Source organism: Anabrus simplex, chromosome 5, assembly GCF_040414725.1.
Source record: "Anabrus simplex isolate iqAnaSimp1 chromosome 5, ASM4041472v1, whole genome shotgun sequence".
NCBI classification, from domain to species: Eukaryota; Metazoa; Arthropoda; class Insecta; order Orthoptera; family Tettigoniidae; genus Anabrus; species Anabrus simplex.
In genome coordinates, this window is record NC_090269.1 from 188,485,159 (window position 1) to 188,629,337 (window position 144,179).

The 144,179-nt window shown below is 41.3% G+C and overlaps 1 non-coding gene across 1 annotated transcript; it reads right to left on the minus strand.

The window, feature by feature from the left end:
• Positions 1-140,067: 140,067 nt before the first annotated feature.
• On the minus strand, positions 140,068-140,140 carry TRNAK-UUU (transfer RNA lysine (anticodon UUU)). Its single transcript has one exon. It is a non-coding gene; the product is annotated as a tRNA-Lys (tRNA).
• Between the last annotated feature and the right edge of the window lie 4,039 nt (positions 140,141-144,179).

Sequence of the window (144,179 nt, forward strand, 5' to 3'; positions counted from 1 at the left end):
AATAGGGCGTGTGTTTGTTGTTTTCTGTTATAATGTGCTAAACACTTCAGACTTGTGAAATAGGCCTATGCTAATATTAAGTACATATTGAATTTTAAAATGCTACGTACATGCCTCCATTCTACATTGTGGTATGGTGGCGTGAGAAGGCAGTGCTGCAAACTAAGCTACATCTCACACCACCAGCGAGCAAATAATAATAACAAGGAGTGCTGCATGTGTGAAAAACAGAACAACTGATGTCCAACACATTGTGGAATAGAAGTGGCGTATTTATCCAGATGCCTTTTAAGCGTAGGGAAACATAGGCTGGCACTCAACTGATTGTACCTTTGAAAGAGGGCACCTTTAAAATGAAGATCCTCTCAAGCAGGTTCACGCCATTTTCCTCATCATGATGCAGTATTCTTCCATAGATCACACAAACAGTTTTTACTGGCGAAAGAAATAGACGTCAAGAGACTGATAGTATTTTTTGGTATGATTTTTACGTGCATATTTACATCCCTATGACCAAAGGCATTGGTCGTCAAACTTGTGTTGGTTTGGCCAGACTATGAATCCTACAACAGAAGCGATGCTCCGTTTAGTTCCTATTACAGTACTTTATGCACCCAGCGCAGTAGCCTACGAGAGTTGTTGAAATCTTATCACCGGTATTCTATATTTGAAACTTGGTTGCGTTGTAGTGCGACGGAAACACGTTTGTCAAATGTGAAAGCAAATGTACAGTTTCTCTGCGAGATTTCCTCACATGGTAAAGGTGCAGGAATGGGTAGAGGATGCAACGATTTGAATAGCAACTTTAACCGTATTTTCACCGGTCACTGATAGCGTCCTCTTTGGGGTGAATACATGCTCAGATCGACTTCAATCGTATTGAGCACAATGTCGGCATCGTCTGCAGATGCAGGAATGGAGGCCTAACATCGCATATAAACTCCAATACCCTGATCCTCAAGGCGGAGTTAAGAGTAACATCGCACCTAGTAATGAATAATAAACATTGTGTGATGTGATTTTATAGCAGCGTTTGATACGTGCAGAAAATACTTGGTGGCTTCAAAATATAGCTGCTTCTTTCCCTCAGTTCTTCAAATGTGTGTCCTATGTCACGCGCATTTCGGAAATTGCTGTACATATGCCCATCAATTTGAGGATTTCTGTGTTCTCGCGTTTCCTCCTCGTTCAAGCGCTTTTACTATTGCCTCGCTATTTTCAGCTTTGAAGTAACAGATCTGTTGAATCTATTTTCTAAGAATCCTAAAAAGTTGGATTTGGATTGTAAACTGAACATACAATTGACTGTAAAAATGTTGACCTTGATCGTAATGTTCTTGTTCTGTATTTTAATGTAAGATTTTGTAGTTTACTGCAATCTGAATATCAACATAATTCACTTGTATCAGTGCCCTTATAATGACAAAACATTCATGCGCGCACCTTCATTATGTTCTATCAGCATTTTGTAACTATAACTACGCTACTGATTTTCAGTGATATCATGGATACCTTGGAACTTGGTGCAATGGTTTTCTTGCAGTCTTGATGCTGTGAAAAATACTTTGCATTGTTTTTTTCTCGAAATAATTCGTGGATACTTTTCCGTTTCACTCTGTGGGGGACCGAGCTCGATAGCTGCAGTCGCTTAAGTGCGGCCAGTATCCAGTATTCGGGAGATAGTAGGTTCGAACCCCACTGTCGGCAGCCCTGAAAATGGTTTTCCGTGGTTTCCCATTTTCACACCAGGCAAATGCGACCTGTCTGTGTCGGTGCGACGTAAAGCAACTAGCAAAAAAAAAAAAAAAAAACTCTGTGGGGAGTGGGGGTTGCCACTTTGTGTGTTGGAGTCCCCGGTGTATCACTATATTCAGATAAAGTGTCCGACGTTCCATCACTATGTTGTCTGTTCTTCCCGCTACGGACATGTTGCTCCAGTAGGTTACACAACTCTCTTTGCTAATAAGTTAACGTCGCTAGGTGTTCAGCGACGCAAGGACGAGAAAGATTCGGGCGGCCATGGCCTTAATTAAGATTCAGCCCCAGCATTTGCCTGGTGTGAAACCACGGAAAATCTTCAGCGCTACCGACGGTGGGATTCGATCCCACAAACACGCAAATGTAAGTTCGCAGCTACGTGACCCTAACCGCGCTTCCAACTCGCTCTGTCGTGCAAAGTGCCTCTCGATCTATGTTGGAGGCGTGTTGCCCACTTGGTAATTGTACTTCACCTCATTCAGCAGTATCTGAGCCACAGCATGGCGGTTACGAGTTATTTTGACAAACACACAATGATATACACATATTAGAACAGGCTCATGCCCTGACTCAGACTGCTGAAGCAACAAACACTGATGTAGACAAGCCAGGATACCTGCGGTACCACATGATGACATCATGGCCCTTAAGTACAGTGTGTTTGGCACGTCATGACTGCAAACATTGCAGTCGTACGTCCTACTTTCATAAAACTTGTTTTAGGAGTTGCGGCTAATAGCGAAATGCCGCTGCTCCCCGGAAGGTTTGAGGTGCGAAAGCTACCCTAGTCAGCTATCCAGAAAATCAAGTGAAACTTGGATTCCCAGTTTGATCATGGCTGTTGAACATCTATAACACCGAGCAAGTGGCTCCGCGGTTTCCGTCACGTAGCTATCAGCTTACATTCGGGTGATAGTGGGTTCGAGCCCCACTGTCGGCAGTCCTGAAGATGGTTTTCCGTGGTTCCCTATTTTCACTCTAGGCAAATGCTGGAGCTGCTCCTTAATTAAGGCCTCGGTCACTTCCTTCCCACTTCTAGCCCTTTCCTATCCCATTCTCGCCATAAGCCTATCTCTGCCATAATCACTCATCTTTAAGATACTAGCAATGATGTCACTCACATTCTTGTGTTAATTTGGTTTAATTTTGTTCGAACGACTCACATGGTTTTCTGAGACCACAAGTTCTTCTGCCTTAAAGCGTATTTTAGGTCCTATCTGTTTTTAGCTTGACTGTACCGCCGCTGAGGGAGGCTAATTTTACAGTTCACTTTCGCTTTATCACGGCCTCTGCGAGAGATATCTCGTATTTTGTACCCTTGTATAGCTTCTACTTGAGTCCTGGTGCAGAATGGAACCATGCCACAAGCTTGTCAACCATAAGTCTATTTTCTAATAATCTCTGTGGTTGTGGTGTCTGCTCTGGTGTGTGCATTAGTAATTCATTGGGATTGGGATTTGGAAGAAAGGGACAGCAGCCCATGTGTCAGGCAACATCCCAGCATTCGTTTGGTGACATATGGGGCACTAGTCCGCTTCTGTGGTGTAGTGGTTAGCGTGATTAGCTGCCACCCCCGGAGGTCCGGGTTCGATTCCCGGCTCTGCCACGAAATTTGAAAAGTGGTACGAGGGCTGGAATGGGGTCCACTCAGCCTCGGGAGGTCAACTGAGTAGGGATGGGTTCGATTCCCACCTCAGCCATCCTCGAAGTGGTTTTCCGTGGTTTCCCACTTCTCCTCCAGGCGAATGCCGGGATGGTACCTAACTTAAGGCCACGGCCGCTTCCTTCCCTCTTCCTTGCCTATCCCATCCGATCTTCCCATCCTTCCACAAGGCCCCTGTTCAGCATAGCAGGTGAGGCCGCCTGGGCGAGGTACTGGTCATTCTCCCCAGTTGTATCCCCCGACCGAGAGTCTGAAGCTTCAGGACACTGCCCTTGAGGCGGTAGAGGTGGGATCCCTCGCTGAGTCCGAGGGAAAAACCGAACCTGGAGGGTAAACAGATGATGAATGAATGAATGAACAATTATGTTAGCTGCCTCAGTCCTAGAAACCAGTCGTAAATTTCCTAGCGGAGTGGGGGATCGAGCACAGGCCTACCGATCAGCTAACCGCTATACCACGCAGACGCGAAACTGGGAACAACGTCCGACTCACTTGGCGCTCCTTGATCGCCATGCACATTCACTATTTTATGACCCCTGATGTTTGCTGCATCGTCTATCCTGAGATCCCCTCTTGCCTAAAGGAGTAATTAAAACACAAGAAACAATTGGGTATTTCATTCATTGTATCAGTCCTCATGAACGCTCCTAGAATAATTACTGCCTACAGAAGCGTACTCATAAACTGAAACTGAAATTAAGGGAAGAAGATGAGGCGATGTATAAAAAAGTTATTATTATTATTATTATTATTATTATTATTATTATTATTATTATTATTATTATTATTATTATTATTGTATGGCTTTAGCAGACGAGTTGCAGACTTTCTGAGTGACGTCATCGAAGTGGTCTGTTCACGGATTTGAAACATGGTTCTTTCAATATTCTCCACAATTACACATGCTTTTATTTATTTATTTATTTATTTATTTATTTATTTATTTATTTATTTATTTATTTATTTCAATGAGCATTTCACACTTGTACTGTCAAAAGACGAATTAACGAACTTGAACTTTCATAATAAAACATAACAAGATTAGGTACACTATCTGTTTTTTTTTTTTTTTTTTTTGGGTGGGGGGGCTGCAGAACTTCATCCAACAAACGATCAACAATTTCATTTATTCTAGTCGAGTCGCTAGCGAGCTTCAGCCGAAACAAGTCACTTTTTTTTTTTTTAAATAGATTTATTGATCAAGTAAATTACAGATTTTTTAATGTTACATCTTCAAAGAAATACTGTAATTCTGGTACGGATTGGATTGTCTTTTTAAAAATGCTGTTTACGTGTTACATGTTAGACACACCTAAGAAGTGATACAAACTAGTTTCACAGAGTATTCTAGGCAAAGACATTACTGTCCTGTGTTCAAATTTCTCTCTGTTGAGGTTTTAGAGTCCGTAATGTATCCGAAATTCCTGTGGCACTTTCGTAATTCCTGTAACAAAACCAACAAAGACGTCAACAACAAAGTACTACTTATCACAAATCACTTAGATAATGTCCACACACGTCGTTGACTCGGGGAGCAACAAACTTCCATCTTGTTCGCTTCAGGTATGCACCGTAAAGTTCCTTGTCCAGCTGTCCATCAGTAGTCATTATAAAATGGATAGTGTGTCCAATTATCCATAGTGAAGAATTGTGCTTTGTCCTTGGGGTAAGGAGGTAATCTGGTCTGATGAATTGGTCATCTCTTTGATTGTGAAGTTCAGTTGGTGAAGAAACACTTTGGCTTGCATATACACCGGTCTGACCCTCATACAAGTGGTCAGTCTGTGAAGTATTGAGTCATGTTGAGTACAATATGAGCAGGAGTCCGAATCAGTCATTCGTATTCGATATAGCCGTTCTTTTGTGGGTACAATGTCATGGACTACCATATACCATGTAGATCGCACTTTAGCAGGGAGATGAGGGGCACTAATGTTTTTCCAAAGTTGTTTAAAGTCGGTGTTTGAAGGCACTTGTTGAAATAAACGCATAAGTGGTGTAGGTGTTAGACGAAATAAATCAGTATAAACCCGACGTGTTAATTGTACTTCTGATACGAACTTGGCTTCCGTCAAATGGCACCATTCTTGCAAATAAATTCGGAGATACTTCAGGGCAGACGGGACAATCCGAAGATCAGGTGGATTGCGCAAGTCCGTCACAGTAGACCAGTGTTTCAGCCAAGCAGATGAGAAGCTCCGTTGGTTCATTTCTATTTTTCTTCCACGACTCAAGAAGAGGGCTTGACATTTAATGATGACGTTTACCAACCCAAGTCCACCAGCTGTTGGTGGAAGACACAAGGTAGTTATCGGTACTCGGAAGATATTGCCACGCCATATGTACCAGGAACTAGCACATATTATCTGTCTAGCAAACGTTGCAGGCAGTGGTAGTACTTGTGCAAGATACCAGCATTGTGATAGAAGGTATGTGTGGACAGTCCAGATCCTTTGGATTAGAGAGAGGTCTCGGCAGTAGAGTTCTTTTGCATAGACTTTTATCTTGTTGACAACAGGTCCCCAGTTTTGTTGATTCATGTCACTGGTCTTTCGAGTGTAATGTATTCCAAGTATCTTGTGTGATTCTACCGTTTGTAGCGGTGGGAGTTGAGGTAATGATGCCCAGTCTCCTAGCGGAATCACTTTCGATTTACGATAGTTAATAGACAACCCAGATACTGCACTGAACTGTGCGAGAGCATTTCGCATGTGGAGTATATCGTTATCCGATGATAATATTACACTGACGTCATCCGCGTAAGCAGCTACCGCGAGCTTTGCACTTCCTTGTGTTATTCCTCCTATTTCTTTATGCAGCTTGCAAATGAGAGGATTTATGGCCAAGGTAAACAGCACCATCGAAGCCGGACATCCTTGTTTTACTGACCTCTTAATGGGAATGGTTTTAGTGTGAAAGCCATTAATTTGCAAAATCGCAGATACGTTTGTGTATAGGCACTGAATGTAAGAGATAAATGTGGGACTAAGACCATGCCACTTTAAGCAGTTTAGCAGATACTGATGATTCACACTGTCAAACGCACGCTGGTAGTCTAAGGACACTAGTAAACTCTGTGAATGAGTGCGTTCCGTGGACGCCACGTAATCACGCAGCGAACAGGTAACATCAAAAATTGTTCGTCCAGGCACTCCACAGTGTTGTGCAGGGTGAATGATGGAGGATAATAATGGTCGTAATCTGTTGACGAGAATTCTGGCTAATATTTTGTAGTCGTAAGTAAGGAGGGTAATTGGGCGATAGTCATTGACAGTGATAGCTGTAAAGAACTTCTTTATCAGTACAACAATCCCTCGACGATGTGATTCACAGAGTTGTTTCCTCTGTAACACAGTGTTCAGGACGCAGGTGAGGTCTTCTCCAATTATCGGCCAGCAGGTAGAGTAAAATTCCTGAGTATTCCATCAATCCCAGGTGTTCTTGAGCTCTTCCCTTGTCGTATCGCTTTTAAAACCTCTTCCTTGGTTATGGGTCCTTCAAGGCTTGAGTTATCCTCTTCTCTGAGCGGTGGAGGCTTACAGTCAGCAAAAAAATTAATTTCATTGTCGTGGATGGGCTCGGCATCAAACAGTTGTCGATAAAAGGAATCGAAAGCCTTACTTATAGTCGGTTGTGTTATGTACTCTTGTCCTTCTGGGTCCTGAACTTTCAATATGAGAGATGATCTGCGGCGCTTGAAGTCCTTCATTAAATGATAAAGATTGATCCGTTCATTTTCGATTGGTTCGTTGACCCGACTGCGTATTTTGAGTCCCTGCAGTCGTTTGTGATATATAGAAAGTATTTTTGCTTTATAGCGGCTGATTTTACTTCTTCTCTCTGGTGATGGCTGGTAGTTTTCTTGTAAGTCATAAATACACCTAAAATAAAGGTTTATTAGACGTTCTTCGTCTTGATAAAGTTCGTAAGATTTTCGCTTAAAGAAATACTTTATTTGCGGCTTTACATACCGATCCCACCAATCAGCACAATCTTGATATCTAATCTTTCTTTTACTCCATTCTGACCAAAGCAATTTCAGCTCTTCAAGGATACTAGAATTTTGAAGACAGGTTACATTCATCTTCCAGTAAGAGCGTCCTCTAGGTATAAAATTTATATTTAATCTTATACGTAGGATAACAGCTTCATGATCAGAAAATGTGACTGGTACTACTTCTACACGACTTATGTCATTAGCTAAATTTTGAGGAACATAAAATCGATCCAGTCTTGCTGCTGAATTTGAAGAAAAGAAAGTAAATCCTGGGGTATTATGTTTTAGCACCCAAGGATCACACATTTGGAGATTTGTAACTAAAGTCTGTAAGCTGCTGCTCGGCTTAAAGGGACCTGTACAATCTACTGCACGCAGTACACAGTTAAAATCACCCCCCATCACATAATGCGTAGGCAAGGAGCGAAGTAAATATGTTAAGTCCGACTGGAAGAATTCGTTCCTTTCCTGGCGTTTATTACTCCCAGATGGTGCATACACATTGTAAAACAGGTAATCTTGAAATCTGCCACTCATTCCACGACCAGAGGGAAGCTTCTCTATGGATTGCAGTTCAATACCTGACTTAGTAAGGATAGCAGTACCTAGGTTATCACTACCAGTATTTACATAGGCATTATAGTTTAATACCGAAGAAAAATCATTGATGGAGACCTCCTGTAGCATTACAAGATCTATATCATGACACTGTAGAAATTTCAGCAGAGCATGCATTTTAGTTGGGGATGAATTATTGTTGAAGTTGACTGTCCCCACTGTTAGTGTGAGTGTCATGACACTACAACAGAGAGAAAAATAGAATGCAGTCCACATATTGATATTCTGTCAAACTATTTCTTCGTAGTCGGGGGAGGTAATCCTTGCTTACTCGTTCCTGTCTTATACGGATGGTTTCGTTGTTTACTAGCTAACTTGCTTACTTTTTGCTGACCGGGGTTACATTTTGTTACATCAAGCGATATTTCTGTTACTGGGTCCTCACTCCGCAATACTTCCTCCTCCAGGTCCATCTGACTGTTCCACGATCCGAGAGTGGGAGGATGCTGTTCAGTGATCACAGACCTATCCATATCAGACGAAGATAATGTACTTTCCGGAGGGCGCTGGCTCTCAGTTTCAGACCTTGTCAAAGGTTGAAGAGTGATGGGCATTGTATCAAGTTGTTGGTCTTCCTGTCTCAGCGTGTTTGTGATCGCGTTATTTTCTTCTATGATTCTTTTATCTGATACGTGCATGTCCCTGATATCTAATGTTTCTTCTACTGATACGGTATCTGAGTCTGTACTGTCATTTGAAGGTAATGGAAATTGGTCCCCTGCAGGTGCGTTAGCTATATCCTGTGAATCGGCTGTTAACACTAGTGTGTTTACTATGTCCATATGTTCTAACTTATTGTCATGACTTGAGTCAGGTGTTGTAGGGTTGACGTTGCTATCTGTGCTACTTTCCACTGCACCGTTTGCTACCCTGCTCTGCACGGACGTTGGTTTGTTTACATCCGTTAGAGCGGGTTCTCTATCTGACCGCGCACTGTCAAATGAGGGAGGTTTGAATAGATCGCTCAATGTGAAGCGTGATCTAGATGCCGTCGATGGTTTGCTGTTAGTAAATCTAGTGGGACAATTAGTCCGAATATGAGAACAACTTCCACATGAAAAACAATGTTGCTCCTGTCCGGGATAGGTTACATATGCCTCATAACCCGCTACATTGAGGGTTGAAGGAATAGGCTTTTCAATTGACATCTGAACTACCCTTATTCCTGTATCGACTTGATAGCGGTATCTGTTTGACCATTTCTCGTTTTCTATCTGTTGTACCTTGCCATAATTCTGCAATACGTACTGTACCCGCTCGTTTGGTACTTCCGGCGGTATATTCATTAAGCGTACAGTGATAAGTTCTATTTCACCGGGCATGATTGTAACTGTTACTGAATCGCCATTCATTAATGTAAGAGAATTTGTACCTCTAAAGGAATGTAAGTACTTCTGGTAGCTTCTGTCATTATTAAATTTGAGATAGGCTGCATTCTGTTTTCCAACTAGTTGAATTGTTTGTAGTTCATCATCACATACCTTTAGAACGTCTTCTATCCACTGGTGAATTTCGTGGGCTGTTGGTCTTTGTTGCTCCTTGCCAAATACAACTTTCAGGGTGTTTTGCCGTGTAATTTTGGATGCCATGTTTCCTAACTGTTCAATAACTACAACTTCAAATGAACAAACACTCACACTACCGTCCTCGTCAAGTTAGCAGGGCCCGGCCAGACAACCTGCTTGGCCGGCTGTACAAGCAAGACTGTGAGTCACTCCGCGCTCTTACCTCTCGCTTGTGTTTATAGTGTAGCATCAGTGGTTTAGTTGGACCGGAAAAGGCCGGAACGCCGTTCCGAAAAATATTTTCCCGCTTTAGAATGACGTAACATTTTTACATTCAGTAAGAAAATCGTATAATCTATACATATCGCTGAAACGTCATGGGTGTACTCTAGCTGACTAATATCGAACCTTACAGTTTTATGTTCATAAGATACGGTCGCTTTTACACTCCTGGGTGGCTTTCTGGTTCTCTAAGTTTGGCTACACTGCTGTTGGATTCGGAGAGCGGGAAGTGAGCACAATAACTTTCTTCCACTCCTTACGTTTGCGTGAATCCAAGTTTTATGTTTTGCTCAATGTGTTGCTCTGAAGCAGATATTATGGAATCTCTCTGCACTCAATGAACATCAGTAGCCCCGTAGTACCTTCAAAGTTTTCCAGTGGCCGTGAAAGTGAGTTGTGAGTGTGACCATGAGTTTACTGAAGTGGCTGGATTCAAAGAAAACGTGCTGAGGATGACGACGAAGAATCAAAGAATACTAAAAAGCTGTGTGATGGCTCAAGTAAAAAAGAAACTGAATGGAGTTCCGAAAACATTAGTTTCGTTAAAGACGTGAGTATAAAGACAGAGCCCGGGTTAAATGTTGCTGAAACGTGTGATGCAGCTTCTACCATCGACTGTGAAATTCAAGGACCCAGCTACCGAAAACAAGATTTTCCAGACTGTTAGAACTAGTCTCAGTACCGTTATTTTATGTCGGAGGACAAGTGGTTATTTGCAGAAAATAAAAATTTAGGCTTCAATATATGTAAAGAGGAAAGTAAATTAGGATTAGGAGTTTCTAAAGGGGCAGGAATTAAGCTAATGAAAGTATGGATAGAATGCAACGTTCATCCCAACGGAAATAATATTAATCAACAACAAAAAAGCCTTCGAAAAAAATATTTGAGCACAAACATTGGCACTGTTTAAACCATCGCTTGTAATTGGTCGTTTCTTATACAAGAAATGAAGTTACAGGTGGTAACCATTTTCATTCTTTGACAAATTGTATTCTTTATACAGCATGTCTCCAAAAAATCAAAGGGAACTCAACATTTGTGCTGCTTCACTGGAACAAAGAATTGAGAAGATTGGGAAAATATTTACAATAACATGGGTAGCATCAAGCCAGAGAACTGTAAAAGCTGTCTGGGAAACTATAGTGCACTAGTAAAACATTTTAATGAGGCCAAAGTGACCACCAGAGAGACTCCAAAGAAAGGGCAAAGTTACAAGGTCTAGAAAATATGTTAACATGTGTAGAATTTCTAGAAAATATTGCAATTATGTATGATTCTCTTGTTGAGTTAGCTGATTTGTCATTAGAGTTGTAGAAAACAGAGACAAGTCTGACAGAGGCTCAAAATGCGATCAAGCGCACTATAAAAGTGTTTGAATCTATGTGAAACTCAGCTTCTGGAGAACACTACAGAACAGTTCTTAAAGCAGCAGAAAAAAAAAAGTTTAGAAACATGGGATTACATAATTCTAAAAAAGTTGTAAAAATTGACAGAAATCAGTTTTACAGAAGTTTTGTGAACAATTTAAATAACAGGCTTATGGAAAATGTGTCGACATCATCTCATCCTGGTTCCAGCTCTAGTCAGCAGAGACATGAGAGAATGACAAAAGTTATCATTTCCACATGTCAGACAAAAGGAGGTACATTAATGCTTTTAGAAAGTATGTCGAGACCAAGGAAATTCCAGTTGAGCTAATGCCTTTAAATAAGACTGTACAGACCATTCCTATCTCTTCAGCGGAATCTGAAAGAGCTTTCAGTACCATGAATGAGATCCACATCGAAAAGGGAAATAGGCTGCTGGTTGCAAGGTCAAGCGGACTTACTTTCATAAGCAGCGTTGGATCCTGTGCATATATTTAACCCACAACCATATGTCAAGTCATCGCTACGAAAGGTGAGACTTTCAGCTGATGAAACAACTTGTCGGAAACATGAGGTCGCTGATTTTGACACCCAATACGAGTCCATTTGGAAATTGCTGAATTAATAAGGTGAGTTCCTGTAAATATTTTGTTCCAACTAAATCACTGTGTAACATAACGTGTATTGTGTGTTCGTCCTTCAGTGTGTTTGTGTAATTAAACTTCGTGTGCTTTCACGCTACGAACTTACACTTCTCTCAACATGGCTAATGGAATAAACCCTGATACGGGGACTATATTAAAAGAAAGTTTATTAACATATTATTCGTCGTCCGCGGACATGGATTCAACGCAACCAATTCAACCCAGTCAACAAGTCAACACGAACCGGCCTTTAGTGAACGTTTCCTCAAATCTACAGCAACAAGCAGCTTCACAGCAGCAGCATTTACAAAGACGGGAACAACATCATGTAAGTCCAGAACTTCTTAATCAACGTTCTATGTCTTCAACCTCATCACGACCTATTTTATAACCAAGTAAACTTGCAGAACTTACACGTGCGCACGAAGCACTTGCTTCTCCCGATCCCCCGTTACAACAGGACGATGGTTTTCAGACTCCCAGTAAAAAGTTAACTGTATCAGCTGCCAGATTAAACAATAAGTACATGGTAGATCTCACAGCCGTTCATAATAAGTATGCTCCTCTTGAACGCATGGATGATAACATTGCAAGCGACAATGTTGCCCCATTAACACCTAAAGTTAACGTGCCACCAATCTTTCTCCACGAAGTAAATAATTATCAGCAAATAGAGACTTGAATACTGTAATCAGCAGTGATAACACTACACAACAGCGCGGAAAAGTTCTCAAAATAAATACTACCACTATCAGCGATTATCGTTCCGTCACCAAATTTCTAGAAGAACCCGAACTTCAATCTCATACCTTCCAGGACCCTACAACCAAAAAACTTGAAGTTACCATTCGTGATGTCCCATACTCTGTTACTGACTCGGAACTTCACTCAGAGTTACAAGAGTTTAACTTACCGGTACGTAAAGTTACTCGGCTCCTTTTCAAAGATAAGCAGCCCATGCCCCTCTGCGCCGTTGAATTGGACAACACGGAAGAAGCAAAAAGAATTTTTGACTTGACACACATTCAGCGTGCAATTATTTCGGTCGAACTTCGTCGCAAACCACAAGACATCTCACAGTGTACCCGATGTCAAAGGTTCGGTCACACTAAAAACTTCTGCAAGTTAAGTCCACGCTGCGTCAAATGCCTAATAATCATCACTATTCAGCATGCAATAAACCACGACAAGTACCTCCAACGTGTGTCAACTGCGGAAAATTACAAAGGCTGCCCATATTATCTCAATATGAAGAACAAGATCAGGCGTGCAAATACCTCTCTTTCAACACCGATGTTCACCGACACCCAGCCCAACAGTATCGCCACCACACCACCAGCTAATAATGCTACGATCTTTCCTCCGCTACCATCTCGACCTTCGTTAGTTTGAACCCCTCACCCATTAGCATGGCAAAGCCCGCTTTCCCGACCTTCTCCGCAAACCCCAGTATATTCAGCTCAGAATCCACCGCAAAATTCTTCTCGACCTGCATCGTCTTCCAGCCTTGTCCAACAGATTATAGCCTTTCTTACGCCTTTCATCCAAATCAAAGCATTTATCATGAAATTACTCGCAGAACTCCTTAATAATGGTTGTTAGTGCCAATCCTCTGTTTTCCCCTCTCACATTTCTCAACTGGAATGCTAACGGTTTGAAGGTCAAACGTGCCTCCTTCTTGGAGTTTATGTCACGTCATAATATAGATGTAGCATGCATTTCTGAAACTCACCTCGTTGAACATGAACGTTTTACAGTACCTGGTTTCAACATCTACCGATGTGATCGCCCAGCTCCTGTTGCCTCTGGTGGAGTGGCAGTCATCGTAAAGAAACGACTTAAACATTACCCAATATTCCTACCACAGTTAACCACTATCGAAGCTTGTGCTGTTAAAAATTGAATTAAGCAATGGAACCCCTTTGGCAGTCATAGCAGCCTATAAACCTCCATCAGCTCGACTACACGTAGAAGATATAAGATTATTGTTTCAAGACCAGTTACCAACCATACTAATGGGAGATCTTAACAGCAAGAACGAGATTTGGGGCTGTCGTGTAACAACTCCTAATGGTAGACAGCTGTTAGCAGCAACAGAACTTCATGCCATCCACGTCGCTGTTCCAGACGAACCGACTCATTACCCATCTAACTTCAATCACCAGCCGGATATTCTCGACATAGCCCTAATCAAAACTGTCGCCTTCCCGATTTATATGAGACCAGTGGCTGAAATGGATTCGAATCATTGTCTAGTAATTACATCCTTTTCTTCTGAAACTTTCGTTCAACAACCACGCACTGTTACTCATGGTTATATTAATTGGGACATTTATCAACACCAGCTTGACTCTTATCTTCAACCAAATATGCCCCTAAAAACTAGAGAAGATCTTGACAATGCCATTCGCCACTTCACCACTATTATATCTACTTCACTCAAAGCAGCTACTGTGTCCCAAAGGAGGCAGCAACAGCCACCTCTTTACTCAACATTTCCTCTCAGAATTTTACGACTCATCAAGGCTAAACACAAAATGAGACGACTGTGGCAGGCTCAGCGCCTACCTTGGCAACATCATAGATTAAACCAGCTTATCAGATTAGTACGCACAACTTTAGATAATCACCGTTATGCTTCGTACCAGCATCATCTCTCTGGTCTGTCGCCTGATGATTGTACACTCTGGAAGGAAAACAAACGAATACTGCATGAACCAAGCCCTATTCCTCCTCTGAAAGCATCTGATACTCATTACTTGAGTGCTTCTGAAAAATGTGATATACTTGCAGATGTTTTTTTGAAGCTTCCTTCACCGGGCGAGTTGGCCGTGCGCGTAGAGGCGCGCGGCTGTGAGCTTGCATCCGGGAGATAGTAGGTTCGAATCCCACTATCGGCAGCCCTGAAGATGGTTTTCCGTAGTTTCCCATTCTCACACCAGGCAAATGCTGGGGCTGTACCTTAATTAAGGCCACGGCCGCTTCCTTCCAACTCCTAGGCCATTCCTATCCCATCGTCGCCATAAGACCTATCTGTGTCGGTGCGACGTAGAACCCCTAGCAAAAAAAAAAAAAAGAAGCTTCCTTCACTCCAAACCCACCAATCAACCACGAGTCAGTGAAATAGAAGCGTTTCCAACATTCTGCCCTACAGTTCCGGAAAGAACCAAATTTACTTCACCGGGAGAAATACGAAATCTGATCAAGAACCTGCCCGTCAAGAAAGCTGCTGGACATGATCTCATCCCTAACATAGCCTTGAAGCATTTCACTCGAAAAGCACTATCATTTCTTGCATCTATATTCAATGCTCTTCTTCGTCTTGGGTACTTTCCCGACATATGGAAGCATGCAGAAATAATTGCAATTCACAAACCTGGGAAACCTTCGACACTACCCACGAGTTACCGACCAATAAGTTTATTACCAACGTTATCCAAATTATTTGAGAAAATCATCCTTAAACGTCTAAATACTTTCTTAGAGGACAAATCTCTCCTTCCACATCACCAGTTTAGCTTCCGTCAACGGCATTCGACAACTCATCAGCTACTACGTCTTACGGAACACATTGCGCAAGGTTTCGAGTTCAAACATCACACTCTTGCAGCGTTCTTAGATTTTGCAAAGGCATTTGATAAAGTTTGGCATAAAGGCCTATTATTCAAATTGCACACAATCGAAATCCACATTATACATACAGCATCATCTAAAGCTTCTTGAGTCAGCGTATCTTTCGCGTACGTATCAATTCCACGTATTCAACACCTCGGCTCATTAACGCCGGAGTCCCACAAGGTACTATTCTTGGTCCAACCCTCTTCAACATTTATACCCATGATATTACATCGCCTCCATTTGTCAACATCGCAATGTATGCAGATGATACTGCTGTCTTCACATCCCACCATGACATTTTAACTGCCACTCGCCGACTGCAAGCCTCTCTGCAAACCATATCAACGTGGTTAGATGACTGGAGAATTTCACTGAATGTACCAAAATGTGAAACCATGATATTTACTCTTCGACGACCACCTCTCCCACCGCCAATCTTCCTAAATGGAACAGTCATCCAATGGACGCCTAACGACAAGGCTGTGAAGTACCTGGGAGTATTCCTTGACCGTTGCTTATCATGGAAATACCATACAAATCAGAAATTAAATCTAAGTTATGCACGACTAAGAAGACTATATCTTCTCCTAAACAGGAAATCTTCGCTCAAATTCGAATGTGGATTACTTCTCTACAAATCACTACTCCGTCCTTTATTCACCTACGCCTGTCCAGTCTGGGGAGGGGCGGCTCGAACCACTATCAGACGTCTGCAATCATTCCAAAATAAAGTTCTCCGTATCATCACCATCGCTCCTTGGTACGTTCGAAACAAACAGTTACATCGTGAACTTCAGTTAGACACTCTGGAACACGTGATTTCAACTCAAGCCATTCGTTCTTCAAGAAACTCCAAAGTGTGTTTGGTGCTGTGTTCTTCGCCCTTGGAAAACGATCCACACTTCCACGCTGAATTAAAAGTAGACTTCCTCAAGATCTTTTACTTTCGCCAAGAAAAGAATCTGAAGATGATCAGTGAGTGTTCGTGTATATATATTTCAAAAAAACAAAGTGCACGAATTTTCCGTCGAGTGCTATTGTTGCTAAGTGCTTCTTTTAATCAATTGCCAATTTCTCAATGAAATATTTATTATAACAAGCATTACAAAGAAAATAAGAGTTAACTTGACAAGAAAAACTGGAACATCCCTATGTGTTAGTGAACAATTGCTTTTTTTCTTTTTTTTATCTGTGTGTGTATCTTTTCCAGCACTTTATTACAAACTTTCCTCACTTATTCTAGTTACAGAAGGGCCTACAGGAGGTTGACTTCAAATCTAGTCCTTAGTAAGTGATTATTTTTGCCTGTATGATTATGTACTTAGATTTTTGTTTGTTGTTTGTTTGGTTGTTTTTCTTTTATCTCTTGTCAACAGTAATCTGATATAGCATGTATTTATGCTGAACGATTAAATACTGCATTTAAAAAAATTATTCTAGTGCTGCGTAATCGCGTAGATGGTCCTTCATTGTGATTCATCACTGACCCTTTTCTTCTGAACATTTCCATCCCACATTAAGATTATTTGCTCTGAAGGTGCCCTTTTTCTGAAACTGCGCTTCAAACCCACGTCATACCACTGTCACGGATAGTCTGCCATTTCCTCTGGTACCATAACTTCTCAAGTAATTCTCTTTTCTTTCTTTCTTTCTTTCTTTCTTTCTTAAACTGTTTACCCTCCAGGGTTGGTTTTTCCCTCGGACTCAGACTCTACCGCCTCAAGGGCAGTGTCCTGGAGCGTGATACTTTCGGTCACGGGATACAACGGGGGAGGAGGACCAGTACCTCGCCCAGGCTGCCTCACCTGCTATACTGAACAGGGGCCTTGCTGGGGGATGGGAAGATTGGAAGATATAGACAAGGAAGAGGGAAGGAAGCGGCCGTGGCCTTAAGTTAGATACCATCCCGGCATTTGCCTGGAGGAGAAGTGGGAAACCACGGGAAAAAACTTCGAGGATGGCTGAGGTGGGAATCGAACCCACCTCTACTCAGTTGACCTCCCGAGGCTGAGTGGACCCCGTGCCAGCCCCCGTATCACTTTTCAAATTTCGTGCCAGAACCGGGAATCGAACCCGGGCCTCCGGAGGTGGCAGCAAATCACACTAACCACTACACCACAGAGGTGGACACGTAATTCTCCACACCTTAAATCCGTTCTGATAAGGTGTGCTGCATGGTGAACCTACAGATATTAAAAATATCAAATGCTTGAGTACGGAAAAATGAATTTCTGGTAACAAATCAACATTGAACACAACTTCAACTCTTTTCGATATTTAGGTACTTTTTGTCCCACCCTTTACACGGGTACCCAATCTATATCTATTTGAAACATATTTTGAATGTGCTTTAATTTTCGAGATTTTTAAATGTAACATTTTCAAAAATCAGCTATAGGTCGTCATGTAAACCAGCACAAAGAGAATCGTTCCGGTAGCATAACACTGAAGGTACCGCCGTCGTGATTTAAGGTGCATGGGTTCAAGTCTCCATTAAGTAATTTTTAATTTCAATGAAATTATTTTATTCCCTACTTTTTAGGCGTAACTGTGTCTGTCTCCGTAGTGCAACGGTTAGTGTTATTAGCTGCGGTCCTCAGGGGCCCAGATTTGATTCCCGGTTCTGCCATAAATTTAAAACTGGCAGGAGGGCTGGTATGTGGTTGAAATGGTACATGCAGCTCACTCCAGTGGTGGTATGACAGAAAAGAGCTGCATTGCCTCGGTATGAGGACACGAGTTTACAGGCCTAATTGTATCATTTTACATATCTCCTTTTATTATTTTTTTAACCCTCTACTGCATGAATTATTTTTCATTTCCGTTTGGTGAAGAAAATTTCAAGCTTTAATGTTCAACATACGCTCAGTGTTTTAGATGTACCAGCAATTCTTGACTGGGCCTAATAGCTTAACACTCGTATGTGATGTGGATTGCCATATTGGAATATATATACGATTTTTCACGATTTAACGCTAAGCTTGTAACATTCAAAGACCGAACATTATTGCCTACTGGCCATGAGTACGTATTGCAGGGCGCAAGTATACTTGCACGACCGTAGGTCGGTAATGTCTTTGAGGTTGAGCCAGAGGTACTCCTGAAGCCTGTGGTAATATGATGGGGAGGGCCCACGTAAAATAAACGGCGGATGGTACGCGTGGATGTTGACGGGGTGGAAGGAGTACCTTTGGTTGTAGGGCTGTTTTGTCTTAAGTTATGTATATAATATATAATAAAAATGAAAAAAAGGCATCACTGGAATATATATATGTTTAATTCATTGTACAGTTGAAGGTGTGACGTAAAACTATCCCTGCCTACAGTATTTATCCATGTATACAGGTGAAAAGTTATTTGTTGCCTAATGGCAACAGTATGCAGTAGAGGGTTAATTTATTCCAAAGTTTAATCATGGCATACTTTTTTTTGTGAGTAGCATACAAAATGTGTGAATAAATTAAACAAGTGAGGATTGAAAATTTCATTTTCAACACGTATCGTGTCAGAAAAATAATATACAGTTAATAAAAAGTTAAGAACTATGAAGACATTTTCAGAAAACACAGAGAAGGGAAAGAAATGGAGAAAAGAAAGAAAGAGAAAGGAAAAGATCAATGGCGAATCGAAAAGACAGCCATAGCCGCGCACTGGTAGCAGTATCGACGCGAAGTCTGGCCGCACTCCCCTTCTCCTATATGCACCGCACAGAATGCCAGAAGTCTAAGGCGGCTTATAATAAGATGATGTGCCCCATCTGGCAACACCGTTGTAATGCTGTTGTAAATCATGTGTCCGATTGAGATCACTGTGCGCTATTTCCTTGATTTGCTCTGGATGATATGGGTCTCGCAGAATAAAACTAGGCCATGGCTTCTCGCCTGATATTTTAATGTATTGACTTTTCACTGCCAGATTCAGGAGACGTAACAGAATGGGCACTTGAAATAGACCTTGTAACGTACAGCAGTTTCCAAAAAACAACAAGAAAATATCATTCCCCTCGTTACAAATCGCAACTCACACATTTCCTTCCTCCAACAACTCAGCAAATCTATTGCATGCGGAATATGGAAGTGGTTTTAATCCCTTATTTCTAGCTTTTGTTTTCCTTGGCTACTTGCTGACTGATATAAATTGTTCGCAACAGTCTACTAAAACTGTATAGTAAGTGGGAATAATTGAGTGCTAATTTATAAAATCGTTTAAATATTGTTATTAAAATTTGGAATTCTTTCTTAATTCAGCAACTACTGAACTACTAAATTACTTCAGGGCGAGAAATTACATCTGAAATATCTCTCGATCCGTTTAGGATATCAACATTCTGTTTTCACATTCTTGAATATTATTAAGAAGTTCAAAAAACAACACACTCTTACTTTCTACTGGATTATTAATAACGGAGATGTCGATTCTAACATAATTTTCTTAAATAAAACTTTACAAGATTCATCTGTCAGCACAGCAGTGTTGAAATAAGCAAATTGTTCCTTTGTGAGCAGACCAGTGTTCTAAACACCACTCTTTTAAACGTAGTGCATGAGTTGGATGTTTACAAACATCAGGAGGTCGTGGAGGGTAGATAGGAGTCATGACGTATTGGTAAACAAGTGTGTTCCACTGTTACTTACGTGTTCATACATCCATGATACGCACAGATACTGAAATGAAAACAAATCTTCTTCTTTTCATCAATTAAGATTTGAAATGAAAAGCGTTCTTTGCATAACGTGCCATAAACGAAGTGGTTCCTGGTCATACAACAAAAGAGGTGCGTGGCAATTAAGCATCTTAATGACAAGAATTGACAAAGCGCCGTGCGTTCAGTAGTTGAGGGAGACGTTCCCAAGGGCATCTTTAAAGGCTTGTGTCGGTGGATTTCTCGCTCGGATACGTTGCTCCACTTGGTCCCAGGCTTGTTCGATCGGAATGAAGTCGGCACTTCTGCATGGCCACTCCATTCCTTGCAGGAATCTCCGAACGATGTTGGCAACATGCGCTCTGACATTTGCATGCATGAATACTGCGGTTTCTCCAACGTTGCCCTAACGTGAGGAATCACATGTGGCAATGTCATCTCGTCAATGTACCGTCGCTCGGTTAAAGGATCCATTGCGAACGATCAGGAGAGCTGTTTTCGTGTCAAGACTTATGCTGCCCACACCATAAGAGATCCACCTCTATAAGCAACGGTAGATTGTACAGCTGTCAGTTTCAATCTCTTTCCCATCTTCTCCAGACTCACATATGACCATGTGAATGATTTAACGAGAAACGGCACAGGACGCCAGTGTCTTGGCTGCCAGTGCAAGCTGATGTCTCCTGCCACGATATGCCGTCTATCTAGTGCAGGTACTTGAACGGGCCGTCGGGATCTTAAACTGGCCTGTTTCTGACTGTATGGTCACTAAATTGTACTCCGGAGACCTGCTGTAGGTCCACCTTCAGTTACCGTGCTGTAACTTAGGGAGTTCGGAGAGCATGGAGAAGCACAAAATCATCCTGCCCTGGTGACCCATGTTAGGGCCCCTGTCAACCTACAGTCTCCTGGAAACATGTCCACAGATTTACCTAGCATTCTGGCTACGCACCAGTGAGTAGCCTTCTTGATTTGGTGTAGGTGCACGAGTGGTTTTATTCGACAACTGCTTTCCCCCGTTGCTCACCTCGGTCCACACGATCAGCCATGTACTCCACACAGACCAACCATCGCTCATGCTTTCAATTCAGGCACTCGCACTTTTCAACTGACACCTCGCAAACATCCGGATAACAACGGAACCCCTTGTTATGTAAACAGGACAGGTTATTGCTGTAATAGTCGAATACCCATCCCGCTTTTCATTCATACAATGTAACAATGGAAAATCTAAAGGCATGACCAAATTTATTTTTTGAGCATAGTAGTACCGACGGGTCTTATGGTAGGAAATGTGATACTGAAATGTAAAGGAACAATTATATAAAATAAATGGATGCGCTGCATAGAATTCAACTGCAGGTACGGAAGGTCATTCGGAAAATAATTCAGGGTTAACACAAAAGTTGCAATCCATCTCCTTGTGTCGATGGTCAGCGTAACGGCCTTCGGTTTGGAAAGTCGCGTATGGATTTCCGATCGGGACGGGGATTTTAGGCGCGTCTGTTAATTCCACTGTATCAGGGACTGGGTGTTTCTGTTTGTCTTCATACACAGGATCACACACCTCTCATATACACACTACCAACTACCATAGAGACACACAATAATGAAAACATCGCTGAGCATAGGATAAGTGTCAGGAAGGGCATCTGGTCGTAAAAGTGGGCTAAATTCAAATGTGTTGATCGCAAATAATTAAGGGAGGTCAGGAAGAAGGAGAAGAAGAAATTAACATGAAAGATGCACTTTGGTAAACAACAGCTACCCATCCTTACTAGCGACTTTCAAGAGATTCAGTACTCGTTCGAAAATAAAGCTGGTTGTAAGCAAAATGGCCCCTAAAGTAATTTTATATCATTTTATTGCTGGAGATATTGTTCTTCAGTTAGGTACTGGTCCAAATTTACAGCATACTGTAGTTGGCTTCCTGCTTGCCAGATACGAGATCATGTAACGAACTGAAGACTGGTTTAGGGGAATAGGCCGAGGTGTACTGAGTATCAGGCAATACAACCGTGAACGGAAATGGGTTAGAAGCTATGTGAGGATGATACTCACTTCCCTATACGTCTATAGGATAAAAGACTTGGGGTACCTACATCTGATGTTATTTTCTTACAAATTTTAATTGAAATGCATGCGGAAATACACTACTAACAATTCTATGGATTTTATTTCATGAAATGTAGCGTGGGAAATCGGCCATTTTAGACTGAAAGTGTTCTTTAAATTAATAGTAAAGTAAATGAAATAAATTAAATAAATTAAATCAATTACGAAAATGTTCTTATTACACCATTTGCAGCTCTGGAGATGTTTCAACCGCCGCTTCTCCTTTGAACTTCAGGCCTTTATGAAGGTTACGGCTGCTACCTTCTCAATCCTAGTCTTTCCTTGTTCCATCGTTACCGGAAACTAAGGCAACATTAAGCCACTAGTCTGAGGATGGTTTTCCGTGGTTTCTCATCTTCACACCAGGAAAAGGGTGGAGATATGACCACGGCCGCTACCTTCCCAAAACTAGCACTTTCCCATCCTTAGGTCGCAGGAAACTTTCCATGTGTTAGTGCGATGTTAAACCACTAGAAGAAAAACTATCGAATGTAGAAAATAATAGTAATAGTCTACAAGATCAATTTTGTAGAATTAATTGCAATTTTAATATCATTCCAGTATCAAAAATTAACTACGTTGTTGATATTTTTAATTCCAACTCTTCCAGTATTTTTCTTTGCCTTTTAAAAATATAAATTCGTATCTTAAACATTCTATTGTAAGTTTCATCTATCTAGGTAACCCACAATTATAGAAAAAAGGAATAAAGTTTATTCACAATTTTTTTTACGAAAGGTTAATCATGTCCATGTGGACTTTCTGTTTTATAACAAATATTTATTTATATCCAAAATCGAAGAAATGAGGATTGTGTTTCCAGGGCCATCTCCATTCATGCTTATGAGATTTTATTTTATTTTATTTTATTTTATTTTATTTTATTTTATTTTATTTTATTTTATTTTATTTTATTTTATTTTATTTTATTTTATTAATTTGTCCTTTTGCATTAATAATGTCCTGATAAATGACAATATGTTTTCAAAATAGAAAGATCCATAAATACGTGGGCTACAACCGCTTCAGAATTGCAAACCATCAACTTCATGGTCCGTATCGATAAATTAATAAATCAAGAGAAGATTGTTCCACCTAATCGATTCATGTTTATTTTGCCTTTGGCAAAATTTAATTCACAAGTAGTAGACCTACATGTTTCGTTTAGATTGACTAAACATTATGAGCTAAACTTTATTAGTTTAGGTAGAAATTCATAAAAGTACAGAGACATATTATTCCATGTGAGTCTTAAAACAATCTCTAAGATATTAAAGAAGAAAATTGAGCCTTTGAAAATATGGCAGGGTACGAGGGAGGGGGCGGAATGGGAGGAAGTTAAGAACTTAGCTATGTCTATTTTGGTTGGAACTTATGACCAATAAATATTTCTAAAAACATGTTATAATTGATGACTTGAAAATGTCTTTGTGTTCCCATAACATGGAACTTAGAAATGTAAACTGTCTTCTTATAACACAGTGATTGAACTGGAAAATCCTAGTTGCGTCTTGTATGATGAGGCTAATGATACTTGTGGTGGAATTTAATGTTACTCCGAGAATTCATAAGTCTATTCATCACGTGTTTGTGCATTGAATGGTCAGTTGGTTTGTGACACGACCTGTAACCAAGAAAGAAAAAATGGAAATGCGGGTGTTGGATTTAACCTTCTTCCTTTGGTTAACTTGTGCTTGATTTTCTACCTAATCTAAAAAAGTGTAGCTCATCTAAATTAAACATGTACTACTTGTAAATTAAATTTGCCAAGGCAAAATAAAAATGTATCTATTAGGTGAAAAAAATTTCTCTGCCTGATTTATTGACCACTTCAGAAGTTGAAAAATGAAGTGAAGAATTAGAAAGAAATGCGGAGAGTGTATAATGGACATTGGGTAGGAAGGGTTCAAACATATTTAGCGCTTAACAGTCGGCTGGTCGCATAACTCTAGTCGTAAGTACTTTTCTGGAAAAGTACGGGCAAGGTGCTATCTGTTCCTAACCTTTAATTAATCGTGCCCATTCTTCCCGTCTAACTGCTCTATGAGGCCGCCGAAGGCGCCATGGAGAATATGCATTAAGTAAATACAGTCGTTACAAAACAATTAAACCTTGTAGACATGATATGAGCTTTTGGACTTACGGCGTGTCAAAAAAAACAAGGTGAAACTCTTTATGTTTCGCAGGGAACATCGCTCCGCGTCTTCAGAAGAAAATCTCGACTGTACACGAGGAAGACTTAGTAAGACAATTAATGTGCTCCTTTAAAATAATAGTAAAGTGAATGAAATAAATAAAAACAAATTAAAATAATTACGAAAATGTTCTTATAACACCACTGGCAGCTTTGAAGATGTCTCAACCACCGCTTCTCCTTTGAACTCCAGGCCTTTATGAAGGTTACGGCTGCTAATTTCTCAGTGCTCGTCTTTCCCTGTTCCATCGTCACCGGAAACCTGAGTCAAGGCAATATTAAACAACTAGCCTGAGGATGGTTTTCCGTGGTTTATCATTTTCACACCAGAAAAATGGTGGGGCAGTGACCACGGCCGCTACCTTCCCAATCCTAGCCTTTCACATGGTGAGGCTGTGTCCCCGGCCGCTACCTTCTCAATCCTAGCCCTTTCCTTTCCTTAGGTCGCCGACTGCCTTCCATGTGTTAGTGCGATGTGAACAGTCGAAATTTTCTTCTGAAGACGCAGAGCAAAGTTCTCTGCAGAACGAAGAGAGTTTCACCTTGTTTTCTCGACATATCATGTCTACAAGTACGGGCCGTGAAAGCATCAATGCTAACTGTACCGGATGGTACACCTCTACGCCGCACATTTAAATCTTGCGCCAATTAAAACTTCTCTACAGGAGAAACACACGCTTCCTCTGAAGATGTCACTACCGTAATTTTGTGATTATGAAGTTGCCAGTATTGTGTGAATTTCAACTTGTTTTGTTTTGCGTTCATCAAGAAATTTGGACATTCTCTCAGAGAGGTCACTACAAAAAACTATGATCATGCACCCTGGTGCGAAGTGAAGGAACTTTTTTGAAGAAATTTTGTATTCATAAGTTTTTCCTTTACTAAATTTCGTTCATTCATTTTTGGGTTGGCAATATTTATCCTTTCTTTTCGCCTGTTTTGAATTTAACCAATCAAGAATTTCTGTAATTAATTTCCAACCAATCACGTATTTCTTCTTCGATTTTGAGTGTAAATTTTGTATCCTCGAATAAAATTCTATGGGTGTGTCTTGATTATTCATGAAAGGTCTCGAACTTTCCCCGAGGGTTTATAAACTGCGGATTGTCACGGCTCTTGGCCACTTGATCAACATCTAACTAAGTGTGTGTATGTGAAGCAGGAGGCGGGAGGTGCCTCTTTCATCAGGCAGCAGGTTTTCAGCAAGGTATTGGCCGTTTAACATCTTTATTTCTTGCTAGCTCAGCAGTTTAACCCGCGGGAAAGGTCCGAAACTTTTACCATGTAACCTACTTTTCTAAAAATGTAATTTTCTGCCGGCTTATGTAAAAACTTCATCAAATCTGTAACCGTAATTCGGGGATAGAGAGTGATGCACGCTCTCGAGTTCGCCTTCATTTTGGTTTGAGGTGACTATGGTTTGGTAACTGATTTTCTTCTCTTCCTTAATGTTTTAATTTTTTTCTTATACGGGTCGCCTCCATTGTTTGGGAATAGCCCCTGTTTCATCGGCCTAGTGCCTTTTAGGTTTTAAGAATGCCTGTTTAGGAGTGCAAATTCACGCCTCCATTCTATTTGGTGTTTAGGGCCATTTACTTAACCATTATTCGTGTTCCATGAAGGCCCAGAAGGTTGGATACGAGATACCCCTGTTTCAATTGTAAGTTTGGCCATGGAAGATCAAAAGGTATAAGATACTGTTGGAATTGCCTTGAGTAGGCTTGTGAACTGAGAGCACGTTAGCTCTTTTTCGAGTGTTGTAATAGTGCCTCTGGGAGGCCTGAAATTGTCATTGTTGGAGCTAGTGCTCCATGTATTGGGGATTTTCTGCCCTTGCATTAAAATTTGTGCTGCGGTAAAATTGAGCTAAGAGCTCAAAATTGTAAAACTAGGGGCTTGTAGCCCAAGAGCGTAAAAATCACTAAAATTGGGATCTTTCTTGTCTTGTTTCTAGTTTGTCATTGTACCGGATATGTTATTGTGTTCACTTAGTGAAAGATTATTAAGTTTGAAATTCTAAGAAAAGAAAATATAACCTTGGTTAAATTTTAAAATTCCATTCTTGACTTTGTAGTTAACCCGTTCACCCCGGCACCTTCTTTCACCTCTGCGTCCACGGGTAACCCCGTATCACTAACAATTAAATCTTGTTTTATTGCAAACACTTAACGACATAAGAAGAAACATACCCAACATAAATCAACATGCATTAAGTGGCTAACGTATCATTCATCCACAGGTCACACACACGCCAGCAGGAACATTTTAATTTCAAAACCCATTCTTCAATATCCTGCGATTTTACGCTTCCGTCATATTTTACTGAAAGGGGATCGCACTTAAAGAAACTCGGAAATAGTAGAAAAATTAATGACTATTCTCTAGTTATTTCTGTTACCGTGTTTTAGCGGTAGGTAGAGGCGTAAGAAGGTGCGGGCGTGAATGGGTTTCAAACTACGGAATCAAAGTTAATGTAAAAGTAATTTAAAATTTAACTAGGTTATATTTTCTTTTCAAAAACAAAGCAATAACAGACATGGCAGGTACAATGTAGCAAAACAAGGGGAGATACAATATTTACAGGTTTTGGGCTTCACGCCCTGACTTCTGCGATCAGCTCAGTTTTACCACAAACACAAGTTTTAACAGAGGGGCAGAAAACCCCATTCATCCCTAGGAGCCCCTGGCTCCGAATTACACAGAAAAGCCTCCACGAGGCATATGACACTCCATTTGCAAAAGAGCGATCCGCTCTTAAAAATTAAGCCTCTCAAAGGCCACACCAAACTCTACCTTCAAGCTGTCCTCTAAGGACGTATTCACAGGGGTAAAATACCCAACCTACAGAGGTCTATTACATGAAAAGAAGGTTGATTACATGACCTCTAAACTAACAATTTGAGAGGAGGCGATCTTGCACTCCTAATACACTTTGTTTTTTTTAAAACCTAATCTGGCTCTGGGCCGCTAACGCAAGGGCTAATCCCATACTACAGAGGTGACTTAGAGAAGAACACTTTACATTACATAAACGAAGAATAGTTTGAGAAAATAAGTTCACCTCAAAACAAATGTGAGTGGGAGCTCGAGAGGGTTAGCACTCTCTATCCCAATATGTAGCTTTACAAGAAAAAGATGAAAAGAGTAATTACATTTTAGGAAAAGGTTACATGATGGAAATGCTTCGAACCCGCCGCGAGTGTTAAACTGCCGACCTAGCAAGAAAGGAAGTTATTAATAGGCCATTACCTGGTGTTGAACGGCTGAAGAAGAAAGAGGCGCTTCCCGCCTCCTGCTATGTACTTAATACACTGAAAGATGGAACAGAAGTGGCCCGGAGACCCCAAAATCAGCAGTTTATATCCTCTCGCGGAAGATTCTAGGCGTTAGGGGAAATAAAACACCCTCCCTCAAAGTTTTTATTGGCTAGGGAAAAGAAACCCCTACATAGAGGAAGAAGAAACACATTATTGGTGGAAAATTAATTAAAGAAATTCGGGATTGGCTAGATCCAAAATAAGGGGAAAAAGAGGGGTATACAGCCAACTTAAACCATGACAGAAAGAAATTTAACAAAGAACAAACTCTTGAAATAAAAATTTCTCCAACAAAATAGTTCTTTGACTCCGCACTAGGTCGCACTATTGTTGATCTTCAGTAGTGTCCTCTAGAAGAGAAAGTTCACACTTCTTACTTCAAGCGAAACAAAAACACCTCAAAAGTGACACAGTTCAAAAACTCAAAATTTTCCACGTGGTGACATCTTCTGAGAAAGTAGAGAATTAATAGAATAGATAAAGTTCAACCTTCCTCCAGAAGAGGAGTTTCAACTGGCGCAACTTTTAAATAAACGGTGTAGAGGTGTACCGCCCGGTACAGACCTCCCCCCCCAAAATTTCCTCCAGGGGTGACCCATGAAATCAGTTTGAAACAAAGTCCAAGTAATGATGTTGATACGAAGATAGATAGCAGAAGCATTTACAAGATTTCTAAATTCAGTTTCAAAATGTTGTTGTTGCAGGTGAATGAAAGTCTTTATGTTTGTAGAATTTGAATTTCTGAAGATAAACTTTTAATACTTAAAGGTGAAGAAAAATTTTGCAATGTCCACCAAATATTGTTGTTGAATTCCCAAGTGTAGTTATTGCTTATGGTGACTGTCCATGTAGTTGATGTAGATTGAGTCGGATGGCCAGACCGGCCGTTGCAGCTTGCGTCCAACGGAGGCCGCTCGGACCCCTCAAGTACCCTGAGATACCGCTCGCCCGCACTATGAGGGGAGCAGAGGTGTTGAAGTACGCCGCGCCCGCGGTGAACAGATACAGGCTGCGGGCATGTAGCAGGTCGTGCGCCGCACATCAGCCTTGGCCGGGAGGTGAGCTCCGGCTCGCCGTGCACATGTCGTCCTCGCTGGAGAGGAGGGGGCCCATCCCCCTCCCCAGTCGCTGCACGGCGCTGCGCGGCTGCGGGGGCGCTGAAACATTAAAGCTAGGCGGCAGAATTGTGTTGGACAATCATTTTCTTTGAGGGTACAGGCTTGTGGAGAGGTTGAGGGGCCAGCGGCGTGTAGATATCCATGGCATTTACTATTATGAAGCCACAGTGTAAGGTGGAGCAGGAGACGGGAGCGTGGTAATGGCCGTGGCAAGAACAGGATGGCAGTTTAACGGGTCGGGGCAGGTTTTACACAAGGCTTACATCTAAAACCAAAATATTACAGAAGGGGCAGAATGCCTTAAAAGTGAAACTCAAAAAAATATAACCTTCATATCCTTTCAAAATAATATGAAGCAAGTTAACACAGAAATTACACCGGTTTCACCTGGGACAGGTGAACTCTAAATATCCTCTCGGTGGCTGGATTACTTAGCAATAAGGTAACCGGCGTAAGAAAATCGAGAATGATACAAGGCCCATGAAATCTGGGGGCAAGCTTGCCCGCGGGAACAAAATTCTTGACCATAACCTGGTCACCTACCTTCAAAGGGGTGGGTCTCCGTCCACGATCATACCTTTCCCTAACCTTTTCATGAGATACTTTAAGATTAGCTTTAGCCTTCTTCCAAAGATCTTTAATGTTGTCCGGATCTATTGTCTCGGGCAGAATGTCATTCAGAGACCAGAGGTTAGAGAGCGGCGTGTTGGGAACGAACTTAAACATCAAAGAAGCTGGAGTAAATTTGTGAGATTCATGAACCGCCGAATTCAAAGCAAAAGCTAACCAATGCAGGGACGTGTCCCACCTAGAATGATCTTCATGATGATAGGCAATAAGTGCGGACCTGAGATTACGGTTAACCCGTTCAGCCAGAGATGGTTGAGGGTAATAAGCAGATGTAGTTACATGAGAGATGGACAAGTCAAAACAGAATTTACGAAACAGATTTGATGTAAAAGCTTTAGCATTATCAGATACAATGTATTGGCACGGACCAAAAGAAGCAAAAATAGAATTTAGGCAAGTAATGGTGGACTGAGCGGTAGCCAGCTTAGTCGGAAATAACCAGGAAAATCTTGTAAAACCATCCACACACACAAAGATGAACTTGTTGGCATTACCCTTTGACTGGGGGAAGGGTCCCACATAATCGATATACAGGCGTTCCATGGGGCGCGACGCTTGATGAGAAGACAAAAGGCCTACTTTAGTGGACATGGTGGGTTTACTGATCAAACAAGATTTACAAGCTTTTACAAGTTCTCGAATTTCACCGTCCATACCTTTCCATATGAACATTTCACGAATCTTTTCACGAGTTTTAAAGATTCCAAGATGCCCCCCCAATGGGGTCTCATGATAGTATTTGAAGATCATAGGTACAAGAACCGCTGGAACAACAACTTTCATCAACTTATCATGCCTCGAAGGGCAACATAGAACACCATTCCTCAGAACATAAGGGACAGCATGTTCCCCAGAAGAAAGGGTTTCCATTATCGGAGCCAGCGTCGGATCTTCACGTTGGTATTTCTCAATATCCCTAAAAAGCATGGGAGCATCTGTTAAGATGGCATTAACACCAGATAGTATGGACTCGGAAGGTGATGAACTGTCGACCGGTTCGTGGGTCTCTACGTCGTTATGAAACATACGGCTGAGTCCATCGGCAACAACATTTTCAGTACCTCTGATATGCCGTACATCGAATTGGAAGGCAGAAATACGGATGGCCCAACGGGCTATACGACCTGTACGACGCGGCCTACCTAAGACCCAGCTTAAGGCTTGATTATCTGTCTCCAGATCGAATTTGACGTGTTCCAGATAGAGACGGAACTTTTCTAAGGCGAATAAGACTGCCAAACCTTCAAGCTCATATATGGAGTACTTTGCTTCTTGAGCTGACAATGTCCTAGACGCATAGGCGATGGGTCGCCTCCCTAGTTCAGTCTCTTGAAGAAGAACTGCAGCTACTGCTGACGACGATGCGTCGGTTTGGACGATGAATTTCTTCGAGAAATCAGGCATAGCAAGTACAGGGGCATTACAGAGAGCTAGTTTCAGATCTTCAAAAGCGGCTTGTTGAGAAGGTCCCCACTCGAATTTGATGCCTTTCCTACGAAGAAGGTTTAAGGGCGCCGCTCTATTAGCAAAATTAGGAATGAACTTCCTGAAGAAATTCACCATGCCAATGAACCTGGCGATACCTTTAATGTCCTTGGGAGGTTTAAAATCACGGATGGCCTGTGTTCTAGAATGATCGACTGCTACACCATCAGGTGACACAATATGCCCTAGGAATGACATAGAGGGCTTAGCAAAGGCAACCTTGGACAACTTAACAGTTAACCCAGCCTTACGAAGGCGATTGAGAACTTCTCGCAAATGATCTAGATGTTCTTCAAAGGTTTCGGAAAATACGACGACATCATCCAAGTAGTGATATAAGTACTCAAATTTGATGTCGGAAAAGACCCTATCTAGTAGCCTAGTGAGCACAGCTGCCCCCGTGGGGAGCCCGAAAGGCACGCGGTTGTATTCGTATAAATTCCAGTCCGTGGCAAACGCGGTAAGATGTTTAGACTCTTCGGCAAGGGGAATTTGATTATAGGCCTGATTCAAGTCCAAGATGGTGAAGAACTTGGCCTTACGAAACCATGAAAAGCAAGAATGAAGGTCGGGAAGGGGCACAGATTGCAACACCACCTTCCGATTGAGAGCCCTGTAATCAATGACAGGCCTGAAGCCTCCTTGGGGTTTCGGGACTAGAAAAATAGGCGAAGAATACGCTGACTTAGAGGGCCTAATAATACCATCCTTCAACATCTGATCGATGATTTCTTTCAGAGCCTTCATTTTAGGTGGAGATAGCCTATACGGTGGAAAACGGACAGGAATTGAATCCGTGACCTCAATTTTGTATTCAATAAGGTCAGTAACACCAAGAGTATCAGAGAACACCTCGGGAAACGACTGACACAGTTTCCGAATACTATCAGCCTGCTCCTCAGGTAGATGTCTAAGGTCTAACAACATCTCATCCTGGGTAGGCGAAATAGATGAACATGATACAGAATTACACTTTAACAAGGGAATTCTACAATTGGACGCAAATTTGAATGTGCACGACCTACTCTGGAGATCGAGCACAAGGCCAGTGTGAGAAATGAAGTCCGCTCCCAATATGATGGGGCAAGACAAACGCTTGGCCACAAACAATTTGATCTTCCATGTAAATTTAAAAACCCGAATTTTGACATGTAAGGAACCTAGAATTTCTAATGGAGATGAATTAGCCGAAACATATTTAACAGGAGATGAGTCATAGTCAGGGAGTTTACAAACAGATTTCAATTTAGAATACCAATCAGCCGAAATAATGGAACAAACACTGCCTGAATCTAAGAGAGCTGTTATAGGCTCGTTATTTAACTCAATCTTAAGAAAAGGAACAGCGCGGGGGTATCCGCCGCAATCCTAAGACACTCTTTAGGGCATTCAAAAGATGAATTTGAAGGCTGGTCGTTCTCTGCATTTACAACCTGTTTACTAGGGGCTAAGTCTCGGGAAGATGGATTAGTCGGCTCAGCCGACGCCACTAGTCACTTTTTATTATTGGAATAGCTGGAATTTGCACCAGAAGTTGAGCAGGAGGGGGTGCTATTTGAGTTTGGGCAATTCTTGGCGATATGTGAGAAGGCCCCACACTTAAAACAGCCTTGTGATGACCCTGCTCCATTCCTTGTCCCACTTGACTTGATCAGAGGACACTTATTCCGCAGATGGTCAGGCGACCCGCAAGCATAACATTTACGGGGATTGACTGGTCGGCGAGGTGGAGGCCGAGTGTTACTAAAGGAAGGCGGGGGTTCTTTCGCGACACGCAAAGAATCGGCGTATCTAACTCCTTCCGCTGAGACGGCCAATGCTTCAAGTTCAGAGAAGGTTTGCGGACACGCCGCGAAACACAAATATGACCTGTAGGATGGCGAAATACCTTCTACAATAGCCTGCACAATCTGATCTTCAGGAAAGTGCAGAGCAAACACCCTAGTGTAGAATTTGATATCTTGAATGAAATCAGCCAAGTTTTCATCCAAGCGCTGTACACGGTAATAGTACTTCTGAATCAGGGAGGACCTGGCCCTAGCCGGGATGAAGTTAGCTAGCAAATGGGCATGGAAATCCTCAATAGATGATTGCTCGGCAATGGCTCTTACGATTTTATCAGAGAGAATACCAATAGCATACGGATAGATAATTTGCAAAATTTGACATGGCGAAAGAGAAAAAACCAGAGCATGATCCTGAAATTCCACTAGAAATCTTAAAAATGAAATTACATCACTGGTGGTGTTGACGGAAAACTTAGAGATACCTCTAAGCAACATTGCCAATGGATGAGGCAAGCTACTGAACCCAGGTGACATAGTCGTTAAAGGTTTCAATGGCAAAGAAGTTAATTCAGAGCGGATGTTACCCAATGACGCACGGCGTTCAGATTCGTTGTTCGATGGGGCAGAGATAGGTTGAGCAGCAACGGTTATCCTATTGACATCTCCCTGAGGAGGCTCTTCATCACTACCTACGTTCACTGTGGCGGGTTGATCAGTTTTGGGAGGAACTTCGCCGGTTAGCAATTGAGTGACCTTATTAGACAATTCAGAAATAGTTTCAAGGAGCGTATTAGCGTCCTTCCTCTGAACGTCATTCACCTTTAGAGACAACAGATCATTAACTCTATTTGCAAAGTGATACAGCCTGCCTTGCACACGCTTAATTTGATTAGGAGACGGATCGTTTTCATCAAAAAAGCTGACTACAGATGCTAGCCCAGTAATATTCTCGACGATCGTGGAAAGAGAGTCATCAATTTCTTTCTCTCCCAAATTGGGGATAGAAATGGGCAAATCAAGGGACTCTCTAAGCTTGTTGGTGTCGATTGCAACCGTGCCTCCAGATTGCACATTTCTGATAGTTAACTCGTATATCAACTCCTCTTTGCGCAAATAGTTAAGGAGGAGAACATCGCGAGGGCCGGGCATGATGACAGAACAATTTTGAAAAACTCAAAAAATTCCAGCAACTGAGACAATTGTTAGAGTTCGAATCAAAGCAATGTTTAGCCGTCAAAAGGGGCTAAATTGAGACCCATTCAACCACGCTCTGCTACCACTTGTTACCGTGTTTTAGCGGTAGGTAGAGGCGTAAGAAGGTGCGGGCGTGAATGGGTTTCAAACTACGGAATCAAAGTTAATGTAAAAGTAATTTAAAATTTAACTAGGTTATATTTTCTTTTCAAAAACAAAGCAATAACAGACATGGCAGGTACAATGTAGCAAAACAAGGGGAGATACAATATTTACAGGTTTTGGGCTTCACGCCCTGACTTCTGCGATCAGCTCAGTTTTACCACAAACACAAGTTTTAACAGAGGGGCAGAAAACCCCATTCATCCCTAGGAGCCCCTGGCTCCGAATTACACAGAAAAGCCTCCACGAGGCATATGACACTCCATTTGCAAAAGAGCGATCCGCTCTTAAAAATTAAGCCTCTCAAAGGCCACACCAAACTCTACCTTCAAGCTGTCCTCTAAGGACGTATTCACAGGGGTAAAATACCCAACCTACAGAGGTCTATTACATGAAAAGAAGGTTGATTACATGACCTCTAAACTAACAATTTGAGAGGAGGCGATCTTGCACTCCTAATACACTTTGTTTTTTTTAAAACCTAATCTGGCTCTGGGCCGCTAACGCAAGGGCTAATCCCATACTACAGAGGTGACTTAGAGAAGAACACTTTACATTACATAAACGAAGAATAGTTTGAGAAAATAAGTTCACCTCAAAACAAATGTGAGTGGGAGCTCGAGAGGGTTAGCACTCTCTATCCCAATATGTAGCTTTACAAGAAAAAGATGAAAAGAGTAATTACATTTTAGGAAAAGGTTACATGATGGAAATGCTTCGAACCCGCCGCGAGTGTTAAACTGCCGACCTAGCAAGAAAGGAAGTTATTAATAGGCCATTACCTGGTGTTGAACGGCTGAAGAAGAAAGAGGCGCTTCCCGCCTCCTGCTATGTACTTAATACACTGAAAGATGGAACAGAAGTGGCCCGGAGACCCCAAAATCAGCAGTTTATATCCTCTCGCGGAAGATTCTAGGCGTTAGGGGAAATAAAACACCCTCCCTCAAAGTTTTTATTGGCTAGGGAAAAGAAACCCCTACATAGAGGAAGAAGAAACACATTATTGGTGGAAAATTAATTAAAGAAATTCGGGATTGGCTAGATCCAAAATAAGGGGAAAAAGAGGGGTATACAGCCAACTTAAACCATGACAGAAAGAAATTTAACAAAGAACAAACTCTTGAAATAAAAATTTCTCCAACAAAATAGTTCTTTGACTCCGCACTAGGTCGCACTATTGTTGATCTTCAGTAGTGTCCTCTAGAAGAGAAAGTTCACACTTCTTACTTCAAGCGAAACAAAAACACCTCAAAAGTGACACAGTTCAAAAACTCAAAATTTTCCACGTGGTGACATCTTCTGAGAAAGTAGAGAATTAATAGAATAGATAAAGTTCAACCTTCCTCCAGAAGAGGAGTTTCAACTGGCGCAACTTTTAAATAAACGGTGTAGAGGTGTACCGCCCGGTACAATTTCTATTAATGTTATAACTTCAAAGTGAAAGTGATCAATTATTCTGATAGAAAATCAATTCTCACGCTGCACAGAAGGATTTAGAAATATGTCAAAATACGTACATAAAATTATTTACTTAAATAAGATGAAAAATTATTAATTACAATAAACACGAGTAAGAATATGTAAGTCCGCTTCTGTGGTGTAGTGGTTAGCGTGATTAGCTGCCACCCCCGGAGGCCCGAGTTCGATTCCCGGCTCTGCCACGAAAATTTGAAAAGTGGTATGAGGGCTGGAACGGGGACCACTCAGCCTCGGGAGGTCAACTGAGTAGAGGTGGGTTCGATTCCCACCTCAGCCATCCTGGAAGTGGTTTTCCGTGGTTTCCCACTTCTTCTCCAGGCGAATGCCGGGATGGTACCTAACATAAGGCCACGGCCGCTTCCTTCCCTCTTCCTTGCCTATCCCTTCCAATCTTCCCATCCCTCCACAAGGCCCCTGTTCAGCATAGCAGGTGAGGCCGCCTGGGCGAGGTACTGGTCATTCTCCCCAGTTGTATCCCCGACCAAGAGTCTGAAGCTCCAAGACACTGCCCTTGAGGCAGTATAGGTGGGATCCCTCGCTGAGTCCAAGGGAAAAACCGACCCTGGAGGGTAAACAGATGATGATGATGAAGAATATGTAAAGGTTCACCTTGATTCATTTTTGTACGTAATTACTCGCGTGGGGTCTTTCAGGCCTCATCAGAGGTCTACACAGTCGGCATCAGTAAGTCAGCTACAAAGCCGAGCCTCCCTTCCAACGGCATTAAGCTATTGAACGAGTCAAATTAACATGTAGTCACTAAAAATAAACATACCAATTGTAAAAGGGAGTGGGGCCTCGAAAGACCCCGCGCGAGTAATTAAATATTAAATATATTTTTGTACTAATCTGAAATAAAATTCTGTACCGGTACAGCATTACATAAATGATGGAAAAGTACAATGTGTAGACCATGCTTTCTACATGGCACGTCTTAAAGTGAACACATCGACGAAGGTCCAGTGTTTCTCAACCGCGGGGCCGCGAGATATACCCGGGAATTTATTTGTTTTGTTTATATAAACATTTTTCGCGAATGAATATTTATAGTGGAAATATCTTAGGAGAATAATTTCCGTGACTGTATCCAAAAGCGCAGACCCAGGTCGTTTCTAAACTTTAAATTCAAAAATCTAATTGTATAACATCTGTGTAGCAAACGTCAGGGACTTTTGAATGCTCGGGAATTGTCAGACGTAGAAATATTTCAACATTTGGGAAAAGGATTATCGCTGTTTATGACCGGTCATAAAAGTTGTCAACAAGCCCATTCCAACAAAGGGCGACGAATTCTCCGTTCTCAGAACTGCAGGTGTCTGTGACTAACTAGCTGGCAAGTATAAGCATTTTTTCACTTACATTGAAGATTAAGGAAAACTGTCTCCGGTTCTCTATACCGAATAGTCTTAAACTTAGCGAATTCTATCTCTTCGCAAGTTCGTACTGCAGTGTGTAAGTGCTTGTTTCAAAACCCGATCGTCGGTACTTTTTAAAAGTAATAGGTGAACAGATTTTTTTTGCTAGTTGTTTTACGTCGCACCGACACAGATAGGTGTTACGGCGACGATGGGACAGGAAAGTGCTAGGAGTGGGAAGGAAGCGGCCGTGGCCTTAATTAAGGTACATCCCCAGCATTTTCCTGGTGTGAAAATGGGAAACCACGGAGAACCATTTTCAGGGCTGCCGACAGTGGGGTTCGAACCTACTATCTCCCGAATACTGGATACTGGCCGCACTTGAGCGACTGCAGCTATCGAGCTCGGTGAACAGATTTTAATATGAATACGAGACAAAATACCAATTCATTTTGGTGTTATGAAATGCCATACTGAAGGTATTTGTGACGTAGGAACTAATGATACATCCACCTCAAGTCCACAAAACAATATTGAGTACAGTATAAGCAAAAGGAGGACAAAACTAATAGCTCACAGGAAACTATGCCGTACTTAATTAAGAATACTTATGTTAAATTTAAAAGTATAAACTTATAAAATGGGAACCTGCTCTATTTACAAATACAGTTGTTGGGACAGAGTCTTCTTCTAATGGCAGAACTTATCGGACTATTGGCCTAGTTTCGTCTGGACGAGTTTGGAGGGAAGTGGGTTTTTCTTTGTCTTCCTTTGCTCTGTCTGTGTGACTAGACGATGTATGGCTTTCTGACAAGTGGCTCCTCTTGTTGACTGGGAAAGACTAATCACTGCTTCTATATGGACACGATATGGTCCAAGAGTTACTAAAAGCTTAAATACTCCCATTATCGTGTGCTATTCTTTGAATAAGTGCAAGTCGGAAGAGTTCCGACACGCGAGATCATGATGTGCATACGAGCGCAAAAGTTCAGGTATTCTCCGAACATAAGTGCGTCATTTGATGAGAAACAAAGGTGGATGATGATTCGTGTCTCAAAATGAGATGTTCCCAGTTCTTAACAGTCCACGATTTAAGTACAATGCACCATTGTGTTTGCTTTGTGCATTCACCTTATTTGCCAATTGGAGCTATGCCAAGAATATTCTGTTTATTCCCTGCTGAGGTATACACACCGTTCTCAAGGTATAGTTCTGAAGTCGGAACTATACTGTGTCATTGTGCGATATTAGATAGTTTTTCAGCTATAATGGAGGTAAGATGCTTTTACTAGTCGAGGACGAGAGCTCAGAGGCCGGTTGGATCCTCGAATAACATCGCCGAAAGTTATGAAGTTACAAGGATACCGCCAACACCGATAGCGACGCTATAATGGGACGTACCAGGCAAGATGAGGAGTTGGATAGTTTGCTGTTGCTTTTCTCACTGAACCACGAAAGTGCTATTGCAGCACGACTGATGCTATCAGCATCTCGTCACAGAAGCCATGCTCAGCACCACCCACACCTCACCAGCTTCCATATTGTCAAATGAGACTGATACTTTGGTGGAAGTTACATGTTATTCTGGCCTGTGCCAAGGGACAGATGGAAACAGTATATGTCCCTCCAGAGACAGCAAGTGACGTGGCTTGACACTTCGTAGTGAAAACGAACCAAGGTCGCAAGTGACTTACGAGCATTAACAACCTTTCTGTGTTGCACAAGGGTGAAGTCCGAACGGTCTCTAGCAAGGAAGAAAAAGAAAACCGAGCTCGATAGCTGCAGTTGCAGTTGCTTAAGTGCGGCCAGTGTACGGTATTCGGGAGATAGTGGGTGTGAACCCCACTGTCGGCAGTCCTGAAAATGATTTTCCGTGGTTTCCCATTTTCAAACTATGTTGTACCTTAATTAAAGTCGCGGTTGCTTCCTTCCCACTCCTAGCCCTTTCCTATCCCATCATTCCCATAAGACCTATCTATGTCGATGCGACGTAAAGCAGATTGTAAAAAAAAGAATAACATTTTAGCAATCATCTTGGGCCAAACTAAAATAATTTGCACACACACACACACACATACACACAGGGGCGTCACATGATATATGAGTGACTACGTCACAGTCTTCCCACTAAGGCGGCTACCGTTTAAACCCCAGTCAGTGTTTATCGAATTTTTAAGATATTTTTTTACCAAGTTGCTTTACATCGCACCGACTTATGGCGACGATGGGATAGGAAAGGGCTAGGAGTGGGAAGGAAACGGTCTTGGCCTTAATTAAGGAAGAGCCCCAGCATTTGCCTGGTGTGAAAATGGGAAAACAAGCAAAAACATCTTGAGGGCTGCCGACAGTGGGGCTCGAATCCAGTATCTGCCGAATGCAAGCTGACGGCTACGCGAACCTAACCGCACGGCCAAGCTTGCTACAATCGACATGAAGTGCACATCTGCTAAGTTCCGTTACGGGAATACCAATGTTGTTACTTATTTCTCAAGTCATACACGGCAAGTGACTGCGGTGTAATTGAAAAGTAGAACAACATTGGACTTGAGTAGGAAATATCTGCATTAGGAAAGTATTGCTGCTCTACTATTGTGAGTGCGAAACAATATGTATAATATTGTGTATAGTTTCAGTGCTTATTTGATGAAATGTATGGCTTTTAGTGCCGGGATATCCCACGACGAGTTCGGCTCGCCAGGTGCAGGTCTTTCCATTTTACTCCCGTAGGCGACCTGCGCGTCGTGATGAGGATGAAATGAGGATGAAGACAACACATACACCCAGCCCCCGTGCCGTAGGAATTAACCAATTAAGGTTAAAATCCCCGACCCGGCCGGGAATTGAACCCGGGACCGAAGGCCAGTACGCTGACCGTTCAGCCAACGAGTCGGACTGCTTATTTGATGGAGACGGATTGACAACGCACATGGGCCAGAAGATAACCGTCGTGTGTCAATAGAGGGGGTTGTCGCTTAGAAGTACCATGTTATCTGCATATTTGAACGAGTTGATGTGAAACCCATTTTTACACCACGTTATGAAGCCTCGAGAGCTTCTTTAAATATTGTCTCTGAATATAAGTTAAATAAAAGAGGAGGCAATTCTTCTCCTATACCTCTCTGAATTTTAGTACCAAATGGAGTAATTTTGTCAATTTGAATGGTGACCATTCTAGTATAAATTCTGGATAATTCGAATGCCTTTATTATCAACAACATGTATTTCACAGAGGATTTTTATTAATCTGGAACTTTTAATGTCCCTAAATTGCTTTATGTGACCTTTCTACAATACGATATGTATTTTCCAGTATAAGTTCACAACGTAGTATACGTCGTGGAGTCTGCGTCAGCACCAGATGTGCGCTAGCGTCTGTGTTATTTCACCTGTCGCATTGCAACCTGAAAATCAACACGTGCAGCTGGTTCAATTCACCTGAGCCACAATTCTGAGAAACTTTGAAGTGATATGATACCTAAGTCATGATGAATCATGTCCTTCCTCAGCACCTTGTAGGCCTAAGTAATGAAATTCAAGGTAAGTCAAGGATCTAAAGAACTGAAGTTCCACATCCCAGGCAGGTCTGTACAGAAAGAGCCAGTAGCTTATTTCGTTGTCTACATAAAGAGTGGTCGCAAACAACGTGAATCGGGTCAGATGCTGACTCATTGCCCACCCATACTGATTGTTAGCATCGAGATAAACAATATACTGAGATTCCTGACTAGAGTCAAAACTCGGCATGTACTTATTATTTGCCTTAGAATACCACCCACTACACTGACTTACGAGGTAACGGTACGAAGTCGGACGGCGAATTTCGATTTGATTTTTACATATTCGTATAGGTCTTTTTAAGCTGAAACAGGTAGTGGAAGTCTAATTTTTCGCTGGTCATTTTTAAGGTGCCATTTGGGAGCTCAAAGTTGGCGGTGCGCGCAATGAATTGTACAGTACATACCGGCACACGTCAGCGCTCACAGCCATCGGCTGTCTTGCCTCGCCTTCCCTCTCCACTCCTTTGGTTCTCCTCTCTCCCCCACCACATAGGGCTGCCTACAGTTGTGTACAGGGGATTGCGGGTGAAGACTGACGTTAGTTGGGACATTTTATTTACAAAGATGAATTCATTATGGAATAAATAAACAATAAAAATTGTTTACAAATCACTACTTAACATTGTTCAAGGCATGATAGTGAAAATCTAACACAAACTGTGAATAACAAAACACAAGACAACAATGTGCGCACATTATAAACGAAAAATGGGTACAATCATTTCCAGCACACTTTGTATCAGTCAAATCATGAAAATTAATTTGCGAGACAGTATGAAATTATGGTATATTGTCATTAATGGAATAACCACCTGCTTTCCAAGCATATTTCAGCATTGGTACAAAAGAATCAGCTTGTAATTGGTTATGCGCTAGTATTTGACAAGTTATAATGAAAGGTCTGTTTTGGGGTTTTAATTTTGACTGGCCGTGTAAATTCCTTACCCAGCAAATGTTGTCCATTCGACGGACTAAACATTTTAGTTGCCGGAAGAGTCCAAGATCACACGGCTGGCAAAGGTACGTACGGTAGTTTCTTTCGGTATGTATTCAATTTGTACCGGTACATGTTTGTTCGTCAGGGATTCAAGTTGTGCATTTTTGCCCTGGCCACTGAATGAATCTATGAAAAGAAGATTTCTTCCGTCTTCCTGTAATTGCGGATGGAAAACGTTTTGAAACCAGTCACGTACATGCCCTTTCCCCATTTTCCCGGAAGATGAATAATCAATTATGACATATTTAAAGCCATCCATGTAGGCTTTGATACTTTCTTGTACTCTAGGTCCAAACTATCCATTAATTTCTTGGAAAACGATCAAGAACAAATGTCCCATTTCTCCGGCTTTAGAAATGTGATATTGCACTGCGTGGGAGTGCGTAAATCTATTTCGGCAAACATGCGTAGCAAGAACGTCTTTCACACCACGAAAATCATAACTTCTCTGTGTTGCCATTTCGTACTCAAATCAGGACTGGTCCGAATTCCAAATATTGGCATCCGGGATCTCTTTCTTTTCTTGCAATTCATTAATGAATGTTACAAACTTTTTAGCCACTTCCTGTCGTACTTCTTCGTCTGTTTTAAACGTTGTTCTGACTAGTTTGGTTACTTTTCGGAACCGAATTTTCAAACGCCTTTTAATGTTTGCCAAGTATGACTCGCTTTGGAGAGAGTGTTTGGGGCAATACAACTCTCTACCCTCACCAATCCAACGCTCAATGTCCGATTTTTGTGAGATATAAATAACGCATCCTTGCCTTGTTGAACTCTTCTTTCACGTAAGCTCGAACCATCGCACATTTCCTAATTTCTCCATTGTGTTCAACGTGGTTGACGATCCCATAAATTTGTCTCCGAGTCTCCTTATACTTCCGTACGGCGTACATAGGTCCTTGTTCCTTTATTTTTTGATACATGTGCAACAATGATTCGGAATCATCATCTTCCACTGACTTACAGGATCTTCCTCGGCCATCACAAGACTTGTTATCTTCGTTAAACTCATCTCCGTGTTTGCGTTTTTTCGGTGTTTTTGTCCAATTCTCAACGCCATCTTCGTCTTCTGAATCAACGAAAACGGCTTCTTCCTCCTGAATAAATTCGCATTTTCCCTCCAAAATTGCATCAAACATTGTCTTCATTTGTACATACATGATTTTCTCTTCATCAAAAAGGTGTGTAGCTTCCTGAATATTAACACCGTAGGCATTAATAAGAGCTGCAATAATGTTGCAAGCGGCCATAACAAAGTATCAATGCGATCTTCTGTATGTGGAATACCCATCAGTCGTGGAGAACTTGACCGAATGGAATAGGACTCGCCGTCTCATATACACAACTGCTGGCAGCCGTATGTGGTGAGGGACAGAGGAGAACCGAAGGAGTGGAGAGGGAAGGCGAGGCAGGGCAGCCGCTGGCCGTGAGCGCTGACGCGTGCCAGCATGTACTGTACAATTCAGGGCGCGCACCGCCAACTTAGAGCCCCCAAATGCCCCCTTAAAAAGACGAGCCAAAAATTAGACTTCCACTACCTGTTTCAGTGTAGAAAGACCTTCACGAATATGTAAAAATCGAATCGAAATTCGCCGTCCGACTTCGTACCGTTCCCTCGTTAGACCACCTCGAATAGACGATTTTATAAAGTGCACCATATCGATATCTGTTAGCAGTTCCAAATTCACTTGCGTGTATTTTAACATGGCATCCCAACTTAACCCGGGTGCTGTAAAATACTGACATGGATCAAAGCTGTAGGTTTTTTTTGCAAACACAGCGAAAATTTTCGAAAACATCAGCTAACAAAAGTACATCCGTCTTTAAATATAAGTCAGAGTATTCGCCTAGCGTTTGAATGTGGAACTGCTCCCAGATACGTTGTTTATGTAAATAGTCATCATCACTAATATCAGCTGAATTCAGCGAGCTGTAAAATGATTGTTTTGATGGTAAGGCGCGTTCTTCGCGGCGTTCTGAGCAGTCAAGATATTCATAACAGAAGACACCCTTACGCCGAATTAAATTAAACTGCTCTTCTTCAGGAAAAACACGTCGAATTTCTGTAAATTGTTCTGGCTGCAAATTACTCGAAAGTTTATCAAGGCTACTCGCCATAAAGCGAAAGGAGTCAAGATATCTCAATTTTATAGTATACTCCTCATCTACTTTTACACACTTTATAAATGCAATGTACCGCTCTTTGTTCTGAGGGATTATATCTATATTTCATCTGAAGCTCCAAATCGTGAAATAATAAAATGTGAGTCGTAACCAGAGAAGTTATAAAAATTACAGGAATAAATTTTGGAACTCTGTACTTAAGATTACAGCTATTATAAGCAGGGCATCTGTACAAGCCAGTTAAATGGTCATGATCCGAAACTTTAGGGTCATTTTCAGAAAATTAGCTGTTACAAACACTACATTTTGTAGCACGTTCATGTTCTTGCAACTGAATTTCGGTGAGTGGTTTCATAGGAATGTTAGTATTTATAATACTGCTAAGACGCACTGCATCACTTTCAAGTCTTTCTAATAATACTTTAGCAGCATTAGGTCATCGATACAGCTCTAACTTGTTAAGCGTACTATCATAACTACACTTGATATAATACGCGAAGCTATACGGAACATGCATGTGTGTAGTATTAGTAAAAGAGTTGTCTAGATTAGGCGCGCATGTGCTAAATGGTTTGTGGATGGCTTCAAAGTCTGCATAAATAACAAAAGGCATCCACATCTGCTTGTTATAATTCGTAAATTTCAAAACATTATTGCCTGTAGTAGGTATCTCTGTACATACATGATTGCAGTCATTCTTAGAATGGTTTGTTAACTGATCTTCAGTTCTAAAATACTGCAAGCATCCGTCGCATAGCCACTTTTTGTTACACCTGTTTGACAACTAACTACCAACAAGTCTACTCAAATTTTTAATCCAACAAAAGTGACTATTCTCACTGTTTTCGATATAGAGTAAGTTAACATGAGTACTCTTCTTATTACATGTGTTGCGAACGACGAAACAACATATCGGCCGCACATAACAAAGTTCAGTTCCATAGGCGCACAAATACCATTTTGAAACAAGTCAGGTGGAGGACCAGACTGCCCCAAACGAGCAGACACATACACATCACTCACAAGGTGATTCAAAAATGTATTACACATGAATAAAACACTGCATATTTACACATATGTGCAACAAATTCAGAGGTACACCAAAACACGTGTACTGCTACCGGTCGCCATGTTCAGCGTGTGTATATATAAAACAAAACGCAGCAGCACATTGCCAAATATAACAAAATGAAATGCGGCAGGCGAGTACCAACACAAAGGCCGCAACAACATGTATAATACAGAGGACCTACTACAGACTTTCTGTTTACACCATACACAATAATGCTAATATTATTTAGTCGTTCAAAGCGCTTAATGTCCTTTAACTGCATAGGAAATTCTATACCATCTAAATTTAGTTGTGTTGAATAGTGAGGATACGATGATGTTCTATTCGCTACATTCTATTTCGCAGGATTTAAAGCCGACACAACAGCCCATGCAAAACACGCCTCATCATCGTTTTGGATGTTTACAATAGTTTCTTTTCGCTGAATCCATGTCGGCAGTTCGATGTACGAAGATCCTCGCAAGGGATTGTACTAATTGATGTTAACTTCTAGATACAAAATTTCAACTAAAGCCCACCCTGATTCTTTTTCTTGAAATTCCTCGCTCTTCGTTTAAATAATGTTCGAGATATTCCTAAATATATCACTAAAATTAGTTGACTCATTTACTACAAAATTCTTTGTATTAAATGATTTCAGTTATTTCACTTTCATCTGTGCTCTTAATATACAACGCAAGAAGTTCGAAATTAACTTTAAATGAATTATGATCAGACAAAGTTTTGCTAAGAAGCTGTTGCACATCCGGTTGAACGCAATTTAAAAAGTTTTCGGTGCTTTGAAACTTCTGACCAGTACGAATTCTGCAACTAAAAATCCTACTTTTAAATGCAGTATTAATTTATTCGATGTTTGTATTACTAGCACTTCTACAGGCATTGTTTCTATGCCCATTACTTCGTAAGTGACCCTGAAAATGTGAAGATGGTACATTAGTGTTAGAGTGTTCGCAATGTATAGTTTGAAGTTCTTCATTTGTCCTTGGTTTTTTTTGTTACTACAGCTTTCTACATCTACATCAGTATTTACACGCTTTTTTCGCACTACCTGAGGGTTATAGTCGCAAGTAGATACCTGATGTACTTCTACTCTACTAAGTGAGCCTGATATTGTTCTACATTACCGAAATACTCCCCACAAACTTCACATGAAGCTGATGTTATGCTAGGGTGTTTTGTTTTTATATGACGCGCAAGGCTATCCCGTCTTGTGAACGTTGCCTTACACAGCTCGCAGGGGGACATAGTGTCCTCACTTTCTTAGAATAAAGTGTTTACGTGAACACCGTATGCAACAAATTCTGAAAAGAGAACAACCATTTATCAATAGAGATTAGACAAAAGTTGTGATGTTCGGAAGAAACCAAGTTTCAACCTATAGAGGTCAGACATTGTCGTGAGTTTGGAGTTACAAAATTAAATGTAAACGTAACGGAGACACACAAAGTTGTGAAGTTCGGAAGAAACCAAGTTTTTGCCTATAGAGGTAAGATATCGTAAATTTAAAGTTAGAAAAAGCAAACAGAGAGATGAATGTTCCATACCTAACAAAGTAGAAGCACTCCTGTAGATAACGTTCGATGAGGGTGTTGCTGCTGTTGTTAAAAATATGGTAACTCAATGCCCTTCTCTCGAGTCGCAAGGTTAAAAACTGAAAAAACGAAAATTCAATTAATAACGGTTATATACAGTAAATAGCATAAGGTTTGATAAGAACAACCATTTATCAATAGAGATTAGACGAAAGTTGCATTGTTTAGAAGAAACTGAGTTTCAACCTATAGAGGTCAGACATTGTCGCGTGTTTGAAGATTACTACTAAAGATTAAATGTAAACGTACGGGAGACACACATAGTTGTAAAGTTCGGAAGAAACCAAGTTTTTACCTATAGAGATTAGATATTATCGTAAATTTAAAGTTAGAAAAAGCAAACAGAGAGATGAATGATCCATACCTAACAAAGTAGAAGCACTCTTGCAGATAACGTTCGATGAAGGTGTTGCTGCTGTTGTTAAAAGTATGGTAACTCAATGTCCTTCTCTCGAGTCGCAAGGTTAAAAACTAGAAAAAACGAAAATTCAATTAATAACGGTAATATACAGTAACCAGCAAGAGGTTTAAAGAGAACAACCATTTATTAATAGAGATTAGACAAAAGTTGCTATGTTCGGAAGAAACCAAGTTTCAACCTATAGAGGTCAGAGATTGTTACGAGTTTGAAGTTATGAGATTAACCACTTCCTTGTCTATGCCTTCCATCTTACTACAAGAGTCCTGTTCAGCAAGCAAGTAAGGCTACCTGGGTAGGGTACTGGTCCGACTCCCCAGTTGTATCCCACGACCCAATAAACAACTAATTACTAATAGAGATATTACTGCCTATGAGTAGCACATAGTGATAAAAAGAAAGAGCATAAATGTTAGTTAGATTATCAACAGAACTGCCTAGCACTAACCAACAGTTTAGGCCGACCTTAAGTTGAAGGCTGCAAACTGAAGAATGGTTACTGGAATGATATTAACAGCAGACGGTGATTTTCTAAAAACAAAGAAAAGAAATCGTAATAATAATAATAATAATAATAATAATAATAATAATAATAATAATAATAATCAAAGAATTAATCTTACCTTTTGTTTTACTACTAGACGGTAGACGATAATAAGCTTGAATCAAAGTACAGGAATTGTATATGCACACACTTTACACACACACACACGGAGAACTGCAAACTGGCGTGCGTTTCACACAGACTACATCCGGTGGACTGCGACTTGTTACTAAGCGGCTATGCAATCAGCATACGTCTGCACTACAGTTCTAACAAAAGTTTATGCACTGACCTTCTAAGAGCTCGGGAGAAAACACAGAGGCCTTTAAAGTAAGCAGTAGACTAAAGCCCTTCTTCCTTCCCGTGTTAGTATCCCAAAAAATAGTTGTTAGCAAGAAGCGACTCTAAGTTAACAACAACGCGCCATAAAGAAAGGGGGTATCGTCTACGGTATTCCCTACCGGATCGAACCTGCTAGAGACGCTGAGGGGCCGAAATTTAGTCCCTCAAGAGTTCTGCTAGTACATCTACCGAGCACCTTCAGACTAAGCTATAGGATCGAACCTGGAAACGCCGAGATGCCATAATTTAGTCCCTCAAGAGTTCTACTAAGCACCTTTAAATACCACCAGACTAAGCTACAGGATCGAACCTGGAAACGCCGAGGTGCCAGAATTTAGTCTCTCAAGAGTTCTTTGTAAATCTATGGAGCACCTTTAGACTGTGCTGCAGGATCGAACCTGCTATGTTAAAAACACGAGACGCCGAAGTGTTGGAATTTGGTCCCTCAGAAGTTCTGACGTGCACGACCAGACTGAGCTAGGATCAAACTTGCTGTTTTGAAGACGCCGATGTGTCGGAATTTAGTCCCTCAAATTTTTTCGAATACCTTCAGACTGAGCAAGGATCGAGCCTGGAGATGCTAAGGTGCTAGAATTTTGTCCCTAATAAGTTCTTTGTAAATCTACTAAGCACCTTCAGACTGAGCCAGGATCGAACTTGCTGTTTTCGGAGACGCCGAAGTGCCGGAATTTAGTCCTTCAGAAGTTCCGCCGTGCACGACCAGACTGAGCTAGGATTGAACCCGGAGACGGCAAGGTGCCAGAATTTAGTTCCTCAGAAGTGATTACGAGCACTTTCAGACTGAGCTAGGATACAACCTGAAGACGCCAAGGTGCAAGACTTTAGCCCCTCAAGAGTTCTACCGACACGACGTATTTAAGCAAAACCGGAATAAGCCAGAATCGAACCTCAGTCCGACCCGGCAAGAGAGAGCAGGCTTAAAGTCTGCTGCTGTTACTTATGGCACAGGCTCTAAGCGAGCAGTGGACTTTGTACCGGACGAAACTCGCTGATGCACTACATTCCAGCAAGTGCCCGTGCACTAGCCGACTTGAAGCAGCTTGTGTGTTTGCTTCAAGCTCACTCTAATACAACGTTTCAGTAAAACACATCCGCAATATTTTTGTTGCTCGGGAGGGACTTACACATCTCTAACCCTGTGCCGGAACTCTAGGGTCTGCACAAGTCCTCTTTCGAAACCCGCTTCTGGTACAAAGCCTACTTGCAAGGCATAACGTTCGAAGTACACTGTAAATGCTAGGGAGCGGCTAGCTGCCTCCCCGCTCCTAGCCGTAAGAATCCGTTTAACGACCGGATGCCCTTCCTGACGCAAAGACTAGGATTTTAAATAGCAAGAATCAGTTTTACTGTCGGATGCCCTTCTTGACGCAAGGACTAAGATTTTAAATCGCAAGAATCTGTTTTACAGTCGTATGCCCTTCTTGACGCAAAGACTAAGATTTTAAATCACAAAAATCTGTTTTACAGTCGGATGCCCTTTTTGACGCGGGAACTAAGATTTTAAATCGCAGTATCCAGTGTCTTACATCACGAACAATTGTTTTACGACCGGATGCCCTTCCTGATGTCAAAGGACCGGGATTTTAAGTCGCAAGAATCTGTTTTACGGCCGGATTCCCTTTCTGGCGTAAAAAAACCGGGACTTATTTTTTGCTACCTCACTTCCGTTTTGCAAGCAGAGAAGCTGCTTGCTTTGACTTTAAATTCGTAGGAAAGAGAGCAGCACGTTGCTCTATTGATTAAAGATGGCAGCTGTTAAAAAGCACGTGGATTTGATAAGCATGTAGAATTTTTCAATTTGCCCGCTACCACATGACAAAGGATAAGGTTTAGTGCTATAAAGATAGCGGCACGATGCTCTGTTGATTAAAGATAGCTGCTGTGAAAAAGCACGTAGGTTTGTAAAGCACGTAGAAATTGCCGCCACCACATTTTAAAGGTAGTGCCGTAAAGAGGACAGCACTAAGGTAAGCGATGCAAGATGGTGGATGACAGCTGTCAAAAAACATGTGAATTTTAAATTATCCACCACCGCCACCACGGTTAGGTTTAGTACCATAAAGAGGGCACCACTGAGGTTAGCGATGCAAGATGGCGGATGTCAGCTGTCAAAAGGCACGTAGAATTTTTCAAATTACCCGCCACCACATGCCTAATTTGGTAACTATAAGGTTTAGCCCCGTCAAGATAGCGGCACTGAGGTTAGCGATGCAAGGTGGTGGATGACAACTGTCAAAAAGCACGTGGCTGTCAAAAAAGCACGTGGCTTTTTTTGCAAACAAGAGCACGTGGAATTTTTCAAATTGCCCGCTACCACATGCATAAGGTGGCAACAGTGAGGTTTAGCCCCGTCAAAATAGCAGCACTGAGGTTAGCGATGCAAGATGGCCACTTGACAGCTGTCAAAAAACACGTGGCTTTGTTTACAAATTCAAATCTCGCGCTAAGATTCAAATTTCCCGCCCGTGAGGTTTAGTGCCGTAAAGATGGCAGCACTGAGGTTTAGCCCCGTCAAGATGGCAGCAATGAGGTTACCCATGCGTTGTTGTTTAAAGATGGCGGATGACAGCTCTCAAAAAGCACGTGGCTTTGTTTACAAATTCAAATCTCGCGCCAGAATTCAAATCTCCCGCCAAAATTCAAATCTCCCGCGGGAGCAGGAGGCCTCTGCGGAGGGCCGGTGGCGGTGGTGGTGGCCGAACCATCCAGTTATACTACTATGATCATCTTTCCTTCTTTTCATTCTTAATCCATTTACCCTCCAAGGTTGGATTTTCCCTCGGACTCAGCGAGGGATCCCACATGTACCACCTCAAGGGCAGTGTCCTGGAGCGTGAGACTTGGGGTCGGGAGATACAACTGGGACCAGTACCTCGCCCAGGCGGCCTTACCTGCTATGCTGAGCAGAGGCCTTGTGGAGGGATGTGAATATTGGAGAAGACAGATAAGGAAGAGGGAAGGAAGCGGCCGTGGCCTTGCGCTAGGTACCATCCCGGCATTTGCCTGGAGGAGAAGTGGAAGACCACGGAAAACCACCTCGAGGATGGCTGAGGAGGGAATCGAACCCCCCTTTACTGAGTTGACCTCCCGAGGCTGAGTGGGCCCCGTGCCAGCTCTCGTACCACTTTCCAAATTTTGTGGCAGAGCCGGAAAAATAACCCTGGCCTCCGGGCGTGGCAGCTAATCACATTAACCACTACACCACAGACGCGGGTTTAATGGTCATGATCATGTTAATCCCTAGCAAGCGAAGAAGTTTGGTAGATTACGAAAATCTTCCGGCATTCGTTTGTCTGTTAAAATGTTTTATACCAGTCTCAAAATGAAATAATGTAATTTACATTATTACTATCTAACAACTGACCTGTAGCGCCCACTTCCATTGAATATACTTTATTGTCGTCATAAGCGAAGATAACGAGGATCTAGAGAGAATTCTGGATCAGTGGGGAGTAGCTCTCAGCACGCAGATGACTGCATAGATGTGCTGTAACTTTATGAACACTCTTAAACTAAGTATCATATACCTACGTGAAACCCCGCTCAGAGCAGAATATTTTAAATATCTAGGATCTGTCAGACCCATTGAAAAAGACTTCACACATCGCATAAACTCTGGGTGGGGAAGTGATGAAACCTGCCTGGAGTACCATGTGACAGAAGAATACCAGAAAGAATGTCTATAAAACACCAATAAGATCAGGCTGAATTTTTACCTGGAACTGAGGGCTTGTTTGAGGTGCATTGCACCTACGTTAGAATAACTGAGGAGCTATCTGACAGTGAGATAGCGGGCCCGGTTTAGAAATGGCTGAGAGGATTCGTTGCGCTGACCACGCGTCACCTTGTAATATCCAGGCGTTCGGGCTGAGCAGCAGTCACTTGGTATGCCAATGCCCATCAGAGCTGAAGCGCCATGGGGTTTGATATAAGCGATTATGTGAAACAGCGGTGAAGTTTTCGCAGGGAATCATCATCATCATCATCGGAGATACTCGCTAGTGTCTTCTTAGAGCACCCAGGAGATACTACTTTTTGGGGTTAAACACATATTATCTTCGCATATTTAAATGCGTTGCGCTGTTTGGGACAAATTTAAATCGTGAAATAAAAAACTCCAAGAAATTCCTAAGTAACGCCACAAACACTGCAATTCGAGAAACAAAAAAGAATTTCTAAATTTTAAAGTTTACATCACTTCACCTTGTTCGTTTTAAAAGCAATCATGCTGCTGTGTAAGGTTGTACTTGTACATGAAAGACACGTAACTGTGTACTTATCAACGCAAACAAATAGAAATTGAACCCACAGCTCATTTTCTTTAACTCTCTACAGATTTCAGTAAAAGGAAGTGATTTCACATTTTGATTAAGTTGATTGTATAGCTGAGAAGCACGACAGTAAAATGCACTTTGGTATGCTGCTTTAATTACAAAAGGGAGAAAGAAAGATACAGCTTCACATCTGAGAACTGAGACTACGACAGCTGTAGGCGACTGAAAAGCGGTTAGATGCAGCCCTACACTGTCTGTCAGAGATTTTCTAAGAAAGGACAGAGCTGTTTACAACGTGCGTTCATTCTGGCTATTAGCGCGCTCGGCACAGAACTCCCTTCAGTTTCCTCATATTCTCTGCTGCCCTTCACTTCCAAGAAAGGGTCTATACAAGACGTCGCCACATCGGCCGATCTGTCGCTACATTCCACAGGTCGACGTCAATTGGACATCTTTTCATATTAGATCCTTCCTGATTGCTTTGTCTATCCTTCAACTGAAAATACCGGGCGAGTTGGCCGTGCGCGTAGAGGCGCGCGGCTGTGAGCGTGCATCCGGGAAATAGTAGGTTCGAATCCCACTATCGGCAGCCCTGAAGATGGTTTTCCGTGGTTTCCCATTTTCACACCGGGCAAATGCTGGGGCTGTACCTTAATTAAGGCCACGGCCGCTTCCTTCCAACTCCTAGGCCTTTCCTATCCCATCATCGCCATAAGACCGATCTGTGTCGGTGCGACGTAAAGCCCCTAGCAAAAAAAAAAAAAATCAACTGAGAATACGGCACTTCCTCTGGAAAGTTATGTTAGGTATACGGGCGACGCGGCAGCCCAGAGAAGTTGATGTCTGAATCATTACCTCAGTGTTCGCAATATTTAATAATTTGTACAGCAATATAATTTACAGACGCGAAACATTTAGTGATGCCTGGGCTCCCTAGTGCTGAATCGGTAGACCTCGGTTATCTTTGAGATTCGTATTGTAAACCTTTAAAACACAAACTATGAACCAATTATGCATCGCCGTGAGACATCTGGCGTACACTTTACGTACTAGCACTATTGTTGTTTAGACAGCAAACTATAGAATTCATGCTAGGAATAAGATTCGCGACGATAATGTGTGTGTGACACACTTGTTGGCTTAAGATAATAAACCCAAACCCAAAGAAAAGTCATCTCCGTACAGGCCATGAAGGCCCTTGGAGGGGTGGAAGGTAAAGGCTTCCACTGTTTGTAACTTCGGCACTTAATGGGGTAGAGTGGTTAGCTCTCCGCCCGGCCGCCTTTGCTCCCAGGAATTAACCTGGTACTCATTTTTGCTTTAGCAGTTTGAAATCTCGTTTCTTAAATTTTACGACTTCCTGATGGGGATTGGAACCCACGTCCTTCCGGGCGAACCCCGAGCACGCCTTTACCGCCTCAGCCAAGCAGCCCCTTTTATTAAAGATTTAGAAAATTCCTATCGATCGATCATACTATCGATTGAATTCAGATTTCATTTCCATTCTGTTGTCAGTATTATTGGAACCGGGAGAGCTTCCTCCTTACTCCTCACTCCCGTAAAACCAGCTATCACTAAAAGTTTCGCGTACTATAAACAACTGCTCCCGGCACCTCAGCAGCTTGCAACTGTCGTCTGGAGCAGTACTGTAAACTATCGAACATCACAGCCTGCGCTGCACTCTGCGATCCTAGCCTGGAAGTCCTGACGACCTGTTTGGTCTCACCTCCGACGCTATCAGATGGCTACAGAATGTGTATTTTTATCTATTCTGTGTGATCACCATAGGTTAAATAGATGAATTTAAACAACACAAGGCCGTTTAGAAATTCCCAGGTCACCTAAAGGACAGCTCCCCTACTTACAAGCAGTAGTAGTCCTGTCACAGACCAGTTACCTAAGAGTACGTGGTAGTGATCAGACAGACAAGGTCCATAGATGAACTTCTTCTCACACTTATCTTCAGATACTTGATCTTGGTTGTTTCAAGGTGAAGTGTTGACTCCAATAATATTGGTTTTCCCATTTAGAGGTCAACTGGAACAATACCCCATGGCGCCACAGTCCTGATGGGGCTTGGCCTACCAAGTGACCGCTGCTCAGCCGGAAGGCCTGTAGATTACGGACTGAAGAGTGGTCAGCGCGACGAAACCCTTCGGCCATTATTCTTGGCTTTCTCAACCGTGGCCGCCATATCACCGTCAGATAATTCCTCCATATTTCTCACGTAAGCTGAGAGGACCTCGAACCAGCCCTCAGTTCAGGTAAAAATCCCTGACCTGGCCGGGAATCGAACCTGGGGACTCCGCGTAAGAGTGCGCACACAAAGCTCGGTACCTCGAGATCGTAGGCCGGCATGTGTAACACTATCAGCCCGTGTATACATCCATCGGAGGACTGAAGTCTCGCATCCTAACGATCTTAAAGCTGAACACAAAGCGCTTCTCACTCTGCGGTATCTTGAGTTTATCAGTTGCCTTTCACTTCCTTCCCAGCCCCGCGTTGTTGGGGTAGCGTGCCTGCCTCTTACCCGGAGGCCCCGGGTTCGATTCCCGGCCATGGCAGGGATTTTTACCTGCATCTGAGGGCTGGTTCGAGGTACACTCAGCCTACGTGATTACAATTCAGGAGCTATCTGATGGTGAGATGGCGGCCCCGGTCTAGGAAGCCAAGAATAACGGCCGAGAACATCCGTCGTGCTGACCACATGACACCTCGTAATCTGCAGGGCTTCGAGCTGAGCAGCGGTCGCTTGGTAGACCATGGCCCTTCAAGGCTCTTGCGCCATGGGGTTTGGTGTGGTTTCTTTCCCTTCCTTCCTACCCCACGGTAAGGAATTATTCCCTCTCGCTCTGTGAATTTTGTAGAAATTGTTTAAGAAGTTTATGAATATGTTGTCAATGTACACAGGCGTAAATTAATATGTTTGTATTACTTGTGTTATGCATGAACATGCTTCCACTCAGAAACGTGACTTACCGAGCTCGATAGCTGTGTCGCTTAAGTGCGGCCAGTATCCAGTAATCGGGAGATAGTGGGTTCGAACCCCACTGTCGGCAGCCTAGAAGATGGTTTTCCGTGGTTTCCCATTTTCACACCAGGCAAATGCTGGGGCTGTACTTTAATTAAGGCCACGGCCGCCTCATTCCTAGGCCTTTCCTATCCCATCGTCGCCAAAAGACCTATCTGCGTCGGTGCGACGTAAAGCAAATAGCAGAAACATAACTTATCCCAATAACTGAGTTCCATTAAACTCCACTCTCTTACGTATACAAACACAAGTAGAACTGTATCTGCGAGTATACAAAATACTGTAATCCTGCAATGAAAGTTTCAACACTGGGAAAAGGAAAGTTGGATAATAAGTGCTAAAAATACGACAATTAACTTATCCCATGTCCTAGCTGGAAATAATCTATGAAAATAATAATTTTACAAGGACACGTTTCATACTTCTTGTTTACCTTGCATTAGGTGTACAAAGGTCAAAAAGAGGTTCAGTTAATTATTGTCTGCGTGTTTATTTGTTTGTTTGCTTGTGCGTTTGTTTGTGGGTGTTTGTTTGTGTTTGTACCTGTTTGTTTATTCGTTCCTTTGTGTGTTAATTACGAAAAAATAGTCCGACATTATTTTTTAAAAATAGTATTTAAATTGAGGATAGTCGGGTTATTTGAATATTTTATTACTATACAGAGGCGTAGCGTTACTTGAGGGGAGGAATTGTCATAAAATCTTCGTTTATGTTTGTTACCGTGGTTTGGTGGACCAGCAGAGGTGAAAGAAGGTGCCGGGATGAATGGGTCTAACTACAAAGTCAAAATTTAAAATTTTAACAAAGGTTATATTTTCAGAAGACACAACAAAATTATAACAACTTTTCACTTGGTGAAATAACAATTTGGAAACAAGACTTAGAAAGGCCCAAGATTTCAGAATTTTAACACTCTTGGGCTACAAGCCCTAGTATTATAATTTTGAGCTCCTAGCTCAACTTTTACAGGCGAGCACAAATTGTTCAAAGGGCAGAAAGGCCCTAATCCCTGTAGCACTTGCTCCCAACTCAAATATCAAGCCCCCAGAGGACCGTTACCACACTAGAAAAGAGCTGACACGCTCTCAGTTTTTCAAGCCTATTTAAGGCAATACTAGAAACTTACAATTATTTGCCATCAAGGCACAACTTACGAAAAAGAAACAGGGGTATCTTGTACCCAACCTACTGGGCCGTAGCAGAAAAGGACAGGTTAAGTAAATGGCCCGAAACACCAAATTGAATGGAGGCGTATACTTGCACTCCTAAATATGCATTCTTAAAACCTAAAAGGCACTAGGCCGATGAAACAAAGGACTATTCCCAAACTATGGGGGGGGGGGGTGACTCGTATAAGAATAATTTAATACATTACGGAAAGGAAGAAAAACCAGTTACAAAATGTAGTCACCTCAAACCAATATGAAGGGGAGCTCGAGAAGGTAAATCACTCTCTATCCCCAAATTACAGTTACTGATTTTGTGAAATTTTCACATTAGCCGGCAGAACTTACATTTTAGAGAAGCTGGTTACATATTAAAGTTTTGGACCTATCCCTCGGATTAAACTGCAGAGCTAGCAAGAAATAAAGATGTTGGCCATTACCTTGCTGAAGAAATGCTGCCTGTTGAAAGAGGCACCTCCCGCCTCCTGCTTCACATACACACACTTAGTTAGATGTTGATCAAATGGCCGAGAGACGTGAAAATCCGCAGTTTATAAACCCTCGGGGAAGGTTCCAGACCTTTCATGAATAATCAAGCCACACCCGCTCAATTTTACTGGACCATACAAAATTTACACTCAAAGTCGAAGAAGAAATCCAGGATTGGTCGGAAATTAATTACAAAAATTAGCGATTGGCTGGATTCAAAACTGGCGGAAAGAAAAGATAAATATTGCCAACCCACAAATGAATGAACGAAATTTAGTAAAGAAAAACTTATGAATACAAAATTTCTTCAAAAAAGTTCTTTCACTTCACACCAGGGTGCATGATCATAGTTTTTGTAGTAACATCTGTTATAGAAAGTACAAACGTCTTGATAAATGGTAACCAAAACACGTTGAAATTCACACAGTCCTGGAGAGTTCACAATCACAAAATTAAGGTAGTGACATCCTCTGAGTAAAAGTTTAAGGAGGTCTAGTTCCTAGTTCACTGTTCCTCCAGTAGAGGAGGTTTTATTGGCGCAAGATTTAAATGTGCGGCGTAGAGGTTTACCTACCGGTACAATGTTATTTATATTGAAAAACTATTCATTATCAAAAGTTGCGTATGATATAATTTCCGATCTTTCAGGCTGTATGTATTTTTACCTCACGACAAATAATAACGGAAATAACTTTAAATACCTCCACAAGCATTACTTCTGTCTGGAATTATTCATAAAAATGTTGTAGAATATTCTTCCACTCGGAAACTTCGGTTAATGTCGTGATTTTTGTAAGATGCAAAATCACCGCGCATTGATCAGGAAGATAATGAAGATGACTATCGAAACAAGAAAGAAAACGCGAAAGAAGGAGGAATGAGAGGGAAATGAATTGTGAAAGAGGGAGAGAAATAGACCGGGTATCACCGAGCCAGACAAAAACAAATCTTCATCAAGAGAAGCTGTAAGGACGGGCAGCACAGCTAGTTATTAAAATAAACTTCAATATCCGCACAGGGGAGGAAATGAAGCACAAAATGCTGACTTCAACAGTGCAGTCTGTTAGTCCTTGTTATTCTGTTCCCAAGATAGCGGGTACGATTCCAACTGAGATTATTCCAACATCCTGGTATTTATTAAAATCTATAGGTATTTGAGGGACGACAAATACATACATACATACATACATACATACATACATACATACATACATACATACATACATACATACATACATACATACATAATGATTATTATTATTATTATTATTATTATTATTATTATTATTATTATTATTATTATTATTATTATTATTATTATTATTATTATTTTACTTCTCGTTTCGGCCGTCTATGGACCACGTTTGACAATCTTTGCAGTATTTTTAGCCTTTTCTGACTTCACTCTCTGCCAGTACCTTTCCATCCTTTCTCCAACTTCCTTCTTCTGCTCTTCTGTATAGGACTTCTCTTTCCTCACTAGTGGTTCCCCAGTCTCCTGGAAACCACGGAACGTTTTGACGAGTTGTCGAAATTGATTTCTATCCATGATATCATCTTCCGGAACCCCCAACTTCACTTATCGAAACCATTTCAGTTCTGTCTTCCTCTTCCTGAAGAATTAAAAGATTCCCTTCGTCAGTCTGTTACTGTTCATCCTCAACAAGCGTCCATAGAACTGTAACCTTCTCTTTCTCATCAGTTCAACCACTCCCTCGGTTCTTTGATACATATCTTTGTTAGATTTCAGTCTCCTCTCCCCAGTTTTTACATCTGGGCCCAGAATTTGTCTTACGAGGGAACACATACATGTGTTACCCTCGGATTCGGTTGAAATTTGGTAGCAATATTCGTGGGAGGCAGTAGAATGCTAAGGTGAAAATTGCACGTGCCCAGCGGAAGTTTAAACGCCAAAATTGAACAAATAAATAGTCGTTAAATTAGAAGTGCCGCGGGAGTATCGGGGTGTGGCGGAGAGGTAGGGAGGAGCGAAGCAGCGGACGTGAGCCAACCAGGCTGTAACGAGCTGCGCCAGCAACCAGGCAGCGTATAGTTAGCGCGTTCCCCTTAACTTCCCGATCAGATGTGCAAAACGTAAATATTAAATCATCACATGAAACAAGTGTACAAAGGACGATGTTTGAACAGCGGTGCCAATAAAGTTTGAAATATTCACGTCCGAGTTCTTGTTACTCATTATAATTTTTCAAACCTTATTGGCATCGTCCTTTGTACACTTCTTTCATGTGCAGTTTTAATATTTACGTTTTGCACATCTGATCGGGAAGTTAAGGGGCACGCGCTAACTACACGCTGCCTGGCTGCTGGCGCAGCTCGTTACAGCCTGGTTGGCTCACGTCCGCTGCTTCGCTCCTCCCTACCTCTCCGCCACACCCTGATACTCCCACGGCACTTCTAATTTAACGACTATTTATTTGTTCAATTTTGACGTTTAAACTTGCGCTGGGCACATGCAGTTTTCACCTTAGCATTCTACTGCCTCCCACGAATATTCCTACCAAATTTCAACCGAATCCGAGTATGTGTTCCCTCGTTAGCATTTTCCTTTCTCTCTTCCGAATATCTTCAAGTCCACCTTTTCCGATCATATCCTGTGTTTCTGCTGCATACGGGCACCTGAATTTAGCCTCATATTATTAGATCCTCTGTGGCTCAGACGGCAGCGCGTCGGCCTCTCACCACTGGATACCGTGGTTCAAATCCCAGTCACTCCATGTGAGATTTGTGCTGGACAAAGCGGAGGCGGGACAGGTTTTTCTCCGGGTTCTCCGGTTTTTCCTGTCATCTTTCATTCCAGCAACACTCTCCATTCTCATTTCACAGCATCTATCAGTCATTAATAAATCACTTTGGGAGTGGCGACCCCGTCGTACTAATAGCCTATATCTGCTTCATTCATTACATCCCTGACGCGGCCAATGACTGGAAAACGGGTTGTATGTTTCCATTTCTTTATTATTATTATTATTATTATTATTATTGTACCGGGCGGTACACCTCCGCGCCGCTAATTCAAACATTGCGCCAGTTGAAACTCCTCTACTGGAGGAAGCCTGAACTTTAACAACCATGTTAATTCTAAAGTTTCTCAGAAGATGGCGCTATTGTAAATTTTGAAGAGTTATGAACTGTGTCTTTTTCGATTTATATTTGTTTTCTCTGTAGTGAGAAGTGTGAACATTCTCTTCTAGATGGCACTACTGAAGAACTACAATTGTGCACCCTGGTGCGAAGTGAAGGAACTGTTTTTTGAGAAAATTTGTGTTCATAAGTTTGTTCTTTGTTAAATTTCTTTCTGTCATTTTTTGGGTTGGCAGTATAACCCTTCTCTTTCCGCTTGTTTTGAATTTAGCCAATCCAGAATTTCTCTAATTAATTTTTGACCAATAACGTACGTCTTCTCCGATATGGATATGTTGCTTGATCCTAGCCAATAAAGCTGAGGGGGTGGGGGGGGTTCTCATTCTTGAAAGGTCTCGAATGTTCCGCGAGGGTATATAAACTGCTGATTTTCTTGTCTCCTGGCCACTTCAGTAACATCTTTCCTAGTGTGATTATGTTGCAGGGGGCGGGAAGCGTCTCTTCCTTCGGGCAGCAGTTCTTCCATAAGGTAATGGCCTTTTAATTTCATTTCTTGCTAGCTCAGCAGTTTAACCCTCGGGGCAGGTTCGAAACTTTTTTCATGTAACCTTCCTTTAAAATGTAAAAGACACTTGGTATAAATTTCGTCTCTTTAACTACAAATCGGGATAGAGAGTGCCTAACCCTCTCGAGCTCCCTCTCATATTGTTTTGAGGTGACTACGTTTTCATAACCGTTTTTCTTCGCTTCATAATGTAATAAATTTTTCTATCGTGTCACCTCCGTAGTATGGGATTAGCCCTTGCATAAGCGGCCTAGTGCCAAATAGGTTTTAAAAAGGTGTATTAGGAGTGCAAGTTACGCCTCCACTCAAGTTGGGTTTTTTGGGGCCATGTAATTATCCTGTTTCTTTACTGAATAGACCTCAGTAGGTTGGATATTTTTACCCCTGTTCTTGTGTGCCTGCAGGGCAGCTTGAAGGTGGAGTTTGGTGTGGCCTTTGAATAGGCTTGAACTTTGAGAGCGGGATCCTCTTTCTTAAATTGTATTTTCTGTGTGCCTCAAGCAGGCTTAACTGGGTAATTGGGAGCAAATGCTCCTTGGCATGATTGGGGTTTTCTGCCCCTTTATTGAACCTTGTGTATAAGTAAAGTTGGGCTCATTGCTCAAGGATTGCGTATCTGGGGCTCGAAGCCCAAAATCCATTAATAAACTGTAATTGTACATTCTTACCTGGTTGATATAAAACTGAGTTCTTGTCATACTTGTTATTTCTTGATCTTGAAAAGAAAATATAACCTTTGTTAAATTTTAAACTAACTTTAATTTCGTAAGTTGAGACCTATTCACCCCAGCACCTTCTTTCACCTCTACCACGGATAACTCCGTAACAATTATTATTATTATTATTATTGTACCGGGCGGTACACCTCTACACCGTTTATTTAAAAGTTGCGCCAGTTGAAACTCCTCTTCTGGAGGAAGGTTGAACTTTATCTATTCTATTAATTCTCTACTTACTCAGAAGATGTCACCACATGGAAAATTTTGAGTTTTTGAACTGTGTCACTTTTGATGTGTTTTTGTTCCGCTTGAAGTAAGAAGTGCGAACTTTCTCTTCTAGAGGACACTACTGAAGATCAACAATAGTGCGACCTAGTGCGAAATCAAAGAACTATTTTGTTGGAGAAATTTTTATTTCAAGAGTTTGTTCTTTGTTAAATTTCTTTCTGTCATGGTTTAAGTTGGCTGTATACCCCTCTTTTTCCCTTTATTTTGGATCTAGCCAATCCCGAATTTCTTTAATTAATTTTCCACCAATAATGTGTTTCTTTTTCCTCTATGTAGGGGTTTCTTTTCCCGAACCAATAAAGATTTTGTGGGAGGGTGTTTTCTTTCCCCTAACGCCTAGAATCTTCCGCGAGAGGATATAAACTGCTGATTTTGGGGTCTCCGGGCCACTTCTGTTCCATCTTTCAGTGTATTAAGTACATAGCAGGAGGCGGGAAGCGCCTCTTTCCTCGGCAGCGATCTACTACCAGGTAATGGCCTATTAATATCTTCTTTTCTTGCTAGGTCGGCAGTTTAACGCTCGCGGCGGGTTCGAAGCGTTTTCCATCATGTAACCTTTTCCTAAAATGTAACTACTCTTTTCTTCTATTCTCTTGTAAAGCTACATTATGGGATAGAGAGTGCCTACCCTCTCGAGTTCCCACTCACATCGTCTTGAGGTGAACTTATTTTTCTCAACCAATTCTCCCGTAATGTAATGTAAATTGCCATTAAGTCACCTCTGTAGTATGGGATTAGCCCTTGTATTAACGGCCTAGTGCCAAGTAGGTCTTAAGCAAAGTGTATTAGGAGTGCAAGTTCGCCTCCTCTCAAGTTGTATCTTGAGGTCATGTATTAATCTTTTCTCACCTAATAGACCTCAGTAGGTTGGGTATTTTACCCCTGTGTATATGTCCTTTGAGGACAACTTGAAAGTTGAGTTTGGTGTGGCCTGGGAGAGGCTTAACTTTAAGAGCGAGTGGCTCTTTTCTAAGACTGAGATTTGTATGCCTCGAGGAGGCTTTGCTGTGTAATTTGGAGCAAGGGCTCCAGGGTTTGATTGGGGTCTCCTGCCCCTTTTGTTGAAATTGGTATATCGTAAAGTTGAGCTAGTTGCTCAAGAATTGTGTTTTCAGGGCTCGAAGCCCAAATTCTTAAATCCCTGTAATTGTACATTTCAAGTTGTATTTCGGCTACTAAGTACCTGTTCTATTTGTTGTTACCTAATTTTGAAAAGAAAATATAACCTAATTAAATTTTAAAATTTAATTTCTCTTTAGTAGCTTGAGACCTATTCACCACCCAGCACCTTCTTTCATGCTTAACTACCACAAAAACCCGGTAACAAGTGGTAGCAGAGCGTGGTTGAATGGGTCTCAATTTAGCCCCTTTTGACGGCTAAACATTGCTTTGATTCGAACTCTAATAATTGTCTCAGTTGCTGGAATTTTTTGAGTTTTTCAAAATTGTTCTGTCATCATGCCCGGCCCTCGCGGTGTTCTCCTACTTAACTATTTGCGCAAAGAGGAGTTGATATACGAGTTAACTATCAGAAATGTGCAATCTGGAGGCACGGTTGCAATCGACACCAACAAGCTTAGAGAGTCCCTTGATTTGCCCATTTCCATCCCCAATTTGGGAGAGAAAGAAATTGATGATTCTCTTTCCACGATCGTCGAGAATATTACTGGGCTAGCATCTGTAGTCAGCTTTTTTGATGAAAACGATCCGTCTCCTAATCAAATTAAGCGTGTGCAAGGCAGGCTATATCACTTTTCAAATAGAGTTAATGATCTGTTGTCTCTGAAGGTGAATGACGTTCAGAGGAAGCAAGCTAATACGCTCCTTGAAACTATCTCTGAATTGTCTAGTAAAGTCACTCAATTGTTAACTGGGGAAGTTCCTCCCAAATCTGATCAGCCCACCGTTGTGAATGTAAGTAGTGAGGAAGATCCTGCTAAGGGAGAATGCAATAGGATAACCGTTGCTGCTCAAACTATCTCTGCCCCATTGGACAACGAGTCTGAACGCCGCACATCGTTGAACAATGTACGTGCTGAATTAACTTCCTTGCCATTGAAACCTTTACCTACTATGTCGCCCGGGTTTAGCAGCTTGCCTCATCCATTGGCAATGTTGCTCAGAGGTATATCCAAGTTTTCCGTTAATACCACCAGTGACGTAATTTCATTTTTAAGATTTCTAGTGGAATTTCAGGATCATGCTCTTGTTTTTTCTCTTTCGCCATGTCAAATTTTGCAAATTATCTATCCGTATGCTATTGGTATTCTCTCTGATAAAATCGTAAGAGCCATTGCCGAGCAATCATCTATTGAGGATTTCCATGCCCATTTGCTAGCTAACTTCATCCCGGCTAGGGCCAGGTCCTCCCTGATTCAGAAGTACTATTACCGTGTACAGCGCTTGGATGAAAACCTGGCAGACTTCATCCAAGATATTAAGTTTTATACTAGGGTGTTTGCTCTCCACTTCCCTGAGGATCAGATCGTGCAAGCTATTGTTGAAGGGATTTCACCACCCTACAGGTCATATTTGTGTTTCGCGGCGTGCCCGCAAACCTTCTCTGAACTGGAAGTATTAGCCGTCTCTGCGGAAGGAGTTAGGTATGCCGATTCCTTGCGTGTGGCGAAAGAACCCCCGCCTTCCTTTAGTAACACTCGGCCTCCACCTCGCCGACCAGTCAATCCCCGTAAATGTTATGCTTGTGGGTCGCCTGACCATCTGCGGAATAAGTGTCCTCTGATCAAGTCAAGTGGGACAAGGAATGGAGTAGGGTCATCACAAGGCTGTTTTAAGTGTGGGGCCTTCTCACATATCGCCAAGAATTGCCCAAACTCAAATAGCACCCCCTCCTGCTCAACTTCTGGTGCAAATTCCAGCTATTCCAATAATAAAAAGTGACTAGTGGCGTCGGCTGAGCCGACTAATCCATCTTCCCGAGACTTAGCCCCTAGTAAACAGGTTGTAAATGCAGAGAACGACCAGCCTTCAAATTCATCTTTTGAATGCCCTAAAGAGTGTCTTAGGATTGCGGCGGATACCCCCGCACCTGTTCCTTTTCTTAAGATTGAGTTAAATAACGAGCCTATAACAGCTCTCTTAGATTCAGGCAGTGTTTGTTCCATTATTTCGGCTGATTGGTATTCTAAATTGAAATCTGTTTGTAAACTCCCTGACTATGTCTCTTCTCCTGTTCAATATGTTTCGGCTAATTCATCTCCATTAGAAATTCTAGGTTCCATACATGTCAAAATTCGTGTTTTTAAGTTTACATGGAAAGTTAAATTGTTTGTGGCTAAGCAATTGTCTTGTCCCATTATATTGGGAGCTGACTTTATTTCTCACACTGGTCTTGTGCTCGATCTGCAGTCTAGGTCGTGCACATTCAAATTTGCTTCTAGTTGTAAAATCCCACTATTAAAGTGTAATTCTGTGTCATGTTCATCTATTTCGCCTACCCAGGATGAGATGTTGTTAGACCTTAGACATCTACCTGAGGAGCAGGCTGATAGTATTCGCAAACTGTGTCAGTCGTTTCCCGAGGTGTTCTCTGATACTCTTGGTGTTACTGACCTTATTGAATACAAAATTGAGGTCACGGATTCTATTCCTGTCCGTTTTCCACCGTATAGGCTATCTCCACCTAAAATGAAGGCTCTGAAAGAAATCATCGATCAGATGTTGAAGGATGGTATTATTAGGCCCTCTAAGTCAGCGTATTCTTCGCCTATTTTTCTAGTACCGAAACCTCAAGGAGGCTTCAGGCCTGTCATTGATTACAGGGCTCTCAATCGGAAGGTGGTGTTGCAATCTGTGCCCCTTCCCGACCTTCATTCTTGCTTTTCATGGTTTCGTAAGGCCAAGTTCTTCACCATCTTGGACTTGAATCAGGCCTATAATCAAATTCCCCTTGCCGAAGAGTCTAAACATCTTACAGCGTTTGCCACGGACTGGAATTTATATGAATACAACCGCGTGCCTTTCGGGCTCCCCACGGGGGCAGCTGTGCTCACTAGGCTACTAGATAGGGTCTTCTCCGACATCAAATTTGAGTACTTATATCACTACTTAGATGATGTCGTCGTATTTTCCGAAACCTTTGAAGAACATCTAGATCATTTGCGAGAAGTTCTCAATCGCCTTCGTAAGGCTGGGTTAACTGTTAAGTTGTCCAAGGTTGCCTTTGCTAAGCCCTCTATGTCATTCCTAGGGCATATTGTGTCACCTGATGGTGTAGCAGTCGATCATTCTAGAACACAGGCCATCCGTGATTTTAAACCTCCTAAGGACATCAAAGGTATCGCTAGATTCATTGGTATGGTGAATTTCTTCAGGAAGTTTATTCCTAACTTCGCTAATAGAGCGGCGCCCTTAAACCTTCTTCGTAGGAAAGGCATCAAATTCGAGTGGGGACCTTCTCAACAAGCCGCTTTCGAAGATCTTAAATTAGCTCTCTGTAATGCCCCTGTACTTGCTATGCCTGATTTCTCGAAGAAATTCATCGTCCAAACGGACGCGTCGTCGTCAGCTGTAGCTGCAGTCCTTCTTCAAGAGACTGAACTAGGCAGGCGTCCCATCGCCTATGCATCTAGGACTCTATCGGTTCAAGAAGCCAAGTATTCCATCTATGAGCTCGAAGGGTTGGCAGTCTTATTCGCCTTAGAAAAGTTCCGTCTCTATCTGGAACATGTCAAATTCGACCTGGAGACAGATAATCAAGCCTTAAGCTGGGTCTTAGGTAGGCCGCGTCGTACTGGTCGTATAGCCCGTTGGGCCATCCGTATTTCTGCCTTCCAATTTGATGTACGACATATCAGAGGTACTGAAAATGTGGTTGCTGATGGACTCAGCCGTATGTTTTCAAACGACGTTGAGAACCATGAACCGGTCGACCGTTCATCTCCTCCCGAGTCCACACTATTTGATGTTAATGCCATTTTAACTGATGCCCCCATGCTCTTTAGGGATATCGAGAAATACCAACGTGAAGATCCGACGCTGGCTCCGATAATGGAAACCCTTTCTTCTGGGGAGCATGTCGTCCCTTATGTTCTGAGGAATGGTGTTTTATGTTGCCCTTCGAGGCATGACAAGATGATGAAAGTTGTCGTTCCAGCTGTTCTCGTGCCTATGATCTTCAAATACTATCATGAGACCCCATTGGGGGGGCATCTGGGTATCTTTAAAACTCGTGAAAAGATTCGTGAAATGTTCATCTGGAAAGGTATGGACGGTGAAATTCGGGAACTTGTAAAAGCTTGTAAATCTTGTTTGATCAGTAAACCCACCATGTCCACTAAAGTAGGCCTTTTGTCTTCTCATCAAGCGTCGCGCCCCATGGAACGACTGTATATTGATTATGTGGGACCCTTCCCCCAGTCAAAGGGTAATGCCAACAAGTTCATCTTTGTGTGTGTAGATGGTTTTACTAGATTTTCCTGGTTATTTCCGACTAAGCTGGCTACCGCTCAGTCCACCATTACTTGCCTAAATTCTATTTTTGCTTCTTTTGGTCCGTGTCAATATATTGTATCTGATAATGCTAAGGCTTTTACATCTAATTTATTTCGTAAATTCTGTTTTGACTTATCAATATCTCATGTAACTACTTCTGCTTATTACCCTCAACCATCTCTGGCTGAACGGGTTAACCGTAATCTCAGGTCCGCACTTATTGCCTATCACCATGAAGATCATTCTAGGTGGGACACGTCCCTGCATTGGTTAGCTTTTGCTTTGAATTCGGCGGTTCATGAATCTCACAAATTTACTCCAGCTTCTTTGATGTTTAAGTTCGTTCCCAACACGCCGCTCTCTAACCTCTGGTCTCTGAATGACATTCTGCCCGAGACAATAGATCCGGACAACATTAAAGATCTTTGGAAGAAGGCTAAAGCTAATCTTAAAGTGTCTCATGAAAAGGTTAGGGAAAGGTATGATCGTGGACGGAGACCCACCACTTTGAAGGTAGGTGACCAGGTTATGGTCAAAAATTTTGTTCCCGCGGGCAAGCTTGCCCCCAGATTTCATGGGCCTTGTATCATTCTCGATTTTCTTACGCCGGTTACCTTATTGCTAAGTAATCCAGCCACCGAGAGGATATTTAGAGTTCACCTGTCCCAGGTGAAACCGGTGTAATTTCTGTGTTAACTTGCTCCATATTATTTTGAAAGGATATGAAGGTTATATTTTTTTTGAGTTTCACCTTTAAGGCATTCTGCCCCTTCTGTAATATTTTGGTTTTAGATGTAAGCCTTATGTAAAACCTGCCCCGACCCGTTAAACTGCCATCCTGTTCTTGCCACGGCCATTACCACGCTCCCGTCTCCTGCTCCACTCTACACAGTGGCTTAATGAATACCATGAATATCTACACGCCGCTGGCCCCTCAACCTCTCCACAAGCCTGTACCCTCAAAGAAAATGATTGTCCAACACAATTCTGCCGCCTAGCTTTAATGTTTCAGCGCCCCCGCAGCCGCGCAGCGCCGTGCAGCGACTGGGGAGGGGGATGGGCCCCCTCCTCTCCAGCGAGGACGACATGTGCACGGCGAGCCGGAGCTCACCTCCCGGCCAAGGCTGATGTGCGGCGCACGACCTGCTACATGCCCGCAGCCTGTATCTGTTCACCGCGGGCGCGGCGTACTTCAACACCTCTGCTCCCCTCATAGTGCGGGCGAGCGGTATCTCAGGGTACTTGAGGGGTCCGAGCGGCCCCCGTTGGACGCAAGCTGCAATGGCCGGTCCGGCCATTCGACTCAATCTACATCAACTACATGGACAGTCACCTTAAGCGATAACTACATATGGGAATTTAACAACAATATTTGGTGGACATTGCAAAACTTTTCTTCACTTTTAAGCATTAAAGGTTTATCTTCAGAAATTCAACTACTACAACAGAAAAACTGTACTGCACCTGCAACAACAAAATTTTGAAATTGCAACCAACCAAATTACTAAAATCTTATAAATGCTTCCGCAATTAATCTTAATATACACATTAAAACTTGGACCTTATTTTGGAAACAAGCTTATGTTCTTCTGTGTTACCCCTTGGAGGAACTTTTGGGGGGGGAGGTCTGTACCGGGCGGTACACCTCTACACCGTTTATTTAAAAGTTGCGCCAGTTGAAACTCCTCTTCTGGAGGAAGGTTGAACTTTATCTATTCTATTAATTCTCTACTTACTCAGAAGATGTCACCACATGGAAAATTTTGAGTTTTTGAACTGTGTCACTTTTGATGTGTTTTTGTTCCGCTTGAAGTAAGAAGTGCGAACTTTCTCTTCTAGAGGACACTACTGAAGATCAACAATAGTGCGACCTAGTGCGAAATCAAAGAACTATTTTGTTGGTGAAATTTTTATTTCAAGAGTTTGTTCTTTGTTAAATTTCTTTCTGTCATGGTTTAAGTTGGCTGTATACCCCTCTTTTTCCCTTTATTTTGGATCTAGCCAATCCCGAATTTCTTTAATTAATTTTCCACCAATAATGTGTTTCTTTTTCCTCTATGTAGGGGTTTCTTTTCCCGAACCAATAAAGATTTTGTGGGAGGGTGTTTTCTTTCCCCTAACGCCTAGAATCTTCCGCGAGAGGATATAAACTGCTGATTTTGGGGTCTCCGGGCCACTTCTGTTCCATCTTTCAGTGTATTAAGTACATAGCAGGAGGCGGGAAGCGCCTCTTTCCTCGGCAGCGATCTACTACCAGGTAATGGCCTATTAATATCTTCTTTTCTTGCTAGGTCGGCAGTTTAACGCTCGCGGCGGGTTCGAAGCGTTTTCCATCATGTAACCTTTTCCTAAAATGTAACTACTCTTTTCTTCTATTCTCTTGTAAAGCTACATTATGGGATAGAGAGTGCCTACCCTCTCGAGTTCCCACTCACATCGTCTTGAGGTGAACTTATTTTTCTCAACCAATTCTCCCGTAATGTAATGTAAATTGCCATTAAGTCACCTCTGTAGTATGGGATTAGCCCTTGTATTAACGGCCTAGTGCCAAGTAGGTCTTAAGCAAAGTGTATTAGGAGTGCAAGTTCGCCTCCTCTCAAGTTGTATCTTGAGGTCATGTATTAATCTTTTCTCACCTAATAGACCTCAGTAGGTTGGGTATTTTACCCCTGTGTATATGTCCTTTGAGGACAACTTGAAAGTTGAGTTTGGTGTGGCCTGGGAGAGGCTTAACTTTAAGAGCGAGTGGCTCTTTTCTAAGACTGAGATTTGTATGCCTCGAGGAGGCTTTGCTGTGTAATTTGGAGCAAGGGCTCCAGGGTTTGATTGGGGTCTCCTGCCCCTTTTGTTGAAATTGGTATATCGTAAAGTTGAGCTAGTTGCTCAAGAATTGTGTTTTCAGGGCTCGAAGCCCAAATTCTTAAATCCCTGTAATTGTACATTTCAAGTTGTATTTCGGCTACTAAGTACCTGTTCTATTTGTTGTTACCTAATTTTGAAAAGAAAATATAACCTAATTAAATTTTAAAATTTAATTTCTCTTTAGTAGCTTGAGACCTATTCACCACCCAGCACCTTCTTTCATGCTTAACTACCACAAAAACCCGGTAACAATTATTATTATTATTATTATTATTATTAGGTTGCGCCGAAAAAAATACTTATACATGGATAAGTTTTGCTTTAGTCGTTGATAGCATTCATGACGTCACTCCCATACAAATGTCGGGTTTCATGATCATTGTTATCTTAGCGTGCCAACCATCTCTTGCCGCCTGTGTATTATTCTTTCGTCGTACTGACAAAGTATATATTTTTTCAAATGCTATTTGTTCGGGACATCGTCCTATACAGATCTTTTGCCCCTACTTGCACCATATGACATGAACCTGCGTGTAATTGGAATTGCGGAAGTGTAGAGTGTTGAATATGAGGAAAGGAACGTTAAGGACGGCACAAACACCCAGTCCCCGGGCCAGGGATTTTAATCATTTACAATTAAAAACCCCTGACCCGGCCGGGAATCGAACCCGGGGCCGCCGGGTGACAGGCGGACGCGTTGCCCCCTACACCACGGGGCCGGATAACTGATTACATATTAATTAAAAACTGTAATAGGCAATATAATATAATTATCATGAGAGGTCCGTATATACTATAGTCCCAATTAAAAGACAAGGAAACATAAGATCTTAAATCAACATGACACAGCGCTTTAGTTGAGGGGAAGAGGTTGTCCTCCGAAATAATTACATCCTGTGACCTTAGAAAATCTGAGATAAGTTTAAAAAAGTTCCTTTCCCTCTTGAATATCTAAGTTTTACCACTTTATAGAGCAAAGAATCAAGACCCACGAACAATAATGGACTGATATATTGAGGTCGATAGTTCCAAAATTTCAGCCCAAATTGAAGGCACAAATATAAAATTCCTTATGGTCAAAGGAGGTACCTCAGAAAATTGACGTGAACAGGTTAGTCTAATTGGGGACGAAGGCACTCTTTAACACGCGTTGTACGAGATTCCCCTGTTCTGAGGTAGCAGCAGTGTTGAGGACAAAAGGTTGGTCAATTTCAGTACAGGAACCACCATGTGCGGGCATAATTTACAAAGGTATCGCTTTAAAATGAGGTCATTCAACAGCCTATCTCACAAGTTTATCATCCACGTAATCTGGTGGCCTCTTTTCTTTCAATGCATGAAGGTCTGCATGTTCTTGTAGGCCTACACAACGCGTGTTAAAGAGTGCCTTCGTCCCCAATTAGACCAACCTGTTCACGCCAATTTTCTGAGGTACCTCCTTCGAACATGTTTTATATTTGTGCCTTCAATTTGGGCTGAAATTTTGGAACTATCGACCTCAATGTATCAGTCCATTATTGTTCGTGGGTCTTCTGTGCCAGAACCCCGACTTCACTTCAGATTTCTACCATAACCTCATATCTCTCAATAAAAATCCTGATAAACCACTTTTTCAGTATACACAGCATTTTTCATATAATATGATATTATAATGTCCATATGTACATTTGTTTTACCCCCACAAATTTGAAAGAGTTGACAAGGAACCGATATTCACCATTTTTGAAAGTTTCGTGAGTCTGTCTGTCTGTCTGTCTGTCTGTCTGTCTGTCTGTCTGTCTGTCTGTCTGTCTGTCTGTCTGTCTGTCTGTCTGTCTGTCATTCGGTTTGGATTGAATCAATGCAAAAACTGCTAACCCATTTTGCATGGGAATTAAAGTGAAGACATGTAGAACTTTCCTAAACTTGGTTTTTATCAATCCCTTAAGTAGGAGTGGAGAACCAACATGTTACCATCTCTCAAACAGAGAGAAGCGAACAGTGTGTCAGAGACTTCACTCGCAAGTCACCTTTAATAAGAGTAGCGGTTATTTGATACTCCTTGCCTTCTGCTTGTCATCCGAAATACCTTATTCTGGCACAGCACGTATTGTCTTGAGACTTCAGTTTCAGTAGCCAGAGCTAGAGTCTCCTCCCGATCGTGGTATTATATGCCCACTTTCAATCATATTCAACGGCTTCATTGTTTCTCTTCCCCCATACTGTCTTCTTTCTGAAAATATTCCACTCCTTTGAACAAATCAACGTAAAGAAATATGTTTCAATGTTATTAAAAGGATTTTGAGCGCATTTTTACACACATTGCGGTGTTCTCCAGTTCTGTAAATGGGTCACTAAATGAATTTCCACACAAACAAAGTCGCGAGAAAAAAGTTAGTCTCCAGATAAGAATCCTCACACCAACTTTCTGTAGATTACTCTGCATATATCATCAGAGCCCATTCAAACCCATCTTTGGTCAATCTTCTTCTGGCTTGTGCAGTTCTCATTCACAGTGATCTCACAGCTCTAATGAGGATATCTAAACATCTAAATCTTTAGTTCTCAGCAACACACTGTATATGGGAAAACAAAGAAAACATGAAACCTGAGAGGTAGAGAAATTAATATATCGTACAGCACATACGACATGAAAATTTGTGACTGAGATTTGTTTTTCAGTATTCTCCTTCTGTCTATTCTTCCAACTTGCTTCTTCCAATTTTGTCTCTTGCTGTCTATAGGCCTATACTGAAACACAGGTTCTATACTTAAAGGTAAATTATTGTTCTTTTTATAAATTTAATTTGAGTGGAAATAATGAATTTTATTTAATTAATATTGTCACGCGTTTATTTATTATTTTATTCAAGTCAACAGTTTGTTTTTGAAGCAGCAACTTGACACTGACACATTTTTGATGCACTCGCATGATATGGTTATATATATATATATATACTTGTTTCTTTTGCTGGCGAGATGAATTTGCAGTGCACTATGTCTTTTGGTATGGCCTAAAATAAATGTTACTTTCATTGACCTGTTTCAGTCTTATCCTTGGCTTTAACAATTGGGAACATGCATCATTTTCAAAAATATATTTTTTTGAAAAGTACACCAATTAAATAGTACGTAAACGTATTACATTGTGGTATGTTGCCTTGTTTTCTACCATTAAAAAAATATTTAATAGTGCCTTTCCGCAAGGCGAGTGAAACGGCCTCTGACGTAAGCGGCGCGCTGTGACGTCACGATCCAGTACCGCATGGAGCTCTACCAGCCGTTGTGCATCAGCCGTTGCTAAAAGCCGATTGTTTATTATTCATGATCGCGAATAACTTCGAAATGACAGAAGAAAGGTTCAAAACAGCACAGTCAGATAATCTACCATGTGTAGATGTCATCATTCTTGAAAAATGTGACTTTTGTGGCCGCAGAAATTCGCGGATAACAAGCAAGTTTGTAAGTGGCGTCTTTTATATACGTGCAATGTACTGCAACCCATAGTATTAGGATAACAACGAACCTGGATAGATATCACATCACTTTCAACATTTCCTTCTAAACTGATTCCCCTATTAAAGAATAACATTACATTTTCGGGCTTTCAGCATTAGTAAAGTAAGAAATCGGATTTCAGCACTAACATAAACATATAGGTAGCATTATAGTACTAGTCCGCTTCTGTGGTGTAGTGGTTAATGTGTGCCAATCCCGGAGGCCCGGTTTCGATTCCCGGCTCTGCCATGAAAGTTGAAAACAAATAGTACGAGGGCTGGAACGGGGTCTACTCAGCCTCGGGAGGTCAACTGAGTAGAAGGGTTTCGAATCCCACCTCAGCCATCCTCGAAGTGGTTTTTCGTATTTTCCTACTTCTCCTCCAGGTACCTAAGGCCACGACCGTTTCCTTCCCTCTTCCTTGTCTATCCCTTCCGATCCTCCCATCCTCCAACAAGGCCCCTGTTGAGCATAACAGGTGAGGCCGCCTGGGCGAGGTAATGGCCCTCCTCACCAGTTTCATCACCATACTCGAAGTCTCACGTTCCAGGACACTGCCCTTGAAGTGGTAGAGGTGAAATCCCTCGCTGAGTCCGAGAGAAAACCAACCCTGAAGGATAAACTGATTAAGAAAGAAAGAAAGAAGGAAAGAAAGATCATAGTAGTATAGGGCTATAATCTATCATTCCCAAAAAAATATATATTTATGGCTGGGACAACTGGCCTACCCACTTACGGGGCCCATGAAAGAGAATTAAATATCTTTGTGGAGGGAAAAAGTTAAACACGATAAAGATAAATATGACTTCATCTAGTTTTCACAAGTCGGGCTGAGTGGTTCAGACTGTTGAGGTGCTGGCCTTCTGACCCCAACTTGGCAGGTTCGATCCTGGTTCAGTCCGGTGGTAGTTGAAGGTGCTCAAATACGTCAGCCTCGTGTCGGTAGATTTACTGGCACGTAAAATAACTCCTGCAGGACTAAATTCCTGCACATCGGCGTCTCCGAAAATCGTAGAAGTAGTTAGCGGGGCGTGAAGCCAGTAACATTAATTACATTTGGCTTTTAACAAGCTGAGCATATCAGGAAAGAAAAGTGTCCTGGTGACATTTTAGTCGCTCAATACAGGAATGTCTTTGGGTGCTGTGACTTTTACTTTTTTTTTTTTTTTTTTTTTTTTTTGCTGTTTGCTTTACGTCACACCGTCATATATAGGTCTTATGGCGACGATGGGACAGGAAAGGCCTAGGAATGGGAACAAAGCGGCCGTGGCCTTAGGTACAGCCTCAGCATTTGCCTGGTGTGAAAATGAGAAACCACGGAAAACCATCTTCAGGGCTGCCGGCAGTGGGGTTCAAAACCCACTATCTCCCGAATGCGAGCTCACAGCTGCGCGCTCCTAACCGCACGGCCAACTCGCGCGGTATTTTTACCCTTCGGTTTATTGACTTGGCTTGTATAACCTAAAACTTAGGCTAAGTTGGATAATATTTTAAACACCTACATCACTATTTTCACCTGTGTGCAATTATGTTATTTATTTCATTAATATTATGATAATTATTATAATTGAGCATTGTTAACTTATAAGACCCCAACAGACAAGCATTGGTTTTGTGTAGAGTTATGCATTTGTTAAATTCACGTTGTTTCCTTTCACGATGTACACGCCTATTCTTTGTTACATTATAGAGTATTTAGATATACCCTAAATTTCTTTACCAATTAAGCTCTTCAATAAAGACATACATAACTGTCCCATGCCAAGATATATTGGTAGAATTAGAGCTGTCAAAATGGTTCATAACCCCTTTGATTTATTATCTTGACATGGATCACCCAAAACATAGGTTAGGTTTGTAGAATACTTTAATAATCAGCATTATTTAATCCACTGTTTATTACTTTCATATTCCAAGATGTAACTGAAGCATATAAATAAAGCATCATACATTAAAATTTAAAGTTTTACCACTAGAACAGCTGACATGGAAAAGTGATTTGAAAATTCAAACAAATTCATCTTACGTTAAAATCTTCAAAAAAAAAATAAACTGTAGACTTTTCCGATATATCACCAGCATTTCTCCAACTCGCCAAAATCCATTTCTCCCTAGTTTTAGCGTCTTTGGGACGTTTATAAACAATTTGTTTGGTATGGTATGCGATGTGCTATTGCACATCGGAACTCTACACCATTTATAAGTTTTCTGCCTCACTGTCTGCGCAGGATTCATTTTAAGTCTAAAATATACCACTCAGATTATTATCCAATGTATAGACCTCGAATTTAACCATACTAGACACTAACGTAAAGCAGAAATACGCGAAGTGTATCCTGCTTCTCACAGCACACTATGTGTTATTTCGTCTGCTAATTCAGTCAACCTGTACGATGACGTCAGGCCAATGAGATCGCGTACTTGCTTGACGTGACATTTTCGTAGATTTTTATCATGTTTGGAGTTATTATTTGTACATTCTGATCACATTTTTGAATTCTGCATGCAATTTTGAATCAGATTAGCATATTTTTAATTAAAACCCCGGATCATGCAAGTTCCCTATTGAAGGTGAATGAGGTATGTGCGATGCTAGTAATGCCATTCCTTATGCAGCCAGTCTCTGTTATGAATAGTGTGAAAATATCGTTCATAGGGTCTGTTGGGGCATGCATTTCAGTGGTATTGACAGACTGATATGTAATAGCAACTTCTGGCTCGGTGAGGAAAGCAACGGGGAGCTACCTCACTTCTCGTTCTCCTAGTATGGATCTTCATTGATGCCTAGGCTATCTATTACAGCTGTTGGCGGAGCTGTGGAAGATCAAACCAGCCTTTAGGTTGAATACCCAACGAACGAACGAACGAACAAACAAACAAACAAACAAACAAACAAACAAACAAACAAACAAACAACAAACAAATTCTTGTTCAGCCACATATCCTTGTTTTAGCTAAATTTCGTTACTGTACTACTATGAATGTTGAAATGCTCTCATTTATAAGAAAATGAAAATAGTATTTGTAATAAGCGTATGGATTTGTAGAGCTTAAAAAATGGGGTGCTAGCTTGAAAAGTTCGGGAGACACTGAAATGAGTATCCACTCCTCTGCCGTCCTCTTGGATACAACTCTGTTACCATTTTTCATTCATTTCTGAAGATCAAATCTAGCTACATGCCCAGTTTTGCTGTATTTCTTGCACAGTGCCTCGTCATGAACATCCAGAGGCGATCTCTCAGAGGTGCTTCCAGTAAACTCCTTTCCACCCTTTGTTGACAGACTCGGAGTTGGTTTATCTTTTCCTACATACGTATTCACCCCATACACAGTTCAAACTCTTTGTCGCTTGCAGAGCTTGTGAGACTGAAATACATCTTGGACAAGGCGCATTTCTACTCGAAAAATAATGCCACTCGTGGTATTATTGTTTCCTATACAACATCCTTATCATCGTCATACCTTCTTGCTAGAATTGTTAACGTAATGCTTTTGGAATTTAGCGATACCCCAAACATCAAAAGGTCTTCCCAGGACGAAATTTTTCATTTTCTACGTTGTAAAAGAAGGTAGCTGAAAAATGTACTATGGTTGTCGTCTTCGTACCAATTCATATATTTCTCTGCTATCCGTTGTGTTAACTTAGGTTATTATCTAGGATACAGAACAGATTTCCTTCACAATGACGTAATTTGTTGAAGCACTAGCCTAGCTGAAGTGTATTTCCTATCATTGCATCTGACTGTCGTCCTGTATGCATTCTTTCAGCACTTTTAAAAGTTCACCTATACGCAGCTTGTGCAGAACTTGTAAAAATGTTCTTTGCGTGTACCCTTCCAAGAATATACATGGTACAGGGATGATACTAAGCATAATCACAGATGACCCTGGACAATATATGAATGAACAGAAAATATCTATACATATTTAACTTGATGGTTCATGATGTGGGTTACTGTAGTCACGTCCTAATTCGTGAACCATGGGCAAGTGGCCTAGTAAGTGGTCCTGAGAGTCGGGATACCAGTTGCTATGGAATGGGAGTGGGCATCTCGGGCATATTCTGAGTCATGGCCCTCCTTGTGCTCAGGCGGCTAGGACTAAACAATTCACCGGTGCTCCATAACCCGTTTAGAGGAGAGATCATCACTTGGACTATGTGCAAGTAGGGCAGCATCCTGCTTCATGAATTTACCGAGCTCAGAACATTTTAAGCAAGCCTCGGACCAATGGGAGTAACAGAGTCCCACTCCCATTTGAGAGACGAGGGACTCCTTGGAAACAACTTTGCGAACGAAATGGAATTCGATGGGATCTATCAATATTAATGGGGATTGTGGAAGAAAGAAAGTAGAACTGGCTGAGTCAGCAAAGAGGATGCATCTAGATGTGCTAGGAGTAAGTGATATTCGGGTAAAGAGAGATAACGAGGAAGAGATAGGAGATTATAAAGTGTACTTGACGGGTGTTAGAAAGGGAAGGGCAGAGTCTGGGGTAGGGCTCTTTATCAGGTATACCATTGCACGCAACATAGTTTCTGTTAGGCACGTAAATGAGCGAATGATGTGGGTAGATTTGTCAGTTGGAGGAATTAGGACTAGAATTGTCTCCGTGTATTCACCATGTGTGGGTGCAGATGAGGCTGAAGTTGACAAGTTTTATGAAGCATTGAGTGACATCGTGGTCAGGGTCAACAGCAAGGATAGAATAGTGCTAATGGGCGATTTCAGTGCGAGAGTTGGGAATAGAACTGAAGGATACGAAAGGGTGATTGGTAAATGTGCGGAAGATATGGAAGGTAATGGGAATAGGAAGCGTTTGCTGGACTTCTGTGCTACTATGGGTTTATAAGTTACGAATACATTCTTCAAACATAAGGCTATTCACCGCTACACATGGGAGGCTAGGGGTACCAGAACATAATAGACTATATCTTAACTGACTTCGAATTCAGGAAATCTGTTAGGAATGTACGAGTTTTCCGGGGACTTTTCGATGATAAAGACCACTATCTGATTTGTGAACTAAGTATCTCTAGGCCTAGGGTAGAGAAAGTGAAATCTGTCTGCAAACGAATAAGGGTAGAAAATCTCCAGGACGAGAAAATTAGACAGAAGTACATGGATATGATTAGTGGGAAGTTTCGAACAGTGGAGAGTAAGCAGGCTCAAGATATAGAAAGAGAATGGATGGCATACAGGGATACTGTAGTAGAAACAGCAAGGGAATGCCTAGGAACGACTGTATGTAAAGATGGGAAAAGGCGAACATCTTGGTGCAATGATGAAGTGAGACCAGCTTGTAAACGTAAAAAGAAGGCTTATCAGAAATGGCTCCAAACAAGGGCCGAGACAGACAGGGATTTGTACGTAGATGAAAGAAACAGAGCGAAACAAATAGTTGTTGAATCCAAAAAGAAGTCGTGGCAAGATTTTTGTAATAACCTGGAAAGTCTAGGTCAAGCAGCAGGGAAACCTTTCTGGACAGCAATAAAGAATCTTAGGACGGGAGGGAAAAAGGAAATGAACAGTGTTTCGAATAATTCAGGTGAACTCATAATAGATCCCAGGGAATCACTGGAGAGGTGGAGGGAATATTTTGAGCATCTTCCCAATGTAAAAGGAAATCATTCTGGTGGTGTTGCGAACAGCCAAGCTCATGGGGAGGAGGAAAATATGTTGGTGAAATTACACTTGATGAGGTGGAAAGGATGGTAAATAAACTCCACTGTCATAATGTAGCAGGAATAGATGAAATTAGACCTGGAATGGTGAAGTATATTGGGAAGGCAGGGATGAAATGGCTTCATAGAGTAGTAAGATTAGCATGGAGTGTTGGTAAGGTACCTTCAGATTGGACAAAAGCAGTAACTGCACCTATCTATAAGCAAGGGAACAGGAAGGATTGCAACAACTATCGAGATATCTCATTGATTAGTATACCAGGCAAAGTATTCACTGGCATCTTGGAAGGGAGGGTGCGATCAGTCGTTGAGAGGAAGTTGGATGAAAACCAGTGTGGTTTCAGACCACAGAGGGGCTGTCAGGATCAGATTTTTAGTATGCACCAGGTAATAAAAAAATGCTACGAGAGGAACAGGCAGTTGTGTTTATGTTTCGTAGATCTAGAAAAAGCATATGACAGGGTACCGAGGGAAAAGATGTTGCTCTACTAGGGGACTATGGAATTAAAGGTAGATTATTAAAATCAATCAAAGGCATTTATGTTTTCAGACCAACTTTGCTTTACGGGAGCGTAAGCTGAGTGGACTCAGGATATCTTATTCATAAGTTAGAAGTAACAAATATGAAAGTAGTAAGAATGATTGCTGGTACAAACAAGTGGGAACAATGGCAGGAGGGTACTTGGAATGAGGAGATAAAGGCTAATTTAGGAATGAACTCGATGGATGAAGCTGTACGCATAAACCGGCTTCGGTGGTGGGGGCGAATGGAGGAGGATAGGTTACCTAGGAGAATAATGGACTCTATTATGGGGGGTAAGAGAAATAGAGGTAGACCAAGACGACGATGGTTAGACTCAGTTTCTAACGATTTAAAGGTAAGAGGTATAGAACTAAATGAGGCCACAACACTAGTTGCAAATAGAGAATTGTTGATACTAAGTTTGGAACTCATCAGATGAATTCCATTTGAAACCTAATAGGTCCTATGTTACCGAGAAATGTTTCTGAATTAATCCTAAAAACACGCAGGTTTAACAAAAGCGACTAGTTGCTCTAAACGTGAGATCCTTGTCTTCACGTTTGCTTTGTGGTGTAGCTACACAGTTTCATAAGTCTGTGAAAAATCTTGGGATTATCCCATGTAACACTGGAGTGAACAAATAAAAAGTGTCTGCGCTTGTCATTTCAACCTCTCAAAATTCGCCAATCACTTCTCCTACCCAAAATGGAAGCGAAAATCATCCAGACTCTAGTATTTTCCATGCTTAATTAATGTGATGCCACTATGGAACAAAGACTGAAACTACAGAAGACAATGAACTCGTGTTTTAGGTTTATATTTTCACCTACATTTTCAATACACGTGCCCCAATCCCTATTATAAAGTACTTTCTTGCTTAAAAATCGATTAACGACCATATCCTCACATTACTTCTCTCAAACTTCGATTGTTGAATGAATCAAAACCCTAGTATCTATCCTCAAAGTTTAGTTTCCTTTCCTCATCTCATGTACATAACATGCGATTTCCCTTGTAAGACTCTTCGGCGAAGCCTGGGCCATCTTTGATAGCTGATGGCAGTGCTGTTGAAGATGCCACTAGCATTCAAGATGAATACTTAACATACGCTTATCATACCATCATGCTTTCTGAAGCTTGTACCATGTATTGATATGTGGCTAAGTGTAAGAGACAGCTGAAAGCACTAACTTCACCACTTACAAAGGCATGAAATAAATAAATAAATAAATAAATAAATAAATAAATAAATAAATAAATAAATAAATAAATAAATAAATAAATAAATAAATAAATAAATAAATAAATAAATAAATCATTAAATAAATAAATAAATAAATAAATAAATAAATAAATAAATAAATAAATAAATGCCCTATTCACTTGTCTTCGAGTACCTAGACGACGGTTAAAACATTTGCATTTGTTATTGAACTGCTTTGAGAAAAGCTTCAAGACGAATTGAAACCATATTGCATATTCTCCTCAATAAAATAGAAAATGTCATAATTAGTCACCATATCTGCTGATTTTCGAACAATTTTTATTCCCCGTCGCCGTCCAATGTGGGTACGCTTTTCTACACCTCGTACAGACCGTATATAGCGCTTTCTCAGCCTTCCGCATAGCATCCTTCCTTCCACTTTTAAATCGAAGTATTTCATTTTTTGTTTTTATATTGCCCATTCCCATAACGTGCCCGTACTACTATACGTACCTATATGATTGGTAATATAGCAGAAGCTTTGATGCCGGCTTGTTTCCTAGTTACTTATTACTGATCCTGTATTTTCTAATACTGTTATTCATACTTCCGATTAATCTCATTTCTCATTGTGAGCGGCTTAACTTGTAGCATAAGCTAAATAAAATAAATAAATAAACAAATAAATAAATAAATAAATAAATAAATAAATAAATAAATAAATAAATAAATAAATAAATAAATCTCATTTCTGTTTCTTCAATTCTGTTTGAATCTTTTTGTGATAGAGTGCATGTTTCCAAACATTATATGAGAACTGTACGAAGTTAACTTGGCATTCTGGAGTATTTTGATATCCCACAGTAATTTTGAAATTTTACTGTAAATGTTTGATGCTCTGTGTGTCCTATTATTTATTTATTGCTTGACAATATAATCTGTAGATATCATATGTACCTCTGATTTACTGACAGTGAGAAATTGACTCCAACGTATCTCCCTCCAAGTAGATGTTTAAATTTGTTCGTCTTACATTTACAATCATTTCCAAGGTCTTAATTTTGCTCATCTTCAGTATTAAATTTGTTGATTCAAGCAGTCAGTCTCTCCTGTATTTCGTCATTGCACCTAGAAAAAGCGCTATGTGATGATATTTCAGCTCAGAACTCTGACCAGAAAGGTTCTGTCATCTAAGGTTCAGTACTGCTTGAACAATATCAACGAATTTTCGTTCAGTGATACACTGACTGACAGAGCAAATGCAACACCAAGAAGGAGTGGTTCGAAAGGGATGAAATTTGGGGAAAATACAGAGACGGCACGAACGAATAATTGATGTTTATTTCAAACCGATATGCAGGTTACACAATGCGCACGGCATCGACTCAGTAGGATGTAGGACCACCGCGAGCGGCGATGCACACAGAAACACGTCGAGGTACAGAGTCAATAAGAGTGCGGATGGTGTCCTGAGGGATGGTTCTCCATTCTCTGTCAACCATTTGCCACAGTTGGTCGTCCGTACGAGGCTGGGGCAGAGTTTGCAAACGGCGTCCAATGAGATCCCACACGTGTTCGATTGGTGAGAGATCCGGAGAGTACGCTGGCCACGGAAGCATCTGTACACCTCGTAGAGCCTGTTGGGAGATGCGAGCAGTGTGTGGGCGGGCATTATCCTGCTGAAACAGAGCATTGGGCAGCCCCTGAAGGTACGGGAGTGCCACCGGCCGCAGCACATGCTGCACGTAGCGGTGGGCATTTAACGTGCCTTGAATACGCACTAGAGGTGACGTGGAATCATACGCAATAGCGCCCCAAACCATGATGCCGCGTTGTCTAGCGGTAGGGCGCTCCACAGTTACTGCCGGATTTGACCTTTCTCCACGCCGACGCCACGCTCGTCTGCGGTGACTATCACTGACAGAACAGAAGCGTGACTCATCGGAGAACACGACGTTCCGCCATTCCCTCATCCAAGTCGCTCTAGCCCGGCACCATGCCAGGCGTGCACGTCTATGCTGTGGAGTCAATGGTAGTCTTCTGAGCGGACGCCGGGAGTGCAAGCCTCCTTCAACCAATCGACGGGAAATTGTTCTGGTCGATATTGGAACAGCCAGGGTGTCTTGCACATGCTGAAGAATGGCGGTTGACGTGGCGTGCGGGGCTGCCACCGCTTGGCGGCGGATGCGCCGATCCTCGCGTGCTGACGTCACTCGGGCTGCGCCTGGACCCCTCGCACGTGCCACATGTCCCTGCGCCAACCATCTTCGCCACAGGCGCTGCACCGTGGACACATCTCTATGGGTATCGGCTGCGATTTGACGAAGCGACCAACCTGCCCCTCTCAGCCCGATCACCATACCCCTCGTAAAGTCGTCTGTCTGCTGGAAATGCCTCCGTTGACGGCGGCCTGGCATTCTTAGCTATACACGTGTTATGTGGCACACGACAACACGTTCTACAATGAATGTCGGCTGAGAAATCACGGTACGAAGTGGGCCATTCGCCAACGCCGTGTCCCATTTATCGTTCGCTACGTGCGCAGCACAGCGGCGCATTTCACATCATGAGCATACCTCAGTGACGTCAGTCTACCCTGCAATTGGCATAAAGTTCTGACCACTCCTTCTTGGTGTTGGATTTGCTCTGTCAGTCAGTGTACATGGGCTGCGGGTCAGTATTTCTCCCCTCAACATTGTTACAAAATGGTAAAGTTAGGACGGCGAACGTATCCTCAGGCGGCAGCTTCTCGTCCCAAAACGTGGCCCACCCTAGTGATAATGAAGTTTGTCAGTCGGATTCTTTTCTCTGGACACAAGGGGCGCGAGTCGTTTAAAAGGCAAGTGAGCGCTGTCGAGAAAATGGTTGTCATACATTGCGGCCTCCACATTATTGCATGAAGCTGAGTAAAAAGTAATACACTTCACAAATATTAATTAATGAAGCATATAGGCTATTACGATACTTTCAAACAGCGAACAAAAGACGTGCGAATTGTCTGAGCTAAAAAGGAGACTGGCGTATATTGTAATAAGACGTACGGTACATTGGCAACAGAGTTGTGAGGATTTCTGTTTGGGGATAAGAACTCCGTTTTAAGGCCCACTACCATCATAAATCATCCCCTACTTCGCAAGTGAGGTGCCAGGATATCAACCGTATGCCGTTTTCTTTGCTGCCGTCTGTGAATTGGTTGCCCGTCCCAACTATATTTCCAGGCACAACAACGATTTCAACTTCCGCTTCTCCTAATATATATATATATATATTACAATTTGTTTTACGTCGCACCGCCACAGAGAGGTCTTATGGCGACGATGGGATAGGAAAGGGCTAGGGGTGGGAAGGAAGCGGCAATAGCCTTACTTAAGGTACAGCCCCAGCATTTGCCTGGTGTGAAATTGGGAAACCACCGAAAACCATCTTCAGGGCTGCCGACAGTGGGTTTCGAACCCACTATCTTTGGAATGCAAGCTCACAGCTGCGCGCCTCTAACCGCATGGCCAACTCCTCCGGTCTCTTAATATCAAAGCATTGAAAGGAAATACCTTTACAGATTTTGAAGATGGCGACATGTTACTTCCCTGATGACGACTAACTCGCAATTCAGACTGTCTGTTAGTGTTAGATTATATTGGAGAAAAGGATTGAGAGCGAAAATCAACACCCGACCAAATATACAAGGAAGTACATAAAAGAGTGTTTGGATGGAAATAAATTAGTATCTCTGAAGAGAAACCTGTGTCTGTGTTCGAAAAATAGACATTTTAAAGCACTCCTCAACAAACCTAGGTGTTTCGAAAGGACGCAGTTGCTACATATATCCACAAAATCGACACAGCTTATAAAAGTCGAGAAATAGATCGATGTGAACTAACCGCAGTTCAGGTTCAGCGACGACTTACACAATCCTAGGTGACAGGTTCTGGATGATCATTGTGAGTGATGATGAAATATTGCTCCTATCGTAAAATCATGAGAAGGGTATGCGGAGTGTACCTCGAGGGAGAGAACTTCATTCAGTAGTCCGTTAAGGTAATTTTACCAAAAGGTAGATTAAAGGTATAGTGCTGTGAGACAATGTTCTAGTATATCGATCAAGATGAATTCAACACAGATTCCAAGAATAAGATAGAATAGGAATTACTACCTCATCCGGTACAGTATAATGTCCAGTTTTTGTGCCTTCTGATTATGGCTTATTCTGGTCATGTAAAAGCCAAAAGCCAAATTTGATCCTAAATATTTTATGAACAGGTCACTGAACGTGTAATCAGAGCTCTACAGGCCTGTTGTGATAACATGAGCAATTATCTCTTCAAAATATCTGTTAGCCTATATTGAATCATTCTTTACATATAAAAGTAAAGGATCCTCGACTTGCAACTATACAGACCAGTCACAATAATATTCCCTAATCTTCTTCTCCATCAACTTCCAGTACCTTCTCTACTTAGACAAGGTTGGTGACCACCACTACTTTGCGCATTCTGTAGCAGGGTTGCCATATCTTGGATCTCAAACCACTGTCAGAGATTCTGCACTCAAATTAATTTAGACCCACAACCACGTTGTATCGGCTGCATCTGTCATTTCAAAGAAATATCGTAGAAAAAGGCTGCTTAAGTGCGTTTTTGGAAAGAGTCAGGACTTCGTATGATTCGCTGGCGCGACGGAGAAACTCCTCGTTGGTGACGTAGTCTGCTATGGGATCTTCAACATGGTGCGATACACATTTTAAAAGCATACAGTCTGTTCATCGATGAAGTCTTTAGTGTCCAGACTTTGACACCGTAGAGCAGCAGCGATCATACGTAACGCTCCACGATACGTCAACGAGTTTCGAAGTGAAATTCACGATTGAACTCAAGATTATTTTTTTTAATAATCTGCTTTACGTCGCACCGACACAGATATGTCTTATGGCCACGATGGGACAGGAAAGGGCTAGGAGTGGGAAAGAAGCGACCGTGGTAGCATTTGCCTGGTGTGAAAGTAGGAAAACACGGGAAACCATTTTCAGGGCTGCCGACAGTGAGTTTTGAACCCACTATCTTCCGAATACAAATTCACAGCTGTGTGCCTCTAATTGCACGGCCTGTTCGCTCGGTAGAATGAATTTCAGAAGCACACCTCGTGCAATATCCATTCTGGTTTTGATGTCTATATCCCGATCTCATTCTTGCGTTAGCCAGCAGTGAATGCAATGACATGAAATGCAATAATAATAATAATAATAATAATAATAATAATAATAATAATAATAATAATAATAATAATAATAATAATACCGGAAGGTACACCTCAATCTCGTGCATTTAAAAGAAGCGCCTTGAAGAACGCTATCTAACACATGAAGAGTGCAACAACTACTTCAAGAAGTTTGGACTTTTCTCCATAGATGCCTCTATTAAAGAACAGATGTCATGCACCCTGGTGTAAAGTGGAACCACTAAAATTGTAAGGAAAGTTGGTGTTTATAGGTTGTTAAAACTGAATTGGTTTTTCCTTGTTTGTGATATTTCTAAGGTTGCAACACTTCTAGCTCTTCCCGCCGACTTGGGATTTCAACCAGTAGCAAAATTCATGTATTTCTTTTTCTGCCAATTACATGCTTCTTGTAACTTTTTGAATGCCCAATAAAAATGAGAGAGTGTGTCTGGTCTTAGTCCAGAGCCTTCTCGAACCTTCCTCTCAGGTATAAAAGCTGACGCTTTTTCGAGTTAACTTGTCTTATTGATCGTCGTGTTAATGAGTGTGTGTGCTAAGAGAGGAGGCGGGGACCTCATCCATCGGCAGGCAGAACATCACCTAAGGTAATGGCCATCATCTTTCTAACTCAGTAGTTATCTCCGAAAGCTAACTCGAGGGGAAGGTTTCCAATCTTTAATAATGTAACCGTAAATTTTCTAAATTGTAAACCTTTCTTTCTTCTCATGTAAAAGCTGGAGTAAATCAAGTGTACTTAACTGAAATTCGGGAATAGAGAGCGTGACACCCTCTCTTGTTCCCTATCAACTTGTATTTGAGGTGACTATGTTTTTGCAACCGCTTTCTATCTGTAGCCTTGTAACTTAAATTTCCTCCATCTAGTCACCTCAGTAGTATGGGATAAGCCCCTGTAACATCGCGCACTGAGCCCTACTAGGGTTTTAAACATCTAAGTGTCAGGGTCAAGGAGTGTAAGTGTCTGCCTCCACATCATTTTGATTTTCGGGCCAGTAACTTTAACCCGTTTTTTTCCTTCCCACCAAGGCCCGGTAGAATGAGTATTTCTATCCTCCTGTAAAACCTTTTCTGGTAAGTGGTTAAACTGTTGAGTGTTGAAGACAGTGACATCTGTTTGAACTATTAAGTGTAGGTTGTGCCCCGAGAGGCCTGAAAGTGTAAAATTTATTGAGCAAAGACGCTTTAATCTCTAACGTAAGCTTAAAGGTTGCCTTGTTAGGCTGTAAGGGTTTGGGAGCGCAGTCTCCTCGGTAGAGTTATAGAGCATAGAGGCACTTTTCCTGTAAGGTAAAATATATTTATGTAAATATAGAATGGTGCCTTTGGAAGGCCGTAACTTGTAACCTTGGAGCAAAGTGCTCTTGAAAATTGTGTAATTTAAACATCCTGTAAAAGAAATTGGGAGATTTGTCTCCTTGCCTATCTATCTAAACGCAGCATTAGTGATGTAGGGACTTTTGTAAATAGGGAGCCTTGAGCTCAAATTGTAACCAACCTTTTCTAGGTTTCTCTATTTTTTCTATTTTTTACCAAACTAGCTCTGTACCTGAAATCTTGTTCTGGTCGCCTAGCGCATTGTTTTGTTAAAAACGTAATATCTGAAAAGAAACATAACCTTAATTTCTAAAGTTTTAAATTAATATTTTGACTGTCGTAGATAGACCCATTCAAGCCAGCACCTTCTTTCACCTGTCTGTTCCATGCAAACTCCGTAATAATAATAATAATAATAATAATAATAATAATAATAATAATAATAATAATAATAATAATAAATAATAATAATAATAATAATAATAATAATAATTTATTATGTTATTGGTTTTACGTCTCGCTAACTACTTTTACAGCTTTGGAGACGCCGAGGAGCCACACTTTGTCCTCTTTTACGTGCCGGTAAATATACCCAACAGGTCTGACGTGATAAAAGTGAGCACCTTCAGTCACCATCGGACCGAGTTAGGACGTAACCTGCCTCAAAAATCCCCAGATCCGCTCAGCCCGGCAGCATGAAATGTGACATCCTTCCAGTGTTGTTTCCATCCAGGGTGATAACAGTTCTGCCAGCTGATAACTACGAATTTAGTTTCCAGAGTGTTTAGTTTACGGCTAAACTCCTTGCTTCTTTCACGTAAATGAATTATAGGTCTTCTAAGTTGTCGGTATTGTGTCATCTGCATGCATAGCGGGTGGTATTTGCTCGCTTCCTGTTGATCTTTATTCCTTCATCAACTTCATCAAAAGCGATTTGCTTCAGAATTTTTCTTGAAATGGTTGGAGACGAAGTACACTCTTGCCTCACGCTATATTGTATGATGATTTCTTCTGTAACGTTGCCTCCGTATTTCAAAGGAAGCTTGAGACTGTTAATATCGTGATCGTAGTTTTGCATCGAATCCGAACCACAGGATTATGACATCATTTTAAAAATCCCATTTGCATTCGCCGGGTTTCGAGCCACGGTCACCTTGGTGAGAAGTCTGTGATGCTGCTACTCGGCTACCATGCCCCCTCTCCTATTTTGGTGTAAGTTGTCTGATATATTATACAACTTCTTGATGATGTTCACATTATACTAACCAGACCAATGTGTTTCAGCTGACGTACGATGGTATCATGTTTAACGTGATCAAAAGCTTTCGTAACCAATGAAGCAAACGAAGACTTTCTCTCCATTTCTCCATAGGAACATTATTGATTACAGCCTCGGTTTGTGATTTTTAGGTTTCTTTCTTCCTTTTCTTGACCACATTCTAAGCAATCTGTTAGCAAGATTCTCGCCCAACAACGCAATCTTGCAATGAGCTTCTTAAATCTTAATATTTTATACGAACTTGTTTTTAACTATATGTAAAAAGTAAATAAGAGTTTTCGATAGGATTTTAAAAATAGTATTTGTGTGTCGGTCTATACGTATATATCTATGTGTGCACATGCATCACGAGAAAATGATAGGGCAGATTGTAATGCAAATCGGTATTTAAGATCATGGGTTCCAACTCTTTGTACACGACTTTGTGTGTCTGTTGCATATGTATTCACTCTGGTTGAAATAGTTCGGAGAAGGTTTAAAAATGTATTCTAAGATATCTTCTAATAGGGGTCCCATCCATAAATACTACATGTTAAAAGTTGTATAAAACAGATTTTACGATGTTATGGTCAATACAACTTCTTCCTAGGACGAATAGCAGCAGAAATATTTAGATTGTATTTATTTTCTTCATCCTACCGTTCTTAATAACACGTATAAATCTTTTGTAGCAAAGAGAGGAGGAAACACAAATAGCACTGATTTTATATGCCGTTCAGACTTTTATCTTAGTAGAATTATTATCTTTCCGGAACTTGTATGTCTCAATGGAAGCCGTGATGAGCTGAGGTCTGTAGGACGCGCGATTTAGGAGGGTTACCTTGCCAAGTGAACTATCTTGTCTAAATATTGGATGAGAAGAGCTGTAAAGTTGGATAACTTTCTCTTTTCATTCCTCTGGATCATTCATATTCTAACAATTACTGATAAACGACACTCTGGTCCATCGTAGTATTCGAGCTATTTGATCCGTGCTATGGAGGCCCTTTTAGGAACGGAATACAGAAGAATAGTCTCCACCGCTGCCTGGAGCTTGGCATTGGTAGATCGCAAGCGTGAAGTAGGCCTACAATTCATAAAAGTGAGAATCTATGCTGCTTTACATTTCGTTCAGCAGGTCATCTGATAGCATTGCTTTTAACCGCAAACTTCGATCACACTTTCACTTCAGCCGCGAATCAGTTTGCTTTTCTCCATTTGTCTGAACCACCCACATGGCCGATCTGTCGAAGAGCATCGAATCCGCGGCCATCTGAACTGAAGGCCAGTACACTGACCATTGATCCAAGAAGCTGGAATTATTATTATTATTATTATTATTATTATTATTATTATTATTATTATTATTATTATTATTATTATTATTATTATTACACATTTATGATCACAGAGTATCACTTTAGTCAGTCCGTTATCCAAGTCTCTTGCGGTCCTCCCACTACTTTGCCATGTGTTACGATCCGCTTCGTGCTCTTATTGGCGTTGAAAATATTCCTGTTGCGAATTTCCTTCTTGTGGGTTGAAGCGTATGTTTGTGTCCAGGATTTTTTTGTTGATCTTATCTGTAGGTTTTTTGTAAGGCCAATTTCCTTCAGGTCCTTTCTAATTTCTGATGCCTGTTGTGGTATTTTTTGAGTCGAGATTATACTGTAGCAGTTTTTTTTTTTTTTCAGAAGTCTTGAATCCTGCATTCTCACTATATGCCCAACAACACTATCCTCCACCATAATAACACGCAGTTACCTACACATGGCACATGCCGCCCACCCTGATCGGAGGGTCTGCCTTACAAGGGCTGCACTCGGCTAGAAATAGCCACACGAAATTATTATTACTGTGTGTCCAAAGAATCCCAGTGTCTTCTCTTACGCATCGTATCGCTAACGGGTTCCAACTCTTTGTACACGACTTCGTGTCTCTGTTGCATATGTTGCTTCCGGTTTTATAACTTAGTTGTACGTTTTAGTTTTGTGTGTCTGGATAGGCATTTTTTAGAGGCCCCAGGTTACGTTTTGTGCTTTAATTAGCGTCTTTGTTTTCTTATTTGAATTGAGGTATTTTCGTTTAGATTGTTTGTTATTACTTGGGTGAAAATTTTGATTGATTTCATTACCATTTATGCTTATTTCTTTTAATTATGTTGGTTCGTATAACAAATTTCTGTTTTTTAGAATGATATTTTAAAGCCAATTTTAGTTGCAATATTTTGAAGTCATGATATCTGTTGTTTGATTTCTTTTTAATAGTTGCTTTACGTCGCACCGACACAGATAGGACGTATGACGACGATGGGACAGGAAAGGCCTGGGAATGGGAAGGAAGCGGCCGTGGCCTTAAGGTACAGCCCCAGCATTTGCCTGGTGTGAAAATGAGAAACCACGGAAAACCATTTTCAGAGCTGCCGACAGTGGGTCCCGAACCCACTATCTCCCGGGTGTAGGCACTAGCATGATTTTCTATGATTTCATCTAATTCAGGAATTTCTCAAGTGAGGTTAAAAATAATTTTGATAACACAGACACTTCAGTATATCAAGGATGACATGAAACTGACAAGCTCAATTTTCTAGAACTGAGAAATAGGTATGTAGCTGTAAGAGAAAGAGTAAACGGGCGAGTTGGTCATGCGGTTAGGGGCGCGCAGCTGTGAGCTTGCATCCGGGAGATGGTGGGTTCGAGTCTCACTGTCTGCAGCCCTGAAGATGGTTTTCCACTGTTTTCGATTTTCACACCAGACAAATGCTGGGGCTGTCCTTAATTAAGGTCACGGCCGCTCCCTTCCCATTCCTAAGCCTTTCCTATCCCATCGTCGCCATAAGACCTATCTGTGTTGGTGCGACGTGAGGCAAATTGTAAAGAAAAAAAGGGAGAGAAGGGGCAATGCTAGTTGCCTGGTGTGAAAATGGGAAACCGCAGAAAACCATCTTCAGGGCTGCCGACAGTGGGGTTCGAACCCACTATCTCCCGAATACTGTATACTGGCCGCACTTAAGCGACTGCAGCTATCGAGCTCGGTGAAGGGGTAATGACACAGGAGTTACGGTATTGCCTCTGTATACAAGGGTATAGGTTTCATGAGCGCTGGTAACTTGACCAATACTTTGCGAAACTAGTAAGTTCCACCCTTTACAGATTGGCCTTAGCTACAACAGATAAGGAAAATTTCACTTTTGTTTCCGACCATTGTTGGGAATATTCCACGAATGAAGTATGACAGGCGACATTCGAGAGCAATGCGCGGTGTAATTTTTAAAAAAATTATATATGAGATGTGCTGAGGCATAATGCCGGTATAATGCCGAAGAGTGTCGTATTATCGGGGTTTCAATGTACACACCTTTACTGACCACACGAAGCACGTGCTATTCGCTTGGCACCTCGATCCTGTACACTTCCTGCATCAGCGGCTGGTGGATACGAGTCTTTTTAGCATCAACAATGGGATGTCGTGGCCTCAGAGTGCAATAAACTTCTGCCTGGATGATTCAAGCGCTGGTCTGGGAGGAGTCAGCTTCTTTTTTTTTATATCGATGTGTTCCCCCCACTCTCCTGCAGCTCCACAGACAGGCGTTCTGTCTTCCTGACCACATGTGGATTCCTGTAAACATAAGATTATTTTGCTAAGAAATGAGTTTTTGTAGTATAGTGACAATTGCCAATTTGGCATAAAATATCTATGATTTTAACCACAAATTCGTCATGCCTTTAGACATGCATATTTATAGGTATTGTCAGCCTAATGATGTAAGTAAACCAAGAGTTCGGCTTGTCCTTCCCAACGCGCGAGTTTGAAGAGTGTCATATGGCCCTGCACATCTCATATATAAACCTTTAAAAATTACACCGTGTATTGCTCTCGAATTTCGTCTGTCATACTTCATTCGTGGAATATTTCCAACAATGCTCGAAAACAAAAGTAAAATTTCCCTTATCTGTTGTAGCTGAGGCCAATCTGTAAGGTGTATTATGTTAATGTAATAAATAAACATGTCATCGATATAGACAACTGTAATGTCAAGTAAATAAATAAATAAATAAATAAATAAATAAATAAATAAATAAATAAATAAATAAATAATCCCGATCGAGTGACTTTATATTTACGGCAGTTATGTTGAAGAAATCCGCAGCTTGTTTCCAGTCATTCGACAGAGTCAGGAAAGGAATGAATAAAGCCCCCATCTAGCGACGAGGATAGAAATTGTGCCGGTTGCCGAAGCCTGTCGCACTCCTCTGGAGCAATGATTAATGACTGACAGATGAAATGAAGTGATATTAAAGACTGTTGCTGGAATGAAAGATGACAGGGAAAACAGGAGTACCCAGAGAAAATCCTGTCCCGCCTGCGCTTTGTCCAGCACAAATCTCACATGGAGTGACCGCGATTTGAACCACGGAACCCAGCGTGAGAGGCCGGCGCTGCCGAAGAATTGAATGAATAAATAAATAAATAAATAAATAAACTGTCCGCTTCTGCGGTGTAGTGGTTAGTGTGATTAGCTGCCGCCACCCCCCCCCCCCCCACTCCCGTAGGTCCGGGTTCGATTCCAGGCTCTGCCAAGTAATTTGGAAAGTGGTACGAGAGCTGGAACGGGGTTCCTCGGCTGTGAGCTTGCATCCGCGAGATAGTGGGTTCGAGCCCCACTGTCGGTGTCGGCAGCCCTGAAGATGGTTTTCCGTGGTTTTCCATTTTCACACCAGGTAAATGCCGGGGTTGTACATTAATCTCTCTCTCTCTCTCTCTCTCTCTCTCTCTCTCTCTCTCTCTCTCTCTGTAGTTGTTATCGGAAGCTTGAAAATAAAAATTGTATTGAATTCACTGCTAATCAGACTGGCGCAGGGCAACATCGTAACGAAAAAGAGGGACAGTCTCTCCCTTGTAACCCACCCGTACTTTCTTAATGAGTATGGAGAGGGTGATGATACAGCAGGCTTTCGCTTTGAAGCAACACCACTACCACAACACATCATTAGATATTTAGGAGATGTTAATGCACGTGTCAACGTGCATGGGTAATAACACTTTATAAATAAACAGGGCGGGCATGAAATATTGCATTTAAATCATAATGGTCCTCTATACCGTTATACATACACAGGCGGTGTAACTTATCAATTATGATTACGTAACTACCCGCATAACGTCATGACCTTGTAAGGTTTAGGGGACTGAGGCTTAACCCACATGCTTCGTTATCTAGAACAGGAGGCCATGCAAATTCCATATAATCCACAGAAATATGGCTTCAGAATCAATGAGTAAAAATATTTCGTTCACATTTTGCTCGCGAAAGCGGGTGAATACTGGCGACGGAATTGACAGCAAGTGAAGCAGAGGTCTGGGGGAACATCCTGAGCCTGTGCACTGCCTAAAAAATTACCACATTATCTCAACAGGTTTATGAACACCTATTACCTTGTTTTGTTACCAAAGCTGACGAGTAAAATTTGAGTTTAAATTCCCTTACGTAGCTGAGTGTCTATCCCCGCTCTATTAGAGGGCAGGGAAGAGCTGTTAGAGGTATTCCAGTTCACTAGTCCAACAATAAAACGAGCTGCTCTAACTGTGGTATTTCACCGGTTTTTTTTCACTCTCACTTAAGAAGGTGCAAGGATAATATCCTACTTGAATTCTGGGACTATTCATTTTCTAGACCTTTAGAATCACAGTTATCGAGCACGGTCGCAGGAGATTTCCAATTAAACATTATTCCGCTGCTTTTCCCATATCCTGATGGGATAAAAGTGATATCCAAATAAATCTTAATCCACTGTATTCCCCACAACCTGGTGGGGTCACGGGAGTCTACTAAATACATATAAATATAATATTAAGTATCCCACAACTGCAGTTAATAGATCTCAGGTCGTGTCCGATGATACGGAAACTCATTTCCGATGGTAGACCTTCACTCATCCACACCTGAAAATGTGATTATAATAATAATTCATTTTATTGCAGCCAGTGGCCAAAAAGGAATTTACATTAATAATAAAATCACATTATTCATTTTTGCAGAAGGCTGTTAGAGATTCGTGTCGAGAAGTACAAATCATAGCACAGTATCTTTGACAGATCTTCCCACAACCTTCACAAACACAGTCTGTGACAATAGCAAAGTTGAGTTAAAACTTTAAAAGGTTATATCTTTTCCAAAAACAAACTTAACAATATTTTTCAATGAGTGAACACAACAATACATCAGGTACAAGGTAATCTTGCAACAAGACTAGGAAAATTCGAGATTCAGAAAATTAACAATTTTGGGCTTCAAGCCCCTATTTTACAATGTCAGCGATATCTGATTCAGTTTACCAAAACTTTAATTCACACTGTAACGGTTCAAATCCCGTTACAAGATGATATCTGTATTTTTATTATTGTATGATTTTATCTGTATTTTATTATTATTATTATTATTATTATTATTATTATTATTATGTCAGTATTATTATTATGTTATCTGTGATATTGTACTATTATTGTAATTATCCGTTTTATTCAATTTTGCAATTGCCTGTTGCTTGCAAGATTGCACTTAGATGTATACATATATACGTATGTGTAGTATAACACTCAATACCTGTACAGTGAGAATTGTTGTATATATCAGAGACTGGAAGTGACGTTGTTATATTGCGACACCAGTGGAGATTCTGCCAAGTCATCGCCGCGCCTTGGCTATGTCATCGTATTTATTTAGATATGCGCGCATCGACTCAATCGCCGCGGGGCTATTTCACCACTGTATGTAATATCTGTCGCGTAGGTGGGAGTATGTCATTGTTATTTTTGGAGATTACGTAGCTGTGTCAACCAAAGTCTATATAAGGTGGGTGCACATTGTAGCGTCAGTCATTACTTATACGGATGCAGTACAGTGAAGTAGCCTACTAGATCAAGAGGCCTTAGGTGGTCAGCCAACGAGTGTGAACGAGAGATGGAGAAGACTCAGTGAGCCATTAATTATTGGTCATTGAGAGAGTGAGACCAAATGGTTGGTCCGTCACTTAGTGGAAGACGCGGACGCAAGGCTTACCAAGGAGTCAGAGAGGGTAACCCTGGACCTGCCAAGAGGTCATACCATATTGACTTACAAAGAAGTCCGATGATATGGAGAAGAAGCAGTTACAAGGATGTATCACCAAGTTAGGCGTGACACATCTACAGTAAACACCAGAGCAATGGATTACGTCGTAATTACACTAAAAGTGTTGAAGGTACAGTCAAGTGAATCAGTGAGGGAAATATTTCGTATAAATTGTTAAATGTCCGGTCAAGAAGAATTCAAATTCATGCCTAGTTTCTGTCAGTTGCAATGTCATAATTTCATATTCTCATCTGTTTTATCGCAACAAGACTCACTATTTTTTGATATATTATTTAAAGAATATATATTGTTCTATCAAACGAATTCAGAGTTTCATTTCATTTACAGTAAAATATCTTAACCTCAAAATTAATGGGGAAACCGAACGCCAATCTCCTTTTCCTAGAACTTATATGGTATGTTGTCAAAAGTAAGCTTATTACCCCACACCCTGTTAGTTTTAGTAATAAATATTTTCACAATGTGTCGACGCAACGTGGGACTCGAATAATTTCAGAATTTGTTCTGAATGACAGCATATCATAGGTTCATTTTGGGAAGAGTATGCAAATTTAAGCCAACGGGATTATTACCGGTATATGTTAGGAGTGTAATTTTGTGATATATATTTGTATTTTGGGGATATGTCAAGGGATTTGAAGAGGGAAATTAATTTGAGATCGCGTACTATCACTAGTGAACCAAAGATGGACAAGGAAGACAATAACAAGTCATGTGAGGACGAGGTCACTGCTTCTGCGGACATCCAAGGTGAGATTGAAAATAGGGAGCAGGTGAGCACGATGGAAGGTTCTAAGATAATTCAGGAAAGTGCAGAAATTGAGAAGCACACTGAAACCCAAAAGGAAATCGCGGGGGGAATGAACCAAGATTTTCTAAATTTGCTGATGGCCAGATTTACCGAGCTCAGTAATGAAAATAAGAAACTCAGTGAAAAGAATAGTGAAAATAATAAGAAAGAGATGAAAGAGATGAAAGAATTTTTTAGTAGTAGTAGTAGTGAAAATAATAAAGAGATGAAAGAATTAATTAATACTAATAATGAAAATTGTAAGAAACTGATTGAAAATAATAAGGAAGAGATGAAAGAGATGAAAGAATTATTTAGTAGTAGTAGTGAAAATAATAAGAAAGAGATGAAAGAATTAATTAGTACTAATAATGAAAATTGTAATAAACAGATTAACTCTCTAAGTAGTAAAATGGAAGAATTAATTGGTAGTAATAAAGAGAATTTTAATGGGATTAATGATAAAATAGATGGGTTAAATGAATCACTAAATTATAAAATAGATACTAAGATAGTAGAGGTAACTAGTCAAGTATCTAAGTTAGAAGATAAGGTAAATAAAGAGTGTGTTGACCTTAGAGAAGAAATGGAGTCGAGTCGGAGCGATCTTCATACTCAAATTGAGCATGTCAAAGAAACTTGTACAGAGAATATCAAAGAGTTAAGTAATAAGATTTCTAGTAATCAGGAGGAAATTCACGAGATCATTGACAAAAGACTAGACAAGATCCATAATGCAGTGGGGCAAGATATGAAGGAATGTGTCAGTAAGGTAGAAACGTTTGAAAAAGAGCTTGGGCAGGTCAGAGAACTAAAGAATAAACAAGAAACTTTGTCGCAGAAGGTTACAGAGAAAGAGGAAAAACTGCAAGAAGAATTGAGAATAATGAAAGAAAATGCGGAGAGAGTGGCGGAAGAAAAAGTTTTGAATTGCCAGAGGGTACTACGGCAAGAAATGAGAGAAGGTCAGATTACAAGAGAAATAGTAGTAACGAGTGGTTTATACAATAGGGACCAAGATTTGCCTAAGTTTACTGGAAAACAATTCAATCCTATGGAGTTTGTAACATTAGTTGAGAAAAGATTTGCAAATAAGTTGAGGGATAATATTATCGAATGGGAATACGTGTTAGAGATCTTGTCTAATTCCTTCATTGGTGAAAGTAAAACCTGGTTTCAAGTGTACCGTAATAATATGTCTAATTTGGAAGAATTTAAAGAGAAGTTTATTAATAAGTTTTGGGATGAGAATGTCCAGGGTCGTGAAAGAGAACGGATCATGTTTGGTAAATATAGACAACAGGAGGGGGTGTCTATGACAGAATACTTTCTGGCACACGTGCTTATCTGGAAAAATCTCAATAGTATTGGTTCAGAAGTTGATATCGTAAGGATTATGTTAAAACATTATTCTGATATGATTAGGGAAGCTGCGTGTATGCAGAAAGTCAGTACTATCAAAGAAATGGAGGTATTGCTAGATAGTTTTGAGGCTCTGAATAGTAGCATAGGTGGCAATCGACCACAAAGTAGAAATGTAGAGGGAGCGGGAAACAGGTCAGATAATTATCAGAGGAGAGTAAACAATTATGATCAGACGAGGACTAATAGGAATTTTAATAGTGATAGAGGTCAGCAGAGTTACCCGAGACAATCCGACAATGGGAGGCGTGGGGATTTGAGTCATAGAGATGAAAATAGGTCTAACACGAGTGTTATTCAGGATCCATCATTGAGCCAGCGCACTTTAAACTCTCAGCGGACTGCATAAACAGGTCACGTGAACAGTCCGAAGGTAAAAGTTGTCAAAAACAGGTAGGTAGTGTAGATAATTGTGTAGTAAAAGTAGATTTAAGAGAACAACGTGATTGTGACCTAAGTAGTGATAAGTCAAATGTTTTAAGTGATGGCGTAGTCATAGGTAATAAAGTAAGAAATAGTAGTATTAATTTAGATATAAGGAGTGATTTGTTAAGCGATGTAAGTAGTTATAATACTGAGGATATAAGTAGTGAGGTAGTGACTCCGACGATAGAAATTATTATATGGAGAAGAAAAGTGAAGGTATTATTAGACTCTGGTAGTGAAAGGTCATGTATTAGCTCCAAGCTTTACGAGGAAATTCTGAAAGAAAGTCAGAATATAACAGAGATTCCTGTGAGGCAAACCTTCATTATAACAGCGGTGGGTAGCAAGTCACAGAGAGTAAATAAAATGATAGCGGTACCAATTACGATTGAAAATGAATGTAACTTTCAACCATGCCTTGTTGTGCCAAATCTGGTGTATTCAGTTATCTTAGGAGCTGACTGGCTTACAAATCATGGAGCTAGATTAGACTTTGATTCGGGTAGTGTGTGTTTGTCCTGGGGGAAAACTAGCAAACAAGTATGTGTAAATTATGAAGGGTCTGAGGTAAGTGTTGATAACGTGTGTTCTGGTAAAGGTATTCGGGAGGTGAGTGAAGGTGTTCCTAGTGAGAGGAGATGTTTTGACGTGTGTCACTTGTGCATAAGACAGGATCCAAGGGATAGTCTGTATGAGACAGTGGCGAGAAGTAATTTGAGTGAATTACAGGAGGAACAGTTGTGTTCGATGTTAGGTGAGCATCGAGATGTATTTAGTGATAAGCCAGGAAGAACACATGTATATGAACACAAGTTTGTTGTACATGACCATTCATCATTTGTGGGACCCAAGTACCCCATTCCACTTAAATATGCTGGTGCTGTCGAAGAACAGATAAACATTATGCTGGATTACGGAATAATTGAACCATCTTGTAGCCATAGTATTAATCCTTTAATTATCGTTGCCAAGAAGGATGGGTCAGTCAGGCTGTGTATTGACGCCAGGCTTATGAATCAGAGGATTGAGGCAGACCAACAGAGGCCTGAAACAGTGGAAGAGCTCATTCAGCGTTTTGAAGGGAAAACATGGTTTTCTATCATGGATTTGTCTTCTTCATTTTGGCAAATTCCCCTCAGAAGAGAGGATAGACCTCTCACTGCTTTCGCATATAAGAACTGTTTGTATCAATTTGCAAGAGTCCCGTTTGGTACAAAAACGTCTTCGGCAGCGTTGATTCGTGCTATGTCTAGAGTTTTAGGTCGGGATACAGGGGATTTTGTTACCATGTACATTGATGACGTAGTAATAGCATCTCACACTTTTGAAGAACACATGGAACATTTGAACATAGTCTTACAGAAAGTTAGAGAGGGAGGTTTCACATTAAAACTGGATAAGTCAACATTTTGCACACAACAGATTACATTTTTGGGGCACACTGTATCTGCACAGGGGGTAAAACCAGAACAAACGAGATTAGAGAAGATTAACAACACGAGCACTCCACGTAATAGTAAACAGTTAAAATCATTTTTAGGGGTTTGTAATTATTTTAGACGTTTTGTCATCCAATATGCAGCGTTGTTAGAGCCATTCAGAGGCTTATTGAAAGGTGGAGCTAAATGGAAGTGGACAGTTGAACATGATGAGGCATTTCTTAGGCTGAAGAAAGGTTTTAATGATGCCGTTATGTTAAAATACCCTATGTCTAATCGCGAGTTTGTACTCATGACCGATGCGTCAGAAAAGGGCATTTCCGGATGTTTGTGTCAGAGGGATGACGAAGGAAATTTGGGTATTGTTTCTTTGGCGAGTCGGGGACTCAGCTTGACTGAAAAAAGGTATACCATCACGGAAATTGAGTTCTTGGCTATTATCTATTCATTAAGCAAATTTAGGATGTATGTATTAGGGAATAAGTTTGAGATATGGACAGATCATCAGGCATTAGTATTTATTAAAACATGTAAGTTAACAAGTAATCGAATGACAAGGTGGATTTTAGCTATCAGTGAATATGACTTCACTATTAGACATATTAAAGGTAAAGATAATGTCTTAGCCGATTTCCTCAGTAGGAATTTATCAGGCAATACTGAGTCAAGGTATGTAGATATACGAGAAGGCATACTGGTATGTGTGGGTAATGTGACGGACAACATGACAGAACGAGATCGATTACGTCATCTCATGGTGGAACAGGAGAGGGACGATGAGATGAATGTTATCCTGACCTGGTTAAGAGATAAGGAGGCAAATGTTCTTGTGAAGAAAGGTAAACATGAATATAAACTAAGTAGTGGTTTCCTGTCAAGGAAGTGTCATTCTGGGGAATTTAAAGTTTGTGTACCAAAGGCATTACAGGAAGACATGATTTGGTATTATCACAAAGAACTCGGTCATTTTGGGGCAAACAAGGTTCTTTATGCCATTCAAGGGAATTTTGTGTGGAAGAATATGGGAAGGAGTATTAGGAAATTACTTGCGACCTGTGATCTATGTCAACGTAGTAAGCATCCTAACAGGACGTTAGAGGGTCCACGGCAAGCAGTCATTGTAGACAAGCCAGGCCAACTTATATGCGTAGATCTATTCGGGCAACTAGTAAAATCTCGGTATGGATACAGGTATGTGTTCGTTTTGATTGATGCCTTCAGCAAATATGTCAAAATGTATCCCCTGAGAAAAGCTACGGGAAGGGGTTGCCTAAAGCAGGTTATTGACAGATATATTCCTGAGTTTGGATGTCCACTCAGAATATTATCAGATCACGGCAGTCAGTTCAGTTCAAAGATATGGACTACCAAGTTGAATGAACTGGGTGTTAAGGCCATATATTCGTCTATTCGATACCCACAAGGTGATATGGTCGAGCGGGTCATGAGAGAGATCGGGAGAATATTCAGAGCATACGTACATGATAAGCACAGTTCGTGGTTTTCACGACTGGGTGATGTAGAACGATGGTGTAACACTACGTTACACGAGTCTACGGGATGTACGCCGTATGAAATTCATTTTGGTAGGAAGCCAACCGATCATATTGCAAGTATGCTAGGCTTAAACTTGGGAGAGGGAAAATCTAAGGATTATTATATCCAGCTGGCTAGGGAAAATTTAATCAAAGCAGGCAATAAACGCATTCGCCAGCAGAAAAGGGCAAAATTGGACGAATTCAGTTTGGGTGACAAGGTGCTACTTAGAGTTCCATTCCCATCATCTGCAGAGGCGGGAAATATGTCTAAATTCTTTCTTTTGTATCAGGGGTATTTCACTATTGTGAGCCGTATCGGGAAGTGTGCATATTCCTTAAAAGATCAGGAAGGGAAGATTGTCGGTACTTACAACATTAAGAACTTAAAGAAGTACGTCACGTGAGATTTGTTGAGATAAGAATAAGATGATTAATTTTGTGAGAAACTGGCAAAATAAAACTAACATCTGCGATATGCGTGTGAACCAAGTGTCGTATTGGTGTATTGGAAGAATAAGTGCTACATTGTCATGTACTGTGTGACAAATAAACGGAGAACAGGACATTGGACAGTTATCTGCGATAACGATATGCAAGAAAAGTTCTCATATAAGTAAATTTTCACAAAATGTTTTGATATGTTAAAAAAAAAGAAGAATGTAGTGTAATCATCTAAAATTATTTGTATGTGTTTAATCAAGTGCTATATACTCTTGTGATTTGTATGAGAGAAAGAGAGAATGGGACACTGGACAGTTATCTACGATGACAATGTGCGAGAAGAATTCTCATATATGTGATGTATTATAAAATGTATGGATGCTGAAAAAGAAAATTATTGTTGTATACTCATTTAAAGTGTTTATATGTGTCAGTGTTATATATATATATATATATATATATATATAATTTTGTTCATAAATCAATCGATTCTTTGTTCTTCGATTTATTTATGAGGGAGGCGAATTGTAACGGTTCAAATCCCGTTACAAGATGATATCTGTATTTTTATTATTGTATGATTTTATCTGTATTTTATTATTATTATTATTATTATTATTATTATTATTATTATTATTATGTCAGTATTATTATTATGTTATCTGTGATATTGTACTATTATTGTAATTATCCGTTTTATTCAATTTTGCAATTGCCTGTTGCTTGCAAGATTGCACTTAGATGTATACATATATACGTATGTGTAGTATAACACTCAATACCTGTACAGTGAGAATTGTTGTATATATCAGAGACTGGAAGTGACGTTGTTATATTGCGACACCAGTGGAGATTCTGCCAAGTCATCGCCGCGCCTTGGCTATGTCATCGTATTTATTTAGATATGCGCGCATCGACTCAATCGCCGCGGGGCTATTTCACCACTGTATGTAATATCTGTCGCGTAGGTGGGAGTATGTCATTGTTATTTTTGGAGATTACGTAGCTGTGTCAACCAAAGTCTATATAAGGTGGGTGCACATTGTAGCGTCAGTCATTACTTATACGGATGCAGTACAGTGAAGTAGCCTACTAGATCAAGAGGCCTTAGGTGGTCAGCCAACGAGTGTGAACGAGAGATGGAGAAGACTCAGTGAGCCATTAATTATTGGTCATTGAGAGAGTGAGACCAAATGGTTGGTCCGTCACTTAGTGGAAGACGCGGACGCAAGGCTTACCAAGGAGTCAGAGAGGGCAACCCTGGACCTGCCAAGAGGTCATACCATATTGACTTACAAAGAAGTCCGATGATATGGAGAAGAAGCAGTTACAAGGATGTATCACCAAGTTAGGCGTGACACATCTACAGTAAACACCAGAGCAATGGATTACGTCGTAATTACACTAAAAGTGTTGAAGGTACAGTCAAGTGAATCAGTGAGGGAAATATCTCGTATAAATTGTTAAATGTCCGGTCAAGAAGAATTCAAATTCATGCCTAGTTTCTGTCAGTTGCAATGTCATAATTTCATATTCTCATCTGTTTTATCGCAACAAGACTCACTATTTTTTGATATATTATTTAAAGAATATATATTGTTCTATCAAACGAATTCAGAGTTTCATTTCATTTACAGTAAAATATCTTAACCTCAAAATTAATGGGGAAACCGAACGCCAATCTCCTTTTCCTAGAACTTATATGGTATGTTGTCAAAAGTCAGCTTATTACCCCACACCCTAGAGATGGTCAAGAGTCTCATTCTATTATTGCTGTACTGAGTGACAGCTGGCGCCCTTCAAATAACGTATGTGTAAGTAAGCAGGTAACAAGTAAGTGTGAGTACAGGGTTCGACGAGTGTGTATTTTATATAATGAATATTAATTTTTATAATTTTCATGTTAAACGCAGATATTCAGATTTCCCATTTTAAATGCAGTTTAATATGTTTGTAAATTCAGTCAGCAAGTTAGGAAGAATGTTCACAACACTAAGGAATCATTTATCTAAGGGCAGAAATCCCCTTAATTCAAGAGCACCTGCTCCCTCAATTACAATCTCTAGCCTCCCAGAGGCGTTCGTTAATCTTACAAAACTTTGAAAAAGAGCAAACAGGCTCTCAATATCTTCTAGTCTATTCAAGGCAATATCAGAAAATTATAATCACTCGCCCATCAAGGCACAACTTACAAATTGAAAGAGAATGTTATACAAGGGTATCTAATACCCAACCTACAGGGCCTTGACGAAAGAACAGGGTAAATAAACGGCCCGAACAAACACTGAGTGGAGGCGTACACTGCACTCCCAGATAATGAAATATTAAAACCTATAGGGCTCCCGGCCGATGAAGCAGGGGCTATTCCCAAACTACTTGAGGTGGCACGTATGGAAATAACTTTAATACATTACAGAAACGAAAGGTTGGGAAAACGTAGCCACCTCAAACCAAGATGAAAGGGAACTCAAGAGGGTACTTCACTCTCTATCCCTGGTTTACAGTTAAAGATGTAATGAAGTTAAAGGAGAAGTTACATTTTAGGAAAATAGGTTACACAGTAAATGATTCGGACCTTTCCCTCGGATTAAACTGCGGAGGTAGCAAGAAAGAATAAAGTTATGTGGCCATTACCTTGTAGATGTTCTAGCTGCCGACGAAAGAGGCCGCCCGCCTCCTGCTTAACACACACACTCAGAAAGATGACGATCAATTGGTCAAGAAACGTGAAAATTCTCAGTTTATAAACCCTCAGGGAAGGCTCGAGATCATACAAGACTAAACTAGCCACACCTTCTCAATTTTATTGGTAGATTTCAAAAGTAACACTCAGAATGGAACAAGAAGCCTGTGATAGGTGGAAAATTAATTACAGAAATCAGTGATTGGCTAGATTCAAAATTGGCGGAAATAAAAAGGAAATATTGCCAAGCCGAAAATAAATGAACATCAATCAGTTACAAAACCTAGAAATACAAACATTCTTTAAATTATAACTTCTTACACTTCGCACCAGGGTGCATGATCATAGTTTTTTATGGTGTCATCTGTAGAAAAATGTCCAAAATTCTTGACATAGAGCAAACAGAACAAGAAGAAATTCACTCAGTTTAGGCAACTGCACAATAACAAAATTACATCATATTTCTGTGGTGACATATTCTGAGTAAAGTTCTAAGTTGGTGTAGTTTCAGTTTCACTGTTTTACCAATAGAGGAGTTCATTTAGGCGCTGAATTTGAATGCGCGGCTTTGATGTGTACCTTCCGATACAACAACAACAATAATAATAATAATAATAATAACAATAATAATAATAATAATACCAGAGGCTTTGTATGCATCGGAATGCCTTACTGTGAACAAGAAAGGCCTGATAGAAATATTATAAATTAAAGAAAGAAAGGCAGAAAGAAAGAAAATCTTGTCCCAATTAAAGGCAAAAATGAATATAGACGACGACATAACCATGAGATGTATTCACGAGTCCAGAAGATCTCTGATGACATGCGGAGAAGGAGAATTGCATTTTACGGCCACTTGCTAAGAATGAAACCCAGCTATTTTAAGAAAACCCAGACAACTTGGTTCAAGGAGGTGGAAAGGGGCCTAAAGGAGATGGGGATGAAGAAATACAAGAACGCAACCATTCAGGAGGAAAATAAAAGACCACCAGGGTTTTCAAGAAAGGCCAAAGTTGAAGACGGGAAAGATGTGGACGGAGGAAAGAAAGAAAGAAAGGAGCTACACGGGCAACGAATGAAGGAACACTGGGCAAAGATCAAAACCCAGACAAGACAGCTGAAATAACGTGGTCGTCAGTAGGCCGATACACCGTGTTTTGGTGGTAGGTAGAGGTGAAAGAAGGTGCGGGCGTGAACGGGTCTCAAGCTACGGAAGAGAAACTAAGTAAAATTTAACCAGGTTATATTTTCTTTTCAAAATTAAGTAACAACACATAGAACAGGTACTTAGTAGCCGAAACACAATTTGAAATTTACAATTACAGGGATTACAGAATTTGGGCTCCGAGAGCCGCCCATACGATTCTTGAGCTAGAAGCCCAACCTTACAATATACAGAACTCAACAAAGGGGCAGAAAACCCCATTCATGCTCAGGAGCACTTGCTCCACATTACACAGGAAAAGCCTCCTCGAGGCATACAACACTCAAAGAGCCACACGCTCTTAAACATTCCACCTTCAAGTTGTCCTCTCAGGACATAGACACAGGGGTAACATACCCAACCTACTGAGGTCTATTAAACGAAAAGGTTAATTACATGACCTTTAAAGTAACAAATTGAGAGGAGGCGAACTGCACTCCTAATACACTTTGTCTTTAAGACCTATTTTGGCTCTAAGGCCACTGATGCAAGGGCTAATCCCATACTACAGAGGTGACTTAAAAAGAACCAATTTACATTACGTTAACGAAGAATAGGTAGGGAAAAATAAGTTCACCTCAAAACAAATGTGAGTGGGAGCTCGAGAGGGTTAGCACTCTCTATCCCAATATGTAGCTTTACAAGAAAAAGATGAAAAGAGTAATTACATTTTAGGAAAAGGTTACATGATGGAAATGCTTCGAACCCGCCGCGAGTGTTAAACTGCCGACCTAGCCAGAAAAGAAGTTATTAATAGGCCATTACCTGGTGTTGAACGGCTGAAGAAGAAAGAGGCGCTTCCCGCCTCCTGCTATGTACTTAATACACTGAAAGATGGAACAGAAGTGGCCCGGAGACCCTAAAATCAGCAGTTTATATCCTCTCGCGGAAGGTTCTAGGCGTCAGGGGAAAGAAAACACCCTCCCTCAACGTTTTTATTGGATAGGACCCCGCAACCGATACAAGTTGGGGGAAAATACATCTGATTGGATAGAAATTAATTGAAGAATTTCGGGATTGGATACATTCATAACAAGGGGAAGAAAGGGGTAAATATTGCCAACTTAAACAATGACTGAAAGAAATTTAACAAAGAACAAACTCTTGAAATAAAAATTTCTCCAACAAAATAGTTCTTTGACTCCGCACTAGGTTGCACTATTGTTGATCTTCAGTAGTGTCCTCTAGGAGAGAAAGTTTACACTTCTTACTTCAAGCGAAACAAAAACACATCAAAAATGACACAGTTCAAAAACTCAAAATTTTCCGCGTGGTGACATCTTCTGAGAAGGTAAAGAATTAACAGCGTAGATAAAGTTCAGCCCTCCTCCAGCAGGGGAGTTTCAACTGGCGCACATTTTAAATTAGCGGAGTGGGGGTGTACCGCCCGGTACAATAATAATTTAAATTCAGCGCCTAAATGAACTCCTCTAGTGGCAAAACAGTGAAACTACACCAACTTAGAACTTTACCCTGAAGATGTCACCACAGAAATATGGTGTAATTTTGTTATTGTGCAGTTTCCTAACCTGAGTGAATTTCTACTTGTTTTGTTTGACATTCATCAAGAAGTTTGGACATTCTTCTACAGATGACACCACTAAAAACTATGATCATGCACCCTGGTGCGAAGTGAAAGAACCTATAATTTAAAGAAGTTTTGTATTTCTAGTTTTTTTTTAACTAATTGATGTTCATTTATTTTTAGGTTGGCAATATTTACCTTTTCTTTCCGCCAGTTTTGAATCCAACCAATCACTAATTTCTGTAATTAATTTTTCACCTATCACAGGCTTCTTCTCCGATTCTGAGTGTTACTTTTGAAATCTACCTATAAAATTCAATGGGTGTGTCTTGATTAATCGTGAATGATCTCGAACCTTCTCTGAGGGTTTATAAACTGCGGCTTTTCTCGTTTCTTGGTCAATTGATCGACATCTATCTGAGTGTGTGTGTTAAGCAGGAGGCGGGCGGCCTTTTCATCGGCAACCAGAACATCTACAAGGTAATGGCCACATAACTTTATTCCTTCTTGATACCTCCGCAGCTTAACCCGAGGGAAAGGTCCGACTCTTTAGTATGTAACAACGTTTTTTTAAATGTAACTTTCTTCAGGCTAATGTAAAAACTTCATAAAATCTTTAACTGTAAATCGGGGATAGAGAGTGAATTACCCTCTCGAGCTCCCCTTCATCTTGGTTTGAGGTGACTACGTTTCATAACTTTTTTCATTCTGTAACGTGGTAATGTAATTTCTATACGAGTCACCTCAGTAGTTTGGGAATTGCCCCTGTTCCATCGGCCTAGTGCCCTTTAGGTTTTAAGTGTTCACACCTAGGACTGCAAGTTTCGCCTCCATTCATTTTGTGTTCGGGCCATATATTTAACTGTTGTTCTTTTTTCGATGAAGGCCCAGTAGGTTGGGTATTAAATACCCCTGTATAATATTTTTCCAATTGTAAGTTGTGCCTTTAGAAGCGAAAATTGTAAGTTGATGTTGCCTTGAGTAGGCTTGGAAAACTGGGAGCCTGTTAATTCTTTTTCAAAGTTTTTGTAAGATTAATGAAGGCCTCTTGAAGGCTAGATGTTGTAATTTTGGGAGCAAGTGCTCTTTGAATTAGGGGATTTCTGCCCTTGTATAAATTTATGCTCTTTTGTAAAATTGAGCTAGTAGCTCAGGAAATGTAAAGCTAGGGGCTTAAAGCCCGAAGCGTTAAGATTCTGAATCTTGGATTTTTTTCCCATCTTGTTTAATGATTGGTACTTGTACCTGTAATATTGGCATGAAAAAAAACTGTTGTTGAGTTTAAAGTTCTGAAAATATAACCTTCAGTTCAAGTTTTAAATTCTATTCTAGACATTGTAGTTAGACCCATTCCAGCCCGCACCTTCTTTAACCTCTTCTGCTCCACGGGTAACCCCGTAACAATAATAATAATAATAATAATGATAATAATAATAATAATAATAATAATAATAATAATAATAATAATAATAATAATAATAATAATAATAATTGTACCGGAGGTACTCCTTCTCCGAGCATTTGAAATGAGCGCCTTTTAGAAGGCCACCTGTGATGTAAACTCTGAACTGTGTATTGGAAGAAGTTTGGACCTTTAATCTTTAGATGTCGCTACTATCGACTTACGTTTGCCCTCTGGTGGGAGGACGGACAATTAATTTTCAAGGGAAAACTCTAGCCTATATGTTTGCTAATCTGAAGTGTTTGTAGATTGTTCTTTTTTTATGTGTTGAAGTTGTCAGCACTACACGACTTACTTCTTCCTGAAATTATTATCCAATCAGAAATTTGTGTTTTTGTAGCCAATGGGGATGTGTACAGGCATTCGGCCTAGAGAGTTCTGGAACTTTCCCCTCTGATGTACAAACTGGGAGCTTTGGAGCCATGTTGTCTTCTTCATCGCTCCAGTCTAGAGTGCAGACGATTAGTAGAGGCAGAGGAAAGCCTTGCCCGTCGTCGGAAGGCCCACCAGCTCAAGGTAATGGCAGACATATTTTAAATATGTGATAGCTCCAGAAAACTGACTTGAGAAGAAGGATTCAAAATTCATTCTTAATTTAAATTTCTAAAGTTCAGTATCACCTTTTAAATGTAAACATTCAGGCGGGTCTAAGGACTCTATTCAAATTCCTGCTGGGATATTTAACTTAGGGAATAAAGAGTGTTCACTCTATTAATTCCCATTCGTCTTGGTATGGGGGTGACTATGATTTTCTAAAACTCTAAATTCTTCAAACATTTTTGAAACTTAATATTTTGCCATCTAGTCACCCTCTGTAGTATAGGCTTAGCCTCTGTAACTTCGGGCCATAAGCCCATATAGGAATTTTTAGTGTTTTTCTAAGTGTTTCAAAAGGAGTGCAAGTGCTTCACCTCCTAGCATTTTGTTCATGGCCGATTTTCTTAAACCGTTTCCTTTCTGTACATGTAGGCCATTTAGTATGGGCACTTATTGCCCCTGTTTAATATCTAATTATTTATAGCCAATTGTGGATCAGACTATCGAGCAGAAATGACAGTAAATACTGTTTTCAAAGTAATCTAATGTAAAATTTCGATTAGAAACTTGTGCCTTTCAGAGGCTGGAGGCAGAGCTCAGTCTCCTAGAGTGTAATTGAGTGGAGCAAAAATGCTCTTTGAAATGATGTACCTATAGAGCTACCGTGCTCAGTCATTCGTAAACTATTGTATCAAGAACCTTCTTCAGTTTTGACTTTAAGTTATTGTTTGTGGTCAGAGCTAAAGAGCTCATCGTTATTCTATTTAACTGTTATTTGTTGTTGTTCATTCAGATCATTGACCAAAGTTTAAAGTCGAGGAAAAAAGGAAAGAAATACAATTTCATTTTTTTTAAAATTATGCTTTGATCTTTTCTCTGTCAACCCATTCACGCCCGCACCTTCTTACAACTCTACAAACTTCCAAAACACATTATTCATAATAATAATAATAATAATAATAATAATAATAATAATAATAATAATAATAATAACGTGATATTTAGCAATCCGGCTCCTTGGCTGAATTGTCAGCGTACTATACTTCGGTTCAGAGGGCCCCGGGTTTCATTCGCGACTGGGTCGGGTATTTTAACCGCGTATAGTTAATTTCTCTGGTTTGGGGACTGGGTGTTCGTGTTTGGCTCAGTACACATCTTCACACGTTTCACATTAGAAACCACCATAGAAACACACATCCGTGCACATAGGGTTGGCGTCAGGAAAGGCATTCGACCGTAACCTCTGCTGAATCTATACAAAGTACTGACTCCAGGTGACTAGGAAAATGCCAGGAAGAAGAAGAAGAAGAACATGATATTTAGTACAAGTTAATGCGAGAAGTAGGTGTCTATAAGTTTATAGTTTAGTCTGTAAAGCCGGCAAGCAGAGCAACATAGCTCAACACGAACGTTCGCTAGTCAGAACAGGATTCGCAACTTACAACTGCAATCAAAAACCTTTATGACCCTGTCCATACCGCTGCCGGTTTTCTCGTGCGCCTCTTGTAAGTGGAGTCATTAGCACACGGACAGTTCAACATGTTACGGCCTACTGAAACTACCCCTCCCCTATGTTTCGTTCTTTCTTTTCTGTGCGTCGGACAAGTTTCCTCCGAACCTGAAGGCTGATTTGTTCTGCCTGAACATTATTTAGTTGTTCAGAAGTGCAACCGACTCGAGAGGAGACCTTCGCTTTTATTGGGTTGTACAGAAATAAGTCGATATTGCGGGACCATCAACTTTCCAATTATTACAAGAAGCGCAAGAAGAACGACGCGCAGCAAAATATCGAGCGAGAGATTGGATGCTCGAAAGAAAAATATGAAAGGGCAAGAAGAATCTCCTTGTTGGCTTGGTTGACCTCCTTCACTATGAAGTGTGTTCTCTACATAATAATTGTTATTATAAAACAGAGGTGATAATTTTTTTTACCGAGCGAGTTGGCCGTGCTGTGAGGGTCGCGCAGCTGTGAGCTTGCATTCGGGAGATAGTGGGTTCGAACTCCACTGTCGGCAGCCCTCAAGACTGTTTTCCGTGATTCCCCATTTTCACATGAAGCAAATGCTGGGGCTGTACCTTAATTAAGGCCTCGGCCGCTTCCTCCCAGTGTGTATCGGTGCTAGGTAAAACAAACAGTAAACAAAAAGGTATTTTCGGTTTTCATTTTCCCGTGCTAAAGGGAATCTCGTTTACTTATTATTCGGGGTAAAATTGTCCGACTCACAGAAAAACAAGAAGGGAACTGAAGAGAGAGATTGTTTCTGGCTGCAATTCCCCGTCTGCTAAAAATAGTTGCGATTAATAGTATTCTGTAAAGAAAAAAGAAGCCAGTTCTCGGACGAAACTGCACGTTTCCTCTTTTGCGTCCCACCGACACAGATAGGACTTATGGCGACGATGGGATGGTACAGGGTTGGCACTGGAAAGGAAGCGATCATGGCTTTAATTAAGCTACAGCCTCAGGGGTCGCTTGGTGTGAAAGTGGAAAACCACGGAAAACCATCTTCAGGGCTGTGTGTTGCGCAAGAAAACTTCTGGCGAAGTGTTATCGGCGGCTTGCTTATCGCTGACGTTATTACGGCGATGAAAAGAAAGACGAGAAAGAGCCAAACGGAAATGTTGGGTGAGGGAATGGATTTTAGGTCGTGAACATTGTGGAGTTGTTAACAACTTGCTACAGGAATTGTACATGGGAGACCAAGTCTTACAAGAATTTCCTGCGAATGTCAGCGACTGATTTTGAATATCTGCTGAGAAGAGTAGGTAGCGCCGGTAATACAAAAGAAAGACACGCTATTGAGAAAATGTATATCACCAACGGGACTCCTTGTGTTGACATTGAGATATTTAGCAACAGGTAAGCCGATTTAAAAAAAATATATGGATTTTGTACAGTATACATAAGGAACCATTTATTTTAGCTTATTGTTATTTCCTACATTTTGTTTTATTACAGATGGCAGCTATCAATCGTTGATACCGACATGCACTATTTCACGTTTAATACCTGAAGTTTGTGATGCTATTTACAGCGTCATGAAAGAAGACTACTTAAAAGTATATAAATGTTAATTTATTGTCATTGTGGATACATTTTAGGCTATGATTTTACTGAATCTGTTCGCCTTCCTGTTGCACAACATGATAGTCATGCAAGGGTAGAACATTTACATCTGTTGTCAGTGACGTCGGAACTTTTTTTTTTTTTTTTTTTTTTGCTAGTTGCTTTACGTCGCACCGACACAGATAGGTCTTATGGCGACGATGGGACAGGGAAGCGCTAGGAGTGGGAAGGAAGCGGCCGTGACCTTAATTAAGGTACAGCCCCAGCATTTGCCTGGTGTGAAAATGGGAAACCACGGAAAACCATCTTCAGGGCTGCCGACAGTGGGGTTCGAACCTACTATCTCCCGAATACTAGATACTGGCCGCACTTAAGCAACTGCAGCTATCGAGCTCGGTGATGTCGGAACTGTTGGCAAAGGAGCTGATACGCCAAACCTCTTTGCTGCATATTCATTAATAATTTTGTAATATATATTGGTGTATGCCAGTCTTCAGTTTGTACCTAAAGTAATCGTCAAGCTGTCGCATTTCATTTGCCACGTATTCTCCAAAGACACTAAATTCATCTTTCTTTCCTAGCATTCTCTAGAAACGCCATACATAGGATAATAGCAGCCTGTTCTTGAAATTCAGAACTGCGGTATCGTTTCCTATCGCTCCTTTGGGAAACGCTAGAAGTGCCCGGACTAGGTGATGGAGACAAACAGCTATTTTGGGAGAATAAATCACGATTGACAGATGATTCATTTCCTTAGTGTGCGTAACAGTCATAATCGATGTGCTGTTCCTCGATATTTGGACTAGAACCATTCCCTGTAATAAACCGTTTTAGTTGTTGCAACAATAACAAAAATGATAATGATATGAACAACAATAATACATGATTATCTAACCAGTTATACATTAGGTAGTAAAATTAATATAAGTTTCTACTTTTAAAAAAACCGCTAGTACCTTGAAAGTAGCCGGTTACCTAGAAGCCCCCTGTACAATGTTTTGGGAGCAAATCGCTAACCCATGTAGAGGGAAGATAGGTTAATTCCAGTACTCATTATTATTATTATTATTATTATTATTATTATTATTATTATTATTATTATTATTATTATTATTTCTTTCTCTTTCTAGGTCCCAAACACAGAAGATAAATGGCTAGCAATCGCTAAAGATTTCCACGAGAAGTGGAATTTCCCTAACTGTATTGGAACATTGGATGGTAAACACGTCAACATTCGAGCTCCAGCAAACAGAGGCAGATTGTACTTCAACTACAAAGGTACTCATAGTATCATGTTAATGGCACTAACAGATCCAAACTACAAACTGATCTACATCAATGTTGGCTCTAAAGAAATAGATTCTGATGGAGGGGTTTTCGACAGAAACTGTTATCTGTCGAAAGCCCTTTAATGTAACGCATTAAGCATTCCCAGTGCAAAGCCTTTGCCGTGATGAACAATTTCAGTACCACATGTCATTGTTGCAGATGATGCATTTTCACTACAGCCCCCCACAATGAAACCATTTTCCTTCAGAAACCAAATTGTCCAAGAGCAAATATTTAACTACCGTTTGTCAAGGGCCAGAAGACTTATAGAGAACGTCTTTGGAATTATCTCTGCTAGATTTCGATGCCTCAAAAGAACAATGGAACAAGAACCTAATAAAGTGAAGACAATCGTGTGTGCTGTTTGTGTATTACATAATATTTTAGTTGCACGTTCTGCTGCAATATATGCCCCAAGGGGAACATTCGACAGGGAAAATGGAGGTGGAACTGTTACGGAGGGTACTTGGCGCTGTGAAGAATATTAAGTGGTGCCATTACAAAGAAGTGCTGCTAGAAATGCCCATGCATCAGCTAAAAACATTCGGGAGGAGTTCAAAGAGTATTTTTGCCGTGAAGGAGAAGTTCCTTGGCAATACAGTTATATATAAGGCAAGAGTACTTAAGTGCTGGTGTAGCGAAACATAAACTGAAGTGCATCGAAGAATTCCCACCTTGTATGGTATTTATCATTTGCACCACTTCCAGATTTTGTTGTCTTCATTTTCTTTCTCTCGTTGGTATATTGTGACCTCAGTCTGTGGTTCCTGGTCTTAATCTCATCCGATGATATGTTGAACTCTTTTCCGATTTCACTCCAAGCTCTCTGCCGTTTTTGTTTATTTCTATAGTCCGTTGCCTCAATCTTCCTTAAACATTCTTGTGTTTCAACTTCCTCGTCATCTCCCTTCTCCATCTCGTGTTCTGAGACGTTATTAACCCACTATCACCCGAATCCAAGATCATATCTGCGTCACCCAAACCGCAGAGCAGACTCGTTCGGTGACAAAACTATATATTCATCGACCTGTTTTTAGACCAACATTGCTGTAGTCTACGGGACTTAAAGCTGGGTAGATTCAGGGTACCGTATTCATACGTTGGAAGTAAAAGAGATGAAAGTAACGAGAATGATTGCTGGTACAAACAGGAGAGAATAATGGGAGGAGGGTGCTCGGAAAGGGATATGAAGGCTAAATTAGAAATAAACTCGATGGATGAAGCTGTACGCATAAACCGGCTTCAGTAGTGGGTCATGTGAGGAGAATATAGGAGGATCGGTTACCAAGGAGAATTATGTACTCTGTTATCGAGGGTAAGATACTTAGACTCCATGGATAAATAGTTAGCGTGCTGGCCTTTGGTCACAGGGGTCCCGGGCTCGATTCCCAGCAGGGTCAGGAATTTTAACCATCGTTGGTTAATTTCGCTGGCTCGAGGGCTGGGTGTCTGTGTCGTCTTCATCATCATTTCATCCTCATCACGACGCGCAGGTCGCCTAAAGATCTGCACCTGGCGAGCCGAACATGTCCTCGGACACTCCCGGCACTAAAAGCTATACGCTATTTTATTTCTGCTTTTAATGATTTAACAATAAGAGATGTGGAACTAAATGAGGCAATATAGCTAGTTACAAACAGAAGATTATGAAGGCGCTTAGTTAATTTACAGAAGCTTCGAGACTGAACGCCGAAAGGTATAATAGTGTATAACGAGGATTTATGTAGGTATGCCCATGATTATTATTATTATTATTATTATTATTATTATTATTATTATTATTATTATTATTATTATTATTATTATTATTGTTGTTGTTGTTACCGTGTTTTAGCGGTAGGTAGAGGTGTAAGAAGGTGCGGGCGTGAATGGGTTTTCAAACTACGGAATCAAAGTTAATGTAAAATTTAACGAGGTTATATTTTCTTTTCAATATTAAGTAATAACAAAGAACAGGTACTTAGTAGCCAAAACACAATTTGAAATGTACAATTACAGGGGTTACAGAGTTTGGGCTTCGAGCCCAGAGTTCACAATTCTTGAGCAACTAGCCCAACTTTCCGATATACAAATTTTAACAAAGGGGCAGAAGACCCCAATCAAAACCCTGGAGCACTTGCTCCAAATTACACAGTTAAGCCTCCTCGAGGTACACAACACTCCGTTTCCAAAAGAGCCACCCGCTCTTTAATTTAAGCCTCTCCCAGGCCACACCAAACTCCACCTTCAAGTTGTCCACAACGGACACAAACCCAGGGGTAAAATACCCAATCTACTGAGGTCTATTAAATGAAAAGCAGGTTAATTAAATGACCTCTAAAACAATTTGAGAGGAGGCGAACTTGCACTCCTAATACACTTTGATTTTAAAACCTACCTTGGCACTAGGCCGTTATTACAAGGGCTAATCCCATACTACAGAGGTGACTTAATAGCAATTTACATTACATTACGGAAGAATAGGTTGAGAAACAATAAGTTCACCTCAAAACATTATGAGTGGGAGCTCGAGAGGGTTAGCACTCTCTATCCCAGTATGTAGCTTTTCAAGAGAATAGAAGAAAAGACTAGTTACATTTTAGGAAAAGGTTACATGGTGGAACGCTTCGCACCCGCCCCGAGAGTTAAACTGCTGAGCAAGAAAAGAAAGAATTTATTAATCGGCCATTACCTTATTGTTGACCGCTGCCGAAGAAAGAGGCGCCTCCCGCCTCCTGCTAGGTACTTAACACACTGAAAGATGGAACAGAAGTGGCCCAGAGACCCAAAAATCAGCAGTTTAAATACTCTCGCGGAAGTTTCTAGGCGTTAGGGGAAAGAAAACACCCGCCCACAATGTTTTTATTGGATAGGACCCCGCAACAGATACAAGTTGGGGGAAAATACACCAGATTGGTCAGAAATTACCAAAAGAAATTCGGGATTGGATAAATCTAAAACAAGGGGAAAAAGAGGGGTAAACAGCCAACTTAAACCATAACAGAAAGAAATTTAACAAGAAACAAACTTTTGAAATAAAAATTTCTCCAACAAAATAGTTCTTTGACTCCGCACTAGGGTGCACTATTGTTGATCTTCAGTAGTGTCCTCTAGAAGAGAAAGTTCACACTTCTTACTTCAAGCGAAACAAAAACACATCAAAAGTGACACAGTTCAAAAACTCAAAATTTTCCACGTGGTGACATCTTCTGAGAAGGTAGAGAATTAATAGAGTAGATAAAGTTCAACCTTCCTCCAGAAGAGGAGTTTCAACTGGCGCAACTTTTAAATAAACGGTGTAGAGGTGTACCGCCCGGTACAGACCTCCCCCCCCAAAAGTTCCTCCAAGGGGTAACACAGAAGAACATAAACTTTTGTTTGAAAATAAGTTCCAAGTTTTGATGTTGAGATTAAGATAACTTGCAGAAGTATTTGAGAAATTTCTTAAGTCGGTTCCAAAATTTTGTTGTTGCAGGTGAAGTAAAGTCTTTATGTTTATAGAAGTTGAATTTCTGAAGATAAGCTTTTAATACTTAAAAGTGAAGGAAAAATTTGCAATGTCCACCAAATATTGCTGTTGAATTCCCAAGTGTAGTTATCTCTTATAGTAACTGTCCATGTAGTTGATGTTGATGAAGTTGGATGGCCGGACCGGCCGTTGCAGCTTGCGTCCAAAAGGAGGCCGCTCGGACCCCTTAAGTACCCTGAGATACCGCTCGCCCGCACTATGAGGGGAGCAGAGGTGTTGAAGCACGCCGCGCCCGCGGAGAACATATACAGGCTGCGGGCAAGTAGCAGGTCGTGCGCCGCACATCAGCCTTGGCCGGGAGGAGAGCTCCGGCTCGCCGTGCACATGTCGTCCTCGCTGGAGAGGAGGGGGCCCATCCCCCTCCCCAGTTACTGCACGGCGCCGCGCGGCTGCGGGGGCACTGAAACATTAAAGCTAGGCGGCAGAATTGTGTTGGACCATCATGTTTCTTTTAAGGGCACAGGCATGTAAAGAGATTGAGGGGCCAGCGGCGTGCAGATATCCATGGCATTTCATCTAAGCCAGCCACTGAGTGTAGTGGAGCAGGAGACGGGAGCGTGGTAATGGCCGTGGAAAGGACAGAATGGCAGTTTAACGGGTCGGGACAGGTTTTACAAAAATGCTTACATCTGAAACAAAATATTATAGGTAGTGCAGAATGCCTTAAAAATGAAACTCAAAAAAAAAATATAACCTTCATATCCTTTCAAAATAATATAAAGCAAGTTAACACAGAAATTACACCGGCTTCACCTGGGACAGGTGAACTCTAAATATCCTCTCGGTGGCTGGATTACTTAACAATAAGGTAACCGGCGTAAGAAAATCGAGAATGATACAAGGCCCCTGAAATCTGGGGGCAAGCTTGCCCGCGGGAACAAAATTTTTGACCATTACTTGGTCACCTACCTTTAAAGGGGTGGGTCTCCGTCCACGATCATACCTTTCCCTAACCTTTTCATGAGATACCTTAAGATTGGCTTTAGCCTTCTTCCAAAGATCTTTAATATTATCCGGATCTATTGTCTCGGGCAGAATGTCACTCAGAGACCAGAGGTTAGAGAGCGGCGTGTTGGGAACAAACTTAAACATCAAGGAAGCTGGAGTAAACTTGTGTGATTCATGAACCGCCGAATTCAAAGCAAAAGCTAACCAATGCAGGGACGTGTCCCACCTAGAATGATCTTCATGATGATAGGCAATAAGTGCGGACCTGAGATTACGGTTAACCCGTTCAGCCAGAGATGGTTGAGGGTAATAAGCAGAAGTGGTTACATGAGAGATGGACAAGTCAAAACAGAATTTACGAAAAAGATTTGATGTGAACGCCTTAGCATCATCAGATACAATATATTGGCACGGACCAAAAGAAGCAAAAATAGAATTTAGACAGGTAATGGTGGACTGAGCGGTAGCCAGCTTAGTCGGAAATAACCAAGAAAATCTGGTAAAACCATCTACACATACAAAGATGAATTTGTTGGCATTTCCCTTCGACTGGGGGAAGGGTCCTACATAATCAATATACAGGCGTTCCATGGGGCGCGACGCTTGATGAGAAGACAAAAGGCCTACTTTAGTGGACATGGTGGGTTTACTGATCAAACAAGATTTACAAGCTTTTACAAGTTCCCGAATTTCACCGTCCATACCTTTCCATATGAACATTTCACGAATCTTTTCACGAGTTTTAAAGATACCCAGATGCCCTCCTAATGGGGTCTCATGATAATACTTGAAGATCATTGGTACAAGAACTGCTGGAACAACAACTTTCATCATCTTATCATGCCTCGAAGGGCAACATAAAACACCATTCCTCAGAACATAAGGGACAACATGTTCCCCAGAAGAAAGGGTTTCCATTATCGGAGCCAGCGTCGGATCTTCACGTTGGTATTTCTCGATATCCCTAAAAAGCATGGGAGCATCTGTTAGGATGGCATTAACCTCAGATAGCATGGACTCGGAAGGTGATGAACTGTCGACCGGTTCGTGGGTCTCGACGTCGTTATGAAACATACGGCTGAGTCCATCAGCAACAACATTTTCGGTACCTCTGATATGTCTAACATCAAACTGGAAGGCGGAAATACGAATAGCCCAGCGGGCTATACGACCAGTACGACGCGGCCTACCTAAGACCCAGCTTAAGGCTTGATTATCTGTCTCCAGGTCGAATTTGACATGTTCCAGATAGAGACGGAACTTTTCTAAGGCAAATAAGACTGCCAAACCTTCGAGCTCATAGATGGAATACTTGGCTTCTTGAGCCGACAATGTCCTAGACGCATAGGCGATGGGTCGCCTCCCTAGTTCAGTCTCTTGAAGAAGGACTGCCGCTACTGCTGACGACGATGCGTCGGTTTGGACAATGAATTTCTTCGAGAAATCAAGCATAGCAAGGACAGGGGCATTACAGAGAGCTAATTTCAGATCTTCAAAAGCGGCTTGTTGAGAAGGTCCCCACTCGAATTTGATGCCTTTCCTACGAAGAAGGTTTAAGGGCGCCGCTCTATTAGCAAAGCTAGGAATGAACTTTCTGAAGAAATTCACCATACCAATGAACCTGGCGATACCTTTAATGTCCTTGGGAGGTTTAAAATCACGGATGGCCTGTGTTCTAGAATGATCGACTGCTACACCATCGGGTGACACAATATGCCCTAGGAATGACATAGAGGGCTTAGCAAAGGCAACCTTGGACAACTTAACAGTTAACCCAGCCTTACGAAGGCGATCAAGAACTTCTCGCAGATGATCTAGATGTTCTTCAAAAGTCTCTGAAAATACTACGACATCATCTAAGTAGTGATATAAGTACTCGAATTTGATGTCGGAGAAGACCCTATCTAGCAGCCTAGTGAGCACAGCTGCTCCCGTGGGGAGCCCGAAAGGCACGCGGTTGTATTCGTATAAATTCCAGTCCGTAGCAAACGCTGTAAGATGTTTAGACTCTTCGGCAAGGGGAATTTGATTATAGGCCTGATTTAAGTCCAAGATGGTGAAGAACTTGGCCTTACGAAACCATGAAAAACAAGAATGAAGGTCGGGAAGGGGCACAGATTGTAACACCACCTTCCGATTGAGAGCCCTGTAATCAATGACAGGCCTGAAGCCTCCTTGGGGTTTCGGTACTAGAAAAATAGGCGAAGAATACGCTGACTTAGAGGGCCTAATAATACCGTCCTTCAACATCTGATCGATGATTTCCTTCAGAGCCTTCATTTTAGGTGGAGATAGCCTATACGGTGGAAAACGGACAGGAATCGAATCCGTAACCTCAATTTTGTATTCAATAAGGTCAGTAACACCAAGAGTATCAGAGAACACCTCGGGAAACGACTGACACAGTTTACGAATACTATCAGCCTGCTCCTCAGGTAGATGTCTAAGGTCTAACAACATCTCATCCTGGGTAGGCGAAATAGAAGAACATGACACAGAATTACACTTTAATAGTGGTATTTTACAACTAGAAGCAAATTTGAATGTGCACGACCTAGACTTGAGATCGAGCACAAGACCAGTGTGAGAGATAAAGTCAGCTCCCAATATAATGGGGCAAGACAATTGCTTGGCCACAAACAATTTAATTTTCCATGTAAACTTAAAAACACGAATTTTGACCAGTAAGGAACCTAGAATTTCTAATGGAGATGAATTAGCCGAAACGTATTGAACAGGAGAAGAGACATAGTCAGGAAGTTTACAAACCGATTTCAATTTAGAATACCATTCAGCCGCAATAATCGAACAAACACTACCTGAATCTAAGAGAGCTGTTATAGACTCGTTATTTAACTCAATCTTAAGAAAAGGAACAGGTGCGGGGGTATCCGCCGCAATCCTAAGACATTCTTTAGGGCATTCAAAAGATGAATTTGAAGGCTGATCGTTCACTGCATTTACAATCTGTTTACTAGGGGCTGAGTCTCGGGAAGATGGATTAGTCGACTCAACCGAAGCCACTAGTCACTTTTTATTATTGGCATAGGTGGAATTTGCACCAGAAGTTGAGCAGGAGGGGGTGCTATTTGAGTTCGGACAATTCTTGGCGATATGTGAGAAGGCCCCACATTTAAAACAGCCTTGTGCTGAACCAGCTCCATTATTTGCCCTACTACTTTTGACCAATGGACATTTATTGCGAAGATGGTCAGGCGACCCGCAAGCATAACATTTACGGGGTGTGACTGGTCGGCGAGGTGGAGGCCGAGTGTTACTAAAGGAAGGCGGGGGTTCTTTCGCTACACGCAAAGAATCGGCGTATCTAACTCCTTCCGCTGAGACGGCCAACGCTTCAAGTTCAGAAAAAGTATGCGGGCACGCCGCAAAACACAAGTATGACCTATAAGATGGTGAAATGCCTTCCACAATAGCTTGTACAATTTGGTCCTCAGGGAAGTGAAGAGCAAACACCCTGGTATAAAACTTAATGTCTTGTATGAAATCAGCCAAGTTTTCATCCAACCTCTGTACTCGATAATAGTATTTCTGAATCAGAGATGACCTTGCGCGGGCAGGAATAAAATTAGCAAGTAGATGTGCATGAAAATCTTCGATGGATGACTGTTCAGCTATGGCTCTTACTATTTTGTCGGAGAGAATACCAATAGCATACGGATAGATAATTTGCAAGATTTGACATGGAGACAGAGAAAAAACAAGGGCATGATCCTGAAATTCCACTAGAAATCTTAAAAATGAAATTACGTCACTGGTGGTATTAACAGAAAACTTGGATATACCTCTGAGCAACATTGCCAATGGATGAGGCAAGCTACTAAATCCGGGTGACATAGTAGGTAAAGGTTTCAATGGCAAGGAAGTCAATTCAGAACGGATGTTACTCAATGATGCACGACGTTCAGATTCGTTGTCCAATGGGGCAGGGATAGTTTGAGCAGCAACGGTTATCCTATTAACTTCTCCCTTGGGAGGCGCTTCCTCACTACCTGCATTCACTATGGTGGGTTGATCAGATTTGGGAGGAACTTCCCCAGTTAACAATTGAGTGACCTTACTAGATAATTCAGAAATATTTTCCAGGAGCGTACTAGCTTCCTTCCTCTGAACGTCATTCAGTTTTAGAGACAACAGATCGTTAACCCTATTCGAAAAATGATATAGCCTGCCTTGCACACGCTTAATTTGATTAGGAGACGGATCATTTTCATCAAAAAAACTAACTACAGAAGCTGGCCCAGTAATATTCTCCGTGATCGTGGAAAGAGAGTCGTCAATTTCTTTCTCTCCCAAATTGGGGATGGAAATGGGCAAATCAAGAGACTCTCTAAGCTTGTTAGTGTCAATTGCAACCGTGCCTCCAGATTGCACATTTCTGATAGTTAATTCATAGATCAACTCCTCCTTGCGCAAATAGTTAAGAAGGAGAACATCGCGAGGGCCGGGCATGGTGACAGAACAATTTTGAAAAACTCAAAAAATTCCAGCAACTGGGAAAATAGTTAGAGTTCGGAACAAACAATGTTTAGCCGTCAAAAGGGGCTAAATTGAGACCCATTCAACCACGCTCTGCTACCACTTGTTACCGTGTTTTAGCGGTAGGTAGAGGTGTAAGAAGGTGCGGGCGTGAATGGGTTTTCAAACTACGGAATCAAAGTTAATGTAAAATTTAACGAGGTTATATTTTCTTTTCAATATTAAGTAATAACAAAGAACAGGTACTTAGTAGCCAAAACACAATTTGAAATGTACAATTACAGGGGTTACAGAGTTTGGGCTTCGAGCCCAGAGTTCACAATTCTTGAGCAACTAGCCCAACTTTCCGATATACAAATTTTAACAAAGGGGCAGAAGACCCCAATCAAAACCCTGGAGCACTTGCTCCAAATTACACAGTTAAGCCTCCTCGAGGCACACAACACTCCGTTTCCAAAAGAGCCACCCGCTCTTTAATTTAAGCCTCTCCCAGGCCACACCAAACTCCACCTTCAAGTTGTCCACAACGGACACAAACCCAGGGGTAAAATACCCAATCTACTGAGGTCTATTAAATGAAAAGCAGGTTAATTAAATGACCTCTAAAACAATTTGAGAGGAGGCGAACTTGCACTCCTAATACACTTTGATTTTAAAACCTACCTTGGCACTAGGCCGTTATTACAAGGGCTAATCCCATACTACAGAGGTGACTTAATAGCAATTTACATTACATTACGGAAGAATAGGTTGAGAAACAATAAGTTCACCTCAAAACATTATGAGTGGGAGCTCGAGAGGGTTAGCACTCTCTATCCCAGTATGTAGCTTTTCAAGAGAATAGAAGAAAAGACTAGTTACATTTTAGGAAAAGGTTACATGGTGGAACGCTTCGCACCCGCCCCGAGAGTTAAACTGCTGAGCAAGAAAAGAAAGAATTTATTAATCGGCCATTACCTTATTGTTGACCGCTGCCGAAGAAAGAGGCGCCTCCCGCCCTCCTGCTAGGTACTTAACACACTGAAAGATGGAACAGAAGTGGCCCAGAGACCCAAAAATCAGCAGTTTAAATACTCTCGCGGAAGTTTCTAGGCGTTAGGGGAAAGAAAACACCCGCCCACAATGTTTTTATTGGATAGGACCCCGCAACAGATACAAGTTGGGGGAAAATACACCAGATTGGTCAGAAATTACCAAAAGAAATTCGGGATTGGATAAATCTAAAACAAGGGGAAAAAGAGGGGTAAACAGCCAACTTAAACCATAACAGAAAGAAATTTAACAAGAAACAAACTTTTGAAATAAAAATTTCTCCAACAAAATAGTTCTTTGACTCCGCACTAGGGTGCACTATTGTTGATCTTCAGTAGTGTCCTCTAGAAGAGAAAGTTCACACTTCTTACTTCAAGCGAAACAAAAACACATCAAAAGTGACACAGTTCAAAAACTCAAAATTTTCCACGTGGTGACATCTTCTGAGAAGGTAGAGAATTAATAGAGTAGATAAAGTTCAACCTTCCTCCAGAAGAGGAGTTTCAACTGGCGCAACTTTTAAATAAACGGTGTAGAGGTGTACCGCCCGGTACAATTATTATTATTATTATTTAAATGAAGTATATTCATGAATACTGTACATCAAATCCTACAGAGCGGAGCAGCCGAATGTAAAAACTCGCTGCGGCTCTGGAGCCATGTTCTACATTCAGGAGACGAGTGAGTTCGTACTCCACCATCGCTTGTCCTGAAACTTATTTTCTGTGGTTTCTCATTTTCACTTCTAGGCAAATGCCAGGAGTGTTCGTATGCTTGACCACAGGCGATTCCTTCCACCTCCTTACCCAATTCCAGCCACCATCATTCATTTCGTCTTCATTAGCTCCTTAAATGAGGCTGACGTCAGGAAGGGCATCTGGCCGTAGCAACACGCCAGACAATTTCATTTCATCTCATCCCCGACCCCGTATCAGGAAACAGGACTAAGGGTTGGACATACAAACATACATGCCGTATATCAAGTACTAGCTTTTGTCTTTTTCTCGTCATCCTGTTGAATAAAAGCATTTCGAAGAAAGTAAAGTTTCATATTCCACCAAAGCCATGTGGTCGTCAAAACAAACCATACCCGATGAGCTGCTATGCTTCTTTCTCTACTCCCTGGACCTGCTATTGCTTCGTCATTTGCCCTGAAATTTCACGTTGGAATGGTTGCGTCTTGATTGCGAACAAGGCAAAAACCGTCCAGATTCCGAACAACTAAATGTACCCTGTCCAGATTGCGAACAAGAGATTAATGTTGACGTGAGATACATAAAACAGATACAATTTTCAAAACAGTCGCATGTGTAATTTTTGTTTTAGATAACCTAACCACATTTTTAAAAATTGAGGACGAGCTTGACTGTGCTAGCGAGAACACGTACGTGCTTCTCGCTCCGCTGTCCCTCTCCTCGCCAGGCGATCTGTACTTCCTAAGTGCAAGCCAGGCAACTGTACTTATTAGTACTTTTCCGAAGGAGCATTTGTCAGAGCTGAGCACTTCTCAGTGCTCGCTTTCTGTTCTCTTTCAGGATTTCGTTTCAGGAGGACCAGGATGGTCTGCGTCTTGATATCCTCAGCCATGATGCTTGGCTTCTACAACCCTCCCCATGTATCCAGGCCTGGGACTGGCACTGAGTAGAGCTGGATTTTTCATAAAATGCGCTCTTCTGTATCAAGTGAACGTCTCTGTAAACGATGGCTAGATAGAATACATGAAGAAGTTAAATGATTTAATGATGATAGTGATGATGTTGATGATTATTATTGTATCGGAGGTACACCCGCCCCGCGCATTTAAATTAAGCGCCTTGGAGAATGCCATCTGAAATATAAAGCTTGCAACAACCAGTACCAGAAGTTTGAACATTTCTCAACAGATGTCGCTACTATAAGCTTATGGTATGCCCTCTGGTGTGAAGATGAACTATTAAAATTCTAGAGTAATTTTATATGTTAAGGTTTCCTAAACTCAATTGTTTATACGTTGTTTACGGTGTGCTAAAGTTTACAACACTTCTATCTCTTTCCGCCAACTTAAGATGTTGGCCAATGAAGAAAAATGTACATTTATTTTTCGGCCAATCAAAACTTTCTGCTATTTATTGGATTATCCAATGAGAATTGGGGGTGTGTCGGGCCCTTGGCCCAGAGTTTTCTGGAACTTTCCTCTCTGCTATAAAAGCTGGCGCATTTTCGGACCAGGTTGTCTTTGTGATCGCTCCAGTCTACAGTCTAGTGTGTGCTCGTAACGGAGGCGGAGGCGCCTCTTCCATCCTCGGGAGGTCCACCAGCTCAAGGTAATGGCAGATCCCGTTTAAAATCTGATAGTCTTCCAAAGCTAGCTCTAGGGGAAGGTTTCAAATCTTTAGTAATGTAACTTCATTTTCTAAAATGTAAATTTCAAACTCTATTTGTAAATTTCAAACAAGCCGAAAGAACTTAACCGAAATCAGGGAATAGAGAGTGAGGTACCCTCTCGTATTCCCTCACAACTTGATTTTGAGGTGACTGTGATTTTGTAACATTTCTGTCTTGTAATTTATGTAACTTGAATATATTTCTCCACCTAGTCACCTCAGTATATAGGCTTAGCCTCTGTAACGTCGGGCCATAAGCCCAAAGATGGTTTTTAATGTAAATTTCTAGGAGTGCAGGGGTTCGCCTCCTTACCATTTTGGTTTTTGGGCCAGTAATTTAACCTTTTGTTTTAACCAAAGGCCATGCAGAATGGGTACCTGTTACCCCTGTTTAACTCAATTTATTTCATGTTAAAGGTATCAGACTGTTGATCAGTTAAGACAAGGAATACTGTTTAATTTTGTTAAGCGTAGGTTGTGCCTTTGATATGCCGACTCCGTGGTGTAGGGGTACAGTGCCTGCCTCTTAATATTATTATTATATTGCGTACTCTTCTGCGGTGTAGTGGTTAGCGTGATTACCTGCCACCACCGGAGGCCTGGGTTCGATTCCCGGCTCTGCCACGAAATTTGAAAAGTGGTACGAGGGCTGGAACGGAGTCCACTCAGCCTCGGGAGTTCAACTGAGTAGAGGTGGGTTCGATTACCAGCTCAGCCATCCTCGAAGTGGTTTTCCCTTGTTTCCTACTTCTCCAGGCAAATGCAGGGATGGTACCCAACTTAAGGCCATGGCCGCTTCCTTCCCTCTTCCTTGCCTGTCCCTTACAATCTTCCCATCCCTCCACAAGGCCCCTGTTCAGCATAGCAGGAGAGACCATCTGGGAGAGGTACTGGTCCTACTTCCCAGTTGTATCCCCCGACCCAAACCTTGATCCTCCGCTGAGTCCGAGGGACAAACCGACCCTGGAGGGTAAACAGATTGAGAAAGAAAGAAAGAAAGAAAGAAAGAAAGAAAGAAAGAAAGAAAGAAAGAAAGAAAGAAAGAAAGAAAAGAAAGGAAGAAAGAAAGAAAAATTATTATATCACCAGTGAATAGTATTTATTATTGACAATCAGTAAATAAATAATTTCAAATCAATTTTAACAACGAGGTGATCAAGCTCATCGTCGAAGAAAGAATAGGACGAGCTCCACCTCAGTGTGACCTGGATGTATCAGGCAATGAAAAAGAAAGCCCATAAAAGCCGGAAATCGGAAGACGCCCTAGGGCTCACAAACCCTTATGGGATACTGTCGGTATTGAGAAAGAACAAGTGTGAACTAAGTAAAACCCAGATATGAGAAAAGAAGGAAAGGAATCTCGCATAGGAAAGTGAGAGCAATGACAGACCCAGCTGGGATGCCGTGGTCGTCAAGGACGTCTCACATTTCGTGCCCTTCTAGGGAAATTCAGCGGCTATAAGAAAGTCAAATTAAGGAATAGTAACTTATGTGTGAGTTACCGAACACCTCAACGAACGAACTTCTCCTCGAATGGGGACACTTCCTGGACTTCACGCTGATGTGCAGTGCTATATACTCTGATGATGCATCGCTTGATTGGAAAATATGGGTGGTGACGAGGTTTGGCTCCTTTGTCAAGCTTCTCTGCACACGGGTTGACATCACCGACCGATCACAAGAAGAAGACTGGGGGGAAGTGAAGCACCTACCATTGTTAAACACATCTGTTACCATATCCTCTGAAATTTCGGAACATCTTCCGATTTTTAAAACATACACAAGCAAAGAAATTCTGGATTTCTTCTGTCTTCACTTTATAGATAAAAATGGCTAGACCAAATATGTGTAGAGGCTGTGTCGAAGATATTGCGGGCGTAGAATACGTCGCGTGGATATTTGAAAAACGCGAATGAGCAGAGTTTTAGAACGAGGGTTTTCTTTTTTCTTTTTCTGAATGGAATCCCCTGTTGTGAATGTTGTGAAATCACACTATTTGCAATCTCTATCGATTCTTCTGGGTGTTTCCGTGCTTCTCTCCACAGGCTAGGCGGGAGCAATTTTTAAAAATTGTTGTACGTCGCACCGACACATATAGGTCTTATGGCGACGATGAGACAGGAAAGAGTTAGGAATGGGAAGGAAGTGACCGTGGCCTTAATTAAGGTACAGCCTCAGCATTTGCCTGGTGTGAAAATGTGGAAACCACGGAATAACATCTTCAGGGCTGCCGACAGTGGGGTCCGAACCCACTATCTCCCGAATACTGGATACTGGCCACAGCTACCGAGCGGCAGGAACAGTAAAGAAAGGCCTACTCGACTGCGACTCATGCTCGGCAACATTGGCTTTCGTACGTTGTACAGTAGCTCAAATAAAATAATATGTGCGCAAATCAATGTATAAGTACCTCGAAGGTACACTTTTCTCAGAAATAGCTGAAGCTATAGGTATAATATTTATTAAGGGTATCTGCAGGGTTTGTGTCTTTAAGGCAGCTGAATTATATGATGATAAAATATGAAATGCGAGGAACATCCTGCACAATACCATGCGCTCATTATTTTTTGAGCGGCGATGCATAGGCTGCCTTACGCCCAGTTTAGAACATCTCGAGCTTGTTTAATTAATTCTCTTTCACTCTTTGTTTACACTTGATTAAAATTGCGATAGATTTTGACTCCTTTGATTTAAGATGCAGATATTGATACATCACGCGCTATCACGCCGAGGTCCGCAGTTAGACTAAATTATCCGCGCGTTAGAAGCTTCGATTTCACCACAAAATGGCGGATGCCACTATTACACCATCTAAATTTGTACATTATTTGAATATACTCTTTTTCTTTTCTTGTCTCTTTTCATGTCAGTTATAATATTGCTAGCTTTCATAGTCTTGAAATTACTGAAGGAAATCTGATATATACTTTTTCGGGATACGGATTTTTATCGAGGAACTCGGTATCGGAGTGAAACCATTTTTATATCTTCACATGCATGATTGTCGCTAGACATCCACGGTTGGACGCTACTAAAATGTATGGCGTTTGCAAAATAAGTATTGTATGTTTTTAGGTATGATTAATTCTGTCTTTCTTTCTTTCTTTCTTAATTTGTTCATCGTCCAGGGCTGGTTTATCCCTCAGACTCGCTGAGGAATGCCAACTCTGCCACCCCTCAAGGGCAGTGCCCTGGAGCGTGAGACTTTGGGTCGGAAGGATACAACTGGGGATGAGAACCAGTACCTCGCCCAGGCGGCCTCACCTGCTATGCTGAACAGGAGCCTTGTGGTGGGGATGGGAAGTTTGGAAGGGATAGACAAGGAAGAGGGAAGGAAGCGGTCGTGGCCTTAAGTTAGGTACCATCCCTGCATTTTCCTGGAGGAGAAGTGGGGAAACCACGGAAAACCACTTCGAGGATGGCTGAGCTGCTAATCCAACCCACCTCTACTCAGCTGACCTCCGACGCTGAGTGGACCCCGTTCCAGCCCTCGTATCACTTTTCAAATTTCGTGGCAAGCCGGGAATCGAACCCGGGCTCCCGGAGGTGGCAGCTAATCATGTCAACCACTACATCACAGAGGCGAACATGATTAATGAATACATTTATTTATTTATTTATTTATTTATTTATTTATTTATTTATTTATTTATTTATTTATTTATTTATTTATTTATTTATTTATTTATTTATTTATTTATTTATCCTACCAGTTTAAGGCCATGTGGCTTCCCTTACTTCTAACCAGTTTATATGCTCTGAAAACCGACTCAGATATTTCTGTGTTACTAAATGTCTTGTCACTGTCGCCACATATATCCAGTGCCCTGCCCTTCGGGTCTCGTGGTCCTAGGTTCGATTCCCGGATGGGTTGTGGGGTTTTAATCGTAGAAGGTTAATTCCTTTGGCTCTGGAACTGAGTGTTTGTAATGTCTGCAAAATTCCTGCAACTCACACACAACACTATTCTCCACCACAAAAAAAAAGGCAGTTTCCCATAAACTTCAGACTTCGTCATCACTAACCGGTGGTGGGGAAGGGGGTGGTGGGGATATGCCTTACAAGGACTGAATCCGACTGTAATAGCCACACGAAATTACAAATTAACTGAAACCACATATGTGTTTGTTCTGCACACTCATCTTCATGTAATTTTTGAAACTTCTCTGTTTTGCTTTCTCTTGATTTCTTGTTTCTTGTGCCAATCATTTTTCTTCTATATACGTTTGTCGAACGGTGTTGAGGCATCTGATGTGACCAACAAATTTAATTTTCTTTTCCAGATTGCGTCCGTGGGTGAGATTCTTCTTCTGTGATTCTTGGAACTTAGGCTGTCTTAACTGCTCTTATTCTCAAGCTCTAAGTTCCAAATGTTTCTAAATGATTTTAGTCTTTCTTCAAAATCGTCCAGTTTTCTCGCATCCATACAGAAACATGTTCCTCAGATGAGTATTTTCATTGAAAAATGAGTCTATATTTGTGACTTTTTTTAAGTAATATGATTCGGTTCCTTTCCACTTGATTACGGAATTATATTGTAAGAATTAAGTATAAAAGATCTAAAATTTTGGGGTTTCACAAGAATACAAAAATTAAGATCATTCAGTCTTAGAGTTGTCCAGGCTGAACAAGCTGACAATTTGCATGGTCATGAATGACAACAATGTCCAGTAGGCGATGCGAAAATTGGAACAGCTGTTAAGCTGTTTCATCAATTGCATTTAGAATGTATTTTCACTAATAGTGACGATTGATTCAAAGTGTAGAAAATATCACGGTGTCAGTTACAGTGAATTGGGTGTCCGGCTCTGTGGCTAAAAGGTTAGCAAGCTGGCCTTTGGTCACGGGGGTCCCGGGCTCGATTTCCGACAGAGTCGGGAATTTTAACCATAATTGGTTAATTCCTCTGGCACGGGGCTCGGTGTATGTGTCGACTTCATCATCATTTCATCCTCATCACGACGCGCAGGTCGCCTACACGCATCAAGCCAGAAGACCTGCACCTGGCAAGCCGAACATTTCTTCGGACACTCCTGGCGCTAAAAGCGATACGCCATTGCATTTCAACATCATCACTGGCCCTTTGTGGGCCTTGGCCTTCTGAAGAAGCTTTTCCTATTCTTTCCTGTTAAAAAGGTCAGGCCGGCTATTTCTTCTTCAGATTTCGTAACGAGAGTTTTTTACAGATTGGGTTGTCAGCCCAACGCCAACCCCCAGCAATCCTGGAGGGCCGATGTCTTCTTTCGGGGTTGTCTCCCTTAGCTGGTGGGTCCCCATTTTGAAGCGTCGGGAACTCTCTTTTTCGCCCTTACATGCCTTAGCCGTGTATACGCAGTGTAGGCTACCCGTTGTCCAGGGGCCACGGCGTGGACGAGCATGTATCGGACTTGGTAGGAATAAATGGCATTTCCTGTGCTTTGTTAGTACACTATCACCAGCAAGAAGTGAACCCACAGCACCACATACGACTCCTTCGGCCCCCGTTGCATTTCAACAGTATTGTATAAGACGTCAGTGAATTTGCAGACCAAAATTACTGTCAGCGCGGGTTCTACTTCACCAAGATGGCAGCGCTGCGCCGCCATTAGTCCACAGTCAGACTACCTACTTAACGCGTTCTCTTTGCAGGGCAAATTGTACGGAAGAACAAGTTGGATGCAGCACTTGGAATTCTTACGTAAAAGCTGGATATAATAGACATAAAAGTAGCGAGAATGTTTTCAGGAACAAACATCAGAGGAATATGGAAGAGAAATACACGTAATGAAGAGATTAAGGCTAAGTTACGAATGAACACAGGGCATGAAGCAGTGTCTATGAATCGGCTTCAGTGGATGCAGGTCCGACTCCATGGCTAAATGGTTAGAGGTCTGGCCTTTGTCCGAGAGGGTTGCGGGTTCGATCCCCTGCTGGGCCAAGGATTTTAACCTTTTTTAATGCTATTTGTTCGGGGCGTCGACCTAGAGAGATCTTTTGCCCCTACTTGCACCATATATGAGGAACCTGCGTGTATTTTGTAAATGGCGGAAGTGTAAAGTTTTGAATGTGAGGAAAGGAACGTTCCACAAACACCCAGTCCCCAGGCCAGGGATATTAATCATTTACAATTAAAAATTCCTGACCTGGCCCGGTCGGGAATCGAAACCGGCGCCGCCGGGTGACAGGCGGACGCGTTGGTTAATTCGTCTGGTTTGGGGACTGGTTATGTGTGCCTTCTTCATCATTAGAAATCACTTAAGGTCGTCTACTAGGAAAAGACCTGAACCAGACCTCTCCGGAGGCCATACACCATTATTATTAGTGGATGCAGGATTAAAGAATTTTGTGTATGTTGAGTATTCGTATCGAAGGTTGGTTGGATTCCCCAACAGCTCCACCACCAGCTGACACAGATAGCCTAGCGGTTACTAAAGCAACTGGTACAAATCCCAATTTCACTAAAGCTGTAACTCTCCATTAATTTTCGTTAATTCGCTAACAGAAGACGAAGAAAGGAAAAAATAGGTCCTAAAGGTAGGAATGGCACCATATGTGATTTTGACGCTATTAGAGAGCAGCACATTAAATGACTACGAGTCTAATGAAAAATAGGATATTGTGTAACGAATATGCAAGGCCTGTCAGTTGTTGCGCACCTGCGGATGGAGTAGTGTCTAGAGTTATCTTAGTCAATAGGATAACCCTATGTACTTAGTGTGAGTCAAGTCTGTCTGATAACGAGGGGAAACTTTGCAACAACACTTAGATGTTGTAAGCCTGGTGTTCTTGGACGACCTTAGGTGTAGTCGATTGGTCGTTGTCCTTTCGCATGATAGTGGCTTTAATTACAGCTGAAGTTGATCGCATTTCAAAATGTTTAAATGAAACCTCTTGAGACCGGCTGGTTAGAAGATTTCCTTAATTCACTCGTTTGACTAAGTGATTTACACCAGATGAATCATTTACCTTTCTCTAACATCCTCCCACAACGGTACGTCATGAGAACTAAGGAGGATAAAAATGAAGATAAAAGTTGAAATTCAAGAGGACAAATTGGGTCAAAATACTCGTGTAAAGGAAGGCCTAGGGGAGTGGCTGCGAATGTTAACGCGCTCTAGGTATGGAGCCAAGCTCTGTATTCGGGAGACCAGTGGGTTCGAACCCCACCGTCGACTGTCCTGAGAATGGTTTTCTGTGGTTTCCTATTTTCACTCTCAGGGAAATTGTTCCTATGCATAGGTCACAGCCGATTCATTCCACCTTCTTACCCAATTTCATCAACCATCATTCATTTCATCATCATTAGCTCCTCAACTGGTGCCAGGAAGGGCATCCGGCCGGAAAAATACATGCCATAAAAATCATCTCACCTCATCCACGACCCCGTATCAAGAAACTGGACTAAGGGGTAGACATACAATACTCGCTTATAGGAAAAAGGAATTAGGAATACTTTGCCAAGGGAGATGTTCAACAGATTTCCAACTTCCTTTAAATCATTTAAGATAAGATTAGGTACACAACTGATAGGAAATCTGCCACCTGGGTGGCGACCCTAAATGCAGATCAGTGGTGATGAATAGGTAAATTGATTGATTGATTGATCGAGGAGAAATAGAAAGTTATCTTAAGATACTGCCTTCATCTTGGAAGAGGATTTGATTTGATTTGATTTGATTTGATTTGATTTGATTTGATTTGATTTGATTTGATTTGATTTGATTTGATTTGATTTGATTTGATTTGATTTGATTTGATTTGATTTGATTTGATTTGATTTGATTTGATTTGATTTGATTTGATTTGATTTGATTTGATTTGATTTGATTTGATTTGATTTGATTTGATTTGATTTGATTTGATTTGATTTGATTTGATTTGATTTGATTTGATTTGATTTGATTCATAAATTAAAGGATAAAATATAACGTCAAATTTCGAAATATATAGAACAGAGATTTTACCTATGAGATGTCTATAAGATGTATAACGAATTTCATTAGCTGACGAACTGAATACGTCCACCATCCCACTAATTTTCTTGAGAGATCTTAGGGCCCACATTTAACGAAGAGTTCCTGGTTGTTGATGTTGTACATTCTTGGTGATATTGGAAGAACAATGTGTTGGTCGCAACTCCAGTAAATTAGGACAGTCTAGCAAATTATAACGCAATTACTGTGTTTAAAACGTGCTTACACATACAGTAGCTACACCGAGTTCTTGGTGCTTCACTATGCATATTTCGGGAGAACAGAGCATAACAGATTCACTCTTCGCAATAGTAGACTAGGTCAAAAGAGTGAGCAATATACCGATTTGTGAAAAAGGATTGAAAACTGAAATAGAAAGGAAAAAAAGAAGTATATTCTGAAGCCCATTTTAGATGTGGAATACGTCTATAGTTACGAAACCCTATTTGATGTGGTGAGCGATACAAAACACATCAAAACCGAGTGAGCTGGATACGCGGTTATGAGTGCATAGCTGTACGCTTCCATTCGGGAGATAGTGGGTTCGAACCCCTCTGCTGGCATCCCTGAAGATAGTTTTCCATGTTTTCCCATTTTTACACCAGGCAAACGTTGGGGCTGTGCCTTACCTAAGGCCATGGCCGCATCCTTCCAATCCTTGCGTCGCCGAAAACCTTCAATATTTTACTGCGATGTTTAACCAATTGCAAAAAAAAAAAAATTAAAAAAATTAAAATGGAAATTGTTCCGAAATTTCTGTGGAACAGCAGAGGTGAAAGAAGGTGCCGGGGTGAATGGGTCTGACTACTTTGACAAGAAAGAATTTAAACTGAAATGGAAGGTTATATTTTCGAAAAGTTAACAAATTCTCACTTAGTGAGATAACAATAACATAGCAATTTAAAAAGTACAAGATTCGGCAAAGAAAAAGGAATTCAAGATTTTAAATCTTTAACATATTTCGGTTACAAGCCCTTAGTTTTACAATTTTTAGTGGTAGCTCAAAAACCAAAATTTGTTTTCAAGAGCAGAAATACCATAATACGCGGAGCCCTTGCTCCTCATTACACTATCCGGCCTCCCAGAGGCACGTTTACAATACATTAAAGAGCTGACCCGCTCTCACTTTTATGAGCCTATTAAAGGCCATAACAGACTTTACCATTAATTGCCCTCAAGGCACAACTTACAAGGAAACGGGGGTATCTTGTACCCAACCTACTGGGCCTTAGCAGAAAAGAACAGGTTAAGTAAATGGCCCGCAACACCAAGTAGAATGGAGGCGAGTGCTTGCACTTCTACATGAAACTTTTTAAAACCTAAGAGGCACTAGGCCGATGTAACAGGGGCTATTCCCAAACTATGGAGGTGACTCGTATAAGAAAATTTTAAGACATTACAGAAAGGAAGAAAACCAGTTACAAAACGTAGTCACCTCAAACCAATATGAAGGCGAGCTCGACAGGGTAAATCTCTCTCTATCCCCGAATTACAGTTACAGATTTATGAAGTTTTACAAAAACGACAGAAAATTACATGTTTGAAAGATAGGTTACATAGTAAAGGTTTCGGACCTTTCCCGCGGTTTAAACTGCTGAGCTAGCAAGAAAATAAATATGTTAAACGGCCATTACCTTACAGAAGAGCTGCTGCCTGATGAAAGAGGCGCCTCTCGCCTCCTGCCATACGTCCATACACTAGGTTAGATGTTGATGAAGTAGCCGAGAGACAAGAAAATCAGCAGTTTTTATACCCTTGGGGAAAGTTCGAGAACTTTCATTAATAAAACAGCCACATCCATCAATTTTATTGGTCACAATAGAAGGTACACTCAAAATCAAAGAAGAAAGACGCGATTGGTCAAAAATTAATTACAGAAATTCTGGATTGACTAAGTTCAAAACTGGCGGAAAGAAAAGATCAATACTGCCAACCCACCAATGAAAGAACGAAATTTAGTAAAGAGAAAACTTAGGAATACAAAATTTCTTTTAAAAAAGTTCCTTAACTTCGCACCAGGGTGCATGATCATAGTTTTTTTTGGCAGAGACATCTATGAGAGACTGACCACACTTCTTGCCGAACGGAAAACAAACAAGTAGAAATGTACACAGTTCAGGAAACTTCACCATTAAAAAAAATTGCAGTAGTGACATCTTTTGAGTAAATTTATAAGTTGTTCCAGTTTTAAGTTCCAAGTTTCTCCTGTAGAGGAGGTTCTATTGGCGCAAGATTTAAGGTTACGGCGTAGGGGTGTACCGCCCGGTACAGAAATAATTTATAAACAAGTGCAACGACTGTGTTCAATGTCTCATTGTAATGAGGGAAAACCAATGAACCTAGCAACAAGAGTTTGACATCGGCGTGACGTCATCGGGTAATGAAATAGCGCCACCATCTTGAGGTACTAAAATCGCCGTGCCGCGCGGCTAATAGTTGGTGTAGCTCTGCCCTCCACCGTGGTAGCATGTCATTAAAGGTGTAGTTTTGTTTCTCTCAGTAATTCCTACAGATTCACGGTGAAAAAGCGAACACTTGAAAAAATTATTGTGGTGCGAGGAAATACTTGCTTTCTTTTGCGAAATGTTGCGATATATGAATAATAAGTGACTTCATAATGATCAAAAACGCGTTCGAAAGGATAGAGGGGCTTATCAGAATTCCAAAAGGTTCAAAATCAGCGATACCGAGCGTGGTGAGACGAGCCGCTGGAAAATGGGTGTGGATACTGATCATCGTAGGGATGCTCCATTGCAGTTATTACGAATATGGGAGAAGCGCAAATTACGGTAGGATCCGGCGATTGACGACTAAACAATCAAAAACAACCACTCTCCAAAGAAAATATGTTTAAATTTGCCTGTCGAAGCTCCCACCACTCTGAGTGGCACAAATATAGTCTTAACTTTCGACCATAACAATGACGTCGAACTCTACCATGTGCGTGTTATTTCTCATATCGAGGACCCATTGTACATCGACTTCGTCCTGTGTAAAGTTGTTTGGAAATAAATGTCAGCAATAAGATTTCAAACCCATACTGACTACATACTTTTCGACAATACCTATCATGTGACACGCACTCAGCGTCTAAACTTGGGGCCGCCACCCCGAAATAATCCCCTTCAAACTGTTTAAATGAACGGTTAATGGTATTTAATACATGCTCATAAACAGATATACCACTTTTGTGACTAAAGCTCACCCCCAAGGTCGTTAATTTTGGTAACACTCGGTAGCTCCTGATTTCTCCGTGAAGGAAATTACACTACTTGAAACATTTAGAACCAATTTTCACACTAGTCACTGCATTGGTTAATATCTGACTGCAATAAGTTGTAGTACTTACTCACGTATTGAATTAACATTATCAGCATAGAACAGGTAGTTGCTTGAATGTATTTGTGACAGTTAATCATTTACAGATGGAGCAAAACACACAGCCCATGACCCTTCTAGAGCTCCTGACGTAGCCTGGTAAGGTCGAGTATCAGGTATTACCAGAGATCACCACGAGGCGAAGATTCGAGTTTGGGACATTCGTACAGTACCTGTACACCTGTAGGCAGAAATAATGAAGTGCATCGTGCTATTCACACATTATGCCAGTTTTTGGGGTAAATTCATGATTAGAACACATTGGACGACCACGTCCGGTATGATCGTTGTATTTGATTGGAGAAGCGATGGTTTGCAAGCCGTCGCCTTACGTACAAATTCACATTTCCAGAATCTCAATACTACCATTTACAATAGTTTCTTTCTTCCTGTCTTAATCTGTTCACCCTCCACAGTCAGTTTTTCACTCGGACTCAGCGAGGGATCGCACATTTACCGCCGCAAGGGCAGTGTCCTGGAGCATGAGACTTGGAGTCGGGTGGATAAAACTGGGGAGAAGGACCAGTACCTCACCAGGCGGCCTCACCTGCTGTGCTGAACAGGGTCCTTGTGAAGGGATGGGAAGATCAGAAGGGCTAGGCAAGGAAGAGGGAAGGAAGCTTTTTTTTTTTTTTTTTGTTAGGGACTTTACGTCGCACCGACACAGATAGGTCTTATGGCGACGATGGGATAGGAAAGGCCTAGGAGTTGGAAGGAAGCGGCCGTGGCCTTAATTAAGGTACAGCCCCAGCATTTGCCTGGTGTGAAAATGGGAAACCACGGAAAACCATCTTCAGGGCTGCCGATAGTGGGATTCGAACCTACTATCTCCCGGATGCAAGCTCACAGCCGCACGCCTCTACGCGCACGGCCAACTCGCCCGGTAGGGAAGGAAGCGGCCATGGCCTTAAGTTAGGTACCATCTCGGCATTTGCCTGGAGGAAAGTGTGAAAACCATTGAAAACCATTTTTAGGATAGCTGAGGTGGGGACGGTAACCCCTTCAGTTGATTTCCCGAGGCTCAGTGGATCCCGCTCCAGCTCTCGTGGCGGAGCTGGAAATCGAACCCGGGCCTCTGGGGGTGGCAGCTAATCACGCTAACCACTACACCACAGAGGCGGACACCGTTGTAAATACAACACTAATATATCGACAATTTCAGGATACCGAAGACTATTATTGAAGCATCTTACATTTTTTGTAAAAAAAGCTCTAGGACTGCTGCAGATAATCCATTTTAATTCTCGACTCCCCAATTTACAAACTAATATTCACCATAGTTTGTTGTCTGCGGTCTACCTTCTTCTTTACAAGAATGACTGATCCTGCTTATGTAACGAGTCTTTTTACAGTCGACTAACGAACTCTCCCTAAGATGGCTTGTTCGCATTAGTCATAGCGCATACCTGTGCTCACTTTCTTCTAGCTCCTAGAGTCTCCCACTCAAAATTTTCTAGCATTCTTGTAAAAGTGTATGTATAGTAACGCTGCAACTTTCAACAAAATGGATTGTTAGTGTTACGTACTGGGTTGTTGAAATATATTGATGCAGATGCTCGAAAATTTGAATATATTTGATAATGATTTGTGGAAGAAATAGATAAGAGACATAATACACAATAGGAAATTTTCAGAGTGTTACACATACCGTCGTGTGTGTTAAGCATTTAAAAACCAAAATTTGTGGTTAGGGAAGATCTGTCTCCAACCGAATATATTGAAACTATTCGTGTCCCCCAGAAAATACCCAAACTAACAACTGAGGCAATTCATAAATTTCCCAAAATCAATTGTCTTACCTGTCACATTGTCACATCCCCCCCTCCACAAGGCCCCTGTTCAGCATAGCAGGTGAAGCCGCCTGGGAGAAGTACTGGTCCTTTTCCCCAGTTGTATCCCCTGACCGAAAGTCCCACGCTCCAGGACACTGCCCTTGAGGCGGTAGAGGTGGTAAGAAAATTCCCCTTAATGACTACAACAAGTGTTTCACAGGAACGAGGAGAATTTTCAAGTCGTTAATTTTTTGGTTGTGAAGTGTTTCCGAGATCAGAGAATACGAGTGAAAGATAGAGCTTAAAATCAGTAGCAAATAAATATATCATAATATAAACTGTTGCGTACAGTATATATTTTAGTTTATAGCAATTCTGATTTAAAATTCTTGTTACGGAGTACCTGGGAAATACTCTTTCTTAGGAAATGAATATGTACTGTATATATGCGTGTGTATTTGGTTTTTATTTCTTTACAGTTTTATTATGTCAGTGTTCTGTTATTAATGTTGATCATTATTTGTGTTTGAAATGAACTTACCAAATCGAATGAAAAAATATCTGCATTAACCTACTTAGTGGTTAGTGTGATTAGCTGCCACCCCTGGAGGCCAGGGTTCGATTCCCAGCTCTGCCACGAAATTTGAAAAGTGGTACAAGGGCTGGAACAGGATCCACTGAACCTCGGGATGTCAACTGAGCAGAAGGGGTTCGATTTCCACCTCAGCCATCCTGGAAGTGGTTTTCCGTGGTTTCCCACTTCTCCTCCAGGCAAATGCCGGGATGGTACCTAACGTAAGGCCACGGCCGCTTCCTTCCCTCTCCCTTGTCTATACCTTCCAATCTTCACAACCCCCCCCCCCCCACAAGGCCCCTGTTCAGCATAGCAGGTGAAGCCGCCTGGGAGAAGTACTGGTCCTTTTCCACAGTTGTATCCACTGACCGAAAGTCCCACGCTCCAGGACACTGCCCTTGAGGCGGTAGAGGTGGGATCCATCTCTGAATCCGAGGGAAAAACCAACCCTGCATTAAGAAAGAAAGAAAGAAAGAAAGAAAGAAAGAAAGAAAGAGAAAGAAAGAAAGAAAAAAGGTAATTATTTGTATTTGAAATGAGAGTACCTACCAAATCTAATGAGAAAATATATTAACCTACTTAGTGTTAAGAGCGTAACTGGCGGCCCTACAGACCCTACGGCGACTGGGGTGTGGGGTGATGGAAGTCCAGGGGCCGCACAGAGGCGAGTTCCTATGTCATGATTAGAATTTCGTAGCTATATTGCTAGTTTACAAAAATTATACTTATATTCAGTTCTCTCTAATAATATAAACCAAGTGTCTAAAGTGGCTCATCATCAGGAATAAGAGGTTTTCTATGCAAGATAAAAATTGCCGCCCGAACAGGGACTTGAACCCTGAACCCTTAGGTTAAAAGCCTAATGCTCTACCGACTGAGCTATCCGGGCTCTACAGTGTCATAGGATTTCAGACCCTTAAATCTATACACGATTGAGGATGGTGTGCAGGAACAACGTGTTGTTTATTATTTCGATTGTTTTCAACAAATATGTTCTTTTTAACATTAAGCATAACGTTCTTCTTCTTCTTCTTAATCAGTTTACCCTCCAGGGTTGGTTTTTCCCTCGGGCTCGGCGAGGGATCTCACCTCTACCGCCTCATGGGCAGTGTCCTTGAGCGTGAGACATTGGGTCGGGGGATACAACTGGGAAGAATGACCAGAACCTCGCCCAGGCGGCCTCACCTGGTATGGGAAGCTTGGAAGAGATAGACAAGGAAGAGGGAAGGAAGCAACCGTGGCCTTAAGTTAGGTACCATCCCGGTATTTGCCTGGAGGAGAAGTGGGAAACCACGAAAAACCACTTCCAGGATGGCTGAGGTGGGAATCGAACCCACCTCTACTCAGTTGACCTCCCGAGGCTGAGTGGACCCCGTTCCAGCCCTCGTACCACTTTTTCAAACCTCGTGGCCGAACTGGGAATCGAACCTGGGCCTCCAGGGGTGACAGCTAATCACACTAACCACTGCACCACAGAGGCGGAAAAGCATAAAGTTCCTGGCGAAATGTAATCTACTGTGCGACATTTCTCGTCGAAATGTAGTTGTGTAGATCATGGCATAACTTGGAACAGTCGGCAGCTGTTCCCCTATCATTTCCGCCACATTGGTTTTGGTATTATGGTCTGTTTGCTCTTGCCTGAGCTTGTCAAGGTCGTGCTACAAGAACCTTCAAGATTTGTCCGTCCTATGACTGAACTACTCTGTTTGCGTTATGTAGAGTACAGCTACGAAGATATCGAATAACACGACTTCAGTGCGGTGAGCCGCGAAGTAGGCCTACGTGTTTACAAGGCCATGCTGACCACTGCGCCTGCTCTCCGCTCGTCACCCTGAATAAGTCAGCTGTGTTACCAGGGGGCTTTGGGTAGCATCCGAGTCGTCAGGTCAGTGAACTCTGCCGCCCATGAGATCATTAGATATTACAAAGCAGTACTGGGGAGGGGAGAAGAAGGGGAAACTTAAAGCTCGCGAAAAACAAAAAGCCAATAACATGAGCGCACGACGGGCATTGCTTTGTGTTGTATGGCGAACGATATTGATGCGTTCACTAGGTCTGTTGCATGCAAGGAGAGTAGTGCCCGCATAGCATGGCTTCGCGCATTGTGCGTGACATCACCGCTGTTCGAGCCCCATTCATATAATCTGCGCTATGCTTCGGGCTAGTTCCCTGTGGCTAGACGTGGAAGGCGATATGTTCCTGTATAGAGAAATCTAGTTGTAATTGAAAAGTCAATATTTAATACTGATGCTGTTGCAAATGGTGATGGTCACCATGCATATACCCCTTATGAACCAGAGGCCCATTTTCACTTAATTTGTACACAACACTAACACTCTGAATGTTTACGTTCGCACTGTCCGTAGCTCTTCTACACACGACCTCTGCACGGCAACTGACTTGTGTCTGAATAATTTTGTTGAAGCATGTTAACTGCGTTCTGAGGTTCCAGGGTCACTGGTTCTCTCCTGTTTTCTAAAACTATGCATTTCGAATCTGTCAAACTGGGTTCTATCAGAAACTAGTTTGCGTGTACAATATTTTCTCTGAACCCTAGGGCCAGTGTGTAGCAAAGGCTATAATTAACGTATCCGAATAATTATGTGAGTCACTGTGTGAGAAAGTTACTACTGATTATTGTTTTAAAGTGTTACGAGTTCTGTTATTGATGTAGATGTTTAACAATATACTGCACTACTGCTCTATCTCTCTTGATTTTGACGTATGATTTGACATAGAACTGCATTAATGGTGCTAGCAATTCTTCCCACCCACGAACGATCAGCAACTGGAGAAAAATGTAGTAAGTTATTTTCAAATTAACACGGCAGATATTTCATTAATACAAAAAATGTTATAAAAGGAATTATTCTGTACGCTACGGTATTTACTTGTATACGTTTCGAGAATGTAGTGAACAACTATTCTAAGATATCCGTAGGGTCCATACAATAACCACGTTGACCACATACAGATAGTCGCATATATAGGAGTTATGATCTTCTTTTGTAGTTGTCTGTTCCGACAAGTAGTGTAGCAAAAGTATTCGTCCACTTATACCTCACACGCATTTGGCTCACAGAACAAATGACTCTTCAGTATCCAATCGAATTTCCTTTGGTAGCAATGACAGCAATGCCTCTTCGGCATGGACTGGACTAGTTTTTCCGTGATTTCTGGGCCTGTCTTCTGCCACTCCTAAAGTATGTTGGTGTCCATCTTTACTTTTTCTCTTTTGCTGCTGTTTCTGTTCCAGTTCCGCCCGTAAATGCTCTATAGGGTTTAAATCTGGGGACTGAAGTGGTGTTTGCAGCACATGAGGTGCACTGTTAAGCAACCAGTGCTTACCGTATGTATGTTCAGTCGTCAGTCCTAAGGCTGGTTGGATCCACAACAGCTCTGCCATCAGCTGTCATAGATTGCCTAGGCATCACTGAAGAGGCATTCTACGGAAATGAGGAGTGAGGTAGTTACCCGTTGCTGTCCTCACCGAGCCAGAAGTTGCTATTACATATCAGTCTGCTAAGCCCACTGAAGTGCATGCATCAACCGACCCTATGAGCAACATTTTCACACCCTTCATAGCAGGGACTGGCTGCACAAGGAATGGCATTACTAGCATCGCTCATACCTCAGTCACTTTCATATTGTCAAAGCCAAGGATAAGACTGAGACAGGTCAATGAAAGTAACAACATTGCTCTAGCCTATACCAGAAGACATAGTGCACTGTAAACACTAGGCCCCGCCAACAAAGGCATAAAACCCAGGCAGTATTGTCTTGTTGGAAGTAGTAGTCACCAGCAATCCATAATTCTTGACACTGGGATTCAGATCCTTTTTTTAAATGTACAAATACACCTCCTATCCACTATTGCAGGTGTTATGTAGAAGCTAATTACAACAGCCTCCGGCATACATCCCCATATAATGATGGATTCCCTCCCCGCCCCCTCCATATATTTAACTGTAGACTGAAGGTTTTTACTGTGAATTTCCTTGTCCAAACAAGGTGAATTTACATTCATCCGTAAATAACACTCGTTTCCAGGATGTAAGTGGCTTGCTAACAACATATTGTTTTTAAATTCCAACCACTTCCGTCTGTTTACCTTTTCCTTATACGGCTTTTCACACTAGCCCTGTGTAACACTCGTCTTACAGTATCGGTGCTGATGTTCGTCTTCGTCCCACTTCACGATTCTAGTTCTGCTTACAACACAGGACCAGAAACATGCGGATTTTGAGACACGGTGCGTCTCTCTTCACGTTGTGTGAACTTCCCAGAGGGTCCTGTTCTTGGTTTATTTATCGCAGTCGAAGTGGTTTTGAATTTGTGAATAATAGTCTACCTTCTTGCCTGCTGCCATTTCATGATGGATACAGTACTTTTGTATCCATCTCTTGGCACAGGCCAGAGTAAAGTGTAGCTTCCACCGAAGTCCCAGTCTCATCAATGGCTGTGACAATATGGAAGCTGCTGGGGTATAGGTGGTGCTGAGTAATGACATTCAGAGCACGACTAGTGCACCTGAGTGTTATGAAAGGCGTTGCTCATAGGGTCAGTTGTGCTGCAATAGCACTTTCTGACTCTGTGAGGAAAGCAATGACAAACTACCTCACTCCCCGTCTTGCCTAGTATGCCTCATTTTGGTGCTGCCATTGGTTTTTGCGGTTTCCTTATTACCGCATAACCTTTGGTGGTGCTATTTGAGGATCCAACCAGCCTCTGGGCTGATGACCTAACAGACAGACAGTCTACCTTCTACTGCTGATCGTGATATTCCTGTCTTCTGAGCAATTTGTCATTGCGAATGATCTTTTCTATAGAGTTTAAAATTCAGTCCCGTTCAGCGAGTATTTTTGATTTCTGTAAGTCTCCGTTATAGTCTGATTCGGCATTGTGTAATGTATTGTAATACTTGTTTT